Source organism: Rhinoderma darwinii, chromosome 13, assembly GCF_050947455.1.
Source record: "Rhinoderma darwinii isolate aRhiDar2 chromosome 13, aRhiDar2.hap1, whole genome shotgun sequence".
Lineage (NCBI taxonomy): Eukaryota > Metazoa > Chordata > Amphibia > Anura > Rhinodermatidae > Rhinoderma > Rhinoderma darwinii.
The window spans coordinates 20350487-20462206 of record NC_134699.1 but is presented as its reverse complement, the minus strand read 5'-3'; the positions used below and the strand labels follow the sequence as shown (position 1 = coordinate 20462206).

The following is a 111720-nucleotide window of genomic DNA, read 5'->3' as shown; positions in this document are numbered from 1 at the left end:
ACAGGGAAAGATAACGTGTAGAAAACGAATTGCATGGCACTCACCCGCTTTCCAAAGAATCTCAGTGCTTTATTTAAAAAAATAGAGGCCTACAAGACATGGGAGACATGGACAAGACAGCTGGCTAACGGTGATCGTACCACAAGTCCCAGCAAGCACGCGATCCTGGAGTGCCACAGTGAAGGTTGTGCCAATCATTTACTCTCTAACTTAGTCTGATCTGGACTACTACTTTTAGAAGTCAGAGACACGCAGGACCTGCTGGCACTCAACCGTCAGTCTTGCTGACCTGACGGATTCAGGTCTCAGCGCAAGATACAACTGCTCTGTCCCCCAAATGCAAGTTTCCAAGGTGAACTCTACACTTTAGGTCCTTAAGACTACTAGAAAAAACCTAAAATAACTTTTGCATGTTACTGGGCTGTGCAGGAGAAGTTGCTAAAATGACACCCTTTCTCTGACAGCACTTACTGCTTTGCATCTATTAGTTGAAGCTGCACCTTACAGACTTCCTGCTATGCCCGCCCCCTGCATTCACTACACAAAACACTGTTAATACTGAGAGCTCTTTGCGCGTTTCCAGATTTCTCTCCGTTTTCTGGTTCAAATGCAAAACGATAGAACTAAAATGGAGCTCTACGTATCACCGGTATTATGTATAATGTTCATGCAGGAGGCAGGAAGAGTAGAAAGTCTGTGAGGTGCAGCTTCAGCCAATAGCTGCAGAACACTGATATCACATTAGGGGGTGTGATTTTGGCAACTTCTTCTGTACAACCCAGAAACAAGCAGCAGTAGTTGTTATTTCCTGTGTTGATAGGAACCTATAGCTCAGTTCACCTTGGAAACTTACATTTGAGGGACTAAATTGAACGAATTACCAGTGGTTGTATGTTACATGACCCTAGCTCCCTCCATTATTCTAAATTTGTCTGGAGTTGTACTTTAAGCTGTAGTTAGTAAAGAAGGCCGCCGAACAGGTAACCCCCTCTATCTGCTTAACATACCGTGATAGGGCAAATGAAAAGGAGCTGTCTAAATATGGCAACACCTTTATGGAAAATTATAAAATTGTGTCAAGGGCCAGTGTTTCAGCTGCTTCCCTCATACATCACCTGTTCACTATCCCTCTTCATCCTCAACAGCTCCTGTTCAAGGCCTTCAACCTCAGATTCCAGTTTACCGGTCTCTTCTTTACTTTCTTTCCAGATGCAGCGCAGAGCCGTCACATCAGCCTCAATGTTACTTCTCAGACTATGCTCCATCTCACACCTCGAAAGAAATATAAAGCCAAGAAAGAAAAATAGGATTATATAATTCATATGATGGCACTGTATGACATGCAGGTACACTTAATAGATTAATAGAGGGGAGTCTCTCAATCTGGACCTTCATCAATTTGCCGGGGCAGAGAACAGCTACAAAGAGTATCTCCATGCATTACATGAGGGACCCAGTGATTTCAAAGGCACTGTTTAAAGTACAGTATAACCAGGTGTAAATGACACATAGAAATGTAATTTAAAGGGGTTATGTGGGGACCAAAAAATATTAGCAGTGTACTCACTGCAGAATGTGGGGACAATGGTCCCCATTGCACTGATTCTGAGATTTTTATAGCACTACCGGGGGATCGAAAGTCTAGTTGCATCTATGAAAATCTCAAAATCAGCGCGACGGGGGACCGGAGTGTATATTAACGAGTGTAGTCACATACTGCAGTGACTACACTGCTAATAATTTTTGGTCTCCAAATAACCCCTTTAATGATGATTAAAAAACGTCCTCATTTTTGTATGATAATATCATAGCTCCCAAGTCTCCTAGATACAGTTCTGATTTTTTACTACTGCCCAAATCATTCACTGTCCAAATCCGTGGAAGTCGGAAATGGTTATGAGGATCAACAGAACTCAAGAGTTTCCTCCTGTCCTCCTTTTCTGTTACTGTTGTGGGACCCTTTGTCTATCTCTGTATGGGGGGCTGTGACTGTCACAGTTATTAGGGGCTATTCTTGTTTTTGTATGGATGGTCTATGGGTGTCACTAAATGGATACCATGTGGCTGTGGCTTTATGCAAATTCCATGGCCGTTATTATTTTGTGGGCTCTGGCTGACATTCTTAAGGGAGGGCATGGCTGTCACTATATGGGAGCATTGTGACTATCACTATATGGGAGCAATGTGGCTGTCACTGTATGGGGAGAACACGACTATTACTGTATGGAGACCATGTGGTTGTCACTGTATGAGGGTCCCATAGATGGCACTAATGTGGGGACAACAAAGTGCCCAGAAAAGTGGCTCAAAATTTTGCCAAGTCATGCCTCACATATGCCTGTCCCTTCGTCCTTCCGAAAGTTGGGTGATATTTAAGATGCACTGTATTATATGATGCACCCATTGATCCACGTACTTAATGTTAAAGTCATCTAGAGCCGTTATAGATTTGTCAATCTGTAAGACAACGCCGTTATTTTCAGTGATGATTGATGAGATCTACAAGACAAACACATATGATAACTAATAACACAATATAACACAGAAGACACACTACAATAATCTAGGGGAAAATCCATTGTATCCAAATTAGGCAATTCTCCATGAGATATAAAGCTTAAAATAGTAAGTAATTGATTGCACAGTATATTAGAAAGTTGCATAATTTTCTTTATACACTGATTAAAGGAAAAGGAATTAGGACACATGAATGTCGCCGAAGGGGCTCCTCCACTAAGGACCCCACTGCAGTAGCCAGAGCCGGGAGCTGCTATAACAGAGAGTGACTCTGACAGACCCAGCCCATCCTTGTATTACATGTATTATAGTCGGACATTTATTCTTGCGGCCTCTGCGGGGGAAATGTATGAGCTGCAGCCGTATGTACAGAAAACCGGGAAACTTTACAGTAACTATCTGACCTGTCTAGAGGTATGATAATGTAACAATGTCTATCAATGGTAGTAAATATTGCATTATTTATTGCTACATTAGCTGGTAAAAAGGGGAATATAAGTATTCTGGTAGACTGTTGATCACATATTGCAATCCTCTAGTACTTAAGGATAGATAGATAGATAGATAGATAGATAGATAGATAGATAGATAGATAGATAGATAGATAGATAGATAGATAGATAGATAGATAGATAGATAGATAGATAGATAGATAGATAGATAGATAGATAGTACCTGATTCTGGAGCTCTTGAATCTCCCTTGAGTATTTGCTATGATCTCTGGGCATGATAGGGGAATCATTTTTTTGCCACTCACTGATCGTCTTCTTTAGTTTAGCATTCCCCTGTTCCAAAGAACGTATCTCCCCCAAATAAGAGGACAATCTATCATTCAGAAATTGCATTGTCTCTTTTTCATTTCTGATAAATTTACCATTATCTTTCATGAATCCATGGACTCCAGAGGTTTTCATATGATTGTTATCTCGTCCATGGCTCTCATTTAATGTGTTCTTCTTAATCGAAAGATTAGAATGCCCAACATGACGTAATGTATTGAGACCTCTATGATGGAGAATATAAGAAGCTACTTTATGGTTCACATGGGAGTCTCGAGAGTGGGACATGTGTGGTCCTCCCGGAACAGAAGAGTATGGACGTCCATGTGTTTTGAAAAATCCTCCATGACTTGGCCTCTGGGAGCCTCCATAGTTAGAATAACAAGGCTTCTTAGATAGATATATTGTAACATGCTGCATTTTCCTTTGGTATTCAATACAAGGAGAGCTGTGCTTCTCGGTGCCGGCCATGTCTGCTCTGTATAAGAAGACAGACAGCCTCAATGTATGATTAAGATTAATAAGCTTTGTGTCTTTGTATCTTTTTTATAACATGTTCAACAAGCGTCCGATAAAGTTGAGTAATGTCTATGGGTGTTTTATTAGCGTCTAATTTCTTTTCAATTTTACTTCATCCCCCACTAATTTAGATCTAATTAGTAAATTGTTTTTTAGAATATTTATGGGCAGCTGGTGACATTTGGACAAGCATTGTGCTCTATAATAATATTCTTGTGGATGATTCCACCATTGTTTTCTCATCATACTGACTTCATGATCGTTCTACCACTAACACTGACCCTTTTAGGTTAGGCCATTGGATTAGGTTGTTAGATAATCCCTCTCAGTACTTTTAGGCAGAAAAGTGTGCTCTAATATGTAGTAGTTATCCCTTTTATGAGCCTTCTCAGGCATTCCAGTGCCAGGTAGGTGCACATAAGGCTTGAAGGCAGCAAAGGTGGTGGTCCATTAGGATAAGCGATGATTTCCTAAAGCAGATAAAAGAGAGGCTTGTCTGTAAATCTTGTGCTAGGTAGGCTCAATAAGACCCACAAAATCTGTGGTAGAAGCACACACCTACTAGATACTGGACTAGTTGGTTCATATTTTCGAGGAGCAAACGAGTAATACAACATCAGTGAGATCGGTGGGTACCAGATAAATAGGGAAACCAATTGGGGAACTTCGGATGCTTCAGAAGATAATTAATTTTTTGCAGGACGATGAGTTTTGAGAACAAGTAGGTCTCTTCGTCAGGTCTAAAGTGGGTGTATGTGCCATGCTTTTAAGCCCTCGTGAAAATGTTCTTCTAAGCTGCTCAGAAGAAGGCCACATAATTCCTGCCTTTAGGGCCTTAGTATAACCCTATTAGGTCACCATTGATATGACTTCTTTAATACAAAATGGGGCCTTTTGGTGACATGTTTAACACTCCTGGCAAACGGATACATTGTGCAAGGCCTTAAAGGTCGTTACATGGTTGATTGGTTTCCTCATTGGGGTGTTTTGAATCCTTGTGTCATACTCCGTGCCCTTAAAGGGGTTTTCCAAGATATATTTTTTGTAAACTTTTATTTCTATATTGCACATCTTTATAATATATTCATATTCTTACCATTGAAATGTTGCTTCTGTTCTCCACGCTGCCTGCTCGTCACATGACCTACGACATCACGTCCAGGAGAGAGATTGACGTGTCGTTTACCCCTCACATGGTCTCAGACCAGAGAGACTTCGGAGGGTATACAACACGTCAGTAATGAAGTCTCATTTCTTGGACGGCAATGTGTTTTGTGCCCGCGCATCTAATCTAGCTATTGACTCTTAACCTTCTGATTGGATGCAGCGGTCACATGCAATAAACCACCGGGAGTGCTGCCGGAGCCTCAGTGCTGGATCGCCAGGGTCAAGGATAGGTAAGTCTTGTTTATTTATTTCATTTCCATCCCCTAATAAAAAAAATTTACATCTCGGAAAACCCCTTTAAGTCCGGCATTGGGTATAACACAATGTATAATTTTGCTCGGTGTGTTCCTTTACTGGACTCTTTTAATATTTATTGGTCCAATGACTGTCAGGTGCCCAGTCTAGTCATACAACGCTCTGCAAAATGTAATTTCCTCTTTATATAAGGATAAACCTTCATTTTATTTTAAAAAAACATGGGGAGGATCCCATTGGGGTTGCGGTCTGGAGGTGTAGAAAATGATGAATGACACCATTTAAACATGATGTTTGATGCTCATCAAAGGACCGTACGTAGGTGGCATTGCACTAGGTAAAATGAAGTACAGTTAATGTATATCAATCAGTTTGTTTTTAATATGTTTTCCTATGTAGTCACTTGGTCCTATAAGGACAACACTTAACTTAAGTAGGTGGTAATGTCTGACACACAGTCAATAAAAGAAGCTTCTTTCGGGAATGAGTATCAAACGCAATAACGTCTACATGATTCCTGCACGTTCCTAGTGGAGGACAGAATTATTGTATAACAGAAATAAATTTATAGTCTATGTACATCTTTGAAAACTATTTTTTATTTTTTTATTTTTAAATAAAACAGTCTACCAATGTGTTTGGTGCAACTTTGTAATTACTTTTTATTAAAAATTATTTTTACTTTTTCAGATACAGCTGCTTTGTATCCTATATACAGATCGCCTGTATCTTCCGCCGAGACCTGAATCCGTCAGGTGAGCGGGACTGACGGGTTCAGTGACAGCGGATGCTGCCTGTCTCTGACACGCAGGATCGAGCTGTTATCGATCACACATAAGTTCATACCATAGATGTGATCGATAACAAGTGGAGATTTTTAAATTAAGACCGAAGTTAGCTGGAGGGTCAACATTCAAATTAACACTATCACTAACTTGACTAAGCAAGAAAAGACCCTAAATTTACCAGCTACTTTAATTAATTTAAAAATTTTGACTAACACACACTACACACGTAGTATAAACAGCAACTCTATTGTGTCAGGAGTCACAGCTCTATCTAATATTTGTCTAAATTTGCGGCTGAATTTTCGAAAATCCATAGAGCGCAAATGTGCAAATATTGTTAACTCTAAGATTACGTCTTTAGACATGAGCACTAAACCAGAGTCGACACCTCTGAAAACAAGCATTTTGACATGCGCAGACGTCTAAAGTTAGGACTTTGTAAGAATTCTTCTTGTTTAGACCACATAGCCTAGTGCGCACCTAAGGCAGTCATTGGCTACCTCTTTAGCGCTCCAATAGGTTTATAGGGATGTACATCATAAATTAACTATTTAGATTGGACTGCAGCACTAACAAGTCTTATGACACAAACGGGAAATGTATAAGAAGGGGAACGATCAGCGTCCGTCACCATTAGCCCCTATACCCCTGAGGACGCCACGGATTTGGCTAAACATGTCGGGGGGCTTAGCAAATCTAGGCAAGTTAATGATAGTGTTAATCAGAGACACGCAGGACCCGCTAACGCTGAAACCGTCAGTTACATATGGGATATGTACTGAATATGTGAATTGTCTAAAATCTTTTTTTAACATGTTTGGAAAGTGCCGAAAGTTTTCTTTCAATAATAAATGGGTGTCTGGACATAAGTTTATGGCCAGGTATTTGATTTCGGGTACTGAATTGGTCCCATTGGTTAAAATGCTAGCTGTTGTGTTAACATACATAAGAATTGCCCCAATAAATTCAGGTGGGATACCAAATTTGTATCAAGTTGCCATCATAAAATCCCAGTCCACTATATCAAAAGCCTTCTCGGCAATAGTGCTGCCAAGGACTAGGGGGCAGACTTCCGTTTTGCATAGTTTGTTAAATTTACTGGTTGGGAGTTATTTTGTTTTCCTTTTGTACTGGGGACAAAACCAATTTGCTCAGGATTAACGAAGCAGGGATGGAATGGTTTGAGAATAATTTCAGGTCATTGTTTAGTAAGAAGAGAGGACGTTAATAACCACAAAAGGTGTGGTCTTTCCCTTCTTTGGGGATAATTGAGATATAAGTATGTACATATGATCTAGTAATTTTCCTCCTATCAATGCATGATTGCACATTTTTAGAAAATGAGGTAAAAAATGTCTTTAAATGTATTATAGTACACTGTTGGTAGCCCATTACAGACATATACAAGTCCATGGCCCTGGACAATCTTTGTTGTTATTTCTGAGCTTGGTGGTTTAAGTGGCTTGTGAACTAAGTGGAGTTCTAAAACCGGATTGTGTTGCTGTACTTCTGTATTGTGTTGCTGTATTTCTGTGTTTGTGAATCTGTTTTGATTGCTAGCAAATAGAAGATAGCAAAAACTCACACAATTTAAAAAAAAAAAATTGTAAATTTTTTTTTTTTTCCCTTGCAGATTCGTTCCAGCTCAGCAGTTGACGAGGGGGAAGGGGTTAACTGGACACAGGTGGTATAAATTAGTCATCAGACCTCATTTTGAGCTTGCTCTTTCTGAGCTTGGTGGTTTAAGTGGCTTGTGAACTAAGTGGAGTTCTAAAACCGGATTGTGTTGCTGTACTTCTGTATTGTGTTGCTGTATTTCTGTGTTTGTGAATCTGTTTTGATTGCTAGCAAATAGAAGATAGCAAAAACTCACACAATTTAAAAAAAAAAATTGTAAATTTTTTTTTTTTTCCCTTGCAGATTCGTTCCAGCTCAGCAGTTGACGAGGGGGAAGGGGTTAACTGGACACAGGTGGTATAAATTAGTCATCAGACCTCATTTTGAGCTTGCTCTTTCTGAGCTTGGTGGTTTAAGTGGCTTGTGAACTAAGTGGAGTTCTAAAACCGGATTGTGTTGCTGTACTTCTGTATTGTGTTGCTGTATTTCTGTGTTTGTGAATCTGTTTTGATTGCTAGCAAATAGAAGATAGCAAAAACTCACACAATTTAAAAAAAAAAAAATTGTAAATTTTTTTTTTTTTTCCCTTGCAGATTCGTTCCAGCTCAGCAGTTGACGAGGGGGAAGGGGTTAACTGGACACAGGTGGTATAAATTAGTCATCAGACCTCATTTTGAGCTTGCTCTTTCTGAGCTTGGTGGTTTAAGTGGCTTGTGAACTAAGTGGAGTTCTAAAACCGGATTGTGTTGCTGTACTTCTGTATTGTGTTGCTGTATTTCTGTGTTTGTGAATCTGTTTTGATTGCTAGCAAATAGAAGATAGCAAAAACTCACACAATTTAAAAAAAAAAAATTGTAAATTTTTTTTTTTTTCCCTTGCAGATTCGTTCCAGCTCAGCAGTTGACGAGGGGGAAGGGGTTAACTGGACACAGGTGGTATAAATTAGTCATCAGACCTCATTTTGAGCTTGCTCTTTCTGAGCTTGGTGGTTTAAGTGGCTTGTGAACTAAGTGGAGTTCTAAAACCGGAGTTGAAAAGAGGAGTTGAAGCCCCAGTAAGTACTCTTCTTTTTCTTTGACAATTGTTCGCTGTTTTGGTGTAACTTGGATAATGGATAGCAAGATTGGAGGTTTTCTTCAGTGCACAGTTTGTCATATGTATACACGACTGGAGCCGGAGTTCCAGGGTGAATATCTCTGTGGCAGATGTGAGCATGTTGTTCACCTGGAAGCTCGTATTAGAGATCTGGAGGAGCAGAATGCAACACTGAGGAGGATAGACAATTTTGAGCGGAGCTTGCTGCTCACAGAGCATGCAGTTAGTGGGTTAGAACTGGAGGGTGAAGACATGGGTGAGCAGGATCAGGTAAGTAGCTGGGTTAATGTAGTTAGGGGCAGTAGAAAGGGGTCAAAGACAAGGAAGGCCGATCCGGTTTCTGGCATTCCAAGCAAAATTGCCAGGTTGGGTGATGATGCGAGGGTGTCAGTCTCAGAAAAGGCAGCCCTAGTGGATACTGATCTCCCTAACAGCCGGGAGAACAGCCCAGCTAGTAGTCGGCGGGATGGTAATGCAGGCAAGCCAAGACAATTGATAGTTGTAGGGGATTCTATAATCAGGAAGACGGATAGAATAATTTGTCGCCAAGACCGCCTCAACCGAATGGTTTGCTGTCTCCCTGGTGCCAGGGTTCGGCATGTGGTGGAACGGGTGGACAAATTGCTGGGAGGGGCTGGTGATGATCCAGCTGTCGTGGTCCATGTCGGTACCAACGACAGAATAAATGGTAGGTGGAGGAGCCTTAAGAATAATTTTAAAGAACTAGGCTACAAGCTGAAGGGAAGGACCTCCAAGGTTGTATTCTCAGGAATACTGCCTGTGCCATGCGCATCACAGGAAAGACAGCGGGAGCTTAGGGAGTTAAATGCATGGCTGAAGTCTTGGTGTAGAGGAGAAGGATTTGGGTTCCTAGAGCACTGGGCTGACTTTTCATTGGGGTACAAACTGTATTCTGCAGATGATTTGCACCTAAATGGAAGGGGGTCCGCTGTGCTGGGGGAGAGAATTCTAGCTGGGGTGGCGGAGTATTTAAACTAGGGCTGAGGAGGGAGGTCAATGTAGAAAAAAAAGGGGTAGCCAGGTTAGAGAGGGGTCAGACTATATTGGTGGGGGGAGAAACAGAATGTGGGGAGAGGACTAGACAACAAGATAAGGAGATCCTTTCGTTACAAAACATCAGTGTAAATAAAAAGGACCGATTAATGTCAAATCACATTTCTGATAATAAAAGTGAAAAACTGACAGGCAAGTTAAAGTGTATGTTCACAAATGCCAGAAGTCTAGCAAGCAAAATGGGGGAGCTGGAGGCCTTGATACTGGAAGAAAATATAGATATAGTTGGTGTTGCTGAAACATGGCTGGACTCTTCACATGACTGGGCTGTAAATCTACAGGGTTTTACACTTTTTCGTAAAGACAGGACAAATAGGAAAGGTGGTGGTGTATGTCTGTATGTGAGAAGTGATATGAAGGCGAGTGTGAAAGAGACAATAGTGGGTGAAGACTGTGAGGAGGTTGAAACCTTGTGGGTGGAACTAGAAAGGGAGGTAAACACTGAAAAAATTACTTTTGGTGTAATCTATAGACCCCCCAATATAACTGAGGAGATGGAAGGTCAGATATATAAACAGATGGAGCGGGCTGCACAGGCGGGTACTGTAGTGATAATGGGAGATTTTAATTTCCGGGATATTAATTGGTGTCATGGTTCGGCTTCAACTGCAAAGGGGAGACATTTCCTCAACCTGTTGCAGGAAAATTTTATGGGCCAGTTTGTGGAAGACCCGACTAGAGGTGAAGCTCTGTTGGATCTGGTCATTTCTAATAATGCAGATCTTGTTGGGAATGTCAATGTTCGTGAAAACCTCGGTAACAGTGATCATAATATAGTTACATTTTACCTATACTGTAAAAAACAAACGCAGGCTGGGAGGGCAAAAACATTTAATTTTAAGAAAGCCAATTTCCCCAGGATGAGGGCTGCAATTCAGGATATAGACTGGGAAGAACTAATGTCAAATAATGGAACAAATGATAAATGGGAGATTTTCAAATCTACTTTGAGTTATTATAGTGCAAAATTTATTCCTACAGGTAATAAGTATAAACGACTCAAATTAAACCCCACATGGCTTACACCTTCTGTGAAAGGGGCAATACATGACAAAAAAAGGGCATTTAAAAAATACAAATCTGAGGGTACAGCTGTAGCCTTTGTAAAATATAAAGAGCTTAATAAAATCTGTAAAAATGTAATAAAATTAGCAAAAATACAAAATGAAAGGCAGGTGGCCAAGGATAGTAAAACAAATCCTAAAAAATTCTTCAAGCATATAAATGCAAAAAAGCCAAGGTCTGAACATGTAGGACCCCTAGATAATGGTAATGGGGAGTTGATCACAGGGGATCAAGAGAAGGCAGAGTTACTAAATGGGTTCTTTAGCTCTGTATATACAACAGAAGAAAGAGCAGCTGATGTAGCCGGTGCCAGTGCTGTTAATATATCAGTTGATATACTGAATTGGATGAATGTAGAGATGGTCCAAGCTAAATTAAATAAAATAAATGTGCACAAGGCTCCGGGACCAGATGGGTTACACCCTAGAATTCTTAAAGAGCTTAGTTCAGTTATTTCTGTCCCCCTTTTCATAATATTCAGAGAATCTCTAGTGACAGGTATAGTGCCAAGGGACTGGCGCAGGGCAAATGTGGTGCCTATTTTCAAAAAGGGCTCTAGGTCTTCCCCGGGTAATTATAGACCAGTAAGCTTAACATCCATCGTGGGGAAAATGTTTGAGGGGCTATTGAGGGACTATATACAGGATTATGTGACAATAAATAGCATTATAAGTGACAGCCAGCACGGTTTTACTAAGGACAGAAGTTGTCAAACTAACCTAATCTGTTTTTATGAAGAGGTGAGCAGAAGTCTAGACAGAGGGGCCGCTGTGGATTTAGTGTTTTTGGACTTTGCAAAGGCATTTGACACTGTCCCCCATAGACGCCTAATGGGTAAATTAAGGACTATAGGTTTAGAAAATATAGTTTGTAATTGGATTGAGAATTGGCTCAAGGACCGTATCCAGAGGGTTGTGGTCAATGATTCCTTCTCTGAATGGTCCCCGGTTATAAGTGGTGTACCCCAGGGTTCAGTGCTGGGACCACTATTATTCAACTTATTTATTAATGATATAGAGGAAGGGATTAATAGCACTATTTCTATTTTTGCAGATGACACCAAGCTATGTAATATAGTTCAGACTATGGAAGATGTTCATGAATTACAGGCAGATTTAAACAAACTAAGTGTTTGGGCGTCCACTTGGCAAATGAAGTTTAATGTAGATAAATGTAAAGTTATGCATCTTGGTACCAACAACCTGCATGCATCATATGTCCTAGGGGGCGCTACACTGGCGGATTCACTTGTTGAGAAGGATCTGGGTGTACTTGTAAATCATAAACTCAATAACAGCATGCAGTGTCAATCAGCTGCTTCAAAGGCCAGCAGGATATTGTCGTGTATTAAAAGAGGCATGGACTCGCGGGACAGGGATGTAATAATGCCACTTTACAAAGCATTAGTGAGGCCTCATCTAGAATATGCAGTTCAGTTCTGGGCTCCAGTTCATAGAAAGGATGCCCTGGAGTTGGAAAAAATACAAAGAAGAGCAACGAAGCTAATAAGGGGCATGGAGAATTTAAGTTATGAGGAAAGATTGAAAGAATTAAACCTATTTAGCCTTGAAAAAAGACGACTAAGGGGGGACATGATTAACTTATATAAATATATTAATGGCACATACAAAAAATATGGTGAAATCCTGTTCCTTGTAAAACCCCCTCAAAAAACAAGGGGGCACTCCCTCCGTCTGGAGAAAAAAAGGTTCAAGCTGCAGAGGCGACAAGGCTTCTTTACAGTGAGAACTGTGAATTTATGGAATAGCCTACCGCAGGAGCTGGTCACAGCAGGGACAGTAGATGGCTTTAAAAAAGGGTTAGATAATTTCCTAGAACAAAAAAATATTAGCTCCTATGTGTAGAAATTTTTCCTTCCCTTTTCCCTTCCCTTGGTTGAACTTGATGGACATGTGTCTTTTTTCAGCCGTACTAACTATGTAACTATGTAACTATGTAACTATACACCCAGGATATATCATCAATAAGTTCTAACATTTGTGAATTAACCAATAAGAAATAGACACAAGTGGCTATTCATTGGCTCAAAAGTCATCACCAAATGGTGTTGTTTTTGCTTGGCCTCTGGGGGAAATTTTTGTGTCAGAGCCTGTGCCTATCAGAGGATCCCCTGGTACTCTGGTGGGCCAATCCAACCCTGCCTATTTACTCTGCCTATAAAGGGCCTCTCACACCTGATGTCACTCGGCCGGTGCAGCGAGCGCCGATCAACGAGACATTGTTGATCGGCGCTCGTTTGCTCCTGTCACACGGAGCTATGGATGGGGACGAGCGGTCGTTACTCCAATGGCTCATCCCCATACATTATTATCATGTCGGCAGCGCATCTCCCTGTTTATACAGGAGATGTGCTGCCGACAACGATAATATTTTACTTTTTTAAAACGATATGATCAGCAGACGATCGAGCGTTTGCTCGTTCATCTGCTAATCTCTGCCCTGTTTATACAGGGTAATTATCTGCAATGAGCGTTCTATGAACACTTGTCTGCCCGATAATCGCCCAGTGTAAAACCCCCTTTACTCTGTAATATGGAAATGTAGGGACTGTGTGCGGCCATACTGGACTAACCTAATCATCTTTGAACAATAGCTATTAAAACTAGGTCAAGCCGATGGACAGTTGAATTCACACTTTTATAAGAAAGAATCCCTAGATGAGCTCCACCTAGTGTAAAATCCAACCCTTCACAATCACACTCATTATTTTATTTAAAATCATACTTTATTTTTGTCGAGTTAGGAGCTTTTTCAAGTTCTGTGTAAAGGAACGTATGCCGTAAGCGTGTTTTTTTCTGTAGAAGAAATGGACGGGAAGTTGAGGGAATCTAGGAATGTTTGAGTCAAGTTGGTTTTACAGGTGTAAACAAAGTTAGGGCTGCCTCGCTGTGATAGAAGTCTCCAAATTGTGCAGCTATAAGTAGCGTGGAGTAATTTCCCATCCTTTGATCTGGTGGAGTGAATATAAGAGGAAGATTTCTGTTTCTTAAACAATGATAGCATAAACTTTGTGGTCTTGTCTCCATGTGCATAGTATTTGTATTAAGAATAAAGATATAATTTGGCAGATCGAGGATTTAACAAATCTTTTAGTTCGGATCGAAGGAGATCTAAACGATGTTTATGGTCTGATGATAAAAAATGTTATGTGAATTTTCGAGTGTAGTAATTTTTTGCTGAAGCTCCAATAATTTTGCTACTTTCGTTTTTTTTATATATATGAGGCTAATGATATCAGCCTACCTTTTATGAATGACTTTTGTGCTTCCCATATTATTCCCGAAGAAGTTTTGCTTTTACATTTTTCTGAAAGAACTCTGTGAGATCCTTTTGGAGTTGTGTTTTGTACAATGTTGGGCCACATAAGGTTTGAATCAATCTCCAGGTTAGTGATTTCTTGGGTATATTGGGCGTAATAAAGGTCAATTGTTCTGGTGCATGATCTTATAAAAGTATATTACCATATTTGGTAGATTCACAAATTTTCAATGATATCTCCGCCATGGGAAATTTGTTATACAAGGTCACCAATATTATATCATAGATATACAGACACCTGAATTGCTTGCATCATCAGAGATAAAAGTTTATTGGAAACAGTTAAATGAATACAGAGATAAAATATAATTTAAGAATGAGAATACAGTCGAAGAGCCATCATTATTTGCGAAATAAATGCCCAACAGAGTCCATGAATAAGACCATTCGAGATCTCTTGGATCTGTGGGATCACAAAGAATGGTTTTTCAATAGTGGGTTATATTACATTTTCTCAGGGGAAGGATAGTATCTGCTGAGTTTTTTGTTAATAATGGACACATGCGAAAACATTTATGTTGTATTAAGGGTAGTTCCATTTTTTTGTTGTTGGATACATATATGTATGACTTTAGAAATCACCGTTACTGGTATGATACAACCCAGACAGTTAAGACCCAGGGTGAGTGTTAAAGTTTCTTATATGGGACAATCTAAAACTTCCACTCAATATCTCAACATCCCGGCTCAAGAAGGGTGTTCTATGAAAGGAGTCACATCTATCATAATCCTTCTCCTATTTTGAAACCAGTAGAAGACATCTTTAGGAATCAATAGCATATCGCCAAATGTTTTCCCCACAAACCATTAAATCAAAAATCACTTGCTTAAAACCTCCAATAACAAATACAAAGATTAAGAGTAAAAAGAAGAAAAATATAGAATTATATTTCTTTAGTTTGTTTTTTTCATGTTTCATAATTGGTCCTCACATTTCTCCAGTGTGATTCTGATAAAATTAGCATTTGGGGTCATGGCCATGCTCGGGGGCGTGATGGACAATTTTGTGGTGAGATCCTGAAAATAAAAAAATACATAAATGTAGGATTCATTCTATAAACCTGAAAGGCAATTTGTGTTTTCTGATATCTATATCCTAAGGATAGGCCATCAATATAAAATGGCCAGAGATTCCCTTTAATTCTTCACACTCTTCTTTGCTAATTTTGTAGAGCCTGTGACTGGAGGTACCTGCAGGGCTTCTTTCTAAATAAGGGATTCACGTAAGCTTGACTGGGCCAACTCTTTCCAGTTGCCCCATAGCAGCCATATGGGCTACCTTTATGGTATAGAGCCTTGTTTATACGATTGTCAGTTTAGATCCACATGTTATCACGTAAAGCCTTAGTGCAGTGACAAAACAATTTTTGACTTAATGTAACAGATACAACATGCCATGGAACAAGATTGCAGCTGTTTTCCTGTTTGGCGCCCCCTTCTGCTTCAAATCATGCCCTATTGTCTGCATCTGTCAATCAAGTGACATCATTTCCAGTCCCAGTGACGATGGAGTCCCATCTCCTAGCTGTCATTGGTTACAGACAAGAATTAAGATAGGAGCCTATGAGAGACCAGGGCAGGGGGGCTCCACTCATAAAGCTAGAAGCATTAAAATTGGTTTTCCCAGAATCCTAAATTATCACCTATCCACGGGAAAGATGATCACTGGGGGCCCCACGGATCGTGAGAACAGGAAACCCGAACGCACAGAACCTCCTACCCCCGCAGTGAGGAGAAGCTTGAATGGAGGGGCAGTCAAGCATGCGCCTGCCACTCCATTCACTGTCTATGGTGAATGACAGAAATAGTCGAGCGCCATACTCAGCTATTTCCATAATTCCCATAGATGTTGAATGAAGCGGTAATGCACATACTCGACCGCTGCTCCATTCAATATCTTCCTCACTTCGGTCGATCAGTGAGGAGGAACCTTTTCACGATCGTTGAGGGTCCCAGCAGATAGGTGATAATTTATGATTCTGGGAAAACCCTTTAAAAAAAGATGACTACTGGTACTTCTCAGTGTTACAATCATCTATCAGCTCATTAACTCACCATGTTTTCCACTAGACATGTGATGTTCGGAAACACTGTAAAGTAAATCAGAGCATGAATCCAGTTATTAAAAAGAAAACTGATAAGTTCTTCCTACTATCAAATCAACTATATAAATGATAACATCCCTTTACAAGATTTATATAATAATATAAACGGAATTTCTTATATTACTGAGCTAAAAAAAAATCTTTATTATAATAATGTACATACTTGATATCATGTCCATCGAGAAGGCGTTTGTAAGTTGCGATCTCCATCTCCAGGTGGGTCTTCTGGTCCATTAGAATCTTGTACTCGTGGTTCTGACGTTCTAGATCAGACCTGATTTGTCCCAACTGAGACTCCACGCTGTTGATCATTGCTTGTAACTGGCCAATTTGGGAGCCATAAGTAGCTTGAGTCTCTGCTAGAGTGCATTCCAGGGCTGATGTCTAAAAAAGATGGTACAAAAAATATTAACGAAGAATTGCAAATATATCCATGTTTTTTTGGTTGTGGGATCAAGAGATGAAACTGGTTTGTCATTGAAGAGCTTTCGTTTATTACGCAGAGCACAATATAGAAACTTTCCATTGAAGGAAATCCGAATTTTATTCTTACCATGCTCAGTTGACTCTGAAGTTCAATCTCCAGGGTTTGGATGCTGCGGTTCAGCTCAATAACCTCGGTTTGAACAGATTGAAGTTGTTCGGATCCTGAAGCTACCTGACGGTTCAGCTCATCGCTCTGTCAGTACGACAAACAATATAAAATCAATATATTATACACAATTATATTTCTGTATGTGGCTTGGTGCATTAAAATTATAGTAGAGTGTTTGGTTTACTGTATACAGTCATACATTTTAGACTTTGAGGGCCTTTTTTTTGTGTCAATGGAGACCATGGTGGTCATTGGATACATGATGATGAGAAATTAACATATATGTTCTGTAAATTCACAAGTTATTACTTGTTACCAATGTCTGACTATAGATAGTATTCATATATGAATCTCCTAGTGGTTGGCATGTGGCTTGACAATTTTGAGTGATGGCATTGTCTAGACTCATACTTAATATCTCTGGTTTGATACGTCAGAAGAATTTTTTAATGCCATTAGAGGAATTTTATTGTATCATTAGAAGTCTTTAAAGTTTTTTTCCAGCTTGGACAACCCCTTTTAATTTGTAGGTTCCCCAGTGTAAGGCCGATCATGGGAAGTCCCGCTGTTGAGAATGCCCAAGATCACGTTATCAACCAGGGAACTGCAAGGTAAATGTTCTTCTTCCCTAAAAAACAAGGCATTAAAGATCCTCTGATCAGTCAATATTGCCCAGACCACCCCTTTAAATATGATAATTAATTTACCCTTTGCCTGAACATGTTCTCTGCATCTCTCAGGTTTCTATCCATCAGATTCTCATATTCATCTCGGATTTCAGAGAGGGCCTTGTTCAGGTCGATAGATGGAGCAGCATTCATTTCGACATTAATTCTGGCTCCAAGTTGAGCACGAAGACAGTTTACTTCCTAAGGTTCAAGATAATTATACACAATTATAATAGTCCATTTAGTCCGTCAACAAATGACTGACTCCATTTTTCTTTCCAATTTTAATGAACTTTGCCTAGATTCAATATGTCTGTAGTACCTCTTCATGATTTCTTTTCATCTCCTGTAATTCTTCTTGGAGGTTTTGAACTTGCATCTGAAGAGCACAAATTTCTTGGTTAAGTCCTTCTAGGACCCTACGCAGGGCATTCACATCCGCTTCAGCGTTATTACGCATGCTGAGCTCCATCTCATACCTGGAGAGTACACGGCAGTCATATTTACGGCAAATAACAGAACTAGGCAAGGAAAATGTTCATTGTAAAAAAGTCTTCAACATGCATATACATTTTAAAGGAACACTCAGGGCAAAACCAGTAAACTGTATAATGATCACTGTTACAGGACCTGAGGGGCAGGTGCATGACACATGGCTTCTCTTTTTGATCTTCTTTGAATCCATGTGTCATGCACCATCCCTCAGGACCTGCACTAGGCATAATATAATGTATTTGTGTTATAGTGATCCAAAGGATAATTTTAAAAATCCCATAATGATCCTATGTCAATATAACTTTAAATTCGATAGGGGGGTCCTTATATTTGTACATGCTTTATTTCATTTAGTTGATACCATTTGTTTGTAAAGATGCCTCAGATATAGTATATCTATATTTTATACTCATCATATAAAACACCTGTATTATGTGAACCGTGGCATCGCAGGTGATCGCTGAAGGTCCAGCCCCCAAGACCATGGCAAACATCTGATTTTACGTGGGGAAGCCGTTCCAAGCCAGACATTTAGATGAATGGTCGTCCATGTATTGCATGGATGGCCAAGTCCAGTAGAACAAGAGCTACTGTTTCTATCACTCTCATAGAGGGGGCTCAGTGCCCAGGACATCCATAATAGACATCCAAATAGGGCAAAGGTTGTCTCTTTTGGACTTTAAAACTTCTATGTTTTTACATACACTTAATATACATTACTAATCTTTATATACGGAAAGGTATAGTATTAAGGGCATATACTTGTCACGGAAGTCATCAGCAGCCAATCGAGCATTGTCAATCTGGAGAATGATCCTTGCATTTTCTAAGGTAGCTCCTGCAATCTGTAATATACATTAAAAAGATTAGTTTAACCTCGGAGTCGGCATATTGAGAATGTAATTTTATAATGGCAAATTTATCGATTTAAGTAGCATAGAAAATTATTTTATAAAATATCTGTTCTTTTACCTGGTTCTGGAGTCCTGAGATCATCTTGAAGTACTGGCTAGAGTCAGGCAGTGAGCTTGGGGCATTATTGGCATACCACTCACAGATCTTGCGCTCCAGTTGGGCATTCTCTTGTTCAAGAGCACTCACTTTGTCCAAGTAGGATGATAAGCGTTCGTTCAATATCTGCATGGTTTGTTTTTCATTAATACTGAGTAGACCATCACTCTTCCAACCACCATGGCCTCCAGAGCTGCTTATCTGTTTATAATGGCCATGGCCTCCATAATGGCTGTTAGATGGGTGCTTGGAAAATGAACCTGCTTTACAGCTTGATCCACTATGGTGACTTACAGATTTGAGATGGCTTCCATGATGGGATGTATTTGAACCACCACGATGAATATTATGTGAGCCTCCATGATGTGACACATGGGAGCCTCCATTATTTGACATATGAGAGCTTCCATGATGCATTTTATGGGAGCCTCCTAGATGGGAAATATGAGTTGATGTGTGAGAAGATTTATGGAATCCTCCATGATGAGCTAAATTGGATCCTCCCATGTGGTGGGACAAATGAGAGCTGCCATGATGGGATCCCCCTGAGTGGTGGGATAAATGATGGCTTGCATGAGGGGATCCTCCTGAGTGGTGGGATAAATGAGGGCTTCCATGATGGGATCCTCCTGCGTGGTGGGATAAATGAGGGCTTCCATGATGGGATACTCCTGCGTGGTGGGACAGATGAGAGCTTCCATGATGGAGCAAATGGGATCCTCCATGCTGGGAGAAATGGGAACTTCCTAGATGGGATGAATGGGTCCCACCATGATGAGATAGATGTGATCCTCCATGATGGGATAGATGTGATCCTCCATGATGGAATCCGCCTTGAGGAGTTGTAGAAACATGACTGAACATTTTGGCGGAATGGCCTCCTGTGTGGCAACCTCCTTTATGGCCTCCAAATGTAGAATAACCGTGGTTGATGGTGTGCCTCATGTTGATGGACGGAAGAAGCGGAATGGGAAAAGAAGCACAACTTACAAGATTTTAGTCTGAAGTATGATACTGCCGTTGTATTTATATATTGTGTAGGAGGCGTTGTAGAAATCTGTATAACTTTATGTGCTTTTTGGTGTCTTATTAGTGTTCAGCTTTATTAACTATTAACTCTTGGGTTGATCAGCTGGCGCTTGTGTTTTTTTAGAGTGTTTATTACATAGAGTGTAGGTGGAGGGTTTCCTGAATTTTTCATATGATGCTTTACATCAGACATTTCCACACCCTAACAAATTACATAAACTCCTTCTTTATTTCGAGATGAAAGTATTGGTACTAATTCTGAGTAGTGGCAACATCTGAGCAGAACATTTATAGGCAATGCATTACATGACTTTTTATGAGCCATGAGTAAAGCAATACTCTAATGATGACGCAGGTAAGAGAAGAAATACAATGGATAATTTACATATCTATCTATTATTCAATTTATATTTTATATTAAGATTATCAATAATTCCTAATAAACTTCTATTATCAAGAGTGGACCTCCAATAGAGAAAGCATATACAGCTACGATGTGGCCCTAGGAGAGAGAGTGCTCAGCCATGGTTGGTCCCATTCCATTTTGCTACTGAGTGTCAAGAACCTGTGCAGACCTTCCCTTTCCAAAAACACTGAATGGTTTGCAAACAAGTGGGGCATAGCTCCAAGGTTCATAGAAGGGGTACAGAGGGGAACACAAACAATTGGTCATTCTGTCATAGGTGGCAAACCCAGCACCATGACCATTTTGATCTATGTACCCCACTCTAGCTCTTTATATCCAGAGGTTTTCCCAATATATGCAGTAGCAATTTCTAATGTAATAAAGGGGAAATCAAATTCCCAGTGCCAGCTCTCTCAATGCCCTTAGAAGAATATAGGCGCTACCTGTGTAGTATGCATTCTGGCTATGAAAAAAGCAGATGGGCACAATGTGCAGATGACCATGATGATGCTATCTACAGCTTCTCTATAAACAGTACCTGAAATGTAATAACAGCATCAGATGAAGGGAATTCAAATTCCTTGTAGCTGCTCTTAGGGTCAAATGCAGGAGTTTTAAAGGGGGGTTTGCAAATGCATGCTTTTCAAACCAAATTATTTTCACCATGCTACCGCTGCCCTCTGATTTTTACGCTACAAGTATTGGTCTGTACTTATCCACAAGCCTAGACCTTTACATTACAAGTTCTAATAAAAAAAAAAAGGGCTAGGTAAGTGGATATGGGATAGCCACTACTGGTAGCGTAAAAACCAGCATAGATAGTGCCACACTCAGTGCCCCTTGTTGATAATGCCAAATACTACTCCCTGTAGATAGTGCCACTGTGTCCCCTATAGATAGTGCCACACACTGCTCCCTGTAGATAATGCCACAGTGTCCATATAGATAGTACCACACACAGTGCCCATGTAGGTAGTACCACAGACATTGTCCATATAGATAGTGTCACAGTGCCCCCAGTACATAGTGCCACACACTGCCCATGTAGATAGTGCCACACACAGTGCCCATGTTGGTAGTGCCACTTACATTGCTAATGTAGGTAGTGCCACATTGCCCATGTAGGTAGTGCCACTCGCATTGCTTATGTACGCAGTGCCAAAGTGGCCATGCAGACAGTGCCATATGTATGTATGTATATGTGTGTGTGTGTGTGTGTGTGTGTGCCTCTGCCGTGTGTTTATATGTGCCTGTGTCGGTATAGTTATCAGAGTGTGTTGTCTGTGGTGTTACATAGGACTGCAGGCAACATCTACTACATTATCTATAGTCAGAGAGTTATCACTGTGCATTATCTGATGTGTTACATAGGACTGCAGGTAACATCTACTGCAATATCTGCACTGTATATATAGGTGCCTGTGTGGGTATTATATATGGGTTTGTATGTAAATGTGTCTTTGTGCTTGTATATATGTGCCTGTGTGTCTATATATGTGCCTTTTATGTATTTGTATATGTTTCTGTCTGTGTATTTATGTGTGTTTCTATGTGTCCATTTGTCTATATAGTTACCTTTATGTGTTTATATATTCCAGAATGTGTGTATATATAATTGCCTGTTTGTCTAAATATGTGCCTTTATGTATGTACAGTACATATGTTCCAGTATGTGGATGTCTATATATGTGGTTAATTTTCGGTTTGTGGAAGACCGCAGTCGAGAGTCCCGCACAGGGCGCCATCCAACCTAAATCCAGCCCTGGGTCCATTACCTTTACAACTGGGTGGTGAAATCCTGTGCAGGACTTCCCTCTCCAGAGGAACTGCATTGTTAGCAAGCAAATGTGTAAATTGACCCAAGAATCATTAAAAGGGAATGATGAGGGAAACAAACACCAGAACCTTCTGTCCTGGGTGCCAAAAGTTTGATCATTGCTATGGGGGCCTCTTCACTTCTATGTACGCCACTGTTTCCGCATGAGATCAGAGACATATGGAAATACAGTAGGACCCAATGGAAGTCTATGGATGCAGGAAATATGGCCATGTGCTTGAGGCATTATTCTGCCAAGCCAAGTATTTTATTAGGACTAAAAACGTGCAAAAATTAGAATGGACATTTTGTTTAATTTAGAACTAAAATATTTTTTTATGAATTTATCAAATAATTTGTATAGGAAACATCCGGAGGTTTTTTCAGAAGCTTTGCCGTGCGCATCAATTACAGTTTGCCTTGTTGTTGTGTCTAATTTCCAGTTGCACAATTCTGAGTCTTTTCATTCTGGAAGTCACTGGTGCTCGGAGATCACAGACTTTACCATTTCGATCTTCTCACGTGTATCTATGACATAGATGAACATCACTTTAAGGCTATGTTCACACGCAAAATCAAAAACTGCTGAAAATGATGGAGCTGTTTTCAAGGGAAAACAGCCTCTGATTTCCAGCTGTTTTTGTAGCCAAAAACGTTTTTTTGAGCCGCTTCTTGGAGCCGTTTTTGGAACTGATTTTCCATTGACACAATGAAAAACAGCCCTAAAACGACTCAAGAAGTGACATGCTCCTTCTTTTTCCGCACTATTTTTTAAAACAGCGGCGTAAAAAAAAATGCCACGTCTGAACTAAACGTCGTTTTTCCCATTGAATGGGCAGATGTATCTAGGCATTTAGCCTGCGTTTTTCGAGGCATTTACTCCCCGAAATACGCCTGGAAAATCTGCGTGCCAACATACATTAACTGGACAGCTCTTGGGGGAACCAAATTTTTAACAGGACCTGTCAGTTCTCCTGAAATGTCTCTTTTAGTAAATTATTGCATTCTCCATGAAAGAACAATTCTGGAGTATCAACTCTACGTTGTGCCGTTCCTCTGTTAATCCTCCTGTAAATGTTTGAATAAACCAATAACTTGGCGTTACCATTCCCCTTGTCATCAGGGTGTGTCTCTACAGTCTGACTGAAACCTGACTGTTCATATATTTCTGCTGTTCAATTTTTCTAAAGTCCTTTACACTAATATTACTTTATGGGGATTCATGTATTTATCAGCAAGATACATGATTATCAAAAATCGACAGCCATTTTCCAGGTGAATGGGTCAATGGTTTAGCAGAAGAAAGTGTTGTACCTCAAGCAAAAGTCATAAGGACAATGCATAAAAAACATAAGGACTGTTATATCCACAGAATGACCTGCTGCGGGGACATGGCAGGGTGGTAATTGGAAATACAGACTGGAAAAGTGTCCCAGGACCACAGACCCACTGAACTAAGACAAGATGTCAAAGTCAAAGAGCTCCTAGACTGTGCGAATTGTGGTGCGATGTCGGCCAATGAACGGCAAGGCAACAGCATCTGGGTTCGATAAAGTCGTAGATCTGGACGTAAAGCTCAGGCAAGCGTCAGTAAGAATTCAGTTATATCCACAGTTATAATTATCATTTTATTGCTTTATTAATTCACACTGATAAGGTAACAAGAGCATTCACTTATACACACAAAAACGCTCATATAGCAATTGCAGTAAAGGGCTAGGTGCTATGTAGGTAAAGCATCCTCCCTAAATACAAGAAACAGGCAACTCCTATGGATTCATATATAAACAGGAGGAGAACAAGGAGCTAAATAGCCAAATGTAGTAAGATTAAATACCTTTATTGACACATAAATACACATAAAATGTTAAAAGTTACAAAAGGACAAAAAGACTCTGTAGTTCCAATACAGCACGAACAAGAGAGGCTCCCAAAAATAATCCAGGGCAAAGTTATGAACAATCCAAGTATAGAGTACAAAATTTGGGCACGATACCAGGTGATACGAGTGAATAGTTATACCCTGATACAATGCAACCTTCGTATACAATAAGCAAGGTAAGAAATAAAGATGTCACCGGTACTAACAGGTCCACAGACTGAACAGTCAGCCCCCACCCCTCTATACAGAGATCGTCTTACCTATGGTGCATGGACCGGGAGAATCAGTCAGGCGTGCTGTTGAACCCCAACGCGCGTTTCGTGCTATGCTTCCTCAAGGGGTGTTATCGTGTCTAAAAAAGGGACAGCCTTATATGTGGTGAGCCACAGGTGTACTCACTCGTTTTTTTCCATTCCAAGAGACAGCGGCGTGCGTCCCCTGCCGAAAACCGGATGTGAGGCATGCCCCACTTCCAGCCCCCGGCGCCATAGCGCACTTCCGGAATCCCCGACGCGTACAGGGTATGTGTATGTGTAACAAGCCATCCTATATATAAAGAATAAATAAAGAATGGAGATGTGTTGTCAAGCTAAATAAACGAAAAAATTTATATAATGCCCTAAATAGTGGCACTACGTGTAAGTGTCGTGAAAGTTATTGATGTGAAAACCAACGGTCTCTGTGTCCTCAAGTGGAAATTTTTACAAAAGTAGTTATGAATGAATTTAAACAACTATCCACAACCAGAGGAGCGGATAATCTCACTATTACCCAGAGGAAAGCATTGAGTGATTTGCAATCATTGGATGATGTTGTAATAAAACCAGCAGACAAAGGGGGGAACATCGTGGTCTGGCCGGCACTCAAATACGAAAAAGAAGCTTTTAAACAACTACGCGACAAACAGACTTATGTTAAACTGACACATAGCCCTCTGTCTGCTTTTTCCTCAGAATTAGCCAAGATTCTTGACAAAGCCCTGGATAAGGGAATTATCCCAAAGAAAATATATGAGGGTCTTGTCATTGAGGAGCCAAAGATTCCCACACTCTATCTTCTACCCAAGGTGCATAAGAATCCTTTGGACCCCCCAGGATGTCCGATCGTGTCAGGTATGGGTGGTCTCTGTGACCCAATTTGCAAATTTGTTGATTATTATCTCAAACCCTTGGTCACCGAGCTACCTTCATACGTGAAGGACACGACTGAGGTCCTGGGTAGGTTATATGGAATTCAAATAGAGTCAGACATTCTGTTGGTTACGGCTGACGTAGAGTCTCTGTACACATGCATACGGCATTGTGATGGTTTGGAGGCGGTCCGCTTCTTCCTGGGGATGAGCAACCGGGATGGTGATATGTCAAATTTCATCTTGGAACTTCTCCAGTACATTCTGACCCATAACTTCTTTGTATTTAAGGACCACTACTATCTACAGACCAGAGGCACTGCGATGGGGGCGGCCTGTGCGCCATCCTATGCGAACCTGTTTCTTGGCCTTAGGGAGAGGCAGGTTTTCCATGGGGATGGCGCCCGGGCCGCTGAACATGTACTGTGCTGGTTTCGATACATTGATGATATCCTTTTCATCTGGCAGGGGTCAGAGCGTAGCTTGGCGGAATTCATGCAGCAGTTGAATCTAAACCCTCATAACATCAAATTAACCTATAAGTCTCATAGACAACAGATAGATTTCCCGGATATAGGGATTTTCGCTGATTGTGATGGTTTCCTCCAGACTGATGTCTTTCGGAAATCCACATCAGTAAATTCGCTGCTGCATGCTACGTCTTTCGACACACGGTCAACCGTAAAAGCCATCCCGGTTGGGCAGTTCATCAGGCTGAAGCGGATTTGCTCTACCAACAAACTTTTTGAACAGCAGTCAGACGATCTCAAAGCCAGATTTGAGGATAGAGGGTATAGCACACGCCTTATAAAATCAGGTTATAATCGGGCTAGAAAAACACCACGACGTGACCTATTGCGAACGAAAACATCTTCAATCGTAGATAACAATGTTCGTTTCATCGCTACGTATAATAGCCAATGGGATAAAATGAGGTCGATTCTTGGGCAACATTGGCCCATTTTGAGATCGGAACCCGCCCTAGCACAATGCTTACCCTCAAAACCGATGATGACAGCTAAGAGGAGTAAAAACCTCAAGGATCTTCTTACTAAAAGCCACTATGTACCGAAACACGTCAATCCTTTCAGTTCTCGCGAACCTAAAATTGGATGTTATCCATGTGGTGACTGTAGTGCATGCCCTAATATTGGCAGAGCCCTCGATTTTGCGACTGCAGACGGAATGAGAACATTCAAAATTAGAGATTACATCTCTTGTAGTACTACACATGTAGTCTACTATGCACTCTGTGGGTGTCCCAAAATCTATATAGGTCTAACGTCTAGACAGTTGCGGATACGTATCAGAGAACATGTACGTGATATCATTGGAGCTAAGGCAATAAGTGACTATAGACAACTTAAAACACTGCCTAGACATTTCAAACAACACCACGGCTGTAATCCTAAGTCCCTCATGATTCGCGGAATTGACCGCATACACTGTGGCATCAGAGGGGGTGATCTGAGGAAGGTATTGGCTCAAAAAGAGTGTATGTGGATCGTCAAATTGGGAACCATGATCCCTGGTGGGCTTAATGAACAACTTAACTTTGCCCCTTTTCTATAAATCTCCTTACCACCATTTGCTTTTAATGTAACTTTTTTAACATTTGTGTCTTAATTTTGCTACATAGGCATTTGACGTACTAACAAGAATTTGAAACTCACTAATGGACTCTACTATCAAGAATAAGGAAGAAGACACCATACAACATATATATATATATATATATATATCAGGGGCGGACATACCGCATGTGCAGCCGGTGCAGCTGCACAAGGGCCCCGCGTGGGAAGGGGGCCCGTTCAGTGGCGTAACTACCACAGTAGCAGCCGTAGCAGCTGCTACGGGGCCCGCGGCATGGGGGGGCCCGTGTCGCCCTGACAGGCACATTACATTTTATGTACCAGGCCTGGCGGCACGGGCCCCCTCATGCCTAGTAGCATCACAACACTAGGCATGAGGGGAGGGAGGGGGCGGGGGCCCGGTGATAGCCGCCACACTGCACTACCAATCGGGAGGGAGGGGGCGGGTGCCCGGGCCCGGTGATAGCCGCTACACTGCACTGCCAATCTGGCACAGATGAATAGGACAGGACGGCGATGCTGGTGGTAGGAGGAGCGCTCAGGCAGGGGAGAGGACAGGGGGCGGTGCGACGTAAGACTTCGGGCGGCTGGACAGTACAGTCAGGACTGCCGGAGAACTCATAGGATGAGCGGAGGACAGACACAGGACGAGTGGAGGACGTGCAGACTGCAGAGGACAGGTAGATGAAGTTAAAAAGTTCATGTCAGAAGGGAGAAGTTTTTATGTAGAAAAATCTGCCTCATAATTCCTTCCGGAATTTTGAGGCATATTTTGACCTGCCGGTAGAACACTTCCCGCGTTTTTCATTGCGTTTTTTTGTGGCGTTCTTCGGCCATCGGGCCGTGGGCAGGGAAACGCAGCAAAAAACGCATTTTCTGCCTGCCATTGTTGTCAATGGGAAGTCAGAGACAGAAACGCCCGAAGAAAGGGCATTGCGCTTCTTTTTCCCGCATGCGGTTTTTACTGCTCGCAGGAAAAATTTCATGGATTTCAATGGGAGGCACTTTCTGACGTTTTTCGCGAAAAAAACCTCAGTGTGAACTCCCCCTAACACAGGGGCGTAACTACTGCTATAGCAGCCGTAGCGGCTGCTACGGGGCCGCGGCATGAGGGGGCCCGCGTCACCTGCCGGCACGGGCCCCCACCTTGGCCGGAATCTCCGCTAGCTGCCGCTATGGCTGCTACAGCGCGATGCCACGGAACACTACGGCAGAGCAGGGAGTATCTCCCCGCTCTGCCATTAAACATAAGACATGTATCCCCTATCCACAGGATAGGGGATACGTGTGTGATCGCTGGCATTGATAGGGAGAACGGGGGACCGAAAGTCCCCTGAAGTTCTCCATCACAAACCTCGGACTTCCGGGGTCTGTGTCGGCAGCTCCGTAGAAATGAATGGAGCGCCGGTCACACTTGAGCTGCGCAGACACCGGAAGTCAGAGGTGAGTGATGGAGAACTTCGGGGGACTTTCGGTCCCCCGCTCTCCCTATCAATGCCAGCGATCACACATGTATCCCCTATCCTGTGGATAGGGGATACATGTCTTTTGTCTTTTCACACTGTAGGTCGCATTTTTTTGAGTGATTGGGGGTGTATGGCGTTCCCTACAGGGGGGGGGCTGTATAGCGTTCCCTACAGGGGGGGGCTGTAAGGCGTTCCCTACAGGGGGGGCTGTATAGCGTTCCCTACAGGGGGGGCTGTATAGCGTTCCCTACAGGGGGGTCTGTATGGCGTTCCCTAAAGGGGGGTCTGTATGGCGTTCCCTACAGGGGGGGGCTGTATGACTTTCCCTACAGACCCCCCCTGTAGGGAACGCCATACAGAACCCCTGTAGATAACGCCATACAGACCCCACTGTAGATAACGCCATAAAGTCCCCCCTGTAGATAACACCATACAGCCCCCTGTAGATAACGCCATACAGCCCCCCTGTAGATAACGCCATACAGCCCCCTCTGTAGATAGCGCCATACAGTCCCCCCTGTAGATAGCGCCATACAGTCCCCCCTGTAGATAGCGCCATACAGTCCCCCCTGTAGATAGCGCCATACAGTCCCCCCTGTAGATAGCGCCATACAGTCCCCCCTGTAGATAGCGCCATACAGACCCCCCTGTAGATAGCGCCATACAGACCCCTCTGTAGATAGCGCCATACAGTCCCCCCTGTAGATAACGCCATACAGCCCCCTCTGTTGATAGCGCCATACAGTCCCCCCTGTAGATAACGCCATACAGCCCCCTCTGTAGATATCTTGAGATTCAGTCCTGCTTGATAGGTAACAGTGCAGTAAGCTAAGCATGATAAGATCATCTAAATTATTGCATCTCAGTTGCATGAGTGCTTTGTGTTATATTCAATGATTCAATTTAACCTAAGTCTCTAAATGTGGGCAAAGAAAATAAAAAAACTATACTCACCTCCTCCCTCGCCTCCGTTCACCCGCCGCAGCCCCCATCCTCCTGTCTCGGTCTGTGTTACAAGTGTACAAGGCTGCACTGGTGACGCGCTGCCGATGGCACGTGACCGCTGCTGCCAATAACTCCTCATTGGTGTGCTGCTGAGGACAGTAGTTCCACAGCAAATCGCTGTTGAGGGCATTGATTGGCTGCAGCGGTCATGTGCCATCGACCGCGCGTCACCACAGCAGCTTTGTAAACACAGAAAGGGATAGGGGCTGCGGAGGGGGAACGGAGGCGCCGGAGGAGGTGAGTATAGGTTTTTCATTTTCTTTGCCCACATTTAGGGACTTAGTTTAGATAAGAATTTAACCCGGAAAAAAATGTGTTACTTGTGTTCTAAACTGGTAATAAAATGTACAATATAAATCTTCCTTCATAATTTTTATTAGTAAGGTTTATTTTTATATGCATATATATGTTTAGGTAACTTTGTCGGTATTGGGGGGGGGGCGGGGGGGCCCTGGCACATTATCTGCACAGGGGCCTTTTGCAGTCTGTGTCCGCCACTGATATATATTATTTCTCTGTGTATCTTCTATTTATATACTGACCACAATATATGTGTGTAAGGGAGTAACAGTCTTTTTCTTTGCTGTTCTTCCTTATTTTTAGCATTAATTTTTAATGAACAATGTCATTGTGTTTATTGTTACATCTGGCTAATAATTTGTTTCATGTCACCTTGATAATTAATTTTGTATACATATGTTTTGATTATAATACCATATTTTTTGTACCATATATATAGCATCAACGTATGTGATTTTATCAATGCACCTTTTTTACCCATGTTATTTTTATCACTTAGTTTATGGGAGACTTTCTGTCTTCCTCGTATCTAAGGACACGGACTTAGTTTCTGTGCCCTTAGTCCTAATTCAATTCCGTTTCATCAGCACCGTTGGTTTTCACATCAATAACTTTCACGACACCTACACGTAGTGCCACTATTTAGGGCATTATATACATTTTTTTGTTTATTTTGCTTTTTTGGACAACACATCTTCATTCTTTATTTATTCTTTATATATAGGATGGCTTGTTACACATATCACTCACTTTTCTTTTCTTCTCTTCGGCAGTATTTTTCTTCCTTTTCTTTGTCCAATGAGGTGCGCGCCTTCCCTGTACGTCTCCGCTGTGTGGCTCGGCCTCATTCCTGCCCCTTTGGCGCACTGCGCATGCTCGGGATCCCTGTACGTATCGGGGATTCCGGACGTGCGCTATGGCGCCAGGGCCTGGAAGTGTGGCATGCCTCACATCCGGTTTTCGGCAGGGGACGCGCGCCGCTGTCTCTTGGAATGGAAAAAAACGATTGAGTACACCTGTGGCTCACCACATATAAGGCTGTCCCTTTTTTAGACACGATAACACCCCTTGAGGAATGCATACCGCGAAACGCGCGTTGGGGTTCAACAGCACGCCTGACTGATTCTCCCGGTCCATGCACCATGGGTAAGACGATCTCTGTATAGAGGGGTGGGGGCTGACTGTTCAGTCTGTGGACCTGTTAGTACCGGTGACTTATCTTTATTTCTTACCTTGCTTATTGTATACGAAGGTTGCATTGTATCAGGGTATAACTATTCACTCGTATCACCTGGTATCGTGCCCAAATTTTGTACTCTATACTTGGATTGTTCATGACTTTGCCCTGGATTATTTTTGGGAGCCTCTCTTGATCGTGCTGTATTGGAACTACAGAGTCTTTTTGTCCTTTTGTAACTTTTAACATTTTATGTGTATTTATGTGTCAATAAAGGTATTTAATCTTACTACATTTGGCTATTTAGCTCATTGTTCTCCTCCTGTTTATATAAGAGCATTCACTTAAAGTGGCTGAGCTGCAATACCACATACAGCCCATGAATAATAGTGGCGCTGTATCTCATGAAAAAAAAAAGTAGACCCTTTTTCCTAATCTCATGCAACCCTTTTAAGGAATATGAATATATGACTAATGACCACAGTTTGCATGAAACACACGAAAGATTTTATTAAGTAGAACAGAACAAAACAGTAAAAGATAAAAAGTTGAAAAAGGTGAACATACAGTCCAAATCCATCAAAAAGATCCTGTGCCTTAAATGTATCATTGAGTATACTGTTCACAATAAAGCAACGGAAACATAAATCATATATTACATTTTGTATTTGTTGAAATATCTTAATGAAATATTGAATCCTCCAGTGGGCCCAGGCTCTGATATAATAATGGGCCCTAAAGGTCCAGCAGATCATGACTCTATTTAGAGAAGACTTTGAAGCCAATCACTTGCCACTAGGATCTATTTCCCAATGGTTAATTCACAAATAATAATAAATGGAGGATGGGCCTTCAGGATTCGTTCCTTTGGTGGGCCCGAGGAGCCTATGACATTTCCTATGTATGTTAGGTAATTTTTGGATGAAAATTCTTTCAGGAGCTGGTCTGATTCATGTCATGAACATCTATATTCAACTTAGCTGGACTTGCTTGTTATTCCTTATGGAGAATAAAGAGATGAACAGCAAAAATGATGGTGATGTCATAATCTGAGGTTCTCCACAGGTCTGTCTGCTAATCTAATAGTCTAATATCAGTGGTCTTTCATAGTCCACAAGACAGTTACATGACAAATTCAGCATGGCCATCTTGGAAAGGAGTTGGGATGGGGCAACAGAATCTAGGAGACACTCCACCGTAGGGATGAAGGTAGGGGGAGGTTTGGCGGAGTTGGGGCACAGGTACTGGGTTCCAGGCTGGGGGCACCAATGAGCCACTCTGCCTTGGCTAGGGTATTTAAATACAGGGCTAGGGCCGTGAACGGAACATTTTGCCCCAAATGAAGGAAAGCCTAGCTTCTGCTGTATGTGATGTATTCTCAGTAAAATTAGGCCATTGGATGAATAACTTGCTTTATACCATTCAACAAACAAAAACCTAAGGATCTAAAGAAAGAAAAAAATCACCAGATAAATATAACATTGTTGGTTGAGCTCATGTACATTGTATTGGTGCAGTGGAGATTTGCTTGTTGTCATTTCTTAGTGGTCATCCATACGACTAGCACTTGCCATGACGAAGATCTGTTGGAACAAGACAGAAGATGATGACAGGCAAAAGCACATCAATGTAATCATAGCAAACAGGTTAAATGGTAACTTTAGACATGTCATAGTGACATGTCAGAAGTTCTGAACGGTGGCGGTCCGAGCACTGAGACCCCGATGGTTCGCCAAAATGAAGCTGCAGAAGCGCTCGGGTTAGCGCTGTGCCACTTCATTTTGTATTGGCTTTCCTCGGAGTGCGAGCTCATAGACTTTCTATTGAGCCCATAGACCGTTACATCAGCTTTCCGAGAAAAGCCGACCATAAACAAAGTGGCACAGCGCTCACCCAAGCGCTTCTGTTTCTTCTTTTTAACGATTGGTGGGGGTTTCAGTGCTCGGACCCCCACAGATAAAAACTTCTGGCATGTCACTATGACCTGTCAAAAGTTTTTTTTAAGTTAATTTACCCTTTAATACTATAGTAAATACAAAAATATTGGTTTAATAGACAATACGAAACACTGGTCTAGCTTGAGCAGTTAATCTATGTTTAATGTTTTTAAAAGGAGCTTTCATGACAATTTTTCTATAATGCAGTTTTTGTGGCCCAATCCCCATTTAAATGGGTTTTCTGATATAGTAAACCCATTTTCGAATACCTTATTTAAGCATTTATTCAGGAACTTCATTTAATACACAGACCAGAGAGCTACAAAGAGCGTCTTTCTCTCTGGAGGACTCAACACGTAAGTGCATTATATGGACAACCCACAAATTTGAATGGAATCTGTGTAATGTTTTGTTTCCCCTATGGTGGCGCTGAGGGGGAATTCAACACTTGCAGCCAGGTTCCCAGACAGATTACAGCTGATCGCTGGGGTTTTCAGTAGCTGTGATGAGCTTATCGCCAGGAAACTCTTCTAAGAAAGGGGATTGTCCAAATTGGAGAACCCCAGTAATATTAGTGCCCTGTAATGTCCATGTGTACAGTTATTTTACATAGTTGCTAAGTTAGCTTAGATACATTTACCACATTGTTTTCTCTAATTTCTCAGGTTAGTTCAGGATTTTTGTTTATTTTGCCACTTCCAGTTATGTCCAATAGCCACTGTGCCCCTCTTTATAATTTGTGTTTATTGAACAGATTAAGGCATGCTAAACCAAGGAGTTTACAATAGATTAGCAGAACTCCACCATGACCTGTCTCAGGCTGGAAGTCACCTGTGTGAACTTTCAAGAACGCCTTCTATGAATATTTTCGTTTCTTTCCTGCAATAGTGTATGCATATTTTACTTATATTTACTTATTTTAACTGGTTATCAACACCGAGTCTCGTCAAATGATTGGACCTACATCATAATGTATTCCATTATACCTTTTTTTAATAAATTTAGAGAACTGTGGGGCCTCCCTCAGATTCCGTTATACGCTACCTGGTGTCTGCGTGTCAGTTATCTCCCGGCCGGTGAAATCCCTGATTCTCGATGATCTCTATTAGTGAAGAGATTACGCTAACATCTGTAATCATCCTAAACATAGAAGTATCTACCTTGAAAACCCTTCTAGAGACCCAATCTAACACAACCTGTGACTGTCCAGCTGTTGCTATTTCCCTAATAGCCCGCTAGGAGTTGTAGGTTTACAGCAGCTGGTTCACCACAGTTTGGAGATCCCTGATGTAACCATTCACTAGAAACTAATGACGTTATAATGTATGATTAAAAAATTGAGTACCACTATGGTGGCATCAGTAGATAAAGGTGATGGCACAGGTGGGTACAGTGTACCATGACAAACTGGCAAATTTTAGAAAGAATTAGACTTACTGTCTTTATGTTCTGTGCCGTGATGAACTGGAACACTGTATGAAGAAAGAAATGTTAGATTTCGAGTTCTTTTATTATAATGCTTCTGGAAAAACCAAGAAGAACCTTTACGTACTGTATGTCATGTCCATCTAGCAGTTGCTTGTATGTGGCGATCTCCATCTCCAGAAGGGTTTTCTGGTCCATAAGGATTTTGTACTCATGGTTCTGACGTTCTAGGTCAGAACGTATCTGGCCAAGCTGAGACTGTATATGATCAATCATTGCTTGTAACTGGGCTAGCTGGGAACCAAATGTGGCTTCTGTTTCCTCCAATGTGTTTTCCAGAGCTGATTTCTATAATCGTCAAAAAATATTGTTTAGAAGGTTAGCAGTAACCGCTTGAGCAGAACCTTACCACTTTAAGAAATGACGATACTCATTGAATCTTCGATGGTCTATATGTATTTAATACTCATACCATACTTAGTTGACTCTGCAGCTCGATCTCCAGGGTCTGTGCGGAGCGTTTTAGGTCAATGAGCTCATTACTAACTGACTGCAGTTGTTCAGCGCCAGAGGTGACTTCACTGTTCAGCTCAGCAGTCTTCAAGGAGAAAAAGGGTTGATAAAACTATTTTACGCAGGATTTGACCGTAGCATATCTATGCACATCTAATTTTTTAATTAAACTTTTTGGTAATTACACTCATCAGAGACAACCCCTTTCAATATGAAGCCACCGCAGTGATTAGTCCATTGCTGATGGTTTGGCTCCCAGCACCCTTAGCAAACAGCTGATTTTGCCATCGGATGCCTTCTCTTGCCAAACATTTCCAGGAGGAAATGTAGTATTACATGGTGGCCCATTTAGATAAATGGCCATCCATGTAATACATAGACGGATCGAGTATGCCAGAATGGGATCTGCTATTACATAGCGGCTCTCTGTACTGGCTCATAGAGGGGGTACTAAGCAGAGGAACCTGCTCTATGATTTCCATACGCCAATGTGGTAGCACATGGAGTGGTTATGAGTCCATAATGCAGAACCATAGGAACTATGTGTGCCTTTGTATGGTGCTTCCGTGATTATCTGTATCTCCACTAGAAGCAATACCTTCCTAATATGTAGGAACATTGCACCATTTTTTTCCCTCAGATTCAATATGACTCCATGAGTTAAAACCTCTGCATGCCTCCAATGTAGACTCGGAGGCATAAACAGGTAGTAGTAGGCTATGGGCTATGGATGTCATATTACAGATCTATACGGCCTGTATGGGTTACACGGTAGTGTGCATGAGTTATGGGGTACTTTGTGCTATAAGTCTTCAGAGAGAACATACAGTAAATATAAAAAGCATGAGAAGAACATATAGTTTATTAAAAGAAAATAATTCTTTATATCTCACCCGTGCAAGGAAAATGCTCTCAACTTCTCTAAGGTTTCTATCCATCAGGTTCTCATATTGCTCTCTAACCTCAGACAGGACTTTATTTAGATCTAGAGAAGGAGCAGCATCAACTTCCACATTGACTCTAGCACCCAGTTGTGCCCTCAGAGAGTTCACCTCCTTAAATGACAACAAAAAATACAATATTTGAATAGTGTATTGAGCAGTAAATAAAATTTGCAATTACTTTCTCAATTTTACCTCTTCATGGTTGCTCTTTAATTGAAGGAGCTCTTCTTGAAGGCATCGAACTTGTATCTCCAAGTCTTGCCTTTGCATGTTTAGCTCTTCTAGGGCTCTTCTAAGGCTACTAACATCTGCTTCAACATTACGTCTCAGGTTGAGCTCCATCTCATATCTACACAGTGAAGTTAACAACAACTCAACTAGGCATGAAACCATTGATTTGTCAACTTTCAAAAAATGTGCAAAAAAAAAGTTACATCACATAATTGTAGTCCGGTGATCAATTTATTTTTGGGGACCCTCTAACAAAAAGATTGTAAAAAGCTGACAATTCTTTACCAAAGCTTAAAGGACGAAAACATATTTATAAGAATTTACTTCAAAACAATCCAGTAGTTGAGGCTTACTTGTTTCTCAAGTCATCTGCTGCCAGCTGTCCATTGTCTATTTGTAGGACAATACGCGCATTATCCACATTAGTGGAAAAGATCTGAAATTAATATAGAATTTATTTTATTAAAAATAAATATAAATATGCAAATCTTATCCTGAGTTGTAAAGTTTTATCTTTGTTTTGGTTTTTTTACCTGGTTTTGGAGATCTTGGATAGTACTAAAGTATCGGCTGGAATCAGGCAATGTGCTGGGTGCATTATTTGCATACCACTCACAGATCTTTCTCTCTAACTGGGAATTCTCTTGCTCCAGAGAATGGACCTTTTCAAGATAGGATGATAGTCGCTGATTAAGATGTTGCATAGTTTCCTTCTCATTGATGTTCATCAGACCAGAATTTTGCCAATCATGATGGCCTCCAGAGCTTTTATGATTGTGACCACCATGGATATTCCCAATTCCATGGCCATGTCCAGAAGACCGAGTAGAAAATGAGACTCTTGTGGTTTTTCTATGAACATTGGGATGTTTGTAGTAACCTCCATGATGTGAAATAGAAGAGCTCTTCAGATGGTCTTTATGAAGCTCATGGTGAAGAGAAGAGCTGTGGCTGGAGGCTTTAGGGTAATGACCACCAGTATGACAAACTCCCACAAGGGATCTAGAAGAAGGATGGCTGATACCGTGGCTCATTGTTTTCTTTGTTCTAACGCTTTTCTGTAGGAGACTGGAAACTGTTGCTTGTTCAATGAGTGCACAACATAAATGTCCTCTACACTCGACCTCTATTTATATGAAGCCATGTGAAGGAAATTAGGTCAGTTTATAGGCATTTTCTATGCATCATTCTCCATCATATTCCTTTTATGTTTGTCAGATCTCAAAGCTAGCATCACAACTGAAAAATAATTATTGGGATTAGTGAATCAACTGACTGATCATGCCTCAAACATCAGAGGAGAACATTCACCACGCCTTGTCAATATATTTGTTTAAATTATAACCTGTCCATCATAACTGACTAAAGCAGTACTAATTGTCATCAATGTAAAACATAATAAATCTGGTTTTGGAAAGTTTTCTGTCGATGTAAAAGACCCCAACCCACCATTTCCTGCTAATGCACAGGTATGGTGGCACATGGATTCCCTGTAGGCCCAAACTACAAAGCTATAGGGACTCCATGTGCTGGTAAGGGGCCTCCATGTAGCACCGTATTACGGAGGAGATCTCCTCCAGAAGCAGTAATGTATGTTGGATTCTTTATGATTCTGATAGAAAAACCTCCCTATGACTCCATATGAAATTGGAGGTGTACAGGTGTACAGTATGGGAGCATTATCTTTTATGTGTGCTGTATTGTGGCTCCATACAACTTGGAGCTTGTACAGAGACATAATGGGGCTGGGTACATGAGGCTTTAGTGTAAGTTTTCTTCATCTGACCAACATCTCCCCTATGTAATCCATGACTTCACCATCATTTTGGCTGACAAATCAATATAATGGAGCTTCAGTAAGAAATCAAGGTTCATTGACTTAAGTACATAATGCCATATATTGTCATACATGACTTTTAGTGTAAAACATATCTTCGGCCTAAATATACAGCAGGAGACCTGATATAAGCACCTAATCTCTTACAGAATATTGGTGGTTTATTATGAGTAAGAAATGTCTTGTCCACAATGGACTCCATTTCTTATCAATCCTGAAAATATAGACCTCCCCCTTCTCCACAGAACTCTGCGGTTTTTATTTATGGTACATACTACCCATTTCCCACCATACCCAACCCTTCTAGAAATCCTACATGAGCAGTTTAATATAGGGCCAGCTGGGCCACATATTTGTAGAAAGGTCTTCTTCAGCTCTTCTCCCTGCTCATCCCTCATCCCTCTCTTAGGTCTTTTTCACATCTGCGTTGGAGGCTCCGTTCAAAGCCTCAGAAATTGAGTCTGTGATATTTGCCAGAACAAGTAGCGCAGTATGCAGCTCTATTTTTTCCATCAAGACGTCAGGCACCAAGACGGGACCCGAAGGAACCCATTCTAAGTCAATGGGGGTCTGTAGGGCACCATTGTTTTCTGTTGTTTGACATTCGTCACAGCCTGGATTCCGTTTTTCTAATCTTGTGATGGAAAAGAAAAATGGAATTCACAATGCAGATGTGAACAAAGCCTTATATACACTGCCTCCCTGTGCTTGCTCTCGCTAGTCAACCACTTGCCTCTATAGGGGAGAACTGATTAATTACAGTGGGTGACCGTCACACAGTAAAGGTCTATTACCTGACCACTGTATGAAATGGAAGCGTTCTTCAGACCTGAGCACCTACAGTATTATCAGATGATCGGACAGTTCATCCAATTGGTTGTGCAAAGAAATTTAAAGGCAGAGCATTATTTTTTAATCCATAAATTGTGCCTTCCCTTAAAAGCACCCTAAACAGCTACCTACTCTGACTAACTCTTGAACCACGTCTGAATGGGAATGCATGAGCAAAACTCAAACTGGATTTTTTGTCTGTCTTTTTTTTATTTACTTAAGGTTAATGCTTATATTGAAGTATATATTTAGTAGATGAATTATGTTTTTCAGTGACTGAGCTATGCACTGAAAGAGGAGACAATTGGGATTCATTTATCAAAACTGTCTCTAAAGTAAAAGGGTCCCAACCAATCAAAACTCTGCTCTAATTTTTTAAACTACCATGGAAAAATGAAAGCTGAACTGTAATTGGTTGAAATGGTGCTGTGGAATTCCACCTCAAAGAGCCAGGGTCAACGGCTTCATGTAGATTCAATAGGTAGTAACGGCAGATACTATGTCAACATTTAAAAAAAAAAAAAAAAAAAGGCTAGATGTTTATTTACTGACGAATGGCATAAAAGGTTATAAACCATCTAGCAATAAAAGGAAATGTAATTGATTGAGAAATGTTGAGCTTGATGGACCTGTGTGTGGTTTCAACCTATGTGACTATGTGACATAATTTTGTATACTTTTTTTGAAGCCCTTTTTAAAGAAACCATATCTCTGATAGAGAATTATAGAATGCTTTCTACCCATCAATCATTATTGAGGTAAAGGTGGAAAGAGAATAATTTTTAGGAGTCAAAATGAAAAAAAAAAAACTGAAAATCACTGCTTTAGAGTTCTAAAGAAAGACCCTTCTGTAAAACAAATGAGACCGGGCAAGTAAGCAACTATACGTAGCACTTAAAAGTATAAATCTCTAACCTTCATCCTATTCAGCAGTGTAACTATAGGGAGTGCGAAGGTTGCGTCCGGAATTGGGCCCTGAAGCCTGAGGGTGCCCAAAAGATCCCTCTGTCCCAGATAGGAACACTAGTACTAAAAATGAAGGGTTAAGGGTTCTGTTATAGTTTTTACATTGGGGCCTAGGAGCTTCAAGTACTGCAGTACTAGACACCTGGTATGTTTTATTGACCCCATCAGATTGTGGTGTGAAAGGCTACTTGAGAGACAGTTTCGCAGTAGCTACTGTAAATTGGCATCTACTATACAGAGGAACCAATCAATTAGGTGAGATATGTATCAAAAAGACCATAATCTGCCCCACTCTGAAGATGCCCAGGTAATGTTGACTCCCCAAAGATTTTCAGAAGAATTCCGGAACCACAGACGTTCCTAGACACAAGGACATTTTGGTTTAATAATATTCATTGACTTGACTTCCATGTAAGACTGGGAAGTGCCTTATGGATCGAAGAACACAAAGAATTTTTGAACCAAAAAGTCTTTGCTCCTTGAAGCTTCAATGTTTCTCAGATTTGACCAATAAACACTGAATTTTGTACTATTGTCTTCAATGCTCTTTGTTTTGCCTATTGGTTAATACCAATACATTTCCTGGACTTAATAAAGCAATAGATGTTCTTGTTCTCCATGTATTGTATCACCTCCCATGTGACTAATGATCCAATATGTATATAAGGAAACACATTACACAAGTTGGTTTGCATTTAATGGATATATTTATTTAGTGAGAATAAGTGTTCACAATTGATTAGCCGAATAAGAAAAAAAAGTGTGAAAAATTATGACCATACAGTCCAAATCCATTTATACACAAAACACGGGAATACTCTCATTATACTGTTAAGATGGAAGCATGATATAAAGATACATTTTATTTTTATATATATTATATTTTTAGTGCAGTCCATTGTCAAGAGCAGTATAGACCCTCCAACTAATCCAACTTTTAATGGTACAATCTTGAATTTATGACCACAAAGTGTTAGAGATTTCATTTGACTTCTAACATGATGGATATAGTTCGGTTTAGTTTTGGATGCATCTTAGTTTTAACTAGCTTGTAATATAGGAACGTATCATGTTCAATGACCAAACACACTTATAACCATGTCCATAAAGTGGCTTATAACTATTACCCTCATTCTTTGTTTGATAGTTCGTGTCATCAATGGAACTTTATCTACTGGAAACTGTCCATACAAAGATGTTCCCCACCTAAATATATTTGATGAAAAATCTGATTACTAACGAAGGCTGAGATGTGAAATTTTGCCAAGACAAAATGTTTCCATTCTCCTGAATTGGAAACTGCCTAAATACCATCTCCTGCCCATTGGGTGAATTTGGTTGATAGTGCTCTACCCATGTACAAGTTGACATACACGGCGAGATGGACCGCTCCTTTCAAATTTGAGATGTAATACCTGGAACAATTTATAGATCAACATGAATGTTTTGCGATATATTGTTCATTGCTTTTGTGATCTAACAACATATTTCATAACCTGTATTTCTACAACGGTGTTGTATGAATGCTTTGTGTTTTCTTTTTTCTTCTTACTTGCAAAAACTAAAATAAAAACATTAAAAAAAACTACAAATTTGGCTTTTATATATGGTATTTAGAACGCACAACCCCAGCAATCAGTCTGCCTTAAATCACTTTGGTTCTTGGTACAAGGATACATTGCCACAAAGAAGGAGCATACCCTCATAGCCATATTAATCAGATTTTTAGGGAAAAAAATACATTTAAGTGGACCTTATTAGGCTAGAATAAGATAAGCACTATCTGTTCCCACTACATAATATAGCAAAAATAATGTCCATCCTAAGTGCAGACAACGATTAAAACAATTGATCAAATATGTTGAATTCAGTGGGATTAGCTTTGATAAATATTTGCAACCCTTTTTGATAAAAAAAATTGCAGAGAAACACAACATGGATGGACTAATGTGAATGAGGCCTTACACGTATCCAACCACCAACACATCTGTATAATATCTAGAGTAATACCTTTAGTTTTCACAGTATATGGGTTTCCGATTTGGTAAACAACTTGCTTAGCACCATTTTTGGAAAGAAGCTAGATAAGTTAGTGTGATACAGTCAACCAAAGACGACAGAGCAGTGTAGAGATCTTCTTTCTTCATTTCATATCAGATTTCTGGCCCCCTTACTGACAATGTTGTCGGCCTAACACTTCATACGGTGATGAGAAACTGGAAAAAAAGTTAAAGTTTGTGAGTCACAAAAAAAAATTGGTTCAAAGAGCTGTGAATGGTGTAAGATGGCTAAAAATGCAGATAGTTAATGATTGGCGAAAAGTGTGGTAGAGGCATGTTGCCTTCACAGCGTTACATGACACTTATCTAAAAAAAAATCTGTACTTAAATTCGAGTTGCATATTCGGAATCGGGATTAAGAAATGTATCCGTCTAGTACTACTCAAAGTTGTTAATAATTACTGGTGTCCTAAACTTTGTAGAAGATACAGATAGAAGTATTTTGATGAACATAGTGGTTTGAAGCTATAGGGGATATATAATATTGGGTTTTAGGTATAATCATCCATCACTTATGAATTGTACCATATACTCACATCATTTTTAGGGTATGTGCACACGAAAAAGGCATTTACGTGTGAAAAGACAGACTGTTAACAGCTGCCTCGTTTCACACGTAAATGCTCCTCCTCGTAATTTACGAGGCGTCTGAGACGCTCTGAGACGCTCGTAAATCTTGAGCTGTGCTTCATTGAGTTCATTGAAGAACAGCTCAAATTACGTGCCGAGGCAGTCCATATACGCGTCGTCGTTTGACAGCTGTCAAACGACGACGCGTAAATTACAGATCGTCTGCACAATACGGCGGCAAACCCATTCAAATGAATGGGCAGATGTTTGCCGACGTATTGCAGCCCTATTTTCAGGCGTAAAACGAGGCATAATACGCCTCGTTTACGCCTGAAAATAGGTCATGTGAACCCAGCCTTAGGCTTTGCTTGTAGGAGGAACATATATGATAATGATACCTTCAATATAATTGATAAATCTCTGTACAACTAATGGGGCATCCATGTATGCTAAAATTATTTTTATTCAACCATATTTTCAACTTTTTCAATTTTGGTAAATGTACCTCAAAATGTATATTTCCAAAACCCGCTATTACTTACCATGTTTAGCTCCTGAGAAATGATGTGCTGGAACACTGTGAGGAAAAATAATTTACAGATGATTTTCAATAGAAGTTGACCTATTACTCAACGAATCATAGAAAATATTACATTTTGACACTTGATATTAAAGCTTCTTGTGGTCATTTCAAGGATTTTCTGATATTTTACATTGATGACCTATCCTTACAATAGACCATCAATGTGTGCTCCATGGCAATCTCAACCCTATGACCCTCACCAATTGGTGGAAGCACTGTGGCCCCTTTATTGCAGTACCCGAGACAGCGTTGTCGATTCGAATGGGCCTGTTTCCGTTATTGCAGCTCAGCCCCAATCACTTGATATATAGGCAGAAAGGAATATTTAAAGATCTTTTACTGACTCCTAATAGTATATTCACATACTGAATGTCATGGCCTTCTAGAAGATGTTTATAAGTGGAAATTTCCTTTTCCAAGTGGTTCTTCTGGTCCATTAGAAGTTGGTACTGGTAGTTCTGTCGTTCTAGATCAGATCGGATTTGAGCCAGTTGAGCTTCAATATTATCAGGCATTGTAGTTGGGCAAGTTGAGCACCAAATGAGGCTTCTGTTTCAGACAAGGTGGACACCAAGGCGTTATTCTAAAAGACACAATATCAAGATGCAATGATCAGAAACAATTATCAAGCTCTACTGAAATCTTAGAGTCTGACTAGGGGCCTAACTATAGGGGGTATAGAGGTAGCAGTTATATCTGGGCCATGGTGCCCGTGGGGGCCCAAAGACCCTTTTATAATATAAGAAGACATCAGTATTATAAATGGCACATGGTAGGTGGCATGTGTTCTAAATTTTGCACTGGGGCCTAGGAGATTCATGTTATATCTCTGGTGTGGTATTTATAAACTGTATTTTACTTAGAGAATCAATTCGTTTTTATCATTCACTTTTTAGAGAGTGATAAGAAGGAGAAGAAGACATTTGTTGCTCTAAGAATAGTTGGATAATGTGCTCCAGGTCTTTTGTTTAAAAAAATGGGTCCACCACATTCTTCTTCTTCTCATACCAGGCTCGTCTGACTCTGCAGCTCAATTTCCAGGGCTTGCACGGAACGTCTCAGGTCGATGATCTCATTACTAGTTGACTGTAGTTGTTCGGCACCGAAGGACACTTCACGGTTTAATTCTGCACTCTACAAGGAAAGAAAAGCAGAGCGCTGAGAAATGAAATTCAATCCAAACTCGAATTGTAGTGTTTGGTGTTGTTTCAGGTAAAATGATGACATGGTTTTACCAATAATGCATATGGACATCATAGATGGTGTTCTCCACGTCATGCTACATTTCATTTGCAGCCACTACTTCAGAGGAAATGAGTAGCTCCATGTAGCTTTCCCCACTGATCGTTAGAGAAGCCAATCCCATGACAATCAGTTCATCTCCAGGCCAAGATAAGAAATGGTCCATAAGGGTCAACCCCTTATAGGTAGAGATGGCATTCATTGTAGTGTGAAGGCAATATCATAAACGTTTCTTTCATCAGTGCTGTCCATAAACCTTTATTTCTGCTCTTGAATAGGTTATTACACTGTGTCCATAATATGTGTGGAACAGTTGGTGTAGTGGATGAGGCTCTTGTAAAAAATTGTATATAAAACAAAACCAGCTTTATATTGCCCTCGTAAGGAACATGCTCTCAACCTCCATCAGGTTCCTCTCCATCAGGTTTTCATATTCGTCTCTGACTTCAGACAAAACTTGATTCAAATCAACAGATGGGACAGCATTCATTTCTACGTTCACTCTGGCACCAAGCTGTTGTTGTAGAAAACTCACTTCCTTTGATAGAAAAATGATATATTACAACATCTAAATCTGAGTGTATTTATGACTAATACCTAGAGATTAATACAACTCTGGCTTCTGAAATGCCAACATGTCCATCAGTTAAAATGTGCAATGCCAAGGTGGACATTGATTTGCCAAAATGTAGGGTTGGAATATGAGGTTTATACTAGCAGAATTATCTTGGCATTCTAAGATAACCCCTTAGGGAAGACTTACTCCTGCATGGTTGTTTTTCATTTGGAACATACAAGAATTATTTACAACATACTATTAAATGATGATAAAAGGAATTTGTACTCGTACAGTATTTATAGTCTACCTAAAACAATCCATTGCTTGCATTACCCATATTTCATTACCATATTTTGGAGCTCCTGGATGGTTCTGTAATATTGACTGGAGTCAGGCAGTGAGCTGGGGGCATTGCTGGCATACCACTCACAGATCTTCTTCTCCAAATGGGCATTCTCCTGTTCCAAAGAACGAACCTTCTCTAGATAAGAAGACAGTCGTTGGTTAAGATGTTGTAAGGTTTCCTTCTCATTGATGCTGAGCAGACCAGTGTTCTTCCATTTATTATGGATTCCATGACTGTGTCCACCATGTGCAGCACCATGTCCATGACTAGTAGAAGAGTGTGCAGAATAAGGGACCTTTGAGCTTCCTTGGACAGTTGGCTTTTTGCAGTGGCCACCATGATGGGAAGAAGAGGAGTTTTGGTGATGGACCTTATGACTACCTCCATGATGGAGTAAAGAAATGTGGCTAGAGGTTTTAGAATAGTGAAGACCAGGATGACAGTGTCCCTTGAAGGATTTGGAAGATGAATGGCTGATACTGTGGATCATGTTTTCTGGTAGGAATCTTGAAGACAAGAGTCTAACAGTGGAGACTTTTGCTTGTTCGTGAAGTCAACTGCAGAATTCTTCTCTCCCCTGGACCTCTTTATATAGGACGTAAATTCAATGAAGCTGGGTCACTTTGGACATTTTATATGCATCAGAGTGTTTTTTGGGTTGTTTGGCATCTGTCTGGAAAATTGAATGCAGCATAGGATGACTGTGTTTATTAGTTTATATACTGCATAATACTAAAGCTCTAACAAATCCTTCACCACACCCTATCAATAGTGTATCTTTGAAAAACCAAATGTTATACATTTGGTTTTGCGGCCTATGATGACTGATTGTGTTTGTTAGTTTATATATTGCTGTACTACTAATGATCTAACCTACCATTCAGCACACCCTATCAACAATGTCTTACAAAACCAAATATTTAATAGCAGTAATAAAACTGTAATTATGCATTTCAATTATTATAATCATAGTGTATGTAATACTTGTTACTAAATGGTATGTGAAAAAATGGTCAAGGGGAGCACCAGGGTTCCGTTAATATTTTTCCAGACACATCAGCGCATCCGCACATGTGGCTGTACCTGGTACTGCAGCTCAGTACCATCAAAGTGTGATCATTGAGGCGCCTGAACCCCCACTGATCGGCAGAACATTGCTTGCTGGATCATCCCTAAGGTTATTTTTTTTTAAATTTATATCTCCCAATAAGGGGTAATGTAGTCTAATGTCAGAAAGCAAAAAAAATTCTACTTACCAGATAAGCCACAATTTTGCGGACGCACGGAATACATAGCATGTTTATGCACAACCTTCATTACAAAAAAACGAATTTTAACCTAATTGTATTAATAATGGGGAACATTTATCAATAATGTATTAAGATGCATGTATGTATACATTGCCGCAGGTGGCACAGTGGTGCAGCAATAGTGGTCAAAGGGTTGGCAATCACAAATAGGTACCCTGGCAACAGAAAATAAAACAACAAGACTGGCCAGATGTGAATCACTTCTGTGCGGCCCAGTGGTTATCTCTATTCTCTTGTAGTGTTGAAGTACATGGTTCGAACTCCTTTCAGGGCATCATTGGTGATTTTTGAGCTGTATATGTAAAGATAGGGAACCCGTTTGGTTAGATTGTGTCCTTGTGCATGCATTAAAGGTCTCATGTTTTAGATTTAAATGTTGTTCTAAGTTTTAGTTTGTTTTTTTTTAAAAACAAAAAAAATATCCCAGGCATTGCCATATTAGAGATACAGACTTCCTTCTGGCATATACAAGGTATATGTGCTTTATGGTAGCGGAAATAAATGTCAGTCAATTGACAGAGGAAGTGATGAACTACAACCCCTACCCTAGATACCAAGAGTAACCGAGGAGATACATACAGAGCCTTAGCTGTGTTTCTAGTGTTACTGCTCTGCCTTATCTAGACCTGCAGCAGCATAATAAAGCTGTCATTTCCTCGCCCACCTTCTAATGATAATGAGAAGACTCTGCTCGTTCTATCCCAGTCTATACAGGAAGTGTCAGCCCATTGTAACTGTTCTAGTGTCCACTGTGAAAACGAGAATATTTTTAAAAAAATAATTTTATTTGTAAAGTTGCAAAAAAGTTTTTAAAATATGTTTATAATTGAAATCTCATTTAAATAATATTATTTTCTTAATATGTGTTCCCTTTAAATGCAAAAGCTGGAGAAAAAAAAAGGCAGGAGAGGGAAGTTAATTACTATTTAATACCCCTCCTATATCTCCAAAATACCAGGCATCATCTGTGAAAAAGAGTAAGGGTTCTCTTACATGGCCCGACATGGGCCGTGTAAACAAGCACTGATCAATGAGACAGATCATCGATCGGCGTTTGTTTTCCCCTTTCAAAGGGCACTAGTCTGGCGACAAGCGCTCATTACTACGATCGGTCGTCCCCATACATTTCTATCGTGTCAGCAGCACGTCTCCCTGTTCACACTGGGAGATGTTATGCTGACAACGATAATATTTTCGTCTGCATAAATTATACAATTAGCTGATGAAGGAGCGTTTGCTCATCCATCGGCTGATCGTTGCCCTATTTACCATAATTGGCCTGTATAAAAAGGCCTTTAGTGGGGAAACAACTGGTGAGGTTATTAGTGTTACTGTAGGTATATAAGGTGGGAATAAGTTTGTATTGGTAGAAAGAATTGGGTAGTGTAGAAAAGGGGTGATAGGATGAAATATGCCCGTTCCCCATGCTCTTTACTGCAGCTCTGCTTGTTCAGATTAGCTGAGCTATATATATATAACAGAGGCCCACCATAGGTTCTTTAGGAATCAGTATATAGAGGGATAAGGTAACAGCCCCACATACAGTATACGGACGCAAATGGTCCTTAAGAAGGGCAGGTTGAAAGAGGTTGAGACATGATTTAGGATATATGATTGATTTACAATTCACCAGAAGAAAATAGCAGCACAAAAGCGTAAACATTAATCAAAGATTTATTATGTAAGTGAAATATAAAGAACAGTAGCAGAAGTATTGAGAAAAAAACAAATTCTAGAAACACTCTTAACAAAATCATGATTATCTCAGTTTCTCAATGGTCCAGAATATATATATATATATATATATATATATATATATATATATATATATATATATATATATATCATACAATGACAGTGTAGTGTCCTTGGTGCCTATGTACGTTCGATGCCAGGCCCTACAATATGACTACATGGGAATAGTCTGTCGTCCATGAAATATGAGAGACACCAGATCTAGAGGGACACCTGGGCAATGATGAGTTGACATATTCCTCCATGCCAGTACGCGTTCATACCTCTAAGTCACCATCACCAACCAATTATTTAGAATAGTTGTTCACCTACTAACAACTTTAACCTTTTACAGGACAAAGTATACATTTGAATCCGTTAAAGTTGTTTGAAGATGGAAACTTCACTAAAGATGGCCACACACATATATTTTTTTTTTTAAATGTTACGTGATACTGAAATGAAGCAAGACTCATTGAGAGGTTCTTGATATTGCCCACACTTAATGTGTTGGAATATGTATTGGCAATATACCTGACCAGTCTCGTTTTTCATAGTAGAGGACTGCATTCAGAGCCCATATGCCTCAATGCCAGAAAGAGGACTATGCAATGGCAAATGTCTCAGTCACCATTGATCTAACTATAAACTGTTTATAGACATTAGATTTTCTTCTTGCGCGATGCTGGGGATGCTATGAACAATCTAGTGTCTATGTGGGTTTATAGACTTATCTGTGGCTTAAAATCAGGGAAACACGAATACCAATTACTTACTGTTCCCTAAGATTGTAAATGTTGAAGGAACACTCTTGTCATCTACTTACCTTGAGAAGGACCTAAGGGGGTGGTGCATGACACATGGAGGTCTTGCACAGCATATCGGTTTTTTTCCGTCGTATCCCTTTAAGACATGCTATTTTTTGGTCAAAAATAATAGCATGTGTGTGGCCAGATTTAGTGGTGCTGAGCAAACAAGCATCAGTACAATTCTATTCCATTTGACTAAATCACTTACCATTAACCTTCTACCCTTGTGTCTTTCACTCTAGAATAAAACCATGGCATGGCAAAATTGTTCTCCAGGTGGTTATATTTTTGTTTGGTCTATTCTTTTTTTTTTTACTCTTATATCGGGCATGCAAGGAGTAGGTAAAGCATTATATAAATCCACGGAGAACTAAAGGGATTCCATACAGTTTAGATAACGTGGTGGGACAGGGTCTTTCCAGATTGGCAGGTGAACAAGATTAGTTCTATATGAGCATGAAAACTTGTTCCATTGGTGGTAAAATAGAGAGGACTTGCATCATTCTAGATTACTAGATCACTATGATAGACCTCTTTGAATTTGAACACCAGTTTTGGCACTTTTGGGGGGACTGTTTAGTGGGTTTAATTGTACCCATTAGTTCAATTCTCCTAGGGTATCACTCTGATGTCCTTATTGTAATGGGGTTGTACAGGATTGAAAAAACATGACTGCTTTCTTCTACAAACAGCGCCACACCTTACCATAGGTTGTATGTGGTATTGCAGCTCAGCCCCAAACTTCAATGGAGCTAAGCTGTCATGTTTTTCTAATCCTGTTCAACCACTTTAATCGATCTCTTAAAGGTAAAGCAAACAATTTTAAATATTATGTATACATACAAAAAGATATATAAAATATAGCTGGGAAATATTTACAATTCCAAAATATATACATTTTGCACATATATAATAATTGAAACAAAACTTTTATGTACACATTAACATACATGTAATATCCAAATATAAAGGTGTTCCCGAGAAGGCTTCAACATGACCTGTCCTGCCCTTCGACACATAAAAACCTATTACTTATATCCCATTATCAAATTGATTGGTAGTTGGGGTGATCAGTCCACATCTCTGGAGCTGTCTCTGAAGACAAAACTAAGACGTGCATGTTGCGGACTGACACCTAAGACAACTTGGGTTGACTAGAGGTTATACTGTATAAGAGAGGACCAGTATCTACATAACTAAATGTCCAAAACCCATCCCTAACCAATGACCAGAGGCTGACTAGCGGAGAAAACATATCAATGAATGTGTATCTCCAGTATTATATATGTCACATACTAAACCATGCTGAAAAGGTAAGAAAATTAAAACGGAAGAAGAAGTTGCGAACAGAAGGTTTAGCATCTCAACTCATACGGTATTAATTCTGATGTGTCTTCATCACGTTCACACCAGAACTGACTTTTACCTTCTGTCATTTCCCAAGGTGAATTCCTAGAAGAAAACAAATATTTAGGTTGGTACAATACGCACCAAGACTTGACCTCTCAAACAAGAACATAAGGTTCTTCATTTCCAAGCTTTTATCTGGTTGGACTTGTAAGGCATGTGTATGATGATGGGGCGAAGCCAAAAAGTTGGCCAAATGGGCGATCAAATACTTTTTTGGACACATCAAGGTTCTTTCACTGTGGCAAAGAAGGGATCAATTATTTTCCAACTAGATGTCCATAAAAGATATTTTTTGAATCTGTGCAGTCCAACAATGACTTATGAGTGGTAGCATGATCTCGACAGAAACCTTTGAATTGTAATCTAGATTCGATGCTTATGTAATAGGTTCAAAAGACTCTACAAATGGATTTTTTCCTTGATGTCATATATTTTTCTCTGTGTGATCAGTTTTTCATTACTTGTTAAAAAAATCTATTTGGTTCTTTTTTACAAGTACGTTATGGTCATATGGCTTTTGTGTATGTTCTCACTTACCATCTCTTTCTTCTAGGGAATGATGGGTTGGAGCTCTGTGTAGAAAAGAACATAAGTGTATGGGTATACATACAATTTTATAGAAAATATGCAAATTATCTAAATTAGTAAATATTATAATTCATTCCATTAATGGGCTGTCAAGTCAGTTCTTACTCCTGATGGCCACGTGTTTAGGTCTTAATGCTTCTCAATAAAATCTAATGTTATTACATTGCACAAGCTTGAAATGAGTGGTGGTCAAGGGTCGAGTCAAAGGCGTAGGCAAAAAAAATAATAAAAAAATTCCATATATGATTTTCTTAGATTGATTGTTGTTTTTGGCAAAATACATATGTAGGAAGCATAGACCACATGCATATTAAAAAGCCCATACATAGATACACATACATAAACACAACTACCTCTTAATAGCGGAGCTCTTCTTCTCTAAATGGTTGGGTAGAGCACTCAATGTACAGGAGCGTTCATGCCTGATCATGATCTTGGGAAGGCAGCTGTCCATATAAAGCGGCCTTCCCCTGAGGTCCACACAACAGTCACATGACAGTCACATGAAGTCGGAGAGAGGTTCAGTTCTAAATATATGGCATAATTTAATTTAATTGTACATTACGTACTACTACGACTCCCCTCAGACTGATTCCCCCAATGGTTAAATCCCGCCAATCAACACGAACATAATAATTAATTATTTTTTTTACTTATTATAGAATTACATTGTGTGATAATATCATAAGAATGGTCTAAAGCCCATAATACATACGAAGAATCATGTCCTTCCAGCAGGTATTTGTATGTAACTATTTCCTTCTCCAGGGAGGTTTTTACATCCATGTAGACGTTGTACTCATAGTTTAGTTGTTTCAGCTTAGATTGGATGTCTTCCAAATGAGCTTCATTCATATTAATCAAACCCTGTAGATGACTGAGGTAGGAGCCGTAATGATCATGTATCTCTACCAATGTACACTTAAGGGATGTTATCTAAATAATACAGAATATCAATAGGTCATATTCATGAATATCACTTATTCTACGGTTACCACATTACTGGGTTGGCAATAGAAATATTGATGCCATTATTGGACCAGAAATGTCATATAAAATTAAAGATTACCATACTCAGCTGTTTATTTAGCTCAGTCTCTAGTGTGTGTACACAGAGTTTTATTTCCGTGACCTCATTATTGGATAGTTGGAGTTGTTCCATGCCAAAAGATACTTCTTGGGACAGTTCAGAAATCTAAAGAACAAAACAGAAAAAATACAGTTGAAGAGTAATTTTTTGGGACAGGCCATCAATGTTTGATCAGTGGGACACCAATCGATGATCAAAATGATGACTTCCCCTTCAATGTTTATCCAGGCACAGTAGCTCATCCATTTGGATGTGGATTTACCTGGTTGTGTAGCTCAACCTCGTTAAATTGAAGGGTACGAAGCTACAGAACGAGGCACAGCCTCATGTATGGATGAGCAACTGTGTCTAAATAAACAATAAAGTGCTGGAGCCCTGTGGTCCCTTTGGTCTGTGATCAGTAGGGGTTCCCCGGTATCAAGTCTCCACTGGTCAAACGTTGGTGTCTTATCCTAAGGATAGATCATAAATGTTTTAGTCCAGCATAGAAAAAATAATTACAAAATCCATATTAAATAAGATCCTTGTGAATGACAAGATGTTGAATTGTTCATGAATGTGGATGGTGACTTTTAGGGAACAGGATTTGCTTACCACTTCATGGTACATTTTCTCTACATCAATAAGATTCCTCTCCATCAGGGTTTCATATTCATTTCTAATCTGAGACAAGGCTGCGTTTAGATCTATGGAAGGAGCAGTCTCTACTTCCACATTGACTCTGGTTCCGAGCTGAGCTTGAAGACAGGTTAACTCCTGCAAGGTCATCAAAGAAAAATGGTAGCATGATCAGAAGACAAGTATACATAAATGGATTATTGCATGGGGTCATAGCTCCTTGGTTAATCTCCTATTTATAGGATGTTTCACTTGTTTATGAACTAAGAAACCTAAGAAAACATTAAGGATCTTATTGGATTGCAGTCAACTTGGACTCATTGAGTGTTTCAAATTGACCTTTGTGTCTTCAGAAGGTCATAGCCCATCAAAAAGGGGTATTTTTATGATGAAGCTAATTAAAACTCAGATGTTTACAGTATGTACAAAAATGCAATCGTTTCTCACGGCAAAAACGATACAATCAGCTGATGAACAAGCTTTTGCCAGATAATTGCCCGTGGAATAGGGCCCTTACAGAAGAGAATTAGTAAGCCACAATGGATATATGGCTCCGATTTTATAATCATCTCCACCATCATAACCTTAACCAGCATTCATTCTTCTTACCTCTTCACTTGTTTCCTTTACTTGAAGGAACTCTTCCTCAAGGTATTGTATGTGTAAATCCAGATCCTGGCTCTCCATATTAATGTTTTCCAGTATCCCATAATGGTTGCCTAAGTCCTCTTCAGCTGTATTCCTTATCCTAAGCTCCATCTCATATCTTCAAAAGAAATGCTCACACAATTATTGTGAATTAAAAGAAATAATCTCACAAGAAATCGTTACCCTAACGCTCGCTCATCGGCTGATCTGCTCTTTTATGCAGAATTAAAAATCATCGTTGTCGGCAGCACCTCTCCCTATGTAAACAGGGAAATGTGCTGCCATCATGATGAAAATGTATGGGGATAAGCGATCAGAGTAACTAGCGTTCATCCCGATACATAAGAAATCATTTATCCTTGTAAATGGAGCAAACGAGCGCCGATCCACGAGCTGTCTCGGTGCTCGTTTTCACAGCCCATATCAGGCCGTGTAATTAGACCCTTAGTCATCATAATGGAGCAGTACTGTCACTTGGAATAGGAATTACATTGGTCAATTACATCCCACAATGACAATATGGAAACTGAGCCGCCAGGGGGTTTATATAGAAAATATTCCAGCTGCCAATGCCGGCGACCATGGATCTTGACCACAGGCCATATCATTAATTCTAATAAGTGATTTGTAAATACTCATAATACACATAATAATTGTGCATAGTGTTTAGGGATTATCTCTAAATCTGCTTTAAGTGTGGTTGTCTTCTGATGGTCCCGAATTATTGTGCCAGAACCTGGACCCACCAGAAAATCCACTGGTGGATAGTGGTGGGTCAGTCCAACTCTGGGCACAGTTACCTTCTGCAGGAAACTCCTGGTCAAGCCTTGTTCTCTGCCCATATCCGATGACCCATACTTTCATGCATGCATTTAATATCGCCTCTTTTTTCTAAAGACGACTTACTTTTTTCTGTAGCCATCTGCAGTCATTTGACCATCCACTATTTCTTGTCTAAGGATGGCATTTTGTTCACTGGCTGAAAAAACCTTTACGAGAATATTAAAATATATTTATTCTACAGGTACAATGTTCTTATAGATTTCTAAGCATAATAGATACATATATAGAACCTTTACTAACCTGGTTCTGGAGGTCAGTAATAACATTTAGGTACTGACTACAATCAGGGAATATAAGGCCTTCATTTTCTTCATACCAGTCACAGATTTTCTTTTCCAACAAGACATTTTCCTCTTCCATTGACTTTACATTTTCCAGATAGGATGTCAGGCGACCATTGAGTGACTGCATAGTCTTCTTCTCATTGAAGCTAAGTAGGTGATTATTCTTGGGGGCCGTGTAGTCTCGAAAGCTACTCATGTGACACCTGTATACTCCATATTTGGTTTCCATTGGCCGCCCATAACCAGAACATTTAGAATTCAATTCCCTGAATGTTCCTGGTGGATTGTGTACACTGTAGTGAGATCCATTTTGAAGAACGTTTATCTTCCTAGGTCTATTGAGATGATGGTCACACTCTAAAGAATGATGAGTTCTGTATTTCGGATAACTAATATACTCTCCTCCAGCCTTGGTCCGGAAAGAAGGTAGGGCAATTCTGTAGCCCATGATGTCCCCACTACTGTAGGCAGAAGGGAGAATACTGAACGCAATAACCTGTACGTTGAGTGATGAGACTCCTCTTTTACTTGCTTCTCTTTTATATGAAGCATAAATGGACCTGAGGTCATATTTACGAGAACGGAGCATACAAATGTCTCTTAAATTGACGAGTGTCATCAAGCATCAATTTATGGGATTACTGAGCAAGCACAAAAGAGGCTCAAACTCAAGATTATTACTTGTTTTTCTCTTCAATTTATATAACTGAACATCATTTCAAATACATTCCATACATGATATAAAAATCTCAAATATTTTCTATATAAGTATAGAAAAGGTTCCGCATATCAAGTATGAAATTGCACACACATCTTTTTTTTTAATTATTATTATTTACTATGGTTTTTTATGTTAGGATGAATCTGTTAGTAGTTACATAGGAGCATATGTTATAAATCTAATAGCTAGTAACATCAGGTATATACTGTATAATATATTTGTCATATATGTTCATTAACTGAAAAATAATATCTACCATGTAGTTTTAAGACCATATTTTGTGCTGAATAAATACTTGATATATTTTTATAGGGGAAAATAGTCGAGCTTAATTTTTTTCTTATAAATAAACCTAGAAATCCCCCTACAGACATAAAGAGAGATTTACTAAGTTTCATACCCCAGTCTAAAAATAGGTTGGAGTAAGATGGATGGATGGATGGATGGATGGATGGATGGATGGATGGATGGATGGATGATAGATGTCGCCTTGTTGTGGCAGGTGGGCTCACACAATTTGATCAAAAGATGCGCTAAGAACCTCCCTATTGTAAGTAGTTTTAGCAGTAATGCATATTTATTTATATTTAGTGGCTTAGGTTACATTAGAGTTCACAGTGCGCTGTCGCCAATATGCAGTCACAGGCGTTCTTATACCTGTATGCACGTTTTGTTTCGTTTTGTTCGAATGTTTTGATTAAACTTTCTTGTCTCTTATGTATTGCACATATATGGGGTTAGAGATAGATAGATAGATAGATAGATAGATAGATAGATAGATAGATAGATAGATAGATAGATAGATAGATAGATAGATAGATAGATAGATAGATAGATAGTTTGTTTTGTCCTGTCTATTAATCCTTTTGAATGACACTGTTAGCTTCTCATTGGCCTGAAAATGCTAATAGGATATTTATTTATTAATATAGGTAATAACCCTTCAAGATGTGTTTTATAGTTAGTGGCCCTTTAAGACACTGCAGTACGCACAAGAAGGTACATTTCTCACTAATGAATGATTGGTCTCCTAAAAATGCTCAATAAACCTTCGTATATGAGAACTAATAGCACCATGAGCATGAGAAAATGGACTGATGTCGAGCCAATATAAGGAGAAGAGGCTGAATCAGACCTCATTTACAATCGTATTGACCAGTCGTTGCTATTAGTCATAACACTGCTATAAAAACAAGAATGTACGGACGTCATGGACAAATCTTATCTCCCCTAAATGTGGTCAACTGGATACAGTTGAATGTAAATATAGGGTAATATAATAATAATGGCCATGCTACATTTTTATGACACCAAGGTCAGAATTGAGTATTTAATGAGAATGTATAGTGTTTTTAATTTTAGTGTTATTCATTAGATGTAAGTGTGGAGAAAATAAATAATGGGTTTATAATTTTTTATTTTATGAATCATTTTTTTATTTTTAAAAACGTCCTGGGGCAGCCAAAGTGGAGCCAAAGTGGAGATAGACACTTTCTTCCTGTATTGTCCGTATAGACATTGAAGCAGTGTGTGCAGATGCAATGAGTGAGAGTCAATTGACAGAGAAATATCATAGATTATTACAGTCTACAGAAAATAATGGAGTACAGCCCCTCTTCCAGAGACCAGGGAGTTGCAGTGGAGCTGCATACAAAGCCTTATCTGTGTGTGTGTGTGTGTGTGTGTGTGTGTGTGTGTGTGTGTGTGTGTGTGTGTGTGTATAGAGTTCTTATCTAGGCCTCCATCTGTCATTAAATCCTTTACCTTCTGCTGACTCTGTCCCAGTCTACACAGCAAAGCTGAGAAGTGAGCTACAGAAAACACAACCTATTGTGTGTGCTCCATAGGTTATTGTGACAGGAATATTGGAATATTTAAGGATTTTTATATGCATAAATACAAAATAAAAATAACTCCTGTCTACTTCAGCCACTATAGAGCTCATTTCCCTCCCACTACACATGCATGTGCAGTCTCAGGCACAGTTTCTATTTGTGCATGAATGGTTCATACAGTATACGCATTTGCAGTGAGAAAGAGAGCTTGAGCCGGCCCATGAATGTAATGTCAGTAGTGTGGACACATATATATATTGCTGAAGGTGAATGAGCAGAGCAAAGTCACGTGCTGTATAACCGGGACATGGTCGGGCATGTTGCCGAAAGAGGGGAGCGTGTGTCACATGATTGCACTCAGAAGCGGTGGATCGGTTCCATTTTTGTCAATTAGGTACATTACAAAGATTTATAATTATATGTTTTATATTGTTTGAAAAATGTTCCGGAAATACCCTTCAATATTGGAGGTGGTTATTTTATATATTTATTACCACTGGAAAGTCAAGGGTTTCCAACAAGTGTTTGATATTTGGGACCAAACCAATTAATTGTCCTTTGAAAAATGAATGGACAAATTAACATTAACTGAACATGATCTGTATAAATTATTCAAATAAGACTTGCAATTCAATCTCAAAAACACTCCTATATGTACCAAGACTACACTTCAAATCATGGCTACTATCAGAATCAACTCTAACTAAATATATTTCCATATGTTATTGTATTTTAGTAGATTATTACCCAGAATCACTTGCTGACGGGGAAAGGATAAAAAGGGAATGTGTCATCAGATCACAAATCAAGTTTTTATGTTACACATATTTTTTAATAATTTTTTGTAATTTTTTTGTCTTTTTTATGTCATTATCAATATTTAAAAATAATCCTAAAATCTTGCAGTTTTCACTGAGCCTAACAATAGACTGATCCTTCCTGTTCTGTAGAGATCACTTCTCAGCAGTTATCCCATTATCATCACAGGCTGGATTACAATGAAAGGTAACGTCTCCATGTAGATAACATAGGATCCACCACTGACGATATATGATATATGTGATGGACACAGCTCCCCTCCTCCCCCTTCCTGCACAATGACCTCTGCATAGGTCACACAGAGCATGCCTAGAAAACTCTTCCATAGAAGTCAATGTGTCACCTCATGTTTACAGGTTCCCATGAGCCATGGGCAGCTGCACCCAAAGTTCTGTTCAGAAAGTAGAATTTAAAAAAAATCTACAATCAAAAAATGTAAAATCAAATCAAAAATATGTATTGTTTCACTATCTGGTTTTAATTAGGAAAAAAATATGTAGGTGATGAATTCCCTTTAATTACAACAATTGAAAAGAACAAATGTCTGAGTTAATTTAATGCAAACTCAAAGATATCAAGTTTGTCCAATTATCTGGAAACATCCAGGAAAATACAACATAGATGGTATATGACTTCAAATATTTAGCCAATATTTTTTACATCCTCTTGATTGTTGAAGATGTGGAGAAATAGGATCAATGATCAATATCTGGTGGGACTGTACATACATTGCCCCTCTTTGGAAAATATTTGGGTGTCTACTCTCACATGTTTGCGGTCATCCTGTAGTTTTAAATCCAGGTCTAGCATTAATGTCACTTGAATGCAACCAACAGTCATTATTCTACATGCACTTATTGCAGTCAGAGCCAAAAAGAGCTAAATATTGTAAAATAAAATGTTATATCACTAAGCTTTAGCCAGCTATAGGTGTCTTGTTCAATGTACTATTGTTTTTACAGCTGTAATATCCTTGTAATATGTATTTAGATTTATAAAATTACTTTAACACTAAGCTCATATTATAGCTGTTGGCGGGGAAGTAAGGGGTTAATAGTGGAATGTTCACATTTACCCTCCCCACACACCTTGCTCCAACTCTTTTTACATGTGATCTTGTTTTTTACACTGTGATTAGTGCTGATCCACTTGAAATGGTATATTGTTTCTTTGACCAGGTGCTATGACTGAGAATGCAGTTGGCGTTTGAAACGCGTAAGCGTACTGGTCCTTTGTCTTTATGTGCTGGGTGGATTTTAAATTTTTATAAAATGAAGTCCTGAGATTTTTTCACAAAGTGCTGGTTCATCCTTTTTTTTTTTGCTACTGGGGAAGACGCCTGGGCAAGGGCGAGGTCCGTGCACTGGATCACTGTAGATGCTGGACACCGGTGAGCTGGAAAAATCTTTTCATTTTACTAAAAGAAAAATCCCTCTCATACTATCTGAAATCACTAGCAATATAATCATAATCTGCCGGTATGAAGCCATGATCGCTTCCGCTCTTTACAAAGGCAAAATATTTAAAAATAAATGGAACGCCTGGCTTATATCCCGATATAACAACATATTAGAAAACACCCTCAAAACCACTTACTATCTAAATTTATATGTATTAACATAACAATATGTATATACTCTTTATTTGTACCTTGGACACTAGGAAATAAGCAAAATTTCCCCTGTTTTCCCCCCTTCTTTTTTTTTCTTCTCTTATTTTTCGCAGTTTAGTATTACTATGATGGTGGAATACTGTTATTCCTGCAATCCTAAAAATCTCAATAAAAATTTAAAGAAATAAAAATGTAATTCTTCAGCTCCTAGAAAGAATAGCCTGTATGTAATGATTGTTTCCTAAAAATTAGAAAAAATATATGTAACCATAAGAATCCCTGTGTTTGATTAGTTACATGAATTCATTCTGTCTTCTGACTTTTTGACTAAACAATGGGGACAGGACCGAGTCAAGTAAATAGGGGACATATAGGCAATGGAAATCTCTATTGTAACATCCACCTTTCAGGCTGTCCCCAATCCTGTAAAAATAAGTGACTTTGGCCACCATAAATCTAATTTGCATGGGCAGCTTAAAGGATTTAAGTATCTTAAGTCTATCCGGTGGAGATTATAGACTTGTCTGGAGAAGGTATTGACCATCCATGGTCAATGTTGGTTAGCAATGAATGTGATATCAAATTACAGGATAGTCAGCACGTGAAAAAACTGATACATTATCTATTTAAGATGACTGGACTGGTGAGGGATCCACAATAAATATTAATTCAGCACTTCTTTTATTAAAGGTGTTGTCGGGGGTCCACTGTTCAGAATCCTCATCTCTTGACCAGAGTCGAGAGCAAATACTAAGAGCGTCTCTTGCTCTGGAGGGCCTGTCCTGTCCTGCATTACACAGGCAACTCATTGATTTGGATGGGCACTGTGTAATGCTTCATTTGTCCTGCGGTGGCTCTGCAGGTAGATTAAACACTTACTGTCAGTTTTCCCCACAGATTAAAGCTGATTGTTGGAGATCAGAGAAGGGGGACACTTTGCGATCTGCTTATTGTCAAGGGACCCTTCTAACAAATAAGGATTGTAGCAGACAACCCCTTTAAAGAACACAGATAACATTGAGGAGGATGACAATGTAGGTTTTTTAAAGCAAAAAGAACCCCACATAGTGCAAATTATATAATTGTAATGTATCATTGTAAAATCATTTTAGCAAAAACAGGGAATAAGCATTTTGATGGCAACATTGCTAGGACTAGTTGCCTGGTATGCGTCCACTATCATGGAGAGGTTGGTCATGTTAGGTTCACAATAATGTATTCTGTCAATGTCATTTAAAAAAAAAACACACAACATTTTTTCTTTATACATTAATTATTTTATTCAGGGATAAATTTTTATCAGCAGAAATTTAATAACAGCAGAAAAATAAGAGAATCTGATTATATGAACAGCAGGGTCGTGTTGACTACCTAGCATAGCAGCACAGGCATGTTCACCATGTCTACCCGTCAGATTATTCCACTCAATTTCCAACATCACTGGCAAAATAAATGGTACCTGACTAGTAACTATGGCCAGCATCACTGTTCTTAGGGGGGCTTTATAAACATGGTCTCCCACCATGTCTGTGAAAGTGGAGAAACTGGGAAGGCTTGGAAATTGCTGTGGTGGCATCACTGGTCAGATCTAACACTTGGCCTGGTGAACTTGTGGGATCGTTTGATGAAATTTGACATGATGATGTTCTTCGGAAACAAAAACATGAGTGAAGACGTTAGAGAATATTATACCGTAGATTACCCCCATGTGTGGCTTACGATTTTACCATTTATCATTGACTATAACCTAAGTTGTTTTTTATAAATCTGTCCAAGCGTGGTCCAATATTTTGAAGTGAAGGAACTGATATTGCAAGTTGTAGCAAAATCTCCATATGACTATAGGATTTGTTCCTTTTCTCTGACACAGCAGAACTCTATCAACCAGAAAATGCCTCACCTTGAAGAGGTACAGATGAGACATGGCCACTTAAGAGAGACCAAAGCAAAACGGATGTCACAGATGAAAAACATCCTCATCAAATTCGTCCTGAATTTTGTCAGGATGAAGAAGACCAAAGATGGATATATAGATATACTAGAATCACATTTCTAGATCATAAGGACGTTTATACAAAGAGGTGATAAGTTAGGGTTTTCAAAATAAACCCCATTAAGCTACTTTCCAGAAGTCAAAATAGACTTAGAATGAACTTTTGTAATGCCTCATGCACACGACAGTGTGCGCCGGCCTGGTCCCGTCAGTGAACCGTGGAAAGATAGAACATGTCCTATCTTTCCATGGATTGAAGAATCAGGTCAGTTTTCACAGACGCGATTCACCCGCGAATGGGTCTGTCAAAACTATCGGGTGCCACTCGGTTGCCGATTAAAACGGCCCTATTGGCGCTCGGTCATGTGCAACTGCACTAAGATAGCTATGTTGCTACATAAGGTTGAAAGAAGACACAGAGCCATCATGTCCAACCTATAATCCTACAGTGTTGATGTTCCACACAGCCCAGTATCCATTCTATACTAACAAAATTAGATATTGTTTTTAATCATCTTACCATTATCAGATCGGTGAATAGGAACACTGCAACGAAAGGAATAAGATAATATATTAAAGTCAAATGCAAAGTCTAGTCTAAGGTCAAATAAATATGTTTTTCTTCCTTTACCTTTTTACATGTTGGATGTCCTGACCCTCTAGAAGACGCTTGTATGTGGCAATCTCCAGCTCCAGATGGTTTTTCTGGTCCATAAGCAGTTTGTATGCGACATTTTGCTGCTCCAGGTCAAAGCGTATCTGTGCCAATTCAGACTCCACATTATTGATTATAAATTGTAACTGGGCAAGTTGGGAACCAAAACTGGATTCAGTCTCAAACAAGGATTCCTCAAGAGCAAATTTCTGAAAATAAACGTAAAACATTTAGACTTCTTCATTATTCATTAACACTTTCAATCCTTTCAAGGTCATTGTCTTACATCAGCTATATGGAAAATTATGTCAGTAAATGTGAACATAGCATCAGTAAGTCAACCATAGGATTAGAGCATGGTGGACATGGTGGCAAATCTGAAACAGATGACAAATACATAGGAAAGGCATAAATGGTGAATGAGCAGAAACGTCATACATGTGGTAAATATTCTATGTTTATATCTGGTTATTCGTCACTTCATCGTCACATAACATAGGACAGTAACCAATGTGCATAGCCAGAAATCACTGTTCTTGCCTTCAGTGGACCTATAATGTCCCAGTTTTTTATGTGTATTTCAAGCAGTAATTTGGATAATATATAGAAAGTCTTCACGTTGTACTTATTCATGTGTTTACTTCATAGAGTGTAACTTTCTATAAAAGGATAAGATATTGTTTGATGACGTCATACCATGCTTAGTTGACTTTGAAGTTCAATTTCTAAAGTTTGCACGTTACGCTTCAACTCAATGAGATCACCAGACACTGACTGCAGCTGTTCTGCCCCAGAAATCATCTCTCGACTCAGTTCTTCACTCTGCATAACATGAAAAGATAAGATAAACCTAAGGAAGACATGCCCTATATATGTTGCATCAAGTAGTCAGAGGACAGAGCCAGTGGGCCCTAGGCAAAATCTGTAGCAAGGCCCCACTCTTACATGTGACATTAATAATACTTGTGTTTTATTTTGTGGCAGAGGAGCCTTTGGGCTCCCTCAGGCACCTGGGCCTGGATGAGACTGCTACCTCTTTGCCATCTATAGCTATGTCTCCCGACAGAGCCATATATGCGATAAATGATAAATGAATGAATGAATGTATAAATTGCACAAATATCAAAATTGAGTTTTAGCAGGGTCTTCTTTAGGATCAATTGGGATTGAGGGGCCAATAGTAAATGTGCTGAACATTGAAGGTGGGGTAGACAAGAGGCTCACTATGACTATGAAGAGCCCACATACACCGGCAGTGGCTCCTGCTATATCCCTCCCACCTGATTCACACTGAAGCTCTGTGTTCTTAGATTGGCTAGCGTGTTTAAGCACAAGCCCAGCACCTTTTCACCAGGAAGTCAGATGATTTCTCTTACAGCAGGGAATGAATGATTTTACACTACAAACAACTTAACCAACAATGAGCAATAGTAGACTATTAGGTAAACTTTACACAAAAACTGAGCCTTAGTAAGGGAGGGGCCTGAAATTTGACCTTAAAATTAACAGGTGACGTGATTACCCTTGCAAGGAAGATTTCTTCCACCTCTTGTAGATTTCTGTCCATCAAATTTTCATACTGTTTTCGGATCTCTGACAACAAACTGTTAAGATCCACACATGGAGCAGCATTGACTTCAACACTGACTCTGGCACCGAGCTGTGTACGTAGACAGTTAACTTCCTGCAGGAATAAACCAAGTTATAATGTAACTGTAAAACGGTAAACCCCGGCTAAATGTGTCCTGTGTATTTTGCAAAATTGGCTGCTAGATGATGTCCTAGAGGAAAACAACAGAAATCTGCTATGAAACCGCAACTCGATTGATAATATATTCCTCAAGGAAGAGATGATAAAGGTGTCATAGACATTAGAGTTCCCAGAAACGAAACCCTAACTGTCCCTCTTACTCCAGTATTCCAGACTCTTCTTTACCTCCTCATGGTTCTTCTTCAGTTCTTGAAGCTCATCCTGAAGGTTGTGAACAGTCATATCTAGGTCACATATCTCCATTTGAAGTCTTTCTCTAACTCTTCGGAGACCATTGACATCGGACTCAATGTTTTTTCTCAATCCCATCTCCAGTTCAAGTCTAAAAGGATTGAGAAATAAAACCAGTCATGAAGTCTTAAAGTAAAAAAATATCAAAAACATTTGTTTTTAAATTAGATTTTTAACCTACTTGTTCCTAAAGTCATCAGCGGCCAATTTGGCGTTGTCCATGTCCAAGAACACTTTAGCATTTTCCACATAGGCTGCAGGAATCTATAGAGTTATATGAATCTGTATTTTACATGTTATATGGCTTTAAGCGAATATTAACAAGTTGTTTCGTAATGGAATGTTATTCAGTTCAATTTCATATTCCCAACATCAATTAATTTGGGTGGTGGGGTAAATTTATAAAAGACAACAGTTTTTTTTACATGTGTCTAGTTCAATCCCTGCAGAAAAACCTCATGAATTCAGCCTTCATTACATCTCGTCTATATAAACAACCTTCATAGCATTTACCCGAATATAGGACAATGTGGAAAGGTCTTGAACCAAGAGACAGAAATAAACCACCCGCCATCTGCAAAAACTCCAAACGGCAAATTTACCCATCATGTTAATGTTTATCCTGTACTCTCATTACTATCCAAGACTAGCGTAAACTATAAGTAATTCATGAGGTTGTCATGTATGAAGTTACCTGGTTCTGGAGCTCCTTAATGGTCCTGAAGTAATTGCTGCAGTCAGGAAGACCATTGGGCTGGTTCTTTTCATACCATTGTCGAATGTTCTTCTCCAGTTGACTATTTTCTTGCTCCAAGGAACATACTTTTTCCATGTATGAAGCCAACCGGTTATTCAGCAGCTGCATGGTTTCCTTTTCATTGAAACACAAGAGACCGTCATACCTAAAGACATTGTGAGCCCCATGGTTTACAAAATGATTTCCATGGCTATAGGAATGTACAATTCCAGAGTTCCAGCCATGACTGAATTGTCTGGAGATGCTAATGCCTTTTCCACCTGATCCTCCATGGACGCTGGGAGCTCTGTAATGACGACCTCCATGACGAACCTGATGACTTGCCCCATGGTGGGAGCTAATGGATGTTATCTGATGTACAGGAGTATTTTGAGTTGATGTTTGGCATCTTCCTTGGATGGATCCAGATTTAACCTGCTTGATGCTTTGGGTCATGGTGGATGTAGAATGAGATCTACTATGGAAGTTATGCTATAGCTTGAGCTCGGAAGTTCAATTGATCTTTGCTGGTGGAAAAGCTTTTATAAAGCATCAAAGATGTTGTAAAATGAATGCCGTTGTTATGGAGCTATAAAGGTTTCCATCATGATGGAAATATAGATGAAGAGTCATTGATGAAAGACTGGTTATTCATTGTGATGGTGCACTTTGACACACCTTGAATGTATGACTGGCTAACAAACTGGTAGTCACAGGGTCTCTGGTCCCTATTCACTATGTAATATATGAGTCTGGTAGAATTTCATGGCATTTTAATGGACATACCATGAGAAAACTTTTACATATAAAACCCACTTGTAAATGTATAAGTATTTTATTTTCAAATACTAAACACATAAAAACTAGTCATTCCCTTTATAAGTGTATTTTAACATTGATACATTACCCCGGTATTTATATGTATTTTGGTATAAACAATTTGTAAAACTTTTTTTTTAATTCAGTATCTAACATAGGCTTTAGTGGTGAATGACCACACTCATGCAGCCAACTCTGATAGGAGCAGGGAACTGGGCACTCCCATTCTCATGATCGGTGAGGGCCGCAGCAGTCAGACCGGTAAGGTCCTGAGAGTCGGGCGAACCAAGTCCCCCATTTCTTTGGTGAGAGTTGTTCAAACATGCACGATCAATCTCCATAAAAACCTTTAGGAGAAATGAAAACAGCCAAGCATACTCACTGTTTCTATATCCTATAGATTTTCATTTACTTATTTTTTTAGTAGCTTTATTTTGGTGTTAAAAAATGATGTTTAGATAAATAACTTTTATGACACACCAATTAGACATATTGTAAAAGTCTGATAAGTAGGGGTCCAGCAGGTTGGACACTCAATGATTTTTAAAATAAAGGTGGGCCATTCCCCTTTTTCCATGGAATGTTAATGCATGCACGGTCACTCTCTGTCTAAATCAATGGGAGTTACAGAGACCTCTCAATGCTTGGTTTATGCTTTATTTTTAAAGTGGTTGTCCACTTTGGACTCTTCATTTTTGTCAGCTGAACAAAGGGTGTCCTGCTGCTTGGAGCTCCAAGCACTAGATGTGAACTATGTAGGAACTTGAAAGTAAGACAATATTCACATAGCGTTAGAGCCCTATGTTCAGCATTAGCAGCGAGAGAGCTCCTGTGTCCTGACGCATACACCAAACATATCCATATGCCCCTATCTAACTAGCACATGCCAAAAGAGTGTACTTTTGGCATATGTCAGGCATACCCTTTTTTTAGCTGTATGGAGTAGTGTTATAGACCTGATAGCGTTAATAAATGTATACCCCACAGTATATGTTTTTTTTTACTATGGTAGCCTATAAAGTGGCATACTTTGCAGTTTTCCATTGGATGTATATCGAATGTAATCCTCCTGGCATGTACCTCCGACAAAAGGATCAAAGGCTTTGTGAACGAAACCTAACTGTTCTATTCCCATATAGCGCCATCACTGGAGAAATTAAGCATTCCAACTTTTTTTTAATTGAGATTAATGGTTTGTCTGTATATGAACACACCAGGTCCTCCAAAATGAGAGATGCTCTTTGTAGCCATTCTACGCTCTGGTTAGTAGATAAGGTTGGTTCTCATATTAAATAAAAATTCTCTTATAGGAATTGGGGTATTTGAAAATGTGTTTTGTAAACTAGAAAACCCTTTAAGTATTCTTTGTAGACCACAGAGATCAGTAGATCAGTAAAATAGTCTTATAATAGCTAGATCTAAGTACCAAAGGAAAGGCATCCTATAAGGATGATATAATACCTCATGCACACGACCGTTGTTCAACTTGGGCCGTTCTTTATGGAATCCGAGTGGCACCCGATAGTCTTCACGGACCCATTCACTTTAGCAGGTGAATCGGGTCTGTGAAAAATGGTCCGAGTCTCCAATCCGGGGAAAGATAGAACATATCCTATCTTTCCTCGGATCACTGACGGCACTCGGACAGCACACACGGTTGTGTGCATGAGGCGTAAGGCAAATTCTGTTTATATCGTTATGTTGCTAGATTTCCGTCAGCAAAAACATCCCTTATAGCAGGGTTGACATGGATAATAACTGAAAAATAGCACATTTCAGAGAAATCAATGTCCCTCAATTATGGGAGCATACCTTCTGTATATCATGATATTACCGCCAGCTTTTATAATGGAAAATATTTAATGTTACAATTTAATTTTTAATTTTGTGACTATGGGGACATGACTGATGAATACTCACTTATTTTATTGTGAGGTACCAATTCAGTCCTTTGAACCTTAAGTAATCGAATGTGATCTCATAACGAGAGGCCAAAACTTTGACTATATATCCGTTTATGGAAATAGACCACATTGTAGGTCTATTGCCATATGTGACAAATTATAATTTATTGCAGTAGAGAAAGAGGGAATAAAACAGAATATAAATTCTCATAATCTGGAACCCAATGGCCCAGAATCCCTAGTAATTAAGCATTAGAATTATTCTCAATACCTTTATGTAGGAAGCCAACTAATATCCAATACTGATACTGGGGCAGATACTGACAGGAATAGAATGACCAGCCTTCACCGCCCGATCTGTGCATGGGTAGTTTATTACAGGGAAGTGTAGACCTCAAGCACCAGCCCAGATGATGCAAAGACAATACTTGAAAGACTTGCCTATAAGTAGCACGACCATGTACATTTATTGGTGGACCACCACAACCTATTTAAGAGTGGTTTAAGAGTGCACAGGAGATTGTTGGCATTTGTATAGGTAAGTAATGTCAATTTTAGTGTAGACGTGGACGAGGAGGCAGAGATGTATTTTGCATGGTTACATTATATGAGCCCTAAAAACTTGGTTTAGATGAGTAAATCTATGAGGATTTATTTTCACTGGTAGAAGAATTTCCGATTATGGAGACTCAGTTCTTACATAAAAGATAATGAAGGCTGAAATAGGGATTTATATTAAAGGGTAACTAAACGTTCAACAAACTTCTGACTTAACATAGTGATATGTCAGAAGTTTTGATTGGTGGGGGTCTGAGCACTGAGACCCCCACCAATCGCTAAACCGAAGCGGTAGTAGTGCTCGAGCCGCTTCGTATCTGTTCGGCTTTTTCCGGAAAGCGGATGTAGCGGAGTACAGGCTCATAGACTTTCTATTTCTGCTACATTGATTTCCGTAAAAAGCTGAACAGAAACGAAGCAGCTCAGCGATCACACAAGCACTTCTGCCGCTTCGTTTTAGCGATTGGTGGGGGTCTCAGTGCTCGGACCCCCACCGATCAAAACTTCTGACATGCCACTATGACATGTCAGAAGTTTGTTGAACGTTTAGTTACCCTTAAAAGAATTCTTTGTTCTCTGACCACAGACCTTGTAGACCATGGTTGTAGGGGTACACAAACAGTTCCTTCCCTCCCCAAAGCAATAGCTATTGAATTCCAAATTTTGTAGATTAATAAAGTATAGCTTATCTAGAGTTTAGTAACTTAAATTTTTGTATATATATTCATAAAGAATCCTTTCCGCCTTGGACTATCCCTGTTTGTTAAAAGACTCACCCGAAAATAAGTTCATGACAGGATGTCCTACTGCTGATATCCCCAGTGATCAGCTGTAATCTGTGGTGGTACCTGGCAACTAGTGTTTAATTTCCCTGCAGTGCCACCACAGGGTAAATGAAGCATTGATGGTTGCTATTGAAATGAATGGGCTGTCCATTTAATGTACAACACGTCGGGTCCTCAAGAGTGAGCAATGCTCTTTGTAGCTGCTCTCCTCACTTTTCAGATGTTCACGTCACCACAATAATCATCTTCCAATATATTCTGAAGGAAAGTGCCAGCATTGACATAGCAGAACATAGAGAAAAACTAAAGTTAGCTTTGGCACATAGACAAGTCATAAATCCATTCAGACCGAACTGTGATTTCTAATAAGAATTTATTTTCTTACTGAGTCTAATTAACCTTCATGAATATTTATTCCGTGGTTGTAACCCATAGTCATATGACATTGGACTATGACCAGGTTTTGTTATTGACAGTGACTCATGATGAAAGATCCTACTGAGAGGACTTTTTACATTGACATGCTAGAATAGTCAGCATAGTGCGGATGGAAAACACTGTATATCTGTGGGTGACTCTATTTACTATGAGACATATGTATGTTTGTCACCTTACTAAGACATTTAGTAAATGAATATTACTAGCTCCTTAGATTATGTATAAAAATAGTAATACAAATATCAGGTGAGTCCGCTATTCTGTATTCTGTATATTTTGTACTCAACCCTAAATAGTCATTCCTCTCGCATAGGTTCTGAGAAATACAAGGCCACTGCAGGGATGGACTGTCCCACCAGAGTACCAGAGGATCCTCCAGTGGGTCCAGGCTCTGACACAATAATGGACCTCTTAGGTCCGGCAGAAGACAACCCCATTTGGAGCTGACTTTAGAGACAATAATTTGTCCCTAGGGTCTATTTTTTATCCTTCACAAATAATCTATTAAATCTTATTGCAAGCGAAATGATGGCAACATAGATTACAGTGAAATGAATAGTGGTTTTACATTTTCAATTGGTGGGCCAAAGAAAACCCAGTCCAATGCTTGGCCCTAGTGTGTGAAATCTGTTCATACTATATTTAGCCATTTCTAAATCCCTGGTGGTTTAGGGTAGTTAAAAATTTTATTGAATACTCCGTGGTCACCCAAAGCAATAAAAAATGCAAGTTGCTTTTGGGGGTCCCTTCCTCTGGAGGGCACCTAGAAAATGGGGGCTTAGGGCAATTGCACCCTAGAACCAGACCTGCTAACAGATCCTGGTTGAAAACCTTTAGGAATTGTCACCCACAATTAAATATCAATCTGTATTCTTATGCCCATCTACCTCCCTACCTGTTTCCTGTAAGACAGGAACTTATGGATAACTCACTAGTTTATCCTTTTAGGACATCTCAAAAATATTTTTATTTACTGTCGTTGCACTTTATAAAAATAATAATTTATTATATTTAAATCTTATTAAATATCCTACACAGATGTATGGGGACAAGCGGTCGTAATAACATAGCTCCTTGTGAAAGGAGCAAACGAGCTGTCTAGATGATCAGGGCTCATGTGCATGACCCAAGTTGGGCCATATAAGAGGACCCTTAGATAGAATTTGGAGATGTTTTATTACTGCATGTAAATAAAATTTAGAGCTAGGCCCTGCATGGGAAAAGCCCAACCATGACAGAGCAGGGCAATTTAAAGACTTATGGGTTGGGTGGAAGTTAGAATGGTGAGATACGAGAGCCCAGAGGTGTAACTTGAAGCTCCTGGGCCCCAATGCAAAAACTCTAACAGGATCCCAAACTATCATGCATCATTTATAGTATAGATCCCCTCATTTGGGAAGAGGGACTTTTTGGGTCCCCTCAGCCTCCAAGACCTGAGTTTGACCATTCACTCTGCATCCCATATATATATGTATATATATATATATATATAAATATATATATATATATATATATATATATATATATATATATATATATATATATATATATATATATGCTTCTGGGAGTGCGTAGTGACTAAAAGAAAGGTTCTACAGGGAGTGGTTTTATAGATTGTAAATACAAAAATATAGTCTCTACCAACCTCCCTTTGTAAAGGGGTCGAAACTGGGATCAAAGGGGTGAGAATACACTGTATGAGAATGTTTTTCACACTTATTTTCCCACTGGTATTTCTGATCCATAGCTACAGATTGGTTTTGTTTTCTTATAGTCCGTGGTCCCTGCCAGAGATTGTGGGGTGCAGTTGATGAGATGTTGGAGAACACTTTGTGAATATCTCATCCAGTAAGTACTCCCCTAAGAGCCTGTCTTATAACACAGGTACTTCAGCACATAGGAGAAGACTTCTACATCTCCACCACGGCACCCCACAACCTCACCTCATCTGAAACAGTGGGGAAAATAAATGTATATAGCAAATATATCGAACTGTGTGACTATAAGATATGAACCTATAAAAGACCGCACATGAACTATTTTATACAAATATATAATTCTTTATTAGAAGACCATGCAATTAAAATATTACATAAACTGACACATTTCCCACGAAGATGGTTCCCAAACACTGTCCGGGTTCTCAAACCTCAATAAAGAATAAAGTGCAAATAGTGCAAAAAGAGGACAGGTACGCTATGTCTAAAGTGATTACGGACAAAAAATATTGTACGAAATATTAAGCATTATAGACAGAAACCAAGTCAAAAATACAGGGAGTTAGTACAGCAAAAAGGTGAGGGGATGGCGGCGCTCCTCCGAGACTATTATGAGGTGGTGAAGTGTAGATAGCCGGCTGCCACCCACTGCAGTCCCTTGGTGCTAAATCCTTAGTACTTGGGACAAGGTGAGAGTCAGAAGGTGAAGAGAAAAAATACAGGGAGGCATACAGGCCAGGGCTATGAGGGGATCCAAACCCCAAGACGTGTTTTGCACGTAGCTTCTTCCGGGGGCCATACCACAGGTTAGAATGAATGGACATATAAAACACAGTCCACCAATGAAAAACATGACAAACAGCTGGTAGCAATATAACACCAATTACCTTCAAGTCCTATAGAGTGCTTTCAAACCGGGTGGCAACCGTTTCATTACCATATGTGGCAACATGCCAATTAGGGGAGGCATAGTAGTTAGACACAACACCATAGATCTACTCCAAGTACAAAGCCGATCATTATCCCAGCCGTCCATCCCTCAGAACAAGGGAGGGGCGGGCAGGTGGGAACACGGTCAGATGACTGGAAGGAACCCACACAGGGCATTGTATTAAAAGAAAAACGACAATCAATTATGGTGTAGAAATATGATCATATCACCACTCATGGAACGCAGTGAATTGCGAACTACGTAGCCACTGTACCAAACCACCCACCCCACTACACGTGGAGGGAGGGGCGGATGGAAGAATGGTCACAGCGCTGCAGAATGCAAGTAGTGCATAAATCAGAAGGGGACGCCAACGGAATGACGACACATACTCAATACCTCGGTACGTATGAGGTCAATAAGAAACGATGGAAGGGATGGAGGTACAAAAAGATTACAATAAAATTATTGTCCAATCGAAAAATAGTGATCGATAGTAAATGCATATATATATACAATAATTAAACATAGATAATGAATAATAAATAACCATAAATTTATATCGTGCACAAAACCCTATTATAATAAAGAGATAACCCACTCCAAAATATCATATAAATATCAAATATGCAAACAAAATATATATTATCAATAATGTAAATGTGACATATTGACAAAAATTATTATATACAACAATAGACGCATCTAGTGTATAAAAGAAGTGATATACAGAATGTCAATACAATTCAAAATATATTTGTATAGACAACGTGAATTCATAAATAGTTAAATATTTATATATAATATAGTTATAAAAAAAGGAGATAGACTTGTAGAAAAGTTATAAAATATAAATATGAAAACGTGCAGTGATGGGTGAACACACAGTGAGACACACAGTGAAAAATAATACCAAGTACTAAAAAATATCAAATTGTATAAATATAATACAAAACTTAATTAATATGCCCCAGATATTGAAATGAAAATTAAAAGGCCAACAATGTATAAAGATCACAAAAAAAATTATTATTATCCAATATAAGGCTGCTCTAGGTTGGCTGCTGCTTAGTCCATCAGAATCCCACATCATCTCATTGATCAACGCAGAGGAAACCACCATATTCATTGCGTAGATACCTACAGGACATAGGGATAACAAAATTAAAAAGACTAAATTAAAATAATTGAAACCAACTTATAGACGGCATTTCCAAAAACCTTGCTCATGGTGATATGGAGAAACGGTGGGGAAGAATATAAAGAAGGATATTGAGAAGATACACGTCCAATGTCATGATGGGACCGACCTGTGGTCATAGATTCTCACAATATTGTGTAGACTATAAGGGAACTGTTCAAAAAAAATGGAGCAAAACTAATTTTTTCATTCAATCCCTTAGGGGAGACAGTGTCAAGGATCCATCTGGCTTCTCTTTGGGCCAGAATCCGTTTCCAATCACCTTCCCTTCCATTAAGCTGAACACGATCAATCCCTCTTACCTGTAGATGTCGGCTATCACAACTGTGGTGTGTCTTGAAATGTCCAGGTAAAGTCTTCAACTTCGACAGATCAGTTTCATTTTCTGCTGCTTGGATGCCCAGAACATGTTCCCTTACCCCACGTCTTAATTCCCGTGATGTGAGTCCGACATAAACTTTGTCACACGGACAGGTCGCATGGTCAACTACACAGATTGTACTACATCCAATTGAGTGTGTGATTTTGAATTCTTTGTTCCTGCAGGAGTTAAATAAGATATCAGTCATTTCCACATTTGGACACGCCACACACTTTCCACAGGGTTTGCAGCCCCACTTGGGACCCCGTGTACCAAAGATTTTGCCAGGGATCTTACCCGGGTAGTAGCTTCACACCAACAGGGCCTTCAAATTCTTTGATCTTGGATGCGTTATAGTTGGCATTCTTGGTATGCGTTATAGATGGCATTCTTGGTATGCGTTATAGATGGCATTCTTGGTATAAGTTGGTTCAGTACCTCATCTGTACGTAAAATGTCGCAGTATTTACAGAGTGCTGATCGCATCTCCTGATAACATTAGTTCAGGAGGGATTCCCTGTGTATTGTGGAACAGACCACATATAATGAAGGGTTTCTGACTACAGCAGTTAGTGAAATAAGTTACTTGTGGGTTGTTTACAGAGGCTTCAGTTGATTCTGCAGCAGCATCGGCGTTAGCAGGTAAGTCGATGTAGCTACTTACCTGCAAACGCCGATGCTGCTGCAGAATCAAATGTAGCCTCTGGTGCCGGTGTCCTCGCTCGTCTGACACGATGCATGACCTGTGAGTGACGTCACAGCGTGATCTCTCGAGAACACGCTGTGTCTGCACTGCCAGAAGCTGGGCGTTCTGAAGAGAAGTGGATGATACTTCTCATCAGAGCGCCCAGCTAGTAAAAGTATTAAAAACGCCCCGATGTACGCACATAATACACGCCCACTTGGACTTTTACTTTTAAACACACCCACTTGGACTTTTGCAAGCCTCATTTGCATAACTACAAAAATGGTCATAACTTGGCCAAAAATGCTCGTTTTTTAAAAATAAAAACGTTACTGTAATCTACATTGCAGCGCCGATCTGCTGCAATAGCAGATAGGGGTTGCAAAATCTGGTGACAGAGCCTCTTTAAGGCCCTTTCACACGGGTCAATTATCGGGCAAACGAGCGTTCACAGAATGCTCGTTCCCCATCATGGACCTGTGTTAACGCTCGTTCATCGGCTGATTGTATTGGTTATGCTGCAAGAAATATTATCGTTGTCGCCTTTGTTGGCAGCACATCTTCCTGTGTAAACAGGGAGACGCGCTGCCGACATGATAATAATGTATGGGGACGAGCGATCGGAGTAACGTTCGCTCGATCCCATGCATTGCTTCTTGTCAAAGGAGCAAACGAGCACCGATCAACGAGCTGTCTCATTGATCGGGCTCATTTACACAGTCCATGTTAGGCCGTGTAAGCATATACTGTCACATATACCATGTTGTACTATTGCCCGCTGATGAACCAATAACTCTGGGGAAATGCATTGGGAGATAGTTCAAGACTAATTCAACTTCAAACCTTATTTTGTTATTGTATATTTAATGTTTTTTTGTTTTGTTTTTTTAATGGTATCATTTGTACAGTTCTTTTTCCTTACAATTATGTCATTATGCCTTGGAGAATTGGCTGGTCTAGCTAGATAAATACCCGATATGGTTTATCACAGCGTTACCAGAGCCACCCCCTTTGCGGCGATTACTCTGATATTCTTAGGGCATTTGTTCAGGGATGTACAGAACTAGGCTTAGTACTGATTTATAGGTAGAACGTAGCGTACATTCTAATACCCTGGTTTATATATATATATATATATATATCTCCTTTTCCTTTGCCCCTTCATATTGATGGTATATGGTGTATTACCTCATAGTTGTTTTTACAACTGATTGTAGTCTTTAATATATTTTTATATGTCTATGTTATTCTTAGAATACTTATTAAAAGTGATGTTTTATAGGTTCCTTACCTATCTATTACAAATATGAGTTAAATAAGCTGCGTTCAGTGATATTCGTGTATTGTTATATTCTTATTGTCAAAAACATAGAAAGTTGAATCAACTTAATATGAAATATTTTGCTTGTGTTCTCTCCTAACAATATGTCTTCCAAGTTTGCTCTGTTCCAATTCTATTTTATAAAGCTGGACGCCACTGAGTGTTTTATTGCCTATTTAGAGTAGGTAGATCTTAGCAGGTGTGGCATAATTTGCCCTTGTCTTTGTCATGTATTATTGTTTTTTACGGTATTCTAACCTGCAGGGGTCACTGTCACATTTGATAATTTTATGTTTATTTCGACAATAGGTCCTTAGTGAAGTTCCCACACACATCAATCCATAGGATACATTTCATCTCATTCACGATGCTACCACAGTAGAAGGGGTCATAAGAGTGCATTTCTATATATACGGGGGGGATTTTTTTATTATTTACATTATTTGGTCATTTTGTAAGTTGTTTTTTATTCACTAGTTTATAAAGCTTTACAATATGTAATACATTTTTTATACATTTCACAGTCAGTTTGCATTAAGCCTAAAGATGATGAATCTGTTCATGTTTTGACACAAATTTCCCATCTTCAAATTCCTCTGTGATTGAAAGAATCCTCAAACCGGTACGTGAACCTAGATAGAGAAGGGGTAGCAGGATTAATAATTTGGAAAAATGTCCTTCACACAAAACAATAATCATAATAATAGTTTAGAACAGTGACTACTACAGATTAAAAACAGTACTACACTCTGTAAAATGAATCATTTATATTTCTTCAGGTTTTTATCACTAACACATGTTCTGTTAAACATTGGGCATGACATTTACTCAAATTAATACTTAATTACCTATAGTAAAAAAAAAATCACTTGCCTTTTTGTTTTTTAGATTCGGCCTGCGGAATACTGTATGAGGAAAAGAGGGAAAAATACAACTGGGTTAATGTTGCGACAGATGAATGATTGTGGGAGGAACGCTGATATACATTGTGTATGTGATTAACAACGGCTCCTCTTACTGACTACTGCAATTTCCCAAGTCATATATTCACAAAGAATGAAGCATCTGAATGTGGAGATTTAATTATTGTTTTTGCTTCCCTTTTAATTCAATTACCATGAAAGTATGGTGAAACCAGGAGAAGGGATAAAAGTAACCACCAGTAAGAAATTTCCAAGGAGCGAGACATGAACATATAAAGGGGATGTCAAGGATTAGCAAAAAGGGTCTACTTTTTCCATAAACAGCGCCACTCCTTACCATAGGCTATGTCTGGTATTGCAGCTTAGCTTCATTCTCCCAACCCTTATTTCTGATCCTGGACAAACACTTCAATAAGTGGATCTGTAAACTTTCATGTCTGCCTGGTAGATTGTGTAGATTATGACGTATGAATGATCAATTTTATTAATAATGAGTAATATCTTTAGTCTTGATTACTTAGTCATTGAAAGCTGGCCATACTCAACCTGGTCAACGTGGCAAATTCTCTTAAAGAAAGAGAGAGTTCATATAGTACGAATGGCACACTGTAGGGCATTTTAAATTCTTCACTTTTTCCATATATATCCCAACTAGACATGAGCGAATTTCCCGAAATTAGTTTCCGGTCCGTTAAGATTGAATCGGCCATCCGTGCTCTGGTTGGCTTGAAAACTCATATCTGACTCTCTGATGTCTTCTAGGACTGTATTCAACCCCTTTCAAGCTCTAACAGTAGTAATGTCAAGGTAATCGCAACACAGTATATGGATAGTGAGAGGTATAATCACAGTGTATTTTGGGTAGGCTGCCAGCAAGGCATTATGGGGAAGCTAGCCCAAGGTCATGTGATCTTTTTTAAAATCTGTAAAATGGTGGCTGCCATTTTGTCGTGATTCGTGCACTATGAACCCCAAAAGTTTCGGAGTTTGCTGAAGATGAGACTTTCGGAAATTTTTACCAATTTCTATTCATATACAGTAGAATTGAGTTGCTCATCTCTAATCCATATCCCCGACTATAATAAGCCCGCAAGGGAAAACTCATGCCCCAACCATTTAGACACCCCTAAGGAGCTGATAATAACTATGTCCCACCAGCCCCGATTAAAGGCACAGTCATATACTTCTTCCTACATACATGTCTTCTTCTTGCAGGAGACGTCGATATGTAGCGATTTCCATCTCTATTCGTGTCCTTACATCCATTAGAATCTTATACTCATGGTGTTGGCGCTCCAGATCATATCGTAACCCAGACAATTCCGCTTCCACACTGTTAACCAAATCTTGTATATAAGTTAACTGACTTCTATAATCCTCTTCTGTCTCAGCCAAAGTGCCTTCAAGAGCCGATATCTGTAACAGGTCAAGACAAAAATCAATGGTGAAATGCAGAATATTAGTACTAAACTGAGTGATCAGCAAAATACAATGTTTTTGGACAACACCCCAATGTCCACCTCCCAACTAATAATTGCATGATCAATATTGTTGCAATACCAGACGCAGGCTATTGTCTACAGTGGCGCTGTAGACCTTTTTTCAAATCTCAGACAGCCCCTTGATTAATTTCTGCTCTAGTTACCATGCAAAGTATTACTTAAAGAAGAAACAACCAATTTTAGATTAGACCGCCGGCAAACAGCTAATTTTGGACATTTTAGCCACTGCAGGGGAAATGTAGTATTATATGGTGGCCATTCAGATGAATGGTTGTCCATGTAGTACATGGACGTCTCAAGTCCACCAGAGCGTCTCTCCGTTCTTACTCATAGAGAGGGTTCCCAAGCAAAGAACCCCCCCCCCCCCCTCTCTGACGTCTATGTGCCCTATTAGGAAAATTATTGTCTTTAAGAGACAACTCCTAATTGAAATAATTATTTCATCTTTGCTGGAAAAATCACGTAAGAAATATATATTTTTTTTCAATTTTTACCTACAATATGGCGCCACTATTTTTCCACCATACTGTACTTTAGGTCAATACCACAAAGGGCTAAGAACCTACTTTACCCCGCTTTAAGGTGGCCATACACATTAGATAAATGTCAGCCAAGCCCACCAATTTGGCGGGATCAGCTAATTATCCAATGTGTATAGGGGTCTCGAATCCCGACTCTTCCATGATTGCAGAAGTCAGGGGAAAGAAGGTTTGGGTTGCCCAACATACCCAATCCTTTGTTCCCACAGGAGATAACCTGCTGCCAGTGGTGTCTTCTAGCGGCTTATTTAATTTCTCCCCATTAAAATAAAAATGTACTCTCGGCCAAGCCAAGTGTGCATGTTTCTGGTGGAGTCGGGAAGACTAGCTGTCGGTGGATACCTACTGTGTCTTAAGTGTATGGCCACCCTTTAAAATATAAGAACGTACTTTTCTAAATTCAGTTTGAAGATCAATCTCTAATGTCTGTATCGTGTGCCGTAGCTCCATGACTTCCGTTTTCACCGTCTGTAGCTGCTCAGTTCCAAAAATCATTTGGTGGTTCAACTCTTCACTCTATAAAGATAGAGGAACAAAAAGAACATGACAGATATTACCTCAACATCCCATGTTCAGAGATGTATACTTAACAAGTCTGTCATCTTGCAGATTGAATCTTAAGATCTAATTGCTGAACTTCTAATCTTTCCACATTTCAAAACAACTCTAATTATTTTAATCTGACCACCCATGTGCAGGTTTGACTAGGCAATTTTCAGGAATTCTCTGAGTGCACATAGTATAGAGGGTAATTTGGTCGTTTGCTAAACTTATGACACTTACTGGAGTAAAAGTCAATGGCTTTTTAGAGAAGGTTCGATCTTTGTCTCTCGAGATGTTGGGCTGAAACTCCATTGGTGCTCTTCTGATATGGTTAATTTTTTTACATGCCCCCATTATAAAGGCCCAGTGTGTAGCTTCTCCATGTCGTATGATGCCACCACGAGGCAACTTATTCTTCCCTAGAAGAAATGATTCTAGGGAAGAATATAAATATAAATCGACCTTGGTTTTCCAGGAATCCATAAGAAGAAACCTCTGCATGCCTATGTTAAAATTAGGGGTAGAGAGTGTCTTATTATGAGCCCACACCAGCCTATTGGCACTGTATTCGAGATCCGTTTAATACAGATCCCGAATCTGGCTGTGTTTGTAAGGCTTAAAGGTGCCCATACGAAATTAGGCCAAACCCATCGATTTCAACAGGATTTTTAGGAAAACTTTTGGATTTTTTCTATTGCATGGGAAAATACTCATAATAAAAAGGACCAAAATCATATAATAATCAAAGTCTGATGTCTAACTATCCAAATCAAAACATGTCTTTATAATGGGGGTGCTTAAAGATCCAGTGTTTTTACTTTTTTCTCAGTGAATGGATCAGTAAACAGTACCTGAGTCATGAACCAGTTCTCCACATCCTTCATGTTCTTCTCCATAAAGCTTTCATATTCATTCCGGATTTCTAACAAGACCTTACTCAGGTCGACAGAGGGTGCAGCGTCAACTTCCACATTCACTCTGGATCCCAGTTTTGCTTCAAGGCTATTTACTTCCTAAGGAAACACAAATCGTTATGTTGTCATATTTAATACACAATCCACCAGTAACATCCTCGGACTACTTCTTCATTTATTATGATAATGATAACATTGGAAAATGAACAAGAAAATTGTGACACTAAACATGTTGCCGGAGACATCTGCCTATCCTAATATCCATTAAGATCTCCTGCTTTACAGCCTGCAATTGATCTCTCCGGGATACAGGTTTCCTTGTCTATGTGCAAAGGGAAGGGATATTTTCATTCCATGGAGACTTTGTAACATGGGGAAAATTTCTGTTTCTCTATCTCCCCCCTTGGGAGTGACATATATTAATGATTGGATTGAGCCACACACTCAAGCTAGAAGTATATAATACATGGTCTGGCAAGTGTAGTGTAGTATAATATAGTATCGTATAATGTAGTATAGTATAGTGTAGTATAGAGTAGTATAGTATAATGTAATGTAGTATAGTGTAATATAGTGTAGTGTAGTATAATATAGTATAGTGTAGTGTAGAATATTGTAGTATAGTGTAATATAGTGTAGTGTAGTGTAGAGTAGTATAGTATAATGTAGTGTAGTGTAGTGTAGAATAGTATAGTATAATGTAATGTAGTGTAGTATAATATAGTATAGTGTAGAATATTGTAGTATAGTGTAAAATAGTATAGTGTAGTGTAGTGTAGTATAGTATAATGTAATGTAGTGTAGAATATTATAGTATAGTGTAATATAGTGTAGTGTAGTGTAGTATAATGTAGTATAATGTAATGTAATATAATGTAATATAGTATAGTGTAGTGTAGAGTAGTATAGTATAATGTAATGTAGTATAATGTAATATAGTGTAGTGCTGAGTAGTATAGTATAATGTAATGTACTGTAGAATAGTATAGTGTAGTATAGTATAGTGTAATATAGTGTAGTGTAGTGTAGAACAGTATAGTATAGTGTAATATAGTGTAGTGTAGTGTAGAACAGTATAGTATAGTGTAATATAGTATAGTGTAGTGTAGAACAGTATAGTATAGTGTAATATAGTGTAGTGTAGTGTAGAACAGTATAGTATAGTGTAATATAGTATAGTGTAATATAGTGTAGTGTAGTGTAGAACAGTATAGTATAGTGTAATATAGTATAGTGTAATATAGTGTAGTGTAGTTTAGAATAGTATAGTATAGTATAGTGTAATATAGTATAGTGTAGTGTAGAGTAGTATAGTATAATGTAATATAGTATGGTGTAGTGTAGAATAATATAGTATAGTGTAATATAGTGTAGTGTAGTGTAGAACAGTATAGTATAGTGTAATATAGTATAGTGTAATATAGTGTAGTGTAGTGTAGAACAGTATAGTATAGTGTAATATAGTATAGTGTAATATAGTGTAGTGTAGTGTAGAACAGTATAGTATAGTGTAATATAGTATAGTGTAATATAGTGTAGTGTAGTGTAGAACAGTATAGTATAGTGTAATATAGTATAGTGTAATATAGTATAGTGTAATATAGTATAGTGTAGTGTAGAACAGTATAGTATAGTGTAATATAGTATAGTGTAATATAGTGTAGTGTAGTTTAGAATAGTATAGTATAGTGTAATATAGTATAGTGTAGTGTAGAGTAGTATAGTATAATGTAATATAGTGTAGTATAATATAGTATAGTGTAGTGTAGAGTAGTATAGTATAATGTAATATAGTATGGTGTAGTGTAGAATAATATAGTATAGTGTAATATAGTATAGTGTAGTGTAGAGTAGTATAGTATAATGTAATGTAGTATAGTATAATATAGTATAGTGTAGTGTAGAGTAGTGTAGTGTAAGGTAGTGTAGTATAATATAGTAGAGTGTAGTGTAATATAGTGTAGTGTAATATAGTGTAGTGTAGAACAGTATAGTATAATGTATGGTAAAACTGACACTGTTCGTCAACTATCAATCATTCTCCATCATATTACCTCATTATGTTTTTTCTTGAGAGAAGCCAGATCTTCCATGAGGAATTCAATCCGAAATTCAAGGTCATATTTTTCCAGGGTCAGTCCATCGCGACCTTTCCGTAAGGCTTGTATATCTGCTTCTATGTTATTACGAAGACTGAGCTCCATATTATATCTAGAAAAAACAAGTATTGCATTATTTTAACAGACAATATTGATGTTAATTAAAGCTGCATTTAAACATTAAAATATAAAATATAATATAATATAATGATTCTGCTTTCACTGATGAGTTTATTTCTATATCAGACCCTGGGATCTGAGTCTGTATTTTACACCAGCCACCAACTCTTATAGAACTAGACAGGGGCATAGCAGAGATAGCAGTCACAACCGGCCCTGATACCTGAAGGGGCCCAAAGACCCCTCCACCACATAAGGAGACAGCGGTACGATAAATGGCCCATGGTAGGTGGGGCGCCCTGTCCTATTTTACGTTGGGGCACAAGAGTTTCAAGTTACACTTCAACCTAGACATGATTTTAAGTAAGTAAAGTTGAAGATCAGCAAAACGTATCTGGTTCAGCATGAGTACCACTTCCAAAGAAGCCATTGTTGCCTATCCTGCACTGAAGAGAGTTAAAAAGTTTGAAGCAGTTTTATTGATGTAGCAAATATTCCCTGTCTGATAATCAGAAGTCCACGTAGAGTCGTAGACAGTCAGTTTTGATCCTCTATGCCTCAACAAAAACATCTCACAGGATGACCCACCAGCTGGAACTAACTTAAAGGGGTATATTGGCTGTACCAAGTGATGGCATTATAGTAGTAGGATATGCCGCCATTTGCTAATTGATGGGGGGCTGACCACTGGGATCATCCCGTCAAGGCACTACAGAGCGAACACCAAAGGGGCCTCGGTCCCTTCATTCTTGTAATCGTGGAGGATCCAGTGGTCAGTCCCCCATTGATAATCAATTGGGGGCAGTGATATGACATCACTTGCTACAGCCAAAATATCTCTTTACAACCAACATATTTTCAAACCATGTAAAAACAATTGGCGGTTTGAAAGTTGTAGTCAAGAATCTGATGGACATTTCCTCCTAGGGAAGAGTTTCCTCCTGGCCCAGCTTTAGGCCTCTTACACACTCCTATCACCGTTTTCACTGCCATTTTTCAGGGATCCGTGTGTCCGTTATGGTATCCGTGTCCATTCCGTGTTTCCGTTTTAAATGGCCGTTGTGCTTCCGTTTGGCTTCCGTTTTTCATGGATCCGTTAAAAAAACGGAAGGTATTAAAGAGGCTCTGTCACCACATTATAAGCGCCCTTTCTTGTACATAATGTGATCGGCGCTGTAATGTAGATAACAGCAGTGTTTTTTATTTAGAAAAATTATCATTTTTGATGGAGTTATGTCCTATATTAGCTTTATGCTAATGAGTTTCTCAATTGACAACTGGGCGTGTTTTACTATATGACCAAGTGGGCGTTGTACAGAGGAGTGTATTCATTTGAACTTGTTGCATGTCCCAGGAGACACCCATGGTGATCATGCACCATGCTTATGAGTCTCTCAACATCCATCTTCAGGAATGAATGTGTACTATAGTCTGTGAACTTTGGCACGCCCTGTCGTTGCTAGGGCAACTAATTCGTCAAAAACGGGCCCATTGACTTCCATGGGCCCCACGGTCACGGAATCACTGACAAAAGTAGGACATGCTCTACTTTTGATGGAACGGAACACAGATCCGTGAAAATAACATAAGTGTGCATGGGCCCATTGAAATGAATGGGTCAGGGTGCTATCAGTGAAAAAAACGGATAGCACCCTAAGGGAAAAAACTGAAGTGGGTATGAGGTCTTATAATTCATCATTGATCTTTCCCTTTATTCACATTGGCCAATTATCATTGAGATAACTCAAAAACTTGAAAATTATGACAATAATCATCACCCAGTGTAAATGGACCTTTACTTTTTTACTTTCCCAGCTGCCCCATAAATGACCGATGCGAGCATGCATGTTTATTCCATGAGGATATGGCAATAACCAGTCACCTCCTGCAGCGCTTATCTCCTATGGGAACAAAGTATGGGGCATATTGTAGTTCAACACGGCCAACCCTTTAGATCTTTGCACCAAAAGTCAATCCGGCACCCACTTCATGTGTATGGGGTGTATATGTTCTATATAGTTAACTTCTATAGAAGGTAGAGTGGTTATGAAGGAGTTGACTTACAAACTTTTATAAAGAATGTATCGTTTATTATCTCTTTCTCATATTCACGTTATTCTTCCATAGGTTCACTAAGTCTCTGGAGTGTATTTTATACTTTCTATAGTCACCATGTAATCTCATCCAGACTCTCAGTCGTCTTTTATTTACTAGTCATCTGTTAAATGGTTTAATTATTGGTTGTCTCCTCCAGTAATGACAGGGTGATAAGAGAATACTAAAGACGACAACTGATAAGACCTGAAAAATGAAGTTCTACAACCTCAAGGACATTGGCTAAATCAATAATGGACACGAATGCCCAATAAATCTTTATAGAAGTCATTGGTTTCCAGCGTAAACAAACAGTACACTCACTAGCTGCATAGAGGTAGCCAAATACATGATATAAAGCAAGCCATATACATGAGATGTCCCCCAAACGCTCATTCTGCCCATAAACATGCATGCTCGGATCGGTAAAGTGCAGGGTCATAGCTATAGGGAGGGCAGAGGTAGTAGTCACAACCAGTTCCTGGTGCCTGAGGTGGTCTAAAGGCTACATAAAAACACACCAGTCAGACAGTCGTGGTACCCCATACACATAAAGGGGGTTTTACACTGGGCAATTATCGGGCAGACAAGCATTCATAGAACACTTGTTGCTGATAATTGCTGTGTGTAAACCGGGCAGCGATTAGCAGATGATCGAGCAAACACTCGATCATCTGCTGATCGTATCGTTTTAAAAAACGTAACTATTATCGTTGTCGGCAGCACATCTCCTGTGTAAACAGGGAGACGTGCTGCCGGCATGATAATAATGTATGGGGACGAGCGATCAGAGTAACGACCGCTCGTCCCCATATATAGCTCCTTGTGACAGGAGCAGATGGGCGCCAATCAACAAACTGTCTCGTTGATCGGCACTTGTTGCCCCGGCCAAAATCGGCCGGTGTAATAGGGGCTTTAGACTAGAGGCCAATCTGAGCAAAACTGATAACCCACCACTCAACCTCTATGCAATCTATTACCTTAAAAAGACAGAATGAATTTCCTGACAATATCTACACTTATGGTTCTTACTTGTTTAGGAGGTCATCCCCTGCCAGACGGGCATTGTCTATGTTCAGAATAGCCTGGGAATTCTCAGAAGTAGCATTCAAAATCTGGAAAGGATTGCAGAAACTGAAGCTGAACATGTCTGATAAAATGTCTCCAAGCCAAGTGTTACATGGGCTAACAATCATATATCATATACGGCATATCAATTATTAAAATATATAAGTTTTAATTTAGATTTTTTTTTTATCATCAACTGATCCCCTTTGGTTTTTTAAAGAGGTTTTCCGCTTTAGACAAATCCTTTTTGTTATAAGGGATTCTCAAGGCTCAGCTGATCACACGTCCTGCTATTGGGACCCCTAGCTATCTGTTTTTATTTGTGCGGTAACTTGGCAGTAAAGCTCCCCATACACATTAATTGAACATTGGCCAAACCCACCAATTTTGGCAAGACCAGCCCACCATCTAATGTGTATGGGTGTGTCTCGAGTCTCCCCTGACAGCAGATATCGGGGGAAAGAAGAATTGGTATTTGGGATTTTGACATGCCCGATCCTTTGCTCCCACATTGAGAACACGTATACGGGAGGGTCGGGAGAAATAGCTGTCAGCCGAACAAGCGTTCGCCCCACATCAATCTAAGGTGTTCAATTCCTCTGTAGCGCCACCACAGGGTAAATGTAACATTGCACAGTTTCAAATTAAATTAAGGGGCTGTCTGTATAATGTATGGAGGTGCTGGGTCCTGCAAAGCAAGACAAACTCTCTGTAGTTACTCTTTGCTTTGGCTAATAGATGAGGATCCTGAAGACTCCCTTCCCGTTATTTATTCCGAATCTCCTAGAAAGGTCTTTAAATATGTTGGTTTTTTTTTAAAAAACAGATAGACTCTATAAACCCTCTATAAGAAGTAGATGCTGAGTTAAAATCTTAGAGCAGTGCCAAAAAGTTTTGAGCACATTCCAAGAGGCCAATGACCCTTCATTTTAAAACACAGTAGGGCTCCCATGTCCCACTGACACCCGTTGATGTTATTTTGCGACATCTCTATATGACACCCCAACTCTATGACAATTTATATGGAAACCCCACTTCCTCTTGAGACACTGAAATGTTTGTAATAACATAGATTGGAGCCAGATGTCCATTAACCTCTATCTGGAGACGATCTTTACCTCCTTTTGAAGATCCTCAATGGTCTTAAAGTAGTTGTTGAAGTTAGGTAGTTCCTTGGGAGCATTTTTCTCATACCATGCCTGTATTTTTATTTCCACTCGAATATTTTCTTTTTCTAATTCATCTACTTGTTCTAAATAGTTTGCCAGTCGATCATTGAGTAGCTTCATAGTTTCCTTAGAATTCATATTAAACAATCCTTCATTCTTCCACCCATTTCGACTTTCAAAGCTATTATTAAACCTATAGCCAGTGGGTATACTCCCAGTTCCAAAGACATATTGAAAAGGGTCCTGAGCCGTTCTTTTCAGCTTTGTTCCTCCATATACACTCAATGTCCCTGGGAAAACTCCATGGTATGATGAGGACAAATGCCTGGAGAGGGTTTTAGGGTCACCACTTAAACGATAGTCTTCTTTGAGGGATCCATTAGAAGACCAAGCTTTCCTGCCACTGCAGCTCATTGTAATGGGATAGTTGGGTCCAGACAGGTTCATAGAGATCTTTTTCATTTTATTTAAATTAGAAAAAGGAAAACTACAAGCTATACTACTTTTATAGGACGTATTGTGGGTGTCACAGAGAGTAGAGTGTTTTTATGGGAATTTTACAGGCGTCTAGGCCTATGCCAGACCGATTCCCAGCTTCATCAAAGGTTTTTTTTTTTTAACAATATAAGATGTATTGTGTGTATGTGTATGCCAGGAAGGTGAACATGAGACAGGCCCATTTACCACACCCTGTGAGAGTAAAACTTGTGTACGGTCTAAGTATATACTGCTCATAGTAGTCACTTAACTGCGTAATACTTGCATGTAAGGATCGAGGTGTCTCGTAATGTAATTTCATATTACTAGGTTAATAATAAGAAGCATATTGTCATTTTTTTGTTGTCTATGAAAAGTTTAACAGGATGATAAAAGTTTAACAGGAGATAAATCATGCAATGAATTTACCTTTCACCGTACAGTTTATTTCACAGTGTTAAAGCAGGGGCGTAGCTATTGGAGGTGCAGAGGTATCAGTCGCACCTGGCCCTAGTTCCTGAAGGGGTCCAAAGGTCCTCTTGCCACATAAGAAGATGGCAGAATTATAAATGGCACATGGTAAGTGTGGACCCTGTTACCAAATTTGTACTGGGTTCTAGGAGCTTTAAATTAAAAAGTGTATATACTGTATAGGCATATCTTGAAGCTCTTTACCCCAAAATCCATAACAAAGCCCCGCACCTACCACTTGTCACTGATGTTTTCTGTAGGACAGGCCATGGCCACAAACTTTTTACGGACCGTGCTCCCATACTTTATATTAGGAGCACGGCCCGCAAATGCGGACGGACGTCCGTGGTTGCACGTAATTGTGGGGTTGTGTGCATGGGGCCCTAGAAGGTATAGATTCTTCTAGCAGAGATCCAGATAGTGTAGGGTGTCTTAAAAGCAATGCTCTCTGGGAAAAGTATGCAAATTAACTTTCCTCCAGAAAACGGTCTCTCCAGTATTACCTATAGGTAGCTGCCCTTTAAGTCAATGCCCGACCCATTAAATAGCCTTGAAACACGACTAAGGGTATCAGTCAAACCAGTGACGCCCTACCTATAGGTGGCACTTGAAAGCCTGTTTTTCTTCTTCTGGAAGGATTTCATGAAATCTTCTATCTGTAGGTTTCACAGAATTAGAGTAAGGATATGGGAAACCAAAATAGGACATTTTTGTCTTAGCTTTGACACAACCCATTAAAATCTTTTATTGGCATTTCATTGTGCAGCATAGATTTTATTTTAGCATCATGAACCAATTCATAAATCGTACAAGGCCCGATCCTATATTTGCCTAATTTTAGACGTGTTGGTCTTCCATCAATGTTGTCTCAAAAAAAAAATCATCAACATATTGACTTCGTATTTTCATAGGACAACGTCAGAAGATGTTTGGTGATGTCTGGGTTGTAGAATTGGTCTTGACTTCACAACAGGTTCTAATATCTTCTCAGTGAGGTGGAGGAAATGACCTTCCCACCAGCTTCTTCTTTTATGAACGCTTGTACTTTTGTCTTGGTGGTGGTGGTGGTTGTTGTGCTTGAACCTGCAGGAAAAAGTGAACAAATAGAACATAACATTTTTATAGGGGCTTTATAGTTTTCTAATTTTAATACTGTATGTGTTCCCAGGATCTATCTAGGAAAAACTGATGCACTTTCATAGACGACGTGTAAGTAGAGTTAATTGCATTATATTTTATTATACTACAGTTCTTACCTGATTTGAGCTCTCCACTGGCAATTCTGAAGAAAAAAAAATATTGTAAAGATTATACATCAAAGTTACGGTTGGATAGGGCTGAGTAAAGAAAATCTCATCAATACTTTCAGTAATAACAAAATAAGAAAGATTCAGAAAGGTCCTGGACACAAGGACTGAAACGTTGCACGTGGGCTAATAATAGTCAAAGCTTTTTTCCACTTATCTTTGGAGTGATGTCTATTTTCTTATTATGAGATGATAGATAGATAGATAGATAGATAGATAGATAGATAGATAGATAGATAGATAGATAGATAGATAGATAGATAGATAGATAGATAGATAGATAGATAGATAGATAGATAGATAGATGTTCAGGAACATAGCTAGTGCCAGAGAGCTGCCAACAAGCCACTCTCTCTTGGAAAGGGTATTTAGATACATGGCTAGGGCAGCAAACTGAATTTTTGCCTGTGGTGAATGAAAGGCTAGCACAATCTCAGCCAGGGGTCTCACAAATTAGTTGACAAGGTTAGAATCCAACCCTGCCTCGAATCTGCAGTGGTCTGTCAGTAGTGGTCAGTACTTGGCCTCTTTAACCTTCTTCCCATACTAATCTGTGATCACCTCTGAAGCCAGAAGGGACATGTGTGTGGCAGTTTGTTGGCCATTAATTGGCAGTGGAAGAGAGAAGTACAGGAGCCTCCTCATTATGTGAACCATATTGGCCAATCAGATAAAACGGAAAAAGGTGCTTTGTACGCATCACAGGACTTTGAATGGCCTCCAGAGTAGGAGTTCATAGGGCTATCCAGTAGGGGCATTAGCCATCGTGGGCACCCTTTCAGTAAGGCTTCTAATAAAGAGTCCCATGACTTTTTCTTCTTAATCACACATTAACTAAAACAATTCATTGCATATAATGGACTAAGAGAGAATTAGACTTACTGTCCACCCTCTCCTTCAAGGAGTTGATGGTATATGGCAATTTCCTGCTCCAGCCGGGACTTGATGTCCAGCAGTGTTCTGTACTCTTGGTTTTGGCGTTCAAGATCTGAGCGAAGATCTCCAAGTTGTCCTTCAATGCCGCCGATAATAGACTGTATCTGGAAAAGCTGTGCAGCATAGCGACCTTCTGTCTGTGCTACTGAAGCTTCCAGACTGGCTCTCTGTTGGCAGAAATAAGTTTGGGATCAGGGTTTTGCTAACATTTGTTTTAAAATGGGTTGTTTGAGATGAGAAAAAAAGTTATTTTCCAGAAACAGCGCCACTCTTGCCCATGGGCTTTGTCTGTTATTGCAGCCCAAACTCATTCAATTTAATGGGAATGCGCTGCAATACCAAACACAACCCATGGAAAAAAATAGAAGATTTGGTTTTCTAGACCCAGACAACCTCTTTAAGTCATTTAGATAACAATTTACAGATACTTACAGTGCTTAGGAGAGACTGAAGTTCAACTTCAAGTCCTTGTAGACTGCGTCTCAGGTCTGTGGTCTCAGATTTGGTGGATTGCACTTGCTGTGTGTTAGTAACAACCTCACTCTGCAAACTTTCAACCTAGAAGGTGAGAAGACCATATGAGTAACATCAACTCTGAATATCAGCAACATAACTAATGGTGGCCAAAGAAACGAAGCTCTGGAAACCATCAGATGATTGGTCCAACACTGGGATGGTCAAACTAGGTTGAAAAAGACACTTGACCATCAAGCTCAACCAACGTAGGACCCGGCTACTTGACTCAGAGGATACATGTGAACATATTTTGTAGCAAAGATCATCTGAATCTTACATTAGCATTCTTGGGAATCCAAAAAGTTAAAGATAACAACTAGCAACCAAGAATTATCAAAAAGGAGGTCCAACAAACTTCTCGACATTAAAATAGATCTCTATTGGTCAGATCCAATTGTTTAGCCCCTGTACTAACATTATGAGCCTTTTTGTAGCTTTTTATTGCATAGTTCAAACAATTCCGCATTTGGTGGGATTGTGCCTAATTTTCGTATGGAATCCAAGCGAATGACAGTCCAGGGCTAGTCCTCGTAAGGTCCAACCCCATGAGGAAACTTGACATGATCTACTTTTCTGTCACATCTCTGCCCAGGTATTCACATGAGGACACTTTGTGGGCAGCAGATGCGCCATTGTCAAGAAACAACTCGGATAGACCAGGGAGGAGGAGAAGCACTACAGCACTGAGTCTCATGTCAAACGTACTGACTCCTAGTCCCTCAGGCCCTGGTATATATAGTTATTAGAGGCACTTGTCTCAACAAAGTAGGGTTATCTACACTATATACTTACCTGGCAAGATTTAAATCCCCATTTACAGAACATTTTTAAGCTCTGCCCCGTTTCCCCCAGAAACACCCACAAACCCACCCATAAATGCCCACTTTGGGGCATAATTGCTATAGTTTGTATTTACTATATCCCTGTATACTGTCTACACTGTAAGGACATGTCAGTGAGTGTATATACTGTGGGGGCAATATACAAGAAATATTCTGCAAAAAAATTTATGACAAACGCTGCCCGGACAAATCGTGCCCCAGGCAACTCCATACTCCTGTCAAGCCCTGTCTCAATTTGTCGGCATTACAGTAGTGTCTCTAATTAATTTATTTTCAATTGTTGGCACCACATGACAAAAAAACGTTCCTGTAGATATGTGAACGAATGAGATGAAGGATTCAGAGATGGTGTGATGTCTTACCTGGGCAAGGAACGAAGCTTCAGCCTCTTTTCTGTTTTTTTCGGCAATATGCTCATACTGTTCTCGGAGGTCATTTACTGTCTTGAGTAGGTCAACTCCAGGAGCAGCATCCAGCTCCACATTGATGGTACCAGCAGCTTGCTGTCGACTCTCACTGACTTCCTGAAAATGTATAAAAACTAATGTTAGCTGAACTTTCACGAAATAACGTTAGACGTTGGTTGATGAACTGATAATCCCTATGTATCTAAAGTGACCTTATCAACCATGGTGTTCCTATGAAATAAATAGATTGATCACAAGGGTGACCATTAGATATGTCCTAAAAATGTATTAACCTTGACATTTTCCAAAGTGAAGCTATTTCTGGGAGTATTTTTGGTTCTTAAAGGGTCTTGTGTCTTCAATGGTCCTGGACCATGGACATTGGTGTACTTGACTATTGAAGTTACTTTAATTAAATACTAAAGAAAGTCAATGTATGGCTGAGAATATCTGTGGGAATTTCTATGGGATTGGACATATGATCTGGATTGGTCTTTTTGATTAGATTTTTTGTTCCGGTTCACGCCGTTAGGCCAGGATGACAGACAGATACAATGACAAGCTTCAGTGGCCTTATTAAATCCGGCATCTGTTGCATTGCCATAAGTACAAGTTTAGGAAAGTAGTTTTAACATCACAAATGTGACTTGGTCTCAAAAATTGGGGTACCGGATGGAGAAGTGGCCACAACGGGAGATATGGAAAAATAAAAAAAAATATTACGGTTCTCATGACTGAATTATTCCATTTCTCACTTACCTCCTCATGGTTCTTTTTCAGGTAGACCAGTTCCTCTTTAAGGCCTTCAATCTGGAGCTCCAGATCTGATCTTGTCATTGTCAGCTCATCCAAGACACGCTTAAGTCCATTGATATCATTGTCTACGCTCTGGCGCAGGGAAAATTCATTCTCATACCTAAAGAATAGAAATGAGAAGCCTTCAGTCATAATATAATATACCATGCATGATAGGAATTCAGATCCCTGAGCAATAATTGGCATGGGATGCTCAAATCTTTAAAACCGGAATGAGAGGCCAAAATAATAAATAACCTTGAAACAAGATAGATAGATAGATAGAGAGAGAGAGAGAGAGAGAGAGAGAGAGAGAGAGAGAGAGAGATAGATAGATAGAGAGAGAGAGAGAGAGAGAGAGAGAGAGATAGATAGATAGATAGATAGATAGATAGATAGATAGATAGATAGATAGATAGATATGAGAGAGATAGATAGATATGAGATAACCTACAGATACTATTAAATGAAGAGTAAGCTACCCAACACCAATGGATAGGTAAAGAAGAGCAAATGGAGCCTAGAGACAGAACTTTATGGCACGTCAACATAGACAGTACAAGGTAATGGGTAGCAATAAAGTGTTGGCCTGGAGATGCCCCTGTAGTTACTTAAGTTTGAAGTCATCAGCAGCCAGTCTGGCGTTATCTATCTCCAAAATCACTTTTGAGTTGTTGATTGTTGCCACAAAGATCTAAAAGTAAAAAAAGAAAAAAATAGAATAAATAAATGCAAGTAAATAATTTTCTGGAAACCCTATTTATGGCATTTAGTTTTGATATAAACATGTAGATAGATAGATAGATAGATAGATAGATAGATAGATAGATAGATAGATAGATAGATAGATAGATAGATAGATAGATAGATAGATAGATAGATAGATAGATAGAATATAGACAGATAGGTAGATATAATATAGATCGATCGATCTTCTATATGGAAATTGTTGACTATATCATCTTCTCACATGACAATATTATCTGTACCTTATCACGTAGTTCATCAATTGATGTGTAGAAACCAGCAAAGTTCTGCTCACGAACTGTCACAGACCCCTGCTTTGTATACCAGTCACGAATCTTGGCCTCCAAATCATTATTTGCCTCCTCCAAGGCTCGTACTTTATCAAGGTAGTTGGCAAGACGGTCATTTAAATTTTGCATGGTATACTTCTCATTTCCAGAAAATAATCCATCACCACCACCACCTGCACCACCACCACCACCACCAGCACCGAAGCTGGCACTGAAGGATGATCCTGAGCCATAGCCTGATCCACCACCAAATCCACCAAATCCAGAGCTGAAGCCACGTGCTGAGCCAGCAGATGCATTGGAAATGGAGATACCGGATCCTCCACCATATCCCCCACCATGGACACTTGCTGCTCTGTAGATCCCATCAGAAAGCCTGGAGGAGACACCACTGTTCATTCTAGAGGAGCTGGCTTGACTGAAACCGTAGCTCATGGTGGCAATGAGTGTTTTTGAGAGATGAGTATGAAGCAGGTTCCTACACAATTGTTACTTGGAGTCAGGAGTGCAAAGAACCTTGGTACATGAACCATATTTATAAGTCAGGAGTGGGGTCGTGTTCTGTAATGGGCTCCACGCCCCTTGGACTGAAGCCACGTCGTAAGTGTATTTCTTATTGGTCAGTAACTGGTTTTAAGGATGATCATTTACATTCCTTCTTTTTTGCCTTAGGATAAACACATTTCAACTTTTCATGTCTGATTCGTTTCAGAAACATTCCCAGAAGGGACAAGCGGAATTCTCCTGAAGTTTTCTATAAAATATACTGTACTATAGGTGTCTTAACATTTTTGTCATTTTTTTCTTACTTTTCATGTTCCAGATTGAAATTTTTGAGGCATCTATTATAGATAGATCAGTGACTATTCAATGATCACTAATTCTAAGTAACTTGAGCTCGTCATGATCTTGACATTCTGGCGTGGAGAGTCTTCTGTATACACAATGGTGGAAATATATCTACAGATGTACGGCAGCTTTCTGGCGTAAAAAAGTTGCAAATTTTGTCGTATGCAAAATTTACAACTTTTTACTTTTCTCGCCAATTTCCAAAAGTGGTGAGAAAAAGGGTGCGAACCTTAGATAAAGGGGACGGGGCCTACTCTGAAACGAAAGATTTATCATGACTTACGCCAGGAGCTGGCGTAAGTTGTGGCGTAACTCTACACCTAGATTTTCATTTCTGTCCCACAACTGGCCAAATATATTAAAGTGTGTGCACCTCTTAATATATTTGGCGCATTTTCCGTTGACGTACATTAGTTTAAGACTGGCGTTTGACGCGTCATTCTTAATATATTTCCCTCAATGTTCTCAGTTTTTCTGAATTCGGGCCATCAGAATTGTCTAACAATCTAATATGTATGAGCACAACTTATTGGGAAATTGACCTATTTTAACATTCCAGATCTGTGTTCCCCCCCGGAAATAAGTTAATGTCTGGCAGCAACTTATTCCAACTTCTTCATTGAAATAAACATGCAAGCTGGACCAAGCATACATCTTTTTTGAGGGGTCGAGAGAGATAGCTGAATGGCTGAACTTCGCTTCAGTTGACCTTCAGAGCAAACCTTCCATCAATACATGAGATCCATTCGGCACCACTGCTAACTGTTGTGTGCTATGCAAGGTACAAAATATTATATGCCAGGAAAGAGTTGGCTGCACATGCTCAGTCACTCTTCTTTATATGCAAGTGATCATGCTCGGCTGTTTCCATATCTCCCATTGAACTTTTTTACTTATTATTCATCTTTTATTGGGGAATATAATATGCAATGGTTTTGCTATCAATTTCTTGCTGTTCAATAGCTGTAGGATTGTAACATCTGGGGATTGAATGCACAAAATAGTAGGGGAAGTAGAATGGCGGAAGAATACCTTTAAGAACTACCATCGCTGTATACTATCTTTGCTACATATAAATAGATGTGTGCTGCGTCTTTAAGAGCTATTTTCTTACCGTTAGTTCTTGGTCCGGTTGTACTCTCATTTCCTCCACTACAGGTGGACCTTGTACATTGGTGAAACCCGCCATTGTCTGACAAGATGGAAGAAGGGCAATGAAGACGTCGTGAGCAAGTGGCATCGATTGTGTTTCACATTTGTTTTGAACTGGTAAGACAGGTGCTTGGCTTGTTTTAGGCATCGGGACTATGGCCCGGAGGCCATGTAATGGCTGCATTTACTGCTCTGTATTAAGGTGGAGGCAGATGCATTAGCACATGGGGTGGCACTTAGAATATAAAACAGCGGCAATCCTGCCATTTGGGGCTCAGTTTTGGGAGGAAGCTGAATGTGACCATTGCGGAGAGGTGGTGTTGCGAGAGGGGAAGGAGATAAAAGCTGCTGTGGAGGTGAAAGGAGGAATTGGACTACCGGATGTTGTAGAGATGGAACTGGCTTATAAGGCCGGAATTACAAAGAAGCCAGCAACCACCTTCACAAGGGGACTGCAGGCCCAAAACAAGGAGGCAGTAGGCCCAAGACCCGCAGTACCAGCCACCATCTTGAGGCCTACCAGTCCTAAGGCAGTATAGCCGTTGTATAAAGAAGGGTTGCACTCGGCCCAACATCTGCCGGTCACATCAGAAGGAGCCAACCATCTTGCCTGCCTGAATCATAACTAAGATTGTGACCCTCAGTAGGGGAACATTTAACGTCATTTTCATAACCAATTTTTGTGATTCCCAGAGAAGAAAGAAATGTACATAATTTTCGTGGCTGCATGCACCATCAGCTCCGGCAAATTAAAAGTTGGCACTCTAATTACCTGCTTCGTTTCATTTCTTTTCCGCAACATCCCTGTGGGGGCTTCACCATCGCACCCCACTATTACAGGATAAAACCCTAAGAATCATTTCCTTAGACTGGACTCTCTGCTCTCAAGACCCACAGGATTTAACCCATCAGACACTCCTTGATTGCCATGGGTGCCCTGTAATGAATGGATCATCTTTCTTGACGAAGAAAGTAAGAATTCACATTGCAGTTCTCCTGGAGATAACAAGTGTCCAGGGGGTTCCAGCAGCAGGATCTCCTCAGTCAGCTTTAGAGAGGGGCTACACCTCTATATATTATAAAGGTTGAGGCCTGTAGGGCATGTGGTAATAATAGACTATGTGATATGTTCAGCAGCTGGAACTTATTTCAAGAGGATTCTGTCAATTTGATTATTTTAGGACCAGGGCAGCCCTTAAATAGTTAAACTTTTCAGTGTGGCCTTGCACAGTAAAGAATTTAGGTTCATACCCTGCAGTTATTAAATATCTTATTTCAGATTTACTACAAGTTCTCTCATTCCTGGGTCTATCTTTCTAGTTTCACCTGCCAATATACTATACGTAGCCTAGGGACAGCAGTCCGGAACTAACACCTTGTGCTGCACGCTACAGTATGCCAAAGGGCCTTAGGGAAGATTGAGGGTTGCTACCCCAATTATATGGAACGTGAACTGACAGAAATATGTCTGTTATTATTGCTTGGAGTGGTTTTTAATAACTTACCTGTATATTCATGTACATGAACAATATGACTTAGTTTGAAATGTATACTGAGTCTATGAAGCTTTTTATAGGTTGATACTGTATACAATAATGTAAAAGGACATGTGAGCTTCTAACACTTTACATGGAGCTCCAGTCATAAAACGATGGAGACTTTGCTACGACAAAAAAGTTTTGACAATGCAAGAAATATAAAAAACCACGGCTATGTGATAAGCCAACGGTAAGAATAATTTCTCCTCGAGCATCTCTAAAAATAGGGCCTATATCTTCATGAAGCTCTTGTGCCATGGAAGAGTTGGCTCAGTCCACCCATATTTTGCCACGTTAAGAGGTGATCTTGTCGCTCGGGGCATAGTTAGAGGTAGATCTGTGTAAACTGTTATGTTGTACCTTCTGACTGAAGCTACTCAGGCCCACCAGAGGATATTATTCTGTGTGTACTCCTTCCACCTATAGAGAACATGTGGACTGTCCACTTCATGTAGGACCATATCATCCATAAGGTCTAAGGTTAATTGTAAATCGACTCATAAGATAAAGACTTTAGCGGCAAATGGAGTTGTCTTCTGATGGACTTTAGCAGCCCAATTGTATTAAGTGCCCATTATTGTGTCAAAGCCTGGGACACTAAAGGATATTCTGGAACTCTGGTGGGCCAATCCAACCCTGTCGAAGGGTCTTTCAATTATTGAAGGTGAGGACAATTGTTATAGGGTTTGACTGGGTGAAACATAAAAAGTGGACCTCGTGTACCAAAAACTAAAAAGTTTCAGGTTGAACTTCTCTCATTATGGACAACTAGGATCCTTGTTCTTGGGCACAGTTCTGATGCAAGAGGCCCATATAGTTTCAGATAAGGCTCTGTATGCAGCTCTCCTGCCACTCCCTGTCTCAGGGGGGAGTCTGGACTTCCTAGAATAGCGGCTGCCGCAACGGTGAGCCGATCATGGGGTGTCATCTGCTGCTGTGGATAACTATGTTAACTAGTTGCTTTCAGGGCTATTATAACACATTAGTGGGCCCATTTCATTAATTGGCCCACAGCAAAATGTAAAGAAACCCATCGTGTGGTGCAAGCGGCGACACCTAAGATGGTATGTTCTGCGGTGAGCGCAGCTCAATTAACACATTTTTCTTTTTGCCTTGTTTTTTAGCCCCAATGTATTTGCCAGGATTGAATGCCCCCTTACTGTGATGCAGCCTCAGATGCCCATTCAGAGTACCAGACAGAAATATCCCCACACCAGCGTACATGCCTCTAATATCTCCAAAGGGCCGGCAACAGAGTGAGGAGGCTGGAAGGATGACCCGGAAAAGAAATACGTACGGTGCAGCTTTGGTGTTTTCCCTATGAATAAAATGGCCCTGGTTGCTTTGGTTTTGTGGACTATATCCCCGTAGATATAAGACCAATAGAAAAGCATCTGTGACTATGTAGTTTTATTATTGCAAATGTTCTTTGATAACATTTATGGCTCATTTATTCATTTGCATCATTGGAGACAAATAATGTCGTCTTGTAGATCACTTCTTCTCAGATGAAGAGGTTCCTTCTTTCACAACAGTGTGGACCTTAGTGGTGGTTGTGGTTGTAGTGGACCCTGAGGGTGTCAAGAATGGAAAATCATTATCCCAGGTATCCAACTATTTACAGGATCTTATTCATTTACGCATTTACGCATTTGACTCTAGACATCCACCATATAGTACAAAAAAAAGGTCGTCTTTTTCCAGATACAGCGCCCATCTGGCATATGGGCTGGGTCCGGTATTGTAGCTCAGCCCCATTTAAGAGAATTGGCTGAGCTGCAATACCAGACGCAGCCAATGTGCAAGAGGGGCACTGTTTTGGGAGAAAAAAAACAGACTCTACTTTTCTAATCCTATACAACCCCTTTAAGGATTAAGATTTACACGAAGCTCTCCTCACCATAACCTGTAAAGGAGCGCTGAGCTGGAGACTTCAACACTGAGCCCCCCGTACTTATAATAGTTTCCATTCTTGTGTTCTCAATGTGTGGAAAAGGTAGAAGTGATCTGTATTGTGTTCTAAATGTCTTATCAAGTCTCTCATGGCCACAGTTGCCAGGGAGGTTTGTTTACAAACAGATGCAGCAGAGCTAAACCTGTTATTGGACTGCTTCTACTGTGTACTTATATTATAAAGTCCCAGGTAAAGCCGCAGATAACACAACATGATGTTAGTTCACTGAATAATGATGATCTTCACTGAATAAGCGCCAATAGGGATATATTAGTTACAATGAGTTGGTGTGCCACCAGTTCCGTTGTATTGAACAACTCGGCTCTGCTACATGTGTACACTGATTTATGTATAAATACACAACCATCCCCCACCGCACACTTTCCCAGCTAGTGTACCTCAGTGTATAAGGTGTTTACCTGCACTTTCCTTGTGAGATTCCGCAGTGCTGTAAAAATAAAGAAGGTGAATCAAGTTCTGCAAGTCTTAATTATAATGCAAGAAAATATATAAAGAGATACAGCAAGAAATTCAGGGTAAGTTAAAGAGTATTTCCGTCCATATGCAAACAACACCTATATATGGTTTGTGGCATTATGAGATTAAAATTTTATTGACAGATATTTCTGTATGCCTTCCAACCGTCCCGGATCCAGCAGGACAGTCCTGATTCCAAGCAATGTCTCACTGTCCCGGGAGGCCGACGGCATGTCCTGTTTCCTAAAGACGTAGATTCCGTTAAATACAATAGTGGAGCAGGGAGTCGTCGGCTCCCTGCACCACCATTCACTATGTGGTGACTGCCATGACCGGCTGGCCGCAGGCAGGGGCAATGCAGTGATGTTAACGCGCCTGCCTGCACCTAACCACACACAGCACAGACCGGAGGAGATGTCCAGAGCGATCTCCTCCACTCATGGGTATGATTTAGGTAAGGATTTATTGAATTATTTTTAGAAGGCACTATGGGGGCATTATACTGGGTGGAGGGAGGCATTATGGAGGCATCATATAGCGAGGTCCTATAGGGGCATTTGTGGAGGCATTGTATTGTTTGGGGAGGCACTATGGGGCATTATAATGTGTCGGGGCACTCTGGGGTGATGATACTATGTGGGGGCACAAGGAGAACTGGGTGTGTATGGACAGGGTTTGGGCAATGTAAGAGGCGTGACTTAATGTTAAAAAAAATTGTGCTGCATAAGTTGTTGCTCTTTCCGATCATTGAAAGCTGGGAGGCATGACCTGGTATATTCACAAGATAGGGAGTCCTAACCTTTTACCATGAGGAAGCCTCTGGGAAAAGTTTTCCCATCGTAAGGAAACCCAAGTATCATGGATTAGTCAACAATTATACAGGAAACAGGAACACAGAACCCCATTGCTCAGACAGCACCCCCACTTTGCATAGATAGAACATAACATTGGACCAAATATATCAGTGTGTATTCTCTTACCTCAGCATGATGAGAGATAGTCAATGTGCGGTCAGAAAGAGCATTGGTTCCGACTTTTTGAATGTCTTGTCCCCCTTTGTAGTTAAAGTGAAACTTTCTGCTATGGATCCTTGGTTGTGAAACACTGCCTAAGGAACCGCCATAGTTTTATGCTAGGTGAGGGTTCTTCCTTTAGTTTTCCAACCTTACAGGAGAATGTCCCTTGACCCCCATTGTGTAGTAGAAGCTGAGCTGCAGTGGCCATAAATGGAAGGAGAAGCAAGGTAGAGCCAGCCGCACAGGCAAGAACGTTTTAATAAGTCAAGTAAACTATAAGGGAGAAAACCACACACAGGAATGACTGGATCTTCCCGTTTCTCCTCCCTTTTGCAGCCATCTATCATCTGCTGTACAATGGGGTCTAAGGACCATCACTTAGAAGACACGGGACCCCAACAGATAGTATCTGACATGTCTGTCGTCGGGACACCCAATTATGGGGCACAACTGGTCAAGTTGGCCGAACAGTGTTTAATTCATAGGGCAGCATCAACTAGAAAGCCCTGCTATCTGGCTGACATCAAAGTTAATCCTTTTCTTGGTTCCATGAGCTGAATCTCAATATTTTACCCAAGGAAAATTTGAAAAATAAAAGGCCAGAGTATTTAATGCTAAAATGTCCAAAAATATTTTCTAGTATTGTATCTAAACAGGAGTACGAAAAGAAAATTGGTTGTGACAATCACCTTTGGTCATGCTCTTCCAATAATTTACGGTATGTAGAAATCTCGGCCTCCAGGTGAGCCTTGATATCTAAGAGGTTCTTGTACTCCATATTCTGCCGTTCCAAGTCAGACCGAAGATCTCCAAGTTGAGACTCCATGGTACCAATGACATTTTGGCTATGATGAAGTTGGTTAGCATAGCGAGCCTCGGTCTCTGCTATGGACGCCTCCATTCCAGCTTTCTGTTATGAGATAAGAAAACAAATGTGAGCTGCTGATAGAAGTATAATTTATTGCACTAGAATTTCTTGATCAATCGTCCTGTTGATGTGTAGGAGAGACCTAATATAAGGTTGTAAGTCACGGTGCTGCCAAGTGTTTCACAGCAGATAGAACTTCACTTGACCACATGTAGGGTAGAGGTGGTCATACGAGAGGAGTTCAGTGGGTTGCTAGGCAACCTTCATTTACATCATACACAGCGAATTTTAAGACATCACTGTACCATGTATGGCTTTCAAAAGTGTGATTGTAAGTTGGCCGTAGATTCCTGCTGGTTCCTAGTCTTTGTCTGGGAATTAGAGGAAAGAGGTCTGACGAGCCACTGGCAGATGCCGAGGCGCCATTTTGAGCAATAGGAAGCTACTGGTGGGACAGTGAGGAGGGTCATAATTCAGCAAATATTCTGTAATCTCCATCTTCCTTTTTTGAAGCCCTGAGTCCCCCCTTTTTACTGGTCCATCAACCTGCTATAAATACATTAAAAAAGAGGGCTGACTTGTCGCCACCACCGCCCTGTTACAAACACACACCTGAAGTATCTCCAACAGTCTACAATAGTCTACAATATTAGTGGAGGGACATTGTCAATCTTCTGTAAAAACATATCTTCTGAGCATCTTCAGGTAGCCATACACATTTAATGAAGGTCGGCCAAACATGCCGATTTCGGCATCATCAAACAACCATCTAATGTGAATGGGGGCCTCCTGACTCAACATGCCCGATTCTCTTATTATCATGGGATTTAATCTGAGACCAGTGGTATCTTGCAGCCGTTTTAACTCCCCTCTGCCATTTCAAAATGCATGCACGATTGGCCGAGACGATCGTGCATGTGTATGGGGGGGGGATCGGGAGGAACAGTTGTCGCAGAACTAGCGTTCAGCCGACAACTTTCAAGTGTGTATCAGGATCTCTGATCCGTTGACTGTAGACTTACCATGCTGTGTTGCGACTGCAGCTCAATCTCTAACCCCTGAAAAGTGCGTCTCAGCTCAGTGATTTCCGTTTTGCTGGACTGGACTTGTTCTGTGTGAGTAACCACTTCCTTCTGGAGGGATTCACTCTGAAAATTGAAATAGTAAATCAAATAATAACATAGACTAAAATAGAGATAGATAGATAGATAGATTAGATAGATAGATAGATAGATAGATAGATAGATAGATAGATAGATAGATAGATAGATAGATAGATAGATAGATAGATAGATAGATAGATAGATAGATAGATAGATAGATAGATAGATATGAGTTAGATAAATAGATATGAGTTAGATAGATAGATAGATAGATAGATAGATAGATAGATAGATAGATAGATAGATAGATAGATAGATAGATAGATAGATAGATAGATGATAGATAGATAGATAGATAGATAGATAGATAGATAGATAGATAGATAGATAGATAGATAGATAGATAGATAGATAGATAGATAGATAGATAGATGATAGATAGATAGATAGATAGATAGATAGATAGATAGATAGATAGATAGATAGATAGATAGATATGAGATAGATAGATAGATAGATAGATAGATAGATAGATAGATAGATAGATAGATAGATAGATAGATAGATAGATAGATAGATAGATATGAATTGTTACCTGAGACAAGTACCAGGCCTCAGCATCTCTCCGGCTCTTCTCGGCAATATATTCATATTGTTCTCTCATTTCAGCCAATATTTTGGTCAGATCGGTCCCCGGAGCTGCATCCATCTCTACATTTACTGTGCCGCTCATCTGTTGGCCCTTGTCACTCATCTCCTGAAGGTACAAATACATGAAAAACACTATCAAGCCCCTGAAAGTCTGCAGAGAGTTAGATTGTATATTAGATTGTATGGATGTCTCCCACATTCTTCTATCCATTTTCCATGTTCTGTTTTCACTAGTAACATTATCAGATTGTTCGTGATCTCACCTCCTCATGGTTCTTCTTCAGGTAGGCCAACTCTTCCTTAAGGTTTTCAATCTGCAGCTCTAAATCAGATCTGGTGAGGGTTAATTCATCCAACACTTTACGCAAACCATGGATATCGGCTTCCACATTCATTCGCAGGGACTGCTCATTCTCATGCCTGAAAAATACAAAGAATTTGAAAGTTTGGAAGAGAATAACAATTGAAAACTCTTGTCCATGGCCTGTATTTAGTATTACAGCTCAGCCTCATTTACTTGAGCTGCAATACCAACATAGTCCATTGACAAGAGTGGCGCTGTTTCTTAAACTAAAATATCTCATAGAACCTTTTTAAAAATGGTTTCTACTGCTGAATTCTCATTGAAATGTGTATTGGTCAGAAAAGTAAAATATGTTGTATCATCTTGATGGATTGGTGATCCCTTTTTAAAGCTCAGGAAGGATCATAAAACATAGAAACTTACTTGAGTTTAAAATCATCAGCGGCGAGACGTGCGTTGTCAATGGCCAATAAAACATGATTGCTGTCAATGGTTGCATTGAGGATCTGTAAAGATTGAAGGTACATTCCTGGTCATTTCTAGGAAGACCTCCCCCCACCCTGAATTTGAAGACTCAAGTTTAAGTCAATCATATAACAACTCTATACAATATGTTTAAACTGGACATATACAGAGGGACATATTCCCATGTCCGAGTAGACTGCTCAATATAATAGATATTATAATCCAATTTGGATCAAAGATTTGGAAATCCGCATAAGCATCTGTATATATACTACACCTCCTGTCATCCAGTAGTCCAGTTCAAATACCAAAAAGAATACTTCACCCCTGTCATCTATGTACTAACCAAAAGGAATACAGATCTCTCTTTATTTTCAGTTTCTCAAAACCTAGAAGAATCACATTCTCCAGATCTTCAATTCCTTTATATTCTACAGTATGTTTTGAGAGGACCATCCTTCTAGAAAGGAATTTTCACTGCCATTTTGGATGGTCCTCTTAAAGAAGACTTGTCACCTCTCTGGAGTATATTTTCTTAGAACTCTATGTTGTGTCGGTCCTCTGTAATTCTTCCTAGAAATATATGAATCAATTAACAACTGGATGGTACCAGATGGGGGGGGGGGTGTCCCTACACAGACTGACCCTGTCCAATCAGTGCTGAGAGAGGGAGACTGTGGAGGGACACGCCCCTTTGACAAGTGGAATGGTAACACCCAGTTAATAATTTATTCATACAATTCTAGGCGGAATAACAGAGGAAGGGCACAATGCCCAAGGTCTAAGAAAATATGTTCCAGAATTGTTAGTTCATGGGGAATACAAGTATTTACTAAAATAAAAACGTCAGGAGAGTTGACAAGTCCTCTTTGAAGAGGTTTCACTGTACACAACTTGCTTAAAGGGATTGCCTCATCTTGACAAGCTATTCCATATGCGTAATTAGGGTATATAGATGTCATAGAGAGGGGTCCCCTGCCCAAAACCCACTCTGTGAGACAGAGCAGAGACTGGAAAGTGGCAACTTGTCCCTGAAAAAGGCAGGTGATCCCGGGCGTTACTGGAGCCAAACTTGTAATGATCGGCTGATCGCCAGGCCATCTATAATTAAAAAATAAGCTGTCGAGATGAGACAATCCCTTTAAATAAATGTATTCTACCATCAACTACATCAATTAAATGATGACAGTAAGCAAAGTTGTGACTGTGGACACCTTGCTAATAATTTTAGTAGGACCTAATTGGGTTGTAGTACTTTGTGCCATATTTACAAAAATTGGGGACGGAACGCAAATTATTTCAGCTATATCCCCTTACTGCAGTTACTTTTATCCTCTAAATATTTCTTTCAATCCATTCTCTTTCCTTTTACTTTTTTTTAGGATTATAGGTACTTAATGGTTCAACTGTGTAAGTAATACCATCTAGGTTCCTAATTTGAACAATTTGACAAGCCTAAAAAATTGGGTCCAAATTGCAAGGGGCATTTATTGACTATTGTTATTTTGTTTATTGTCCCTCTACGGTTGTGCCCTATTACACATCTTGTATACTTGAACTCTCTTTACTTGGCCTTACTTGTACTTTAGGAATTAATATGAAAACCTTAGCAAAGACCTTTATTTCATTATCTTATCCTATGGTAGACTTTCAACTCAAAGGAAGCTGCCTCTACTGCCTATCCATTGTCCACAGGGTATGCACTTCAAGGCTCTGAGTCAAAAGTCTGGAACAAGATGACTATTTTGGTTGACTTAGACTGTCCATGTCCATGATACATTTATTTTACTTTTAAGTTAGCTTCAAAGAATGAATTGCAATATATTACACTCATTCTATAATAACAACTACAATATACTAACATGAATTCTTATAGTTCCCCACATAGGCAAATCAGCTGGAGTAATATTGAAGACACTATGTTAGTTACCTTCTCCCGCAGCTCCTCAATTGTAGCGTAGTAGGGGGAATAGTTTTGTTCCCGCACAGTGACCGACCCTTGCTTCTCGTACCATTCATGGATCTTACTCTCAAGGTCAGTATTGGCTTCTTCCAATGAGCGCACTTTGTCCAAGTAATTCGACAGACGATCATTCAGGTTTTGCATGGTGTACTTTTCATTCCCAGATAGCAATCCATCTCCACTGTGGGAATTAAAGCCTCCACTAATACTGCAACCACCTGCACCACCGAGAGATGCTCCACCACCAAATCCAGAAGACGAGTTGTTTCCCATACCAGAAGATACCAACCTAGAAATGGATTGGGAGATCCCTGAGCCACCATACCCGCCATGAACACTTGACCCTCCATAAACTCCAGAAATCCGAGAGGACATACCGCTGCCTCCCCTGCTAGTGCTGCTATGAGCGTAGCTATAACTCATGGTGGGAATAAGGGATGGAGCACTGTGCGAGCTATGAAGACACCTGTTGGAATAGGTTCTAAGAGTTCATCCGGGCACTCTTTATGCTGCCCTCATCTGTCGTTGCCATGGTGAATTTGTGTATATGCTTAATGTAGACTCCTACTTGGACCCATGCCATCCTGATACCTTTCCAAACTTTACTTATCGTAGATTCCACTCTTGCAGATGCGTATCAGAGTTTCATTCTCTTGTTTTCTCTGAGAACAAAGACAGTACTCAGTTCTTTGCTTTAGGCTATGAGCTCAAAATCAGGTTACCTTTCGCTATTTGTCGAAAAGCAAATACAGGTTCCCACTGCCTTGTGTAAATAAACTTGCACTTTTCAAACAAAGAAAAGCAAAAAAGGAAAATTTTAAGATTAACTGAAGTTTTTTCTTGTCATCAGGTTCAATGTCAACTTGTCAGTTAGGTTTGAAATATAAATCCAAGTGTCTTCACGAAACCGTCCATTTTTAGGTACAGATACAAGGCTATACTTCAAGGTAGATCAACGTGTCAATATTTTGTAGTGTTTGCCTTAAAACAATAGGTATATAAAAAGTAGTTCTGAAAATCAGGTTGCCTAAAAAAAAAACAGAATTTAAAGGGGTTGTCCAGTCCCAAAAAATTGATGGCCTATCGTCATGAAAGGCCATCAATTTTATTTGACTGGACAAACCATTTAATACTTGTATTTACTCGCACTCTGAATTCAAGCCAATTCATGTTGAAGGGATTGGATGAGACAATTTTTTATTTTTTTATTTATTTTTTTAAAACGCAAATTTTGTCCATGGGTTCACAGTACATTGGCAAGAGTGGTGCTGTTTTTGGGGGTCAAAAATATGCCAAATGCTTTATGTTTTACAACCTTGAAGAAAAAGTAATTTTAATGATCTTTATACCATAACAATAGTGTGAAAGTGATAGGCCACCATTGTGTTCATTCTGTATTAGTGGGAACAAATTGTGCACCAAATGGACCCCATTTAGCATGATATATTTGATAACAGAATTAATCGGAAGATGTCATTGATTGGGTCGGTGGGCTGGGCCCAACCACTCGCTAAACTGAAGGGGTCTGCTGTACTTTTTGGACCTCCAATATAAAAGTCAAAAAGTCTTCCTACCTATGATCTGTGATAATCCAGGCTCTATAAGATGTTTGACTAATGCCAATGGATCCTAGTCGTATATACATGTTCTTAAGGTGGTTTTATACTGGGCAATTATCGGGCAGACAAGCGTTCACAGAATGCTCGTTGCTCGATCATCTGCTGGTCGTATCATTTTAAAGAAGTAAAATATTATCGTTGTAGTCATCACATCTCCAGTGTAAACAGGGAGACGCGCTGCAGACATGATAATAATGTATGGGGACAAGCGATCGGAGTAACGACTGCTCGTCCCCATCCATATCTCCATGTGACAGGAGCAAACGAGAGCCGATCAACGATGTCGTCTCGTTTATCGGCGCTCGCTGCATCGGCCATTTATCGGCCAGTGTAAAAGGCCCTTTAGGCTACTTCTATGTCATGAAGGATCCTAATGTTTGATCCCTTCCTTTTTGGCGAGAAAAGGAAAGTCTCTCTAAACTTCATGGAGATTTTTTAACTGGTAGCACACCTTGGATCACCATATATTGTCCATTCATGGTCATATGTTGTGTTTACATGGATATTATGTTTCCTATTATATTGTGAATATTAGGTTTAACACTACGATCAGGCAAGCAAAAATAATTGGCTTCTACAAAACTTTAGGACAACGCATAGTCAGCTGAGTATGAAGTATCAACATGAGACAAAGTCATCTCAGCTCCTCACCTTGTTGATACAACAAATGTTTGTTCTTGAAAGATTTGTCTTCTCTAAGGTCTACAAACACTAGTACTGTGATGTGGAAAGGGGGCTATTTTCTGATTCTTAGAGTGGGACAGCGCCAGCTCTTCCTGCTCTCTGTCCACGAACAGGGATTTGGTGCCCCTCATACTCGGCCAAGGTGGGGATCACAGGGGTTGAACCCCCACCTAATTAACTTTCATTATTTTTATTCAAAAAGTAGAAAAGACGCTGTTGTGGGACAACTTTTTTAACCTTGGCCCATCAAAATTTTTCAGACAATGCAAAAATAACCATTCTACTTTTGTAGAGGGGTTTGTCAGGGTCATTTGTGGTCAGTGCCAAGTTACTGTCCTGTGCTGGGGTTTATATCAATGGGTGAGGTTTTTTTGAACGGTATTTACAACTTTTAGTCGCTACTGTATATGTTTTGGCCCCTTCTGAGCATACTGAGCTTTCAGCAGGTCCAACACGGGTTACAGAAAAGAGAGTTTCTTTCTTCACAGCTTAGCGGTTTGGCAGCGTATCTTATCATGCTTGATGAGTAAGCATTCTATAGAATAGTATTTCAGGAGTAGAATAAGAAGCAAAGCCAGCACCAAACACAAGAGATACTGTACAGTCAGTGATTGATGGCTGCTTATTCAATACCTTGTTCTAGATGAATACTCACAAAGCAGAAGAACAGGTCCTAACAGCTCTGCACAGAGGAGAAAGTTCAACCGTGCTTGGACGGCTAAACTCTAGTATCCAGTTTCTACCCAGAGGGCTTACTATTCACTTCTGTGTAAAGAATTGACTCTTTTATACGGTTATTTTTTATAATATATACAATGGATTCACTGCACTGCACCAACATATACAGGAGAATGCCTTAAAGGGGTTGTCCAGTTTAGAAAACCCATTTTCATACACCCTATTAGGGACTTCTGTGTTAATAGAGGGGGGTCCCCTGTTCAGGATCCTCCTCTCTTGGCCAGAGTAGAGAGCGGTTACAAAGAGCGTCTTTTGTTCTGGAGGACCTGTCCTGTCCCATATTACATACACTATCCATTGATATGAATGGGCACTGTGTAATGCTTAAATTCCCCTGTGGTGGCGCTGCAGGGAAATTAAGCTCTTGATGCCAGGTTTCCCCACAGATTACATCTGATCACTGGGGTTCCAGCAGGAGGACACTTTGTGATCAGCTGTCAACTGATGCTTTTTTGGATGACAGCTATCTCTCCCAACTCCCTCATAAGCATGCGCACTTGGTTTGGCTGAGCATACATGTTTACTTCAATGGGGAGAGGGGAATGAGCCACTGTCCAACTTGTGGGATCAAAGAATCAGGTATGTTGAAATTCAACATGCTTGATTCTTCTTCTCCCCACATCTACTATTGAGTGACTAATGAGTTCGACCAACTTTAATCTTCTGAGTATGTTCAGCTTTACACCTACAACTGATGAGGCATCTCCTGACCACTAGGCTGGAGATTCCCGGAATCCTTTCATTTTAAATGAGATAAAGAAATGTTAATCACAAGTGCAAAAACACTCAATACCCCCTAAACAGCTCTGTTTTTCTGAATGGCCACTTTATTAGAGACCCCGTCCTATCACAACTGGAGCTTCCCTGAATGGAAATTGGACACGTGACCAAGAAGCGCAGCATAAAATCTAATGAGTACGTTTTCCATTAATCAGATTCAGTGCGAATCAACATTATAATGGGAAAATCAAGCAATCTGAATGACTTCGAATGAGGCATGGTCATCAGTGCTAGAATAGCCGGGGCCAGTGTTTTAAAAATTGCGATCCCTGTGGGGTTTACTTGTGCAATGGTGCCGTGAGTATATCAAAAATGGTGTGATGGAGGAAAAATATCCAGCCAAAAGGGATCCTGTAGACGTCAATGACTCGTTGATGACAGGGGTCAGAGGAGAATGTCAAGAATGGTTCTGACAAACAGGTGGTGCACAGTCAAGCAATTGCAGCCGACTACAACGCTGGTCCTCAAAGTAACGTGTCTGAACGCACAACTCGTCATTCCTTAGCATGGATGGGATATAACAGCAGACGACCAGTTCCAGTGCAACGACTGTCTAAAGGAAACAGAAAGGCAAGACTCCAGTGGGTAAAGAGTGCAAAAATTAGATCACTGAGCAATGGAAAAACATTGCCTGGTCAGATGAATCCAGATTTCTGTGGCACCATGCTGATGGGAGGGTCAGAATTTGGCGCAAGCAACGTGAATCGATGAACCCGACCTGTCAGGTGTTAACAGTTCAGGCTGGTGGAGGTGGAGTAATGGTGTGGGGAATGTTTTCTTCTTACGCCGTGCATCCTCTGATACCTGTGGATGGATGTTTGAATAGGAGGCTTTACCTAAGCATTGTGGCCAATCAAGTTCATCCCATCATGGCAGCTGTTTACCCAATTATTGAAAAATATATGCTGTGTTACCTATGGAACTATATACCACCACTATTGGATTTAGGTATAGATATAGTGTAGAGTGTTATATAGAATATAAGTAGCAACAAGAAAACAGATTACTTAGACTCCGTTCACATCTGTGCTAACTTTTAGATTTTACTGTTCCTTCATATGAACAGAAAAATGAGAAAAATGGAAGCGCCGGATCCACTGCATGACGAATGCCAATGGCACTCGAAGAATCCCATTGGCTTTAATGGGTTCCGTCAGGTTTCCACCGTGGTTTCGTTCAGTTTGCCAGACAAAATAGCGTGCTGCGCTATTATATATGGCAAATATAACGGAATCTGCAACAGAGGATCCTAACGGGGCCACCAGTGCAGATGTGAACAGATCCCTATCCTGCCAAACCTTTCTTACTTTTCTCATAATGAAAGGGTTAGACAACCTTTTGTAAAGTTCTTATATTTTGAGTACCTCGCCCATTAGCCAGAGCCAAGAATGAATCAGTCATGCGGCCTGGCTAAGGCTGTGTTCACATGTAGCAGTAATAAGGCCTCATGCACAAAAAGCTTTACACAGAGTTCTTATGGTTCAAGAGTTTGGAACTGTAGGCACTCTAGGTGCCACATTATGGTTCCTCAGTGCGGCACCATATTGCAGAGATATTCTCCCCGAGAAGCAATACATTAAAGACAAAATATCTCCATAATGCAACATCCAATGGATCATGTCACAGTATTTTTGAGGTCGGATTAATACGTTTAATACGTATGAAACCAGAGGCATAAGAACATTTCTATGGATGCCATATCGCTGCTCCATACAGACATTTTTACTGATGTTATGCCGCAATCATGGCTGCAACTTTGGCACAAGGAAAATGTACCTAGAACTATGAAAAAACTGCATTGAGGTTTTTACCTGCGTTCTTCAACTAGACTCATAATCCAGACCACCTGTGACCAACTTTACTCAGGAAGAATGGCATTCCAAAAAGTATTTGGCAAACTGGACAAGGACTTTAAATAAAGATACAAAACAATTTTCACTTTATGACCCAAAATAATGAAAAATTTCAAAAACACTTACCATATTGTGACTTAGATGGGTCACTAACCATAATTAATTCATGGCCCAATACTTAAAGACCCCATTAACCTGCAAAGAATTTGGGCTGTTGGCCATGCTCTGCCGTGTGCTGCTATAAACCATCAGCAGTCACTGATGGAACTTGAAAGACATTTTTGGAAAGAGTCTTGAGAAGCAGCAGGAGATGGAATGCATATGACTTGATATCATTATTTTTCCTCTCTGTCACCCCATGCAGCTGTACAGAGCAGAGCCAATTGAGTTAATGGAGTATGAGTGCTTTCAAGTCTAAAAAGCCACTTCAAGTAATGTTCAAAGCAAAACAAACAAGTTGCTCAATTTATCAATAAAAGACAAACGAATGCGGCTTTACAAAGGAAGATTGTGATAAAAAGAGTTCCAGATAACTTGGGTCACAATGTGAGTTTTTCACTTCAGTACCCTGAAAGGTGTGTGC

The 111720-nt window shown here is 39.8% G+C and overlaps 8 protein-coding genes across 8 annotated transcripts; all 8 read right to left on the bottom strand.

Annotated features, from left to right (window-relative positions):
- Positions 1 to 14979: 14979 nt before the first annotated feature.
- On the bottom strand, positions 14980 to 20035 carry LOC142666284 (keratin, type I cytoskeletal 19-like). The gene is made up of 8 exons (XM_075846268.1): positions 19052 to 20035; positions 18842 to 18924; positions 17907 to 18063; positions 17624 to 17785; positions 16875 to 17000; positions 16481 to 16705; positions 15149 to 15233; positions 14980 to 15050 (listed from the first exon to the last, which is right to left on the bottom strand). The coding sequence occupies exons 1-8, from the start codon at positions 20033 to 20035 to the stop codon at positions 14980 to 14982; spliced, it is 1893 nt and encodes a 630-aa protein (XP_075702383.1).
- Positions 20036 to 32452: 12417 nt separating this feature from the next.
- LOC142666281 (keratin, type I cytoskeletal 19-like) lies at positions 32453 to 36976 on the bottom strand. Its single transcript, XM_075846267.1, has 8 exons — positions 36476 to 36976; positions 36296 to 36378; positions 35904 to 36060; positions 35661 to 35822; positions 34727 to 34852; positions 34382 to 34602; positions 34267 to 34301; positions 32453 to 32475 (listed from the first exon to the last, which is right to left on the bottom strand). The coding sequence occupies exons 1-8, from the start codon at positions 36974 to 36976 to the stop codon at positions 32453 to 32455; spliced, it is 1308 nt and encodes a 435-aa protein (XP_075702382.1).
- A 143-nt stretch (positions 36977 to 37119) lies between these two features.
- LOC142666280 (keratin, type I cytoskeletal 42-like) lies at positions 37120 to 45426 on the bottom strand. The gene is given in 6 exon segments (XM_075846266.1): positions 37120 to 37181; positions 43130 to 43297; positions 43300 to 43372; positions 43798 to 43923; positions 44408 to 44569; positions 44938 to 45426. Coding segments are annotated over 6 exon segments (1080 nt in total).
- A 4718-nt stretch (positions 45427 to 50144) lies between these two features.
- Positions 50145 to 54889, bottom strand: LOC142666279 (keratin, type I cytoskeletal 19-like). Its single transcript, XM_075846265.1, has 7 exons — positions 54227 to 54889; positions 54050 to 54132; positions 53105 to 53261; positions 52472 to 52633; positions 51857 to 51982; positions 51503 to 51723; positions 50145 to 50241 (listed from the first exon to the last, which is right to left on the bottom strand). Exons 1-7 carry the CDS (start codon positions 54887 to 54889, stop codon positions 50145 to 50147), a joined length of 1509 nt encoding a protein of 502 aa, XP_075702380.1.
- A 5956-nt stretch (positions 54890 to 60845) lies between these two features.
- LOC142666409 (keratin, type I cytoskeletal 19-like) lies at positions 60846 to 65099 on the bottom strand. Its single transcript, XM_075846439.1, has 8 exons — positions 64602 to 65099; positions 64089 to 64171; positions 63842 to 63998; positions 63428 to 63589; positions 62602 to 62727; positions 61882 to 62114; positions 61771 to 61796; positions 60846 to 60904 (listed from the first exon to the last, which is right to left on the bottom strand). Exons 1-8 carry the CDS (start codon positions 65097 to 65099, stop codon positions 60846 to 60848), a joined length of 1344 nt encoding a protein of 447 aa, XP_075702554.1.
- Positions 65100 to 75904: 10805 nt separating this feature from the next.
- On the bottom strand, positions 75905 to 86749 carry LOC142666410 (keratin, type I cytoskeletal 19-like). The gene is made up of 8 exons (XM_075846440.1): positions 86285 to 86749; positions 85131 to 85213; positions 81840 to 81996; positions 79723 to 79884; positions 78719 to 78844; positions 77486 to 77703; positions 76238 to 76269; positions 75905 to 75996 (listed from the first exon to the last, which is right to left on the bottom strand). The coding sequence occupies exons 1-8, from the start codon at positions 86747 to 86749 to the stop codon at positions 75905 to 75907; spliced, it is 1335 nt and encodes a 444-aa protein (XP_075702555.1).
- A 1356-nt stretch (positions 86750 to 88105) lies between these two features.
- Positions 88106 to 93267, bottom strand: LOC142666411 (keratin, type I cytoskeletal 15-like). The gene is made up of 7 exons (XM_075846441.1): positions 93076 to 93267; positions 92698 to 92780; positions 92051 to 92207; positions 91247 to 91408; positions 89959 to 90084; positions 89480 to 89693; positions 88106 to 88366 (listed from the first exon to the last, which is right to left on the bottom strand). The coding sequence occupies exons 1-7, from the start codon at positions 93250 to 93252 to the stop codon at positions 88260 to 88262; spliced, it is 1026 nt and encodes a 341-aa protein (XP_075702556.1). The 5' UTR covers positions 93253 to 93267; the 3' UTR covers positions 88106 to 88259.
- A 4843-nt stretch (positions 93268 to 98110) lies between these two features.
- On the bottom strand, positions 98111 to 105982 carry LOC142665965 (keratin, type I cytoskeletal 19-like). Its single transcript, XM_075845805.1, has 8 exons — positions 105431 to 105982; positions 103459 to 103541; positions 102995 to 103151; positions 102676 to 102837; positions 102000 to 102125; positions 100799 to 101019; positions 99036 to 99064; positions 98111 to 98233 (listed from the first exon to the last, which is right to left on the bottom strand). Exons 1-8 carry the CDS (start codon positions 105884 to 105886, stop codon positions 98157 to 98159), a joined length of 1311 nt encoding a protein of 436 aa, XP_075701920.1. The 5' UTR covers positions 105887 to 105982; the 3' UTR covers positions 98111 to 98156.
- Between the last annotated feature and the right edge of the window lie 5738 nt (positions 105983 to 111720).

Coding starts and splice junctions, on each gene's coding strand:
- LOC142666284 (XM_075846268.1), bottom strand. CDS start 20,035: ATGAGGCACACCATCAACCACGGTTATTCTACATTTGGAGGCCATAAA. Junction 17,001..17,623: donor AGAACATGTTCAGGCAAAGG/GTAAATTAATTA, acceptor TCGTACTGACAG/AGCGATGAGCTGAACCGTCA. Junction 16,706..16,874: donor TTCAGAGTCAACTGAGCATG/GTAAGAATAAAA, acceptor CATCTTTTTTAG/ACATCAGCCCTGGAATGCAC.
- LOC142666281 (XM_075846267.1), bottom strand. CDS start 36,976: ATGAGCCACGGTATCAGCCATCCTTCTTCTAGATCCCTTGTGGGAGTT. Junction 34,302..34,381: donor CTAGATGGACATGACATACA/GTACGTAAAGGT, acceptor TTCTTCATACAG/TGTTCCAGTTCATCACGGCA. Junction 32,476..34,266: donor CGGCACAGAACATAAAGACA/GTAAGTCTAATT, acceptor TTGTTCCAACAG/ATCTTCGTCATGGCAAGTGC.
- LOC142666279 (XM_075846265.1), bottom strand. CDS start 54,889: ATGACACTCGTCAATTTAAGAGACATTTGTATGCTCCGTTCTCGTAAA. Junction 54,133..54,226: donor TTACTGACCTCCAGAACCAG/GTTAGTAAAGGT, acceptor ATTCTCGTAAAG/GTTTTTTCAGCCAGTGAACA. Junction 51,724..51,856: donor TAAATAAACAGCTGAGTATG/GTAATCTTTAAT, acceptor TGTATTATTTAG/ATAACATCCCTTAAGTGTAC.
- LOC142666409 (XM_075846439.1), bottom strand. CDS start 65,099: ATGACCCAAAGCATCAAGCAGGTTAAATCTGGATCCATCCAAGGAAGA. Junction 64,172..64,601: donor TTAAGGAGCTCCAGAACCAG/GTAACTTCATAC, acceptor ATAACTCTATAG/ATTCCTGCAGCCTATGTGGA. Junction 62,115..62,601: donor TTCAAAGTCAACTAAGCATG/GTATGACGTCAT, acceptor GTTTATTTTCAG/AAATTTGCTCTTGAGGAATC.
- LOC142666410 (XM_075846440.1), bottom strand. CDS start 86,749: ATGAGCTGCAGTGGCAGGAAAGCTTGGTCTTCTAATGGATCCCTCAAA. Junction 85,214..86,284: donor TTGAGGATCTTCAAAAGGAG/GTAAAGATCGTC, acceptor AATCCTTTCCAG/ATTTTGAATGCTACTTCTGA. Junction 81,997..85,130: donor GGGGATGACCTCCTAAACAA/GTAAGAACCATA, acceptor TGTTTTTTCTAG/ATATAATATGGAGCTCAGTC.
- LOC142666411 (XM_075846441.1), bottom strand. CDS start 93,252: ATGCAAAATTTAAATGACCGTCTTGCCAACTACCTTGATAAAGTACGA. Junction 91,409..92,050: donor TGAAAAAGAACCATGAGGAG/GTAAGTGAGAAA, acceptor ATACATTTTCAG/GAAGTCAGTGAGAGTCGACA. Junction 88,367..89,479: donor TCAACTCCTTGAAGGAGAGG/GTGGACAGTAAG, acceptor TTTTTCCTGCAG/GTTCAAGCACAACAACCACC.
- LOC142665965 (XM_075845805.1), bottom strand. CDS start 105,886: ATGAGTTATAGCTACGCTCATAGCAGCACTAGCAGGGGAGGCAGCGGT. Junction 102,126..102,675: donor AGGCCTGGTACTTGTCTCAG/GTAACAATTCAT, acceptor TTCAATTTTCAG/AGTGAATCCCTCCAGAAGGA. Junction 101,020..101,999: donor TGCAGTCGCAACACAGCATG/GTAAGTCTACAG, acceptor ATCTCATAACAG/AAAGCTGGAATGGAGGCGTC.